Source organism: Balaenoptera borealis, assembly GCF_965194805.1.
Source record: "Balaenoptera borealis genome assembly, chromosome: 11".
Lineage (NCBI taxonomy): Eukaryota > Metazoa > Chordata > Mammalia > Artiodactyla > Balaenopteridae > Balaenoptera > Balaenoptera borealis.
The window spans coordinates 1044048-1159836 of record NC_138868.1 but is presented as its reverse complement, the minus strand read 5'-3'; the positions used below and the strand labels follow the sequence as shown (position 1 = coordinate 1159836).

Sequence of the window (115789 nt, the reverse complement as noted above, 5' to 3'; positions counted from 1 at the left end):
TGTGCACTGCAACGAAAAGCCTGCACGCTGCAACTAAGACCCAACACAGCCAAAAATAAATAAACATTGAAAAAAAAAAAAGAAATAAAGGCTAAAATGAAAGAGACACAAGAGCAAACGAGCACAACAAACTTTAAATGCCAAAAGGCAATGAAGAAAGATATAAAAAGGATTCAAGAGAGAGGGATCGAAAAGAGGAAAAGAAGATCCAACACATAAATAGTAGGGGTCGTTGGAGAAGAAAACCAAAGCTGAGTGTAAAAGTAACTACTATGGGGAGAAAAGAGAATAAGGGAAAAGCACTAATCAACCCAAGGAATGTAAGAGAAGTGAGAAGAATATAGATCAATTGACGCAATATTAAATACAAGATAAGAAGGTGGATTTAAGCCCAAATGTGACAGAAATTACATGAAAAGGAAATGAACAAAATGCACTAGTTTAAATATAAAGATTGCTAGACTTGATTTTTAAAAATCCAAACACATGCAATTTCAAAAGCGACATTTAACCATAAGGATATAGAAAGGTTAAAAATAAAAGGATTGAAAAAGAGATGACAGGCAAAGAAAGCTATATTAATACTCAGCAAAAATGAAATAAAAGCCAAAATGAATTACTAGGGAAAGTTCAATAAACTAAGAGTTCTAACTATTTAAAATCTATGTGTACATAATGACATAGTCTTTTTTTTAAAAGTAAAGCAAAATTTCACAAACTACAGGGTGAAAAAAGATAAAACCATAATCATAGTGGAAGATTTTAGCATTCCTATCTCAGTAATTTATACACAATAAGACAAAAAAATATCAGGCAGATCTGGAGTATCTGAACCTCAAAATTAACAACCTGACCCACCGACTTAGAACACACATGCTTTTTAAGCACACATAGAACATTTTCAAAATTTAACAGGGCTGGCCATAAAGTAAGTCCACAAAATCGCAAAGGGCTGAAGCTGTATGGGGCCCCATCTCCACCGTGGAAATAAACCAGAAGCCAGTGACAGAAAGGCAACTACGAGTTTTCCTAATGGTTAGAAATGAAGAAACAAGCACTTTGATTCAGCATCTTACCGTGGGAAGAGAATGAAAATGAGGTGAAAGCGTCACACGAAAATAGGCAAGTTACATGAGCTATGCAGTGTGGTCCCATTTCGGGGCAGGGCAGAGAAATATATACATCTTCAAACCATTAACCATGGTTACCTCTTCCATTTGGACAAGATGAGAAGGGAGAAAGCAAGACGTTCGCGCTTTTCTCTGTATGGTTTTCACATTTTACACTGAGTACATGGTTTACCTCTGCAGCTGTAAAGGGCTTGTATCTTTTTTCTGTATGACCCAATTAAAACATGCACCTATAGAGCATCCAAATGCACACATACTTATGCATCGTCTGTGCCGAGAATCGTATGGATCCTAACGATCACTTAATGAATCTCCCTGTTTCCTTATTTAACTTTTTTCTCCTTCCTCATCATCCCATCACCCTCTCCACCAACAGCCACCCAAATTGCGCACGTCTTTTTAATCTGTCTTCCATAGGTTTATATATGTGCATACAGTCATGACAAGTACATAGTATTTTTTCAGCATGTATCTTTATAAAGCTTGTTCTGTTTCTCACTTTTTAAAAGCAAATCTGGGGAGTTCCCTGGGGGTCCAGCGGTTAGAACTCTGCCCTCTCACTGCTGGAGCCTGGGTTCAATCCTGGTCGGGGAACTAAGATCTCACAACTGAGTGGCGCAGCAAAAAAAAGGCAAACCTGGTGTTTTTGAGATTTATTTGTATTGGCACATGAAAACACAGGGTGTGGGGACTTCCCCAGTGGCGCAGTGGTTAAGAATCCGCCTGCCAACGCAGGGGCCACGGGTTCAATCCCTGGTCTGGGAAGATCCCACATGCCGCAGAGCAACTAAGCCCGTGAGCCACAACTACTGAGCCCACACGCCACAACTACTGAAGCCTGAGCACCTAGAGCCCTTGCTTCACAAGAAGAGAAGCCACCACAATGAGAAGCCTGTGCACCACAACAAAGACCCAACACAGCCGGAAGGAAGGAAGAAAGAAAGAAAAAAGAAAACACAGGGTGTGATTTCTGGCCACTAAAGAGTGTTCCCCGTTGCATTGGTACCCACATTGCAGGCATCCATCACCCTTTGGGGGGCTCTTTGCAACCACAGAAAAAACCACGATTATCACCCTTGACCTTAGCGTCTGCCTGAGTGCTTCTCAGGGTGTGTACCCGGGAGGAACCCGCCTGTCAGGGGTACGTGAACACTCAGTCTTACTAAATCCCGGCAGGGTGCCCTTGATTGGCACCGTGAGAGTGTTCCCTCTCTCCAACACTAAAGTGGGGTTTTGTTTCAATTTGCTTCACTCTGATTAAAAATGAGGGCCGTATGGTAGTTCTAGTTTTAGTTTTTTAAGGAACCTCCATACTGTTCTCCATAGTGGCTGTATCAATTTACATTCCCACCAACAGTGCAAGAGGGTTCCCTTTTCTCCACACTCTCTCCAGCATTTATTGTTTGTAGATTTTTTGATGATGGCCATTCTGACCGGTGTGAGATGATACCTCATTGTAGTTTTGATTTGCATTTCTCTAATGATTAATGATGTTGAGCATTCTTTCATGTGTTTGTTGGCGATCTGTATATCTTCTTTGGAGAAATGTCTATTTGGGTCTTCTGCCCATTTTTGGATTGGGTTGTTTGTTTTTTTGATATTGAGCTGCATGAGCTGCTTGTATACTTTGGAGATTAATCCTTTGTCAGTTGCTTCATTTGCAAATATTTTCTCCCATTCTGAGGGCTGTCTTTTGGTCTTGTTTATGGTTTCCTTTGCTGTGCAAAAGCTTTTAAGTTTCATTAGGTCCCATTTGTTTATTTTTGTTTTTATTTCCATTTCTCTAGGAGGTGGGTCAAAAAGGATCTTGCTGTGATTTATGTCATAGAGTGTTCTGCCTATGTTTTCCTCTAAGAGTTTGATAGTGTCTGGCCTTACATTTAGGTCTTTAATCCATTTTGAGTTTATTTTTGTGTATGGTGTTAGGGAGTGTTCTAATTTCCAACTTTTACACGTAGCGGTCCAGTTTTCCCAGCACCACTTATATACAACCCAGCAATCCCACTACTGGGCATATACCCTGAGAAAACCAGAATTCAAAAAGAGTCATGTACCAAAATGTTCATTGCAGCTCTATTTACAATAGCCAGGACATGGAAGCAACCTAAGTGTCCATCAACAGATGAATGGATAAAGAAGATGTGGCACATATATACAATGGAATATTACTCAGCCATAAAAAGAAACGAAATGGAGTTATTTGTAGTGAGGTGGATGGACCTAGAGTCTGTCATGCAGAGTGAAGTAAGTCAGAAAGAGAAAAAGAAATACCGTATGCTAACACATATATATGGAATCTAAGAAAAAAAAAAAAAAAAGGTCATGAAGAACCTAGGGGCAAGACGGGAATAAAGACACAGACCTACGAGAGAATGGACTTGAGAATATGGGGAGGGGGAAGGGTAAGCTTTGACAAAGTGATAGAGTGGCATGGACATATATACACTACCAAACGTAAAATAGATAGCTAGTGGGAAGCAGCCGCATAGCACAGGGAGATCAGCTCGGTGCTTTGTGACCATCTAGAGGGGTGGGATAGGGAGGGTGGGAGGGAGGGAGACGCAAGAGGGAAGAGACATGGGAACATATGTATAACTGATTCACTTTGTTATAAAGCAGAAACTAACACATCATTGTAAAGCAATTATACTCCAATAAAGATGTTAAAAAAAAAAAAATGAGGGCAAAGATCTCTTCATGTCCTTGAGAGCAACATGTGGGTAGCCCCCCCACCCCATTCTTTGGCCATTTCCCATTGGGTTTCCTGCTCTTTTCCTGTTGATTTGCAGGGGTTCCCACTACAGTCTAGACATTAACCCTTTAGTGGTTATAAACACAGCAAATATCTTCGCCCAGATATTTAACCATCCTTGGATGCTGTTCTGCGGTGACCTCCACTGAGCTGACATACATCTGTGGTTTTGATGTGGTTAAATCCAGCATTTTCCCAACTATTACTTACGCTCTGGGATCATGTTTAAGAATTCCTTTCCTACCCCGAAGAGGATAGACATGACCTCCAACTTTATCTTCTACTCCTTTTTATGTTTTCCCTTTCACTTTTACATATGCTTTTAGACCTTCAATCCATCTGGATTTAGGGGGTGTGAAGTAAGTATCTAATTTTAACTTCCTGTATGGAGTGAGCCATCGTCCATGTTCAATTTATTAAAAATTAAGGTTCCCAACGCACAGTCTTTTCTGGGCTCCTATTCTGTCCCTTTGTCTATTTATCTGTTTCAGTGCCAGTAGCAAACTATTAGTAACTGAGAGTTTATTGAGTGGCTTAATATCTGCAGAGGGTCCCCTGTTGCCCGTTATTCATAATTGCCTCAGTTATTCATGAACTTTACACATAAGTTTTACATCTATGGAGAAATTCCAAAATTAAATCCTTCTGGGATTTCTACTGGAATTGAACTGAATATATAGAGTAATATGGGGAAATTAACATTTTATAATGTTAACGCTTTCTACCCAAGAACATGGTCTATTTCTCCATTTATTCAGTTCTTCTAGGTTCTTAAAAAAAAAAAAAGATTTTTACAATTTCCCCTTAGAGGTCTCAGGCATTCTTTATAGATTAATTCTTAGATACATAAGATTTGTTGGTATTTTAAATAATGGCTTACTTTCCATTAGATTCTCTAATTATTTATGGTGAAAAGGAATGCTTTGTTTTTGCTTCTTGATCTGGAAACCTTGAAAACATGAATTTGACTTTGCTACCTGTTGGTTCTTTGAGGTTTTGATATAAATTATCACATTCTCTTCAAGAATATAACGGGGCTTCCCTGGTGGCGCAGTGGTTGAGAATCTGCCTGCCAATGCAGCGGTCACAGGTTTGAGCCCTGGTCTGGGAAGATCCCACATGCCGCGGAGCAACTAGGCCCGTGCGCCACAACTACTGAGCCTGCGCGTCTGAACCCGTGCTCCGCAACAAGAGAGGCCGCAACAGTGAAAGGCCCGCGCACCGCGATGAAGAGTGGCCCCCGCTTGCCGCAACTAGAGAAAGCCCTCGCACAGAAACGAAGACCCAACACAGCCAAAAATAAATTAAAAAAATAACGATTTTCTCTCCTCCCCATCCTACCTCGACAGCAGCTAGCCCCTTCTTGCTACCAGCCTTCGGGAGAGGGTTTCCAGTTTCTGCCCTGAGTGTTATGTTTGCTGCAAGCTTTCGGTGGACAGGCTTTATCTGGCAACGGAGTCTTCTATTTTCTTAGTTTTCTAAGAGCAGTTATCACAGATATTCGCCTCTGGTCTTTCCAGCCCCCACAGGGACCAGAGTTGCCTTGAGGATCCGGACTCTGGGTTCCCAGCCCTGGTCCAGGCCCGGCAGGTGCCCAGAGTCCCCCGTCCCTTCACTCCCCTCATCTCTGAGACTCCACCGCTCGACCGTGGTCCCCAACATCCTGATCTGTGTGGCTGCTCCGAGCATCAGCGCCTTCAAAATCTGCTCTGGCCACCAGGCAACCAGCCTCCTGTTGGGGCGGGAGGGCCCCCAGGCCACTGCAGGGGACCCATCTGGACAACCCGCATCTCCTGCTCCCACTCCGCCCTCCACAGCCCCCCCTTGGGGAGTCCCCTTCTCCCTACAACCTGGGGTGGGCGGTGGGCAATTCGTAAACGACCCAACAACAAGTGTCCCTCCCCTGCCCCCACCCGGGAGCATCCTTCTCTTCCCGTCTCCTCTCTGCTCAGCTCCACTGGAGTAAGAGACATTCTCCAAGATCAAAATCAAGGAGGAAGTGAAAGCAGACAGGTGACTGAGGTGGCAGCTTCTGCTGAGAGAAGGGCGGTGGGCGGGGGAACAGGCCAAGGTGGCAGTAGCGTGGCCAAACTCAGACCCACCCGAGACGGGGCTGGGCGGGAATAGGGGCTGTTCTCCTGCACAAACCTGGACCTTCACTCGCGGGTGTTAAAAACCAGGCAACAGGCCAGAAATCAAGCCGCGGATGCTACCCCCACGTCACCAAACCGAGACAAGACTTAATTACAGTTTCAGCTTCTCCCAGAAATGGAATCTTAAACCAGTCCATCAGGAATGGGCTGGTCAGCTCTGGTGAGGTCATCTGCCTGACTGACCCCTGCCAGCCCCTAAAGGAAAGTGCCCTCGACACACCCAACCCACTCTTTGCTGCTATAACTGCCTTGTCCCACAGCCTTGGGCCTAGAAAAGCCCTTCATTTTGTGCAGCTCCTTGGAGCCCCTGTCCGTCTGCTGGAGGGGATACTGCCTGATTTATGAATTGCTGAAGAAAGCAAACAAGATCGCTAAAATGTAGCAGAATTTTGTTTTTAATGCAGGGAAAAGGTAGGCCAGAAAAAACCCAAACACCAGCAAAGGCGGCTGACAAAGAAACCGATGTGACTCAGTCTGGCACTTGGGGGGAGCACGGGCCTGCCCTCACGTGGAGTGCAGAGCAGTACCCCTGTGGAGCCCCGGGGCCCCCAGAAGTGGCCCCATGTCGGGAAGTAAGAGAAGGTCTCTCGAGGAATCCACCCCCAGCTCCGGCTTCACAGGACAATTCCCACGGGTTAAGCACAGATGAACGTGCAGTCACAACCCAAAATTAGACACCATAGGAAAAACCAAACCACCTGGGACGGATGTTGTATCAGCCAAAACAACAAGCGGCAGATTTAGGACCCTGGAACCTCTAAGATAGGCGTTCTCAGTTGAAGAATAGAATGTGCTTGAAATATTTCAGCATTAAAAATTGGAAAGGTATCAGAGTAGTTCCAAAAAGACCTGGCATCTTTGGGAAAAGACAAAGTAGAACTTCTGACATTTAAAACTCAGAGTAGCCTTCCGTTAGCTACAGCTGAAGGGGAAGCTGAATCCAGAGAAAATACCCAGAATGTTGCCCCGGAAGCAAAAGATAGTGACTGAGAAAGTCACCTCGGACACACAGGACAGGTCGGCAGGCCCTTAAAGTTTCAACCATGCGACCAACAATTCCACTCCCGGCATCTACCCAAGAGACATGAAAACACACGTCCACACAAAAACTTGAACGCAAATGTGTAGCGGTATTACCCAAAATAGCCAAAAGATGGAAACAACCCAAATATCCATCAACGGATGGATTCGTAAATATAAGGTGGTCTATCCACATGATGGAATAACATTCAGTGATAAGGAGTGACGTATTGATGAAGTACTGAAACACTGACATCATGGAGGAGCCCTAAATACAACATGCTGAGGGAAAGAAGTCAGTCACAAAGGACCTCATGGTATGTGATTTCATTCATGTGAAATATCCAGAATAGGCAAATCTAGAGACAGAAAGTAGCCTAGGATGGGGGGCTGGGGGCGTAGGGTTGGGGAGTAACAGGGAGTGACTATAATGGGCATGGGATTCTTTTGGGGGAAGATGAAAATGTTCTCAAATTGATTGCGGTGATGGTTGCACGCCATCACCATCGAATTGTGTGATTTTTTTTTTTTTTTTGCCACGCAGCTGGAGGGATCTTAGTTCCCCGACCAGGGATCGAACCCGCACCCTCGGCAGTGAAAGCACAGAGTCCTAACCACTAGGCCACCAGGGAATTCCCTGAATTGTGTGTTTTAAACGGATGAACTGTATGATATGTGAATTTTATGTCATTAAAGCTGGGTTATTTTTTAAGTCACGTGGGGACAGAACAGCAGGTTTGACATTTGTCCAATTAGAGATTAGAGAGGCCAAGGAGAGGCCATTTCCAAAGAGAATCTCCCAAAATGGTGAAAAACAAGAATCCTCAGATTCGTGAAGCACACTGCACATAAAGCAGATTAAACAATCAAACCCTCAGCAAGCTCTTAGCAAAAGCGAACACAGAATGGCAGGTGCCTAGAGAGGAGGGGCAACCAGATGGACCCCAGCAACAGCTGGAAAAACAGTAGGTTGGCGGCTTTAAAGCACTGAGAAAAATAACTGCCAACCTGGAATTTTGTCCCCAGTGAAAACAGTATCCAAGAGTGAGGGGGAAAATCCGGCCACTTTCATGGAAAATGGAATCTGCTAAGAGATGCTCGGTGAGGGAGCTTGCGGAGGATGGCTTTCGGGAAGGAGGAAGGACTCAGGTGCACGAAAGAATGGTGAACAGAGCTGCTGGCAAACACGCGGGTGGGTTTCATCAAACACTGACTGTAAAAACAAACAAAAATGAGCCCAGAGGCAACAGGAAAACAGATGGCGCTCAGACACTGGACGCACACCCACGCAGGACGGGAGGGGGAGCAGGGGCGAAGTTTCCTGAGTTCCTGCACTGCTCTTGGAGGCTGGTAGAAGGCCAATCGCATTTAGACGACGTGTTGTTTAAAATACGTAGGGAGGGGCCTGCCCCAGTGCAGGGGGCGTGGGTTCGAGCCCTGGTCAGGGAGCTAAGATCCCATGGGCCTCGAGCCCCCAAAACCAAAGCATAAAACAGAAGCAATACTGTAATAAATTCAATACAGACTTTTTAAATGGTCCACATCAAAAAAAAATAATCTTTAAGAACCAAGTAGGTATGAAATGAATAGGGTTGTCAGTAACACAGGGAATACGGTAAACAACTTCTAAGTCAATTGAGGCAAAAAAAAAAAAATCTTTAAAAACTAAGTAGGGGGCTTCCCTGGTGGCGCAGTGGTTAAGAATCCGCCTGCCAACGCAGGAGACACGGGTTTGAGCCCTGGTCTGGGAGGATCCCACATGCCGCGGAGCAGCTAAGCCCGTGCGCCACAACTACCAAGCCTGCGCTCTAGAGCCCGCGAGCCACAACTACTGAGCCCGCATGCCACAGCTACTGAAGCCCGTGCGCCTAGAGCCCGTGCTCTGCAACAAGAGAAGCCACTGCTGTGAGAGGCCTGCGCACCACAATGAAGAGTAGCCCCCGCTCAGCGCAACTAGAGAAAGCCTGCGTGCAGCAGCAAAGACCCAATGCAGCCAAAAATAAATAAATTTATATATAAAAAAAAAACTAAGTAGGTATGAAATGAATAGGGTTGTCAGTAACACAGGGAATACCGTAAACAACTTCTAAGTCAATCAAGGTAAAAAAAAAAAAAAAATCTTTAAAACCCCATACACACAAGGAGAAGTGAAAGAAAGCATAAAAATAGGACAGTTAAGTGCAAAGAATGTAGGAACAAATGTAAATATGTCAGAAATCACACCAATCCACATGGATTCAGCTCATGGGTTAAAGGACACAAGCCCCTGAATACGGGAGCTTTCCAAGTAGCTTTACACTAGTCACAAGAGACACGCTTAAAACGTAAGAACACAGAAAGGTGGAAAGAAACTGGATGGGAGAAGGTACGCCAGCCAGAATCAGCAGAACTCTAACTTCGTGGGTACCTACTAACAGGGCCTCCAATTCTACCAGGGGGAAAACTGGGAGAATCACAAGCAGAAATTTAAAACTCCAGAATCAAGTGGGAGGTTTTCAACACACTTTTTTTAGTCATTGATAATCAAGCAAGCAAAGAGTTACTTAAGGATGCAGAATATTTACAACACCATAGGTTGATGTAAAGGATTTATTGAGCCTGGAGAACACAGCGGGTTCTTAAACACGTTTGGGCCTTTTAGGAAACATTCCCACGTGCCCGCCGAGGGCATTCCCACAAAGACCAGATGGCCGGGACCCTGCGCTCTGGCCACCTCACATATTCAGCAGAAATCAGCCTGTGGCATCAGCCACAAAACCCTGGTCATTAGGAACATTTCGACCATTTCTAGATAATGCATGGGCCAAAGAGAAAATCAAAAGAGAAATTAAAAAATAGTTAGAACTGACTAATAATGAAAATAGTATGTATCAAAACTCGGGTTATGTAACTAAAACTTTATTTTAAAATAATGGGGACTTCCCTGGTGGCACAGTGGTTAAGAATCTGCCTGCCAATGCAGGGGACACGGGTTTGAGCCCTGGTCCGGGAAGATCCCACATGCCGCGGGGCAACTAAGCCCGTGCACCACAACTACTGAGCCTGTGCTCTAGAGCCCGTGCTCCACAACAAGAGAAACCACTGCAATGAGAAGCCCACGCACCGCAATGAAGAGTAGCCCCTACTCGCCGCAACTAGAGAAAAAAATAAGAAATGGCACAACTACAGACCAAGCAGTTATCAAACATAGGAGGCATCTATGAAAAAGTGCATGCCAATAAATTTCAAAAACTTGGATTAAGTGACAATTTCATCTTAAGAAGAAATAGACATGGGCCGGGGATGTCCCAGTCACATAAATCACATGAGTGAAACTTCGCCCTCCGCATGCTCACACGAGACCTACATTACTTCACAAACAGTTTCTACCAAATGACCAAGGGATGAATAATGCCTAACGTAACAAACTTTTCCAGCAAGTAGAAGATGTGGGACGTGCCCATCCCCTGAGGCCAGTGTGAGCCCGACACCAAAAGAGGGCAGGGGCGTGGGGAGAAATGAAAACCACTCAGCAGGCTTATTTATGAACTAGACATAAAACTATGTTAGCAGAGCCAATCCAATAATAACAGACTGTGAAAGTTGTAATAATGCTCAGGAACACAAGGACTATTTACATTTTAAATCAATGATAAAATTCACCATATTAACCAAAGGAGAAACCTATCTAATGATTTCAACGGCTACAGAAAGATTCAGTAACATTCACCGAAGATAAAGGGAAAATCATTGGACTAAAAGGAACCTCCCTTAATCTGACAAAATTTTCTCCAAAAGTTCACAACAAACATTTCATCTAATGGTGAAATATTAGAAGCATTACCCTGAATTTATGTGAGCCAGATGACATTGCAGCCCAGGGGGAAGACCTGTGATATTGGGCAGGGCAGTTACCCACTTGGAAAAAATAAGAAAATGGAATCCCTACTTCAAAAAACATCCAAAATTTAATTCCAGGTAGATTTTTAAAACTCCAATCTTTCAAACATATATATATATATTTATGGAATTACTATTATTAACGATCTTGGGGAAGGATTTTCTGAATAAGAAACAAAAATATAAACCCTAAAGAAAGAGACAAATACATTTTACTACATTCAAATTTTAAAACTTCAGGGACTACCCTGTTGGTCCTGTGGTTAAGACTCCGCACTCCTAATGCAGGAGAACTGGGTTTGATCCCTGGTCAGGGAACTAGATCCCACGTGCATGCCACAACTAAGGACCCCACGAGCTACAACTAAGGAGCCGGGTCAATCAAATAAATTAATTAATTAAAAAAAATTTTTTTTTAAACTTGGTACACCAGAAATCGCCAGAAGGGGGAAAAGAGTAAAAAGAAAAGCCACAGGCTAGAAAAAGATCATTGCAAAGCATGTTATTGATTGGAATTCAGAAAATGCAAAGAACTTCAGGTATCAATCAAAATAATAAGCAGCCCGGGCTTCCCTGGTGGCGCAGTGGTTGAGAATCTGCCTGCCAATGCAGAGGACACGGGTTTGAGCCCTGGTCTGGGAGGATCCCACATGCCGCAGAGCAGATGGGCCCGTGAGCCACAGTTACTGAGCCTGCGCGTCTGGAGCCTGTGCTCCGCAATAAGAGGCCGTGACAGTGAGAGGCCCGCGCACCGCTATGAAGAGTGGCCCCCGCTTGCCACAGCTGGAGAAAACCCTCGCACAGAAACGAAGACCCAGCACAGCCAAAAATAAATAAATAAATAAATAAATAAATAAATAATAAGCAGCCCAATTATAAGTGGGCGAAGGCTATGAGGAGGAAATTAACAGAAGAGATTCTGTGCAGCCTCGCAAGTAACCAGGACAACGCGAGATTAAACCACAATAACACACCGTTTCATCAGCGGAGCATGTATTTAAGTTGACAACGACAAGTCTGGGTGAGGGTGTGGAGAACCAGACTCTCATACAGAGTTGGCTGGGACCGGGCTTTGGAGGACCGCCTGGCAATACCTGCTTAGGGTCCAGGCAGCTGCAGGATCTCACTCCTACCTGCAGGGAAGCTTTGGGCAAGAAAAGGGCAGCACTGTTTGGAATAGCGACAAAAATAACAAAATGTCCATCAACAGGTAAAAGGGATTAAGTCAATGGTTGTAACTCTAGCAATGGATAAATAGACCTGTGTGCATCACCTATATTATTATCTATACCCTTTGTAGAGCTAAAATACATCATTTTTTAATCAGTGAGTCTCAGACCCTCGGGGGGGTCTCCCTCAAGTCTGGACACAGGTTCCACAAGGGGGCTGGGTCCCAATGAGTGACCAGTAACAGCTAATGACACATGGACCTTATCTCAGGAGCTGATATCCAGAGGAAAACAAGAAGAAAGTCCTAAACACGGCACAAACAGGAACCAGGAAGTGAGCAGGTGCCCAGATCTCACCTGGCCCTGACCAGGTGAGATAGATAGATAGATAGATAGATATAAAGGCTCCTAACCCAGGAGGCTCCACACCCAAGCACCTGCCCTCTCTCTCTCCCCACCTGCTCCTCTGACCTACTCCACCCTCCACCCACCAGAACCATGGGCTGCTGTGGCTCCAGCTGCGGCGTGCCCGTCTGCTGCTGCAAGCCCGTGCGCTGCTGTGTGCCAGCCTCTTCCTGCTCCAGCAAAGGGGGCTGTGGCTCCTGCGGGGGCTCCCAATCCAGCTGCTGTGTCCCCGTTTGCTGCCAATGCAAGATCTGACTTTCAGTGTTCACAGGCCACAGCCAGCGCCATCCCTGGTCAGGAGTCATGGGTTCCAGCGCAGCCATCATCTGCCTTTTCCCGACACCCCCTGAGCCAGACTCTCCTTCCCCACCCTGCTTCCCTGTTTCCCATCCTCCTCCCTTACCAAGTGTGAACATTTCTCTTTGACCTCCTGCCAAGAAATGCTATGGGCATGCGTGTCCGAGAATGACTTCCAGAGCCCCCCTCCCAGCATCTGGAGACTTTCCCCAGACACCTGCAGCAACGGTTCGTCCCAAGCCCCGCCCAGCTGCACCTGCTCCGGTGAGGACATCTGAGCAGATGGCACAGGCTTTCCTCAGCTCTGCTCGTTCTGGGTCACTAGTTGCTCAAATCTCTCTGTCCTTTAAGCATCTAATAAAGCCACTAGCCCCAGGACCCCATTGCTGTGTTGGTCTATTTGTCGGCTTATAGCCCTCCCGTGGGGTGGGAGGTGGTACGCATCCGAATTACACCTGTGGCCACACTCATTCCTGGACCAGCTAAGAGCCCACCTGTCCAAGCTTCCCAGAGTGTCCTTGGCAGCTGCCGATCTGCTCTCCATCTCCCAAACACCTTGTGTGTGTTTTCTGCAGCCAACTAGCTGAGCAGCCTTGAGCAAGTCATGGTCCCTCCCAGAGCCTGAGTGTCCGCACCTGTAAAATGGGCTGCTAACAGCACCTTCCTTGTAGGAAATGCTCTGTGAATGGTAAAGCGGCCACGTGAGGTGGGACTCGCTGTGATGGTCGGCGAGCACGTTCCACACACACCCCTGGCTCAGTGCTGAGCTGAGTATTGTCTTCACTGAAGCAGCCAGACCAAAATGAAACCGTCTCTAAGTGCTTCCTACGTGGATGTGGCACTGGGCTAAGCACTTTACATATGCACCTCATGAATGCTCACAGCAGCCCCAACTTGCTGATGTGAGATGACCCATCCCCTAATCCTGATGAAAACCAAAGCACACCCACTCCCTCCACTCAAGCCATTCCAGACTAGCTGGGCACCTGCCCCGCTCACCCAGACCCTCATGATGTGAGTAATAAACCCCATCCCTGCCTTCCTGGTGTCACCAGTCCTGATAGCTGAGCCGATTTGGGGCAGAGGGTTGATCCCACCCTCTACGGGACAACCGCAGACAGTAACACCTTCTCTGTGTTCCCCACTTGCAGAGCTGTGGAGCCAGGATCGAAAACCACGCAGTCTGGTGCTGAACCCACACTCTTAGCCTCTGAAATGTGACGGTTTGTGATGGGGTATTAAAAACCAGGAGAGCAAAGTTTCTGCTTCCAAAGGGGATGTAACATTTATGGAAGGTCAACAATCCCTGATGGTCCAGTGGTTAAGAAGCTGCCTTCCAATGTAGGGGACTCGGCTTTGATCCCTGGTTGGGAAACTAAGATCCTACGTGCTGCTGGGCAACTAAGCCTGTGCGCCACAACTACTGAGCCTGCACACTCTGAATCCTGCACACCACAACTAGAGAGAAGCCCAGGCACCACAGCGAAGATCCCATGTGCCACAACTAAGACCTGACACAGCCAAATAAATAAATAAACAAACAATCCCATTGTGGCAACTAGAAAAGGCCAATTACAAACCCATAGGTTAAAAGACATTAGTAAATTTTATACAGCCACTGTGGAGTACAATATGGAGGTTCCTTAAAAAACTAAAAATAGAGTTACCATATGATCCAGCAATCCCACTCCTGGGCATATATCCGGAAGAAACCACAATTCAAAAAGATACATGCACCCCGGTGTTCACAGCAGCACTATTTACAATAGCCAGGACATGGAAGCAACCTAAATGTCCACTGACAGAGGAATGGATAAAGAAGATGTGGTATATATACAATGGAATATTACTCAGCCATACAAAAGAATGAAATAATGCCATTTGCAGCAACATGGATGGACCTAGTTATCATACTAAGTGAAGTAAGTCAGGCAGAGAAAGACAAATATCATATGATATCACCTACATGTGGAACCTAAAAAAAAAAGCGATACAAGTGAACTTATTTACAAAACAGAAACAGACTCAGAGACTTTGAAAACAAACTCATGGTTACCAAAGGGTAAAGGGTGGGGGAGGGATAAATTAGGAGTTTGGGATTAACATATACACACTACTATATATAAAATAGATAATCAACAAGGACATACTGTATAGCACAGGGAACTCTACTCAGTATTCTGTAATAACCTATATGGGAAAAGAATCTGAAAAAGAATAGATATATGTATATGTATAACAGAATCACTTTTCTGTACACCTGAAACTAACACAACACTGTAAAGCAACTGTACTCTAATATAAAATAATTAAGTTTTAAAAATTTTCAAAGATATTAGTAAATTTTATGTGTGTTTTACCACCATTTATTTATTTATTTACTCATTTACTTATATTTTTAAAGTGTGTGTAAATAAATATACAGGGGTGTGTGTGTGTGTGTATATATATATATATATATATATATATATATATACACATGACATCAGAGAATTGTGGAAGCAATGAGGTCCAGATGAAAAAAAATCTAGAAAGGGAAAGCTCTTCCGAGATAAACTGAGCATCGACTGCTGTGTTTTCTTCCTTTGGGGAATTAGCCAGTTCTGGCTGTGGGCTGGTCATTAGGCATGACCCAGAAGGAGGGACTCTACCGGGAGAAAGAAAAACCAGCAGAGCTGTTGGCAATCACAAAAGCTGGTGAAGCAAAATGAGACATTTGCTAATTTCTAGGGCTGCAAGAGAAGCTACAAAGCTAAATCTGAGGCTTCTACAGGCAAAGTGAAATCTCTATAGCTTCTTGGCACAATGTCCTTGTAGGGGAAAGGTGTCCACCTCACACAAGGCATATCTGCCCCTTAAGACATTTTCCAAAGTTCAAAACTGCATGAACAGAAAATTAAGAGCTAGGCTTAAAATATTTGAGGAGAACTGAATTCCCCACAGCCTTGCAGCACTGAGGAGACAGAGACTAGCCAGGCTCTTAACCAAAACCCCAGGAGCGCCACACCTCCTGCACCTTAGTGCAATAATTCCAAATCCAGCCCAACCTCTAACTGGATTGAAGTGTCCAGCTTCTCGTCCTACCTGCATAGAAGAGAAAAGGTCAAGTGCCCCCTGTTAGAAGACATCAGCTAGACTTTCTGTAGCCCTCTTATACAAATATCTGGAGTACGATAAAAAAAGTACTAGATATGGCAAGTACCAGGAAAAGGTGATCAATAACAAAGAGGAAAACTAACAATAGAAGCAGATCCATAGATAATCTATACACTGCAGTTAGCAAACAGGACTTTAAAAAAGAGCTATTAATATGTTAGAAGAAATAAAGGAAAAAATAAGCCAAAGGGATGAAAAGATGGACTTTTTCAACAGAGTTAGACTATACTTTTAAATGTTTAATGGACAGACATTCTAATAGTGAAAAATGCAGTATCTGAAATACCTAAAATTTATGACTCATTGGACAAGTTTAACAACAGAAAACAAGTTTAGAGAACACAAAGAAATATACATAGAAAATACGGTAATTGAAACACAGGAAGAAAAAATGTTGAAAATAAAAATAGAATGGAACATGAGAAATGCACAACATAGTTTAAAACATATTTCTGGACTCCCAGAAAGAGAAGCGAGGAATAATGGAACAAGGGCTATGTTGAAGAGATAATAGTATAATATATTTCCATACTTAGTGAAAACCATGAGCCTACATATTCAAGAGGCTCAGCAAACTCATAGCAGAGTAAATAAATAGAAAATCACATAGAGGCATACCACAGGAAAACTTTCAAACACCAAAGATGAAGAGAAAATTATAAATGTAACAGGAGAAAAAGGACACATTACCTTTGAAGGAATAATCATAAAAATGATAACTGACTTTTAAACAGAAATGATGGCATCCAGGGGACTTCCCTGGTGGTCCAGTGGTTAGGACTCCGCGTTTCCACTGCAGGGGGCACAGGTTCGATCCCTGGTCAGGAAACTAAGATTCCACATGCAATGTGGCGTGGCCAAAAAAAAAAAAAAAATGAAACTACCAACTTGGAACTTTATACCTAATGAAAGTAACCTTCAAAATGTAAGTGGAGGGCTTCCCTGGTGGCGCAGTGGTTGAGAATCCGCCTGCCAATGCAGGGGACATGGGTTCGAGCCCTGGTCTGGGAAGATCCCACATGCCGCGGAGCAACTAGGCCCGTGAGCCACAATTACTGAGCCTGCGCGTCTGGAGCCTGTGCTCCGCAACAAGAGAGGCCGCGATAGTGAGAGGCCCGCGCACCGCGATGAAGAGTGGCCCCTGCTTGCCGCAACTAGAGAAAGCCCTCGCACAGAAACGAAGACCCAACACAGTCAAAAATAAATAAATAAATAAATACTTAAAAAAAAAATGTAAGTGGAATACAGTTGTTTTCAGCTGAAACGTTATCACCGAAAGACCTACACGACAAGAAACACTAAAGTTCTTTGGACTGAAGGAAAATAACTCCGTGTGGGAATATGGAGCATCAGGGATGAGTAAAGAACACTGGAAAGGGTAAATATGTTGGTAAGTACAAAAGAAAATTAACTGTTTTAAACAATACATTAATGTCCTGTAAGATTTTTAACATTTGCAGAAGTAAAATATAGGAGGATAAATGGAATTAAAGAGTTGTGAGGTCATTGCTTTGTTCAGGAAGTTATGAGACTTCAAGAATGTAAAATTTAATCTCTAGGATAACCATTAAAGAATAATACATGAACATATAACTCAAAAGCTAATAGAAGAGATAAAGTTAATGAAAAATATTTGATGAATCCAAAAGAAGGCAAGAAAGAAGAAATAAAGGAACAGAGAAGAAATGAAAGAAATAAAAACAGCAATTTAGGGCTTCCCTGATGGTGCAGTGTTTAAGAATGTGCCTGCCAATGCAGGGGACACTGGTTTGAGCCCTGGTCCGGGAAGATCCCACACGCCGCGGGGCAACTAAGCCCATGTGCCACAACTACTGAGCCTGCACTCTAGAGCCCATGAGCCACAACTACTGAGCCCATGTGCCACAGCTACGGAAGCCCACACGCCTGGAACCCGTGCTCCACAACAAGAGAAGCCACCGCAATGAGAAGCCCACACACCACAGTGAAGAGTAGCCCCTGCTCACCACAACTAGAGGAAGCCCACGCACAGAAACAACACGCACAGAAACAAAGACCCAACACAGCCAAAAATAAATAAATTTTTTTAAAAACAGCAACTTAAGTCCAACAATATCAGCAATTACAGCAAATACAAATAATCTAAACACTCCAATAAAAGTCAAATGTCAGATTGGAAAATTAAAAGAAAACTCAACTACATGCTATTTACAAAAGGCACACTTTAAATATTGGGACCCAGAAAGGTAGAAAGTGAAAAGATGGGAAAAAGATATACCATGTAAACACTAATTTTATAGAAAGCTAATGTAGCTATATTAATACCAAACAAGGTAGACCTTAAGATAAAACTATTACCAGAGATAACAAAGAACATTTCATGAGGCTACAAGAGTCAATGAGACCAAAAAGAAAACAATCCTAAATGTCTATGAACCAAATAACAGAGCTTCAAAATATATGAAGCAAATGTCGACAAAACTAAAAGAAGAAATATACAAATCCACAAATAGGATTGAGAATTTTAATTTTTATATCTCAGTAATTTTAATTTTTATATCTCAGTAAAATTAAAATTTTTAATTTTTATATTTCAGATACAATAAGGAGATAAAGCAAATCAGTAAGGATATAGGCGATCTGAACAATGTGATTAGCCAACTTGACCTAATTGACATCTACTGAAATGTTACAGAGTATGTTCTTTGACAGAGGGGAATCAAACACGTACTCAATAAGAGAAAGATATCTTTTTTCAATCCCCAAATGTTTGAAAATTAAATCACAGACTTCAAAATAACCCATAAGCATAAGAAATCACAGTGGAAATTAGAAGATATTTTGGACAGCAGTGCTTAAGTGCTTAAACAGTGCTTAAGGAAAAATCTGTAGCTCAAAACACATGTTTTACAAAAGAAGAGGAGGTGAAAATCAACTATATAAACTTCCATCTCAAGAAGCTGGAAAAAGAAAAGCAGACTGAATGTGAAATAAAGTAGAAGAAAGGAGATAATAAAAGTAGGAGCATAAATCAATGAAATTGAAATCAGATGTAAAATAGAGAAAATTAACATAGTCAAATGTTTGCTCTTCATAAAGATGAACAAAATGTACAGGGAATTCCCTGGCGGTCCAGTGATTAGGACTCCACGCTTTCACTGCTGAGGGCCTGGGTGCAATCCCTGCTCAGGGAACTAAGATCCCACAAGCCATGGGGCACAGCCAAAAAAAAAAAAAAAACACAACAAACAAACTAAAAAACCAACAACAACAAAAAACAAAATTTACACACCACCAGCAATACTGATCAAAAAAATAGAGAAAAAGATAAATTACAAATAACAGAAATAAAAAGGTGACATCACTACATATCCTACACCCAATAAAAACATAATAACTAGGTATGAGAACAAATTTACATGAATAATTTCAAAATTTAGATGAAATAGGCAAATTCCTTGAAAAACACAATTTTATCACAACTGACATGAGAAGAAATAGAAAGTGTGAATAGTCCTATATCTGTTAAAGAAAATGAATCTGTAACTGAAAATCTTCCCATGAAGAAAGCAGAAGGCCAACGTCTTCAACAGTGAATACTTCCAGATACTTAAGGAAGATATCATGCCAACTGTGGTAGACAGAATAATGGACACCCAAAGATGTTCACATTCTACTCCTCAGAGCCAGTGAATATATTACCTTACATGGCAAAAGAAACTTTGCAGATATGACTTAGTTCAGGACCTTGAAATGAGGAGATTGCCCTGGGTTATCAAGGTGGGCCCACTGTGTTTATCAGGGTCCTAGTGAGCACAAGGGAGAGTCTTAGGAGAACTGGTCTGTATCCTGACTATGATGATGGTACACGAACCTACACATGTGTTAAAATTCAAGAGTCAATTTTGTCGAGGATGTTGAGAAATTGGAACCCTCATGAACTGCTGTTGGGAATATAAAATGGTGCACCGGGACTTCCCTGGTGGTCCAGTGGTAAAGAATCTGCTTTACAATGCGGGGGATGGAGGTTCGGTCCCTGGTCCAGGGAGCTAAGATCCCACATGCCACGGGGCAACTAAGCCCTCACACCACAACACTGAGCCCACATGCCTCAACTAGAGAGCCCGCGTGCCACAAACTATAGAGCCCACGCACCCTGGAGCCTGCATGCCACAACCAGAGAGAAGCCCACGCGCCACAACGAAAGATCCTGCATGCTGCAACGAAGATCCCACAAGCCACAACTAAGACCCAACGCAGCCAAAAATTAAATAAATAAATAAATAAATAAATAAATAAATAAATAAAACAAAATGGTGCACCTGCTGTGAAAAACAGTTTATTGGTTCCTCAAAAGTTAAACACAGAATTGTCATATGATCCAGCAATCCCACTTCTGGGTATATCCCCCAAATAATTCAAAGCAGGATCTCAAATAAATACTTACACACCCATGTCGATAGAAGCATTATTCACAGTAGCCAAAAGGTAGAAACAACCCAAGTGTCCATCGACGGATGAATGGATACACAATGTGGTCCATCCATACAATGGAATATTAGTCAGTCATAAGAAGGAAGGAGGGACGTCCCTGGTGGTCCAGTGGTAAAGAATCCGCCTTCCAATGCAGGGGACTCGGGTTCAATCCCTGGTCCGGGAACTAAGATCCCACATGCCGCGGAACAACTAAGCCCGTGTGCCACAACTAGAGAGCCCGTGTGCCGCAAAGTACAGAGCCCATGCACCCTGGAGCCCACATGCCACAACCAGAGAGAAGCCCACGCACCGCAACAAAAGATCCCACATGCTGTAACAAAGATCCCGTGAGCCACAACTAAGACCCAACAGAGCCAAAAATTAAAATTAATTAATTAATTAATTTAATTAAATTTAAAAAAGAAGGAATGAAATTCTGACACATGTTACCACAGGGTAATCTTGAAAACATTATTTTAAGGGAAATAAGCCAGTCATAAAAGTACAAATCTGTGGTATAGCACAGGGGACTACATTCAATATCTTGTAATAACCTATAATGGAAAATAATCTGAATAATTATATGTATATATATATATACACATATATATAACTGAATCACTTTGCTGTACACCTGAAACTAACACAATATTGTAAATCAACTATAGTTCAATTTAAAAATAAATAGTTTCTTAAAGGACAAATCCGTACAATCCCACTTACATGAGGTCCCTAGAGGAGTCAAATCCATAGAGACAGAAAGCAGGATGGTGGGGGCCAGGGGCTGGGGGAGGGCAGGGGAGTGAATGTTTAATGGGGACAGAGTGTCAGTTTGGGAGGATGAACAAGTTCTGGGGATGATGGTGGTGATGGTTGCACAACAATGTGAACGTGCTTCATGCCATCAAATTGTGCATTTAGACATGGTCAAGATGGTAAGTTTTACGTTACGTGTATTTTACCACAATAAAAAGTCAACAAAAAAGTCAATTTTATGGCACAATGATTGTAACCATTAACTAAAATGATGCAAAAAAGAAAAGCAGAAAATCAAATGTGAGGGCTTCCGTGGTGGCGCAGTGGTTAAGAATCCACCTGCCAATGCAGGGGACACAGGTTCAAGCCCTGGTCCAGGAAGATCCCACATGCCGCGGAGCAACTAAGCCCGTGTGCCACAACTACTGAGCCTGCGCTCTAGAGCCTGCCAGCCACCACTACTGAGCCCGCCTGCCACAACTACTGAGGCTGTGCGCCTATAGCCTGTGTTCCGCAACAAGAGAAGCCACTGCAACGAGAAGCCCGTGCACTGCAACGAAGAGCAGCCCCCGCTCGCCACAACTAGAGAAAGCCCGCGCGCAGCAACGAAGACCTAACGCAGCCAAAAATAAATAAATAAAATTTTTTACAAAATCAAATGTGCCTATGAATCTCCCAGAGTTGTTAAAACACAGATTCTGGCTCAGCAGGCTTGGGGTGGGCGCTGAGAGTCTGCGCTTCAACAGGCTCACAGGTGATGCTGACACAGCTGGTCCGGGATGACTATGAGTTACGAGTTAGGTGGCGCTAGGAGATATCTACTAGAATGTTCCTCGCAGCACTGCTCCATGTAGGAAAACAAGCCAAACATTGACAGAGGAAATCTATTCATCAACGGAAACCTGCACAACAGCTACAATGGATGGACGAGGCTCATCTGCATCAACAAAGATGAACAGACTGCAACATGAAAAAAAGCAAACTGAAAGAGAACAGTTACTATGATTCTTATATGTAAATATTTTAAAGCACACAAGATAATACCATGTGGTGTACATGGGACTTAAACATGCAGCAAAATGATACTTATATGTAAATATTTTAAGGCACACAAGATAATACCATATGGTGTACATGGGATTTAAACATGAAGCAAAATGATAAAGACAGAGCCAGGAAGACACTTGCCATCATGAGTGGAGGCCGTCTCTGGACAGAGGGGCAGGAGAGGTCCAGGGAGCCCACGGGGGTCTGCACTGTTGCTTTCTAATCTGAAGCAAAATGGGAAAATGCTGACATGTTTGGGTCTCGGAGTTAGGTGTTTGTTATATCATTCTCTGTATTTATTTGTACATTCTAAAAATGTCATAAGATACTAGAAAAGAAAATAATCTGAAATGTGTTAGTAAAAGCATAAGAAGGAGGACTTCCCTGGTGGTCCAGTGGTTAAGACTCCTCACTTCCGCTGCAGGGTCACCGGTTGGATCCGTGGTCAGGGAACTAAGATCCTGAAGACCCTGAGGAGCGGCGAGAAAAAAAAAAAAAAAAGCATATAGAAGGATGCTGCTTCACTGCACTGCTTTTAATAGCCAAGGTATGGAAAGAATCTAATGCATAAAAATGGAGAATTGGTTCAGGTATCACCGCACACCTACAAAATACAATACCACAGACATTTACAATCAGGTTGTGGGAAGCGGGAACGTGGATGAGCCTCAAAAGTATTGCCTTGAGTGAAAAAAGCCAGACACAAAAGAATACACAGCTCCTGTCTCCGTGTCTATGAAGTTCAAGAACAGGCAGCATTAACTGATGGGGATCTTCAGGAGGTCAGGGGAGAACGGGCTGGGAAGGGTCGCGAGGGAACTTTCTATGACTTGTTACGCCACGGATACAGGTATACTTATTTGCTGAAACACTGAGTTGGGAGTCAGCAGGAAAAAAGGAACCCCGCTTTTCCTTTGCCCGGAAAGAAACTTTAAGAAATGCCCGGGAGGGCGCGGTCCCGCGGCGAGGCGGGCGCAGGCGGCCGGCAGGGGGCGCGCACGGACCGCGCGGACGGCCGCGCTCGCACCTGCCGGCCGGGGGCGCGGGTCCCTCGGGGGCTGCGGGCTGCGAGCGCGCAGGGCAGGCCCAGCCGGACCCGAGCCCTCGCGGCCGCGGCTCCTCCCCGGCCCCGTGCGGGGCCCTGCTCCACCCTGGGGACCCTGAGGCGGCGGCCGCGATCACCTGCCCGGCTTGGACTTTGAGCCGCCTGGCGCGGCGGCCCCAGCCGGAGGCCGGGCCCCGCTGGGGAGACGTAACCCCCGCGAGGCGTTCCTGCCCCTCCACAGCCGCGCCCCGCGGAGATGCTGGCGTCCCCGCGCTGACCTGGGCGGGTCTGGGGGCGTGAGTGGCAGGGACCACCGCCCAGGCAAGGCGCCTAGACCGCTGGCCCTCCGCCTGGGTGGAGTGGGGGAGTGGGGGGGTGGGGGGGTGGCGAAGGGGGAAGGGATAGAGTCTAGCCCCGGGCTGCAGAGAACCCAGGGCCAGAGCTGGTGGCCTTGGAAGTCACTGTCTTCTCCAGAGTGGGTACCACTGCCCCATCGTTTTGCACGAGAAATGACCCTTAGGATTATAAAATAATCCTGGCCTGGGAATTCCCTGGGGTCCAGTGGTTAGGACTCCGTGCTTTCACTGCCGAGGATGCAGGTTCAATCCCTGGTCGGGGGAACTAAGATCCCGCAAGACTCGAGGTGAAGCCAAAAAAATGAAATGAAATGAAATGAAATAATCCTGGCCCAAACACACTCCCCTGGCCAAGCACAGGAGGGGGAAGCTGCAGGCCACCGCCACCCTCCCAGAAGGGGCACTAGGACACCATCCCCTTCCCTCAATTTACTGCTGCCTGCTCAGGCCTAGAGCCAGAAGCTGCCCCCGGGGCCACGTGCAGGTGCTAACCGCATCTGGGCCGGGAAGAAGAGCAGCCCACCTGGGCGGTCCTCCTTTCTCCTCTCCCCTGTGCTCATCCTGGGCCTGTCCCGGGAGCAAGCCGAGTGGGGCACCCTCCCACCCCAGGCAACAGTGCCTCTATTCTCCCACTCCTGCGGGCCCTAGGGCCTTTGGGGGTCTGTCCATGCTTCCCCAAGGGCCTCAGTTACCGGCTCAGGCCACCAGGCCAGCTGGGGAGCTGAGCCTGAATCCTCCTACCCCCTCCCAGGACCCAGCCTCCTCCACTTTTCAGACATGGAGTGAGCCCAAAGGTAGCAAGGCCACCGCCACACCCCACACTCCATCGCGGACCTGACCTGGCTGTGCATGGGGGCTGGGCATCTCCCTGAGCTCAGGTTCCACCTCCAGCCAGGGCTTCTCCCCTAGGCAGCACCTTCCTCCTTTGGGGCCTACCTGGGGCAGGGAGAGAGGAAGGACCTGATCCCAGCCCCAGCCCCAAAGAGCCCCGGAGTTACCAGTGCTTCCTTCCGGGACAGCCCCACCCCCACCTCCACCCCCCCCTCCACCCCCCACGGATGTTTGTTATTCCTAAGTGCTGGCTCTGAGCCAGGAAAACACTCTTTCCGCCCCCCACACACACCCCATGTACTCAGAGCTACCTGGGCACTCCTCAGGCTTGCAAGGGAGGGGCCCCAAGCACTTACTAAGCACCTACTGTGTGCAAAGCTCTGAGGCCGGATATCCGGAGAACTGAGCATGGGAAAGCCGAGAGGCCCTCCAGAGCCCGACCCATCCCCCTCCTGCTGCCCTCCCCCAGTCCCACTCAGAGCTCTGGGGTCCTGAGTGCCCACCTGTCCCGGGAGGGTGCAGGAAGCAGTCCCCTGCAACGTTTTTTGTGGACCTTCATTCAAACAGCCTCTCAGATCCCTCCCTCCATGGGAAGGGGCTGCACTCCCCGGGGGCCAAAGCCTCTCTTGGAGCCCTGGGGTGGCCCCCCGGGGACCTGCCATGGCTGGGGGTTCCAGGCTGGAGGAGGAACTGCCCTCAGTCTCCACCCGGCAGCCCTGGGGGAGGAGTTTTAGGAATGCTTAGGCCGTCAGGTCACATCTTCCCCCCAAAATAATTACCTTCAAAGACTCCCAGGGCTCCTTGGCTCCCTGGGCAGGGGTCTTTTCCCCTTTCCCAGAGCTAAGCCCCCAGTGCCCGACACAGGAGCTCAGTACACATTTGGCCCATCATAGATGCATGACAGCACTACCCTTCTGCCTCACCCCCTCCCCCTCAGCTGCTCTGGCACCCGGTGGAGAGAAAAGGCCTTTCCAGCCTGGGGTGGTCCCTGCTGCACCAGGGCACGTACTTGGCCTCCAGTCACTGCTGGCATGTCCCATCTTGGGGTGACCTCCCGGACGCCCACCGGCTCCAGGGTGTTTCCGCTCGACACTTGCCCAAGGTGTAATTACCTATGTTTGTTCCCGCTCTGGACAACCAGCGTCCAAGCGTCCAGTGGTTGTGTTCCAACCGCGGTCGGCTAGGGGCGGACCCTCAACTGCCTTTACGGAGCGGTGGGGGGCACACGGTCAGGGCGGGTCCCCTAGAGCGCTGCTTAGGGGCCACTTTTCACTGGAAGCGACAAAGGCTGGAGGTCATCGGTGGGTCTGGGGGAACAGCGCTGCACTGGGGACCGCCCCCCACGCACACCACAGTTCATGAGACGTGTGACCTGAGGCAAACCTTCTCGCCTCTGAGCTTCTCATTTCCTCCCAAGTAAAATGCAGACCCAGGTTCCCACCTCCAGGGGTCGTGGAGAGGGGAAGCGCGGATGCCGCAGGTAAAGCGCCGCGCAGGGCCGGGCTCGCAGTGCGCGCTCGTGCCGGGCCCCGGGCTAGCGAAGGCTCTCCCCGCGGCAGGCCCCGCACGAACAAAGGCTGCGGGGAGAGGAGGGGGCGCCAGCTCCGGCCAGGCCGGCGGGGAGAGGACCCTTGTTCTCGGGACCCGGACAACTGGACCCTCCGCGGGTGTGTGTGCGACGAGTCTGAGGGTCTCCGGGTGGGGCCGAGGGCTGGGACTGGGAGGGCTTCCTGGAGGTGGGGTCCCGGCGCGGGATCGGACACCGCGCGGCCCCTTTAAGAGCCGGTGCCGGGGTGAAGGGTGAGGGCAGAGGGCGCCGGGCGGCGGCGGTGAGCCTGGCCCCCCACCCCCTGCCGCCGCCGCCGCCGCCGCCGCCGCCTTTAATCTGCACCCGAAGCCCGGGCTCCGGCTGACGTCACCTGCCCCCGAGCCGTGCACGCTGATTGGCTGCAGGTGACGTCAGGGGCTTTTTTCGCTCGGCATGACCTCATCCCCGCCGGCGGCCCCGCCCTCCGCCCCGGGCCTGTCACTCGCATCTGAGCGCGGCGGCCGAGCCGGCTCCGCGGCCCCCCCCGCCGGACGCCGGAGCCCGAGCCCGAGCCGGAGCCGCACCGGCCGCGCCCGCCGAGCCGCGGGGTGGGATGCGCGCCGCGAGCGCGCGTGCCCGCCCGCAGTGCGCGCGCCCGGGCCCGTGCGAGCGCTCCCCGCGGCGGCGGCGGCGACGGCGGCGGCGGCGACGCGGCCCGCGCGCTCCCCCGGCCCCTGCCCCGGCTGCGCGGGCCCCCGCCGGGCCCATGGGCTGCGCGGCCGAGCGGGCGCTCTGAGCGCGGCGCGGGTCCCCGGGGCGGCCCGGAGGCGAGCGTGAACGAGGTGAGCGGGGGCGCCGGGCGGGGGGCGCGGGGACGCGCGAGGCGCCGGCGGGGTGGGGGTTAACCGGCGCGCGGCCGAAGCGCCCGGCCCGGCCGGGTGGGCGCCGCGTAGGGAGCGCTCGGGGGGCTGCGCCGGGCGGGCACCCGGGTGGAGAAGACGGCCTGGAGGTGAGCGGCGCCGGCCCGCGGGGCGCTGGCCCCCAACCCGGCTTGCGGGGACACCGCTGACCGGGCCGATAAGTCCTTCCCCCGCCTACTGCGGCGCCCAGCGGACCCCGGCCCGGCCCACACCCGGCCACTGCTTCGCCACCTTTCTCCGCGCAATTCCTTCTTTTTTTGGTGGGGGAGGGGCATGAATTAAGGACGAGGAGGACCATTGCGATCCAGCGTGGATCTGTCCGAGCCTCTGCGCAAGCCCCAAACGCCCCCGGACGGCCCCCTACTGGGGCCAGACTTGGAGAAGATCGTCCTTTCCCGGGCCGGGCTGGAAGATGCGGAGGGCTGGGCCATAGGAGCGGAGGGTCTTGGGCCGTTGGGAGCCTCAGGACAGGGCTCGTTCCGCGTCCGGCGGGGAGGGACTAAAGATCCATCTCCCCGGTCTGGCCAAGCTACCATGGGCTCCCCCACCTCGGGGTGCTCAGCTGGCCTCTGCGGAATAAAGGCCATCCGCCAGCCTGCTGCAGACGCGGCGGGTGCTGGGGGAGGGGCTGGCACTGCCAGGCTGAGTGCAGCCATTCTCGTTCAGCCTATGCGCCCACCTTGGGGTGGGGGGTATGTAGTAGTCTGGCCTGCAGGGGAGGGGGCAACAGTGGGCCCAGCCCCCACCAGGTCATCCCTTCTGGGAGAATTTGCCTTCTAATTTGCTGCTACAAAAATGCACTGGCTTCTGCAAAGTGGAGCGCTGGGGCCTGGGCTCCGCAGTAATGGGGGGGCGGTGGGGCGGTTCCATAGGATGGAGGAGAGAGGTGACAGGATCTAGTGTGGCGTCTGCAGTTTTCTTGTGCAGCTTGTTGGGGGGGGGTGCTGGAGGCCAGGGGAGCGGTGTTCTTCCTGCCCTGTGCCCCTGCTCCTGGGGGTCTGTGGAGGTCTGAGGGTCTGTGCACTCCCCGTCATCTCCCTGAGACCTTCTTGCTCCCAGGGCAGCCCCGGGAGTGAGTGTAGCATCCAGCGCCCCGTCCTGCTCAGGGAGGACAGATGTCCCATGTGTTCGCTCCTCAGATGGTTGATAAGCACCTGCCAAAGATGGCCAGATCATGTGACCAGGAGCTGGGAGTTCATCTTGAAGTCTGACTGGAACACCTCCTGCTGTAGTCAGCCTAGGGCCCCGGGAGGAGTTGCTGGGCAGGTTCTGGTCCCCTGCTGCCCGCAGCCCTCGGGAAGGCTCCTGGGCCCCAGAGGCTGCCTTGGGGAAGAGCAGGTTCCATGCACAAAGATGCAGAAAGATGCCTAAAGTCACCTTCTGCTCCAGGACCCTTCCCAGCATCACCTGTCTTCTCAGGCTGAGACTGACCTTGGGGCCCAGAAGTTTCAACCAGGCAGAGAACTCAAGGGACCATGGGCCGGGGGTGGAGGAAGCCAGAGGGTGTCTGCACATCTCCTAGATGTGCAGCTCATAGGGAAAGGAGAGGAAGGGGCCAAACCCACAGCAAGAGTGACGTGGGTCAGACTCTGACCATCGGGACTGTATAGGCTGAGGCCGCCTCTGCCTGAAGCCCTCGGGACGATGAGCGGTAGATGCTGGCCCAGGTATTTAACATGGCGGGGGGGGGCGGGAAAGGTGACCAGCAGAAGTTTTGCAGATCAGTGGGGCTAAAACAAGCCAGGCAGGAACAGAGGAAACCTAGATTCGTAGGGTCCCGAGCCTGCCTTTCCAAGGACCCACATGCCATGCGAAGCCCTCCTATCCCAGTTCAGCCCCGATCCCCGGGAACTGAGCGGGTAGGGCCTCCACCCCACTGTCTCCCAAGTGCATAGCCTCCCCAGGCCAGGCTGGCTCTGCTTGGCCTTGCCAAGCCCAACCGGGACAGGTGAAGGCCAGCTTGGGTCCTGTGCCACTCACCCCAGAGAGCTGAGGGGGAGCAGAGAGCAGGGGCGAGAACATCTGGTAACATAAAGGGTCAAGCGAGCTGACCTGGTGTGTGCACGTGGGCCCCCTGCCGCCGGGAGGTCACCCCCTACCAGTCTCTCTCCTGGCCTTCTGAGTGTAGCAGTTTCTGCCTCCAAACCTTCCCCTGGGTCAGAGTGAGCTGGACACCCAGCATCTCGGGTCCGTCCACCGTCAGCTCCTCCTGACGCCTGCCTATGTGACCAGGCTCTGCACGGGTTGGAGATACACTGTGAGCGAGAGCTGCAGTCTCTGTTCGCCCGTCTCGGGGGTCGTGGATCCCTAGAGGCTGAGCGCAAAGTGCTCTGGTGAAGGTGCCCTTAATTGGGAGCTTCCTGGTCACGCGTGTGCTCAGGGACATGGATGTGGCGCGTGGAGGATGTGGGAGCCCGTGTGAGGACATGCTCTAGCTGCACCTGGGGTTCGGGCACCCTGGGATCTCGGGGCATTCAGCACACAGAATGTGAGGACGCACGCGTCCAGTGACCACATGAATGTGCACACGCATTGTCGTGTGAGTAATTGCACACAGAGCTGGGGTGGACTGGGGGAATGGGGTAAGTACCAGGCCCTGAGCTCAGCCAGGGTGCCGAGGGGCGTCTCCAGCCTGTATGCAGCACAGGGGCCAGGCAGCGCTGTGTCTATGTACCTGGCCTCAGGGAGCCCGGGTACTGCCTGTGACCTCCTAGGCCATGCCCAGCCAGGGCAGGGAGGGGAGGGACCTCCTTCTGCTGTTGGACTAGGAACTGCTGTCTCCTTGGCCCTGGGCCCTCTGATAGGGGTGTGTGGGGCTGTGCCTCCCTCCCACCTGACCCAGGCTCTGGGCACCTGACCCAGGCTCTGGGTGCTCTCCCCCCAGCGAAGGGGTCTCAGCTGAGCCTGGGGTGGTTCTTAAAAGCGGGGAGGCCCAAGCCCCTACCATGTCTGTTGCCTCTGTGCCCACCTGGCCTATTCTCGCCCCACTGCTCTGATCAAGGCTGCCCTGAGCATCTCCACCTCTCCTGCCCTGCTGCCCAGCTCTGGGCCCTGACCCGTGTGTTGCACCTCGGGAGGTGAGGTGAAGGGTCTACCCCCCAGGAGCTCCAGGTCCAAGGAGGCCCTGTGGGTGCGGGTGCCCACCCAGGATGCCAGCTCGGTGTAGGTCTCTCGAAGGAGGGGTGCTCTGGCCAGACCTTGGTCTTTCAGAGAAGGCCTCCCAGGGGTGGGAGGGAGTGAGTCTGTGCATGTGGCTGCTGGAAGGTGAGGAAGGTTAGGACCGGGTGGAGCAGGATGGAGAGGGGCTGGCCTGGCTGGGGGTGGTCCAGGCCCAGCTACTGGGCACCTGCAGGGTGGAGAGGGGGTGGGAGCCTGCGAACAAGGAGGGGACCTGGCTCTGCAGAGCGAGCTGCTCCGTGCTGCTGCCGCAGGAGCAGCGGTTGCCTGGCACCTCTGCTGTTGCCATGGCGACGACGGAGGTGCCAACTTGCTAATGAGTCCCCCTCGGCTGCAAATAACAATACTACACTGGTTAATAGGGCCGAGCCGGAGGGTTCCTTGGGAGGCGGCTGCGGGGCGGGGACCAGGTACCGGGCCTGGGATCAAGCTGCCCACCCCTCCAGCCCTGCCCCCACCCTCCTCCCTGGGTCTCCAACCTCTCCTCCCTGGGTCTCCTCCAGCCTCCTTTCCCATCTGTGGGGTGGGCAACTCTCCACGTCCCTCCAGTCATTTAAGGACCAGAGGGCAGGAGGCGCGCAGGCTGGCCACGGGGAGAGCGAAGTCCTCTCCCCCTCCCTCCCCCTCCCTTGTCCCTGCACCAAAGTTCCATTTGGCTTCTGCTGTTTTCGGTGGGAGGTAGCCCACCCCCACCTAACCCATGAGGATAGGACTCTCTGGCCCACGGTGTCCCCAGCCCACTGCATCCCTGTCAGGGTCCTGGGCCTCTGAACTGGGCTCTGGTCCCACATCAAAGGGCGGGAAGCTCTGCCCAGGCCTGCCGGAGCAGCGTGTAAAAGGGGACCTGGTGGCCATGGCCTGTCACGCCCTTGACAAGATTCAGGTTAGAACTCAGGAAAAGCGTCTCAGAACAGCTCAGACAGGAATCGAATGGGGGACCCCTTGGCACACAGGCAGGGACCCCCTTAATATGCAGGCCCTTTGGCTGTTGAACTTGCTTGGCATGGCCTTCAGGAGGGCAGCAGCCCCAGCTGCACCCCCAGGCCTTGCCCCGCAGTTGAGGAGCTGGAGCGCCTGAGGAATGGGGTGTCTGTGAACGGGATCCCAAGGCCCCGGCACTGTCCAGGGCCATCCTGGCAACCCCCTTGTCAGCAGCTCCGGTGGCCCAGCCTGGGGCTGCCCACACCAGGTGGGCCCGGTCCCCACCTGCCTTGCACCTCTGTGACCTCCACCATCCCCCTCCCCAGCCTGGGAGCTCGCCCGAGGGGGTGGTCCAGAGATGGTGGCAGCTGTCCCCAGTGTCATCAGCGCTGTTTGAAAGGTGACGAGTGTCCTCAGGTGCCGCACCCCAACGCTCTCTGCAGCTGCAGGCTGGGGGCTTGCCGAGGGGGTTCCCTCTCTGTGGCCCCTGGAGGGAGCATCTGTCTCCCGGCCTCCCCCACCCCCAAGCTGGCTGGGGCTGTGGCAGAGGGAAGACCCTGAGTGAATGGCAGCCGTGGAGGCCCCGGGTTCTGTCCAGTCTCATTAATCGGGTTGATCCCACCCCTTCCCTGAGCCTCAGTTTCCGCAGTTTTAAAGCAAACTCATCGTCCTGAGGCTGCATGCCTCCGGGGGGCGCTCTGAGGCTTGGGGGTGCCTAGAGAAAGGCCAGTCCTGGCAGGTGACAGGGAAGATGGGTCTGGCAGGTAGGACGGGGGTGGCAGAGGCTTGGCACCAAATTGTAGGAGGGGCCTTCCGCCCAGGCTCTGGAGCCCCCATGTGCCCACCCACCTCCTACTCCCTCTGGGCACCCCTGAGCCGAGAGTCCTACATGTGGGTCACCCACACTGACCTTTGTCCTCGGGTGCCCCCCACCACACCCCATCCTTGGACCTACTGGTCCCCAAAAGGGGCCCCCTAGACCCCCGGCCACTGCTGTGCCTGGGGTGTCCTGCTGTACTGTCACCCCTGCAGGAGAAGGACGCTGGCCCACGGCATGCCTAAACCTTGGCCTGCAGAACTGGGGTGCAGAACCCCACTCCTGAGGCCCCTCCAGCGCCCCGCCCGGCCTCTGCCTCCATCAGCTTGTGGAGGCAGCCCCTCCCCCACCCACCCATCCAGATTATCAGCTTATGGAGCGATTGGGCTGTTCGGGGTGGAGACGGAGGGTGTGCCAGGGATGGGAGGGCTTGGCAGTGGGGGAGGGTGGGGGCATGTTCTGGACCCTGCCTTGCCAGGGGTGCTGGGAATTGGGAAGATGTGGAGGCCGGACTGGGGAGAGGTCTGCATCCCAGGGGTGGGATGACAGGAGATGCAGGGGCAGAATGAGGTGTTCTGGAATGAGTGAGGGTCCGTGGACCCAAGGGCCCAGGGGAGGGACCCTCAGGCATCGTCCTGCCTTTCCAGCCCAGCCTGAGCCCCGAGGCCCTTCCCTCTGTGAGCCCCCACTTGCCTTGCCGTGTCCCGCTGAGAGGCTGGCACCGTGACCCGGAGGGTGCAGGACTGGACGGGCCACTCCCGATCACCCTTCCATGGGTCACAGACTCCCAAGTCGAGACCAGAGGGGTCAGGGAGCTCAACCTGCACAGAGGAGCCAGAGGGAGGGAGGGCCCCATGAGCACACGTCAGGCCCAAACGCTCCGGTGCCCTTGGATCAGTGCCACCAGCAGCCCCTTGAGGCCGGCCCCGTCGACGCCCACCCCCGCTGACGCCCACCCCCGGGGCCTGCAGCGCCGCTCACCGTCCGCCTGTCCCCGCAGGTCTGGCGCCATGCCCGGGCACTCGGAGCCCTAGGCCACACCCGGGCAGTGGGAGCAGCCCCCGCTCACTCCCGGGCTCACCCCCTCCCCACTGCCCACTGCCACGCCATGGCCGGGGACCGGCTCCCTCGGAAGGTGATGGATGCCAAGAAACTGGCCAGCCTGCTGCGGGGTGGGCCCGGGGGCCCCCTGGTCATTGACAGCCGCTCCTTCGTGGAGTACAACAGCTGGCACGTGCTCAGCTCTGTCAACATCTGCTGCTCCAAGCTGGTGAAGCGACGCCTGCAGCAGGGCAAGGTGACCATCGCCGAGCTGATCCAGCCCACCTCGCGCAGCCAGGTACCGCCGCGCGCCCACCCGTCCTCTCCAGGGCCCTCCGGGGGTCTGCGCTGGGGCAGCTCCCCTTCCTCTGCCTTCCAACCTAAACTGGGCTCCTAAGGGTTGGAACGTGAGCCGTCTAGAGCAGTTCCCGGCTCCCTCTTAGGGCTACAAGAAGGCCCCTCCCCCCAGGGAGGCCCTCCGGCCGACAGGTTCAACACCCGTCCCCCCTTCCTTCCCTCCCAGAGCCACTGACCCCGCCTGGGTCCCCACTCGGCCTGCACTCTGATGGCTGTGAGGACTCGGAAGAGGACAGGACTGGTGGCCGAGGGTCTCACGCAGACAGCTCATGTCCCCAGCCCCCGTTCTTTCCCCTCTGGAGTCTTGAGGACCAGGAATTCTCTCTGTGGCCCCCAAGAATGTCTCAGGTCACCTGCAGAGAACAATCCTGTCTCTATTCCCAAGGAGTGTTGAGTCCGCACTGGGGAGGGACCGGGACCGCTGGGCCGTGACCTGGGAAGGCAGTGGCACCTCCAGTGGGGGAGGGGTGGCCCGCCAGGCAGCCCAGAGCCTGAGGGAGGGGTCTTGGTCTCAGGCCCTGCCCCGTGCAGAGCTGGGATGTGAGAGGACCCAGATGGGAGTCCCCCCACCCCAAGGGCAGAACCGGCTCCCTGTGGCTCCAGTGAGGGGAATCCAGTGATTAATAACCCCTAGCGAGGACTCCCGGCCAGAACGCTCTCCCATTGGCTGCCGGTGACATCATCTGGCCCAGGGTTGGCAGCTCAGCTGGCTTAAGGGCTGAGTGTGCTTGGGGGGCGGGGGCATCAGCTGCCATCTGAGCAAGAGCTGCTCCACATCTGGGCCCCGGTGGCACCCGAGGGGCGGGGGCAGGTGGAACCCCTGCTTCCTGCTGCTGCTGCCTGGATCACTGGGGGGAGGGGTCTTGCTGCAGCCCTCAGTTTCCCCATCACGGGCTGGGGAGGGGAGGAGAGCCCAGACCCAAAAGCCCCCTCCCCCTTAAGAACCCCCGAAGTGTGCCTCCCGGATCCCTGAGGAAGAGTTGATTTCCCTCAGCCTCCCTGTGCTCCTGCCATCTGGCCACCTGTGTGCACCTCCCGGGAGCCCCACTGCCTTCCCCTTGTCTCCTCCACACGGGCCTGGCCCACAGTGTCTGTTACCTTCACTCGCGTGAGTGCACGCACCGGGCTCGGCCGCGTCGGGGATGCGTGTCCCCCTGGCCCTCCCTGCTCCGAGGGTCTGCCCGTGTGGCTGTGGGCATTTAGGCATTTACACCTGTCCAGGTGTGAACTGTGGCTGGGTGCCTGCCCCCACTCCCCTTGAGGCACCCAAGCGGCCGCCCCTCCCTTCCATCGCCTGACCAGCAGCAGCAGTGGCAGCAGGGGATGGGGCAGCTGGCAGGTGCCCGGCCACCCTGACCTCTGCCCTCTCGGCCCCCAGGTGGAGGCCACGGAGCCGCAGGACGTGGTGGTCTATGACCAGAGCACAAGGGACGCCAGCGTGCTGGCCGCAGACAGCTTCCTCTCCATCCTGCTCAGCAAGCTGGACGGCTGCTTCGACAGCGTGGCCATCCTCACAGGTGCGTCTGGAGGCCTTTCTTCCCCCGCTGGCAGCTTGGCGGGGGCGGGGGTGGGGGGTGTGTGTCTCAGGAGTCATGTTCTGGGTCTGCCTCTGCTCTCCTCTCTAAGCCCCGAGACCAGCATGTGCTGGGGCAGTGGGGGCCCAGTGGGGACGAATCTCCGTAGCTCTGGAGTTCTCGGGGGCTCCAGGGACCCCTCCTCTGGGCCGCCACACTTCAGAGCCCCCTCCAGCACAGGCCCATCCCCACCACCAGCAGGTGAAGAGGTGGACAGGAGGGAACCCCCGACACAGGCCTGGGGCAGGGGAGATGGGGGAGCAGTCTAGGCAAAGACCTGGTCTGCCTTGGAAACCACCCCCACCCTGCCCCCCCCCCCCACACACACGGCACTGAGCCAGAACTTGTCCCACACAGGGGGGTCCCCTGAACACTCCAGCTGGCACAGGTGGCCTCGCAACAGCCTACTTGATCGTGACTGCTGTCTGGTGGGTGAGTGGAAGTCCCCACAGGGCTTCCCATTCCCCAGAAGCAGCCTGGCCAGCCCCCCATACACACACGCACACACACGCACGCACACATGCACGCACGCACGCAGGCTGCACTGTGGTTCTTACCGACTCCTTCCTCCTGTAGGCAGTGGCTAACATCTGCAGAATCCACCCTCTGCCCACGTGGCCCAGGGCCTGTCCCAGGGGCATGTGGCCTCACTGCCTGGGTGCCCCTGGCCTCTGGTTGCCCAGGGCCATAGCAGACGGGGGGGGGCCCACGCTGGCGTCACCCCCACCCCCACACAGCTGGTGGGATGCTTCTGTTCATTCGGCACACCTGCCCTGAGCATCTACTGAGCACAGACGGGGGTGGTGGTCGGTGAGCACCAGGCTGGCCCTCATGTGCGGGGAGAGGGGCTGCAGGCGGGCTCCATCAGCTGCAGGAGCCGGGCAGCTCTGGGCAGACCTCTCAGAGGAGGAGCTGCACGCCTGCGTGCTGCCCTCTACGCATGCGTCGTGTCTGGGACGGAGGGCTCTGCGTGCCCGGCTCTGCGAGGTCAGAGGGTGTCTGCATCTGGCTGTGTGTGTGTGTGTGTGTGAGCTCTGGGAACCAGAAGCCACAGAACTGCAGACCCTCTGATTTAGCCACTGCCACTGGGCTCAGTTTGGGGACCAAGCAGTGGGGGAGTTTTACAGGGGTCCTGGGCAGAACGGGAACCCTCCCAGGGCCCAGATGGGAGCCCCTGTGTGTGTGTATGTGTATGTGTGTGTGGACGCACGTGTGCCCTAGCCAGAAGTGACAACCAGAGGCCCTTCTGGGAGTCTGAGAAGAGGGTCCTGGAGCAGCGCCCTCCCTTTCCCCTGGGCTGTCCAGGGAAAGCCCAGAGCCTCTCATGGTCTGTCTCCCTGGGGGGCTGGGGGGTCACCTGGGACCCAGCTGTGCCCCGCCTGGCTCACTCAGCCTCAGCAAGCACTGCCTCACCCTGCAGGGTTAGAGTATTCGCTCCCATTTCTCTGAGGGCCAAGCCAGGAAGCAGCCATGACCCCCCACCATATGAGGAAGGCTCATAGTGACACCAAATCAGGACCCAGACTTGGGGACAGCCTCCTGGCCTGGCCCACAGTGCCCACCTGAACCAGTGAGAACGGCAGGGCAAGGCTGAGGGGGTTAGAGGGATGCTGCCCGCCCACAAAGGGGAAGTGAGTCTCTTCCCGGAGGTCACCAGCACAGGCGGTGGGGCTCCGCAGAGGCCGGAAGGGAGGACCAGACCCCCTCCGTGGGTGGGGCACAGCCAGAGAGAAGGCATCTCCAGGACATCGAGGTTTGCTGGAGAGGGCGGTGGGGGCGGGCCGTGCCGGGGTCCAGAACCAGCTGCCGTGACCGCTGCCGCGCCCCTCCCCCCACAGCTGCTCCGCTGGTGACGTCCGGTGGGGGCGGGCATGGGAAAGGGAGCCTGGCCCTTTAAGCGGCGGGCGGTCCTGCCCAAGCCGGCTGCGCCCCGGTGTCCGTCCCTGCGGAATGCGGGCTGGTGATGTCGCCGCAGGCAGCTCAGCCCGCGCGCGCCGCCCTCGGACCCTGGCCGGAGACGGCGGCGGGAGCGGCCCCTGCGCGGAGGGTGGGTGCGGCCCCAGCCCGGGACCGCGGCGGGGCGGTGGGGGCTCCCGGGCGCGCCGCCCCGGTCCGAGCAGGAGCGAGTGGTGGGAGAGGCGGGTGGGGCCGGGAGTCCTCCCAGGACGTGCGCTTTTGTGCGGGTTCGGGGTTTCATTGTGCAGCCTGGGAGCTGCGTGTGGCTTCCCCTGACCTGCGAGGCAGAGAGAGCAGGGGGTTAGGGGGGGGTCCCTCCGGAAGGAAGGTGCCCTGGAGGGCCCTCGGCGAGGCCCTGAGAGTGCGGGCTGGGGTGGGGATGGGGGACCTGCAGAGGGTCCAGGGCTGCTGGCAGCCTCCCTTGTCACCCATCCCCAGAACCTGGGGTGGCCCTGGAATCGCGGAAGGACTGGAGTCTCAGGCGCTGCCAGACCTGGTGTCTACAGGGGCTTTGTAGGGGGCACCCCAAGCTGCCTGGCTCTGCCTGGAGGGGGTTCCTGGGAGCTCCAGGAATTGCAGCGAAGGCTGGCAGGTCTCTGCACCTGCCCTGAGACTCTCTTTAGGTGGGAGGTTCCTGATAGAATTCCCCCAACCCCATACTTGTCTGTCTTCGCCGCTGAGAGCGCAGAGAGTAGGGGAACCGCGGCAGAGAAGAGTCTTCGGAGAGACGGTGCAGACCCTGCCCGTCCCCGGTGGGCGCTGTCCTCCAGCAGGAGTATCCCAGGGGCCCCTGGCTCTGGACTGTGCGGTGGGGCCCACCCCGGCACCCAGCTCAGCCCAGCCTCCCCCGCTGGGGACCTGAGAGCCACGGCGTTGTCCCGCCGACAGTCACCTGCTTCTCCCTGTCCAGCCAGCAGGTTTCTGAGGAAGGGGCCCCTTTCCCTCCAAGGCTGATACCTCCACGCCCCTAGCCTGGAGGTCCCCCACCTCTGTGGCCCCCCAAGGTCTAGCCTTTGTTGGGGGCACAGGGAGCGCACACGGCGGGCATTCTGGTTGGGCACCGAGCTGGACCGGGGCGAAGGCTGAGGCCACCAGGCATCTCTGTCCTCCGGAATCAGCCAGGTCTCTGGGACCAGCTGCGTCTGTGGGGCAGGGCAGGAAAGCACAGGGCCCCCACCTGGCTCCCCTGCCTCCTCCGCGGGATGGGGTAGGCCTTGGCCCAGTTGTTTCTTGGTCATCTTCCCTGAGCCTCACAACAGTGCCTGAGGCGCGCAGGACCAGGACGCTGAGGCCCGCGGTCACTCGCAGAGTCAGACGTGTGCCCGTTGGTCCCCCTCAGCCCTTTCTGGCCAGCGGAGGGTCTCCCTCCACCAATCTGTGGCCCAGCGCACACGTGCGGGAAAGGCGGCAGGACACATGCCAGCCACGTGTATAGCGCGTGGCCTGCGCGCGCTCCAGGTCCCCAGGGTTCCCAGCTCTCAGCCCAGCCTCTGCTCCTCCGTAGTCCCCTGCTGGGTGGAATGGAGCCGTAACCTGAGCGCAAATGCCCCTGCTGGCTGTGCCAGCTCCAGTGGGTGATGTCATGCCCAGTGTGGGGGGGCGGGGTGGCCCTCAGAAACCCTTGCCTCCCGGTCCTGGCATCCAAGCCTGGCCCGGGGCTCCCGGCCAATTGGAGGCAGGGAGGGATTGCATCGGCCCAGGGGGAGAGGCAGGAAGGCCCAGCCTGGCCCAGGCCACGGTGTGAAGGGGCTGGTGATACCCCCGCAGGAAGACCCCCGTGGCCTGTGAGCCCGCCCCTCTGTGGGCCCTGCGTGTGCAGGGCCCATCATTTCTACGGGCCCCGACTTTTATGGGCATCACAGCGGCGTCCTCAGCGAGGCCAGCCCCTGATTAGCGTGAGGAGGAATTAGCGCAGGGGCAGGTGATGTAAATGTGCCGGCCCACGCCCCCGAGACTGGCCTTCCAGTACCAGCACCGAGACCAGGTGCTCAGGCCAGAGGCTCGCCGGCCAGCACCAGCTCGGGCTGGGCGTCCGGGTGGGTGCGGCTGAGCCGCGCTGGTGGGTGGGTGGCCTGGCTCTCCTGCCCCAGCCGGCCCAACCCCCAACACGTGTCTCCTCTGCTCCTCCTGCAGGGGGCTTTGCCACCTTCTCCTCCTGCTTCCCCGGCCTCTGTGAGGGCAAGCCTGCTGCCCTGCTGCCCATGAGCCTCTCCCAGCCCTGCCTGCCCGTGCCCAGCGTGGGCCTGACCCGCATCCTGCCTCACCTCTACCTGGGCTCCCAGAAGGATGTCCTAAACAAGGTGCGTGCACAGCCGGAGCCCGAAGCAGCTCCTAGGCTGGTCTGGCGGAGTGACGGATGCACACAGGTGTGGGGGAAGCACGGGTTGGGGGCGCAGGAGGACCCAAGGGGGCCTGGCAGGACCAGAGAAGGGCTCGGGCAGGGCCTGGCCAGGCTGGGTGGAGAGGCAACTCCCTGCCCCTTTGGCAGTGCAGCCCACATGCCAAACTGCTGATGTCACTGGGCCCCTGGCCAGCCCTGAAAGAACCCCGTGTTTTAAAAATGGTGACGAGGGAAGAGGGTAAAGCCACCGCCCAGGCAGCCCAGCCGTAAAATTCCTGGGAGCCTACGGCAGGCGGCAGCCCGTAGGTGGGGCTCTCAGGGGCCGCCAGCCTCCTCACCCCCCCGCCCCGTTCCCCGACTCTCCCCTCCTCCCCGCGGGGGGCCTGCAGGCTCCTCAGTGGGAACAGGGGCGGCTCCTGAGCCCAGGGCTCCAGAAGCCAGGCTCCCACCACGAGAGCATCCCAGCTTTCGGGCCTCCTGCCCGGCTGCACCCCCTTCCAACCTGTTCTCCCGCCCTCCCAGGATCTGATGACCCAAAACGGAATAAGCTACGTCCTCAACGCCAGCAACTCCTGCCCCAAGCCTGACTTCATCTGTGAGAGCCGCTTCCTGCGCATTCCCATCAACGACAACTACTGTGAAAAGCTGCTGCCCTGGCTGGACAAGTCCATCGAGTTCATCGGTGAGGTGGACAGCACCCTCCTGCCCAGTCCCGGGGGAGGGCCGGAAGCAGGGGGCCAGGAGGGCAGAAGTGCTGTGTCCCAGGGGTCCTGAACCTGGGGTCAGGGAAGGACTGTGCAGCCCCAGCCCTCACCTGGTCCCCCTGCCCCCAGATAAAGCCAAGCTGTCCAGCTGCCAAGTCATCGTCCACTGTCTGGCCGGCATCTCCCGCTCCGCTACCATCGCCATCGCTTACATCATGAAGACCATGGGCATGTCCTCCGATGACGCCTACAGGTAGCCCCTCCTTCCCTCCTGGGCCTGGTCCCTCCCCTCTCTACCACTAGCCACTGGATGGGCCCAGCAGTGAAGGGCACCCACCTTTGGCTGCCCCAGCTGCGGAGGGGGACCTGAGCCTAGCCCTGGCACACTTGGGTCTGCACATCAGCTGTGTGCCCCAGAGTGGGCAGTGGGGGCAGGGGAGAGTCAGGTGGGCAGCCTGGCCTGGCAGGAGCCCCGGCCCCATTGAGCGGCTCTCACCCCAGGTTCGTGAAGGACCGTCGCCCGTCCATTTCGCCCAACTTCAATTTCCTGGGCCAGCTGCTGGAGTACGAACGCAGCCTGAAGCTGCTGGCCGCCCTGCAGGGCGACGGGGCGTCCCACCCTGGGACCCCGGAGCCCCTCCCGGGCCCTGCCGCCCCACTGCCGCCGCTGCCACCACCTACCTCAGAGAGTGCTGCCACCGGGAGCGCAGCGGCCACCGCCACCAGGGAGGGCGCACAGATGGGGGGTGGGGAGACCCCCACCCCCGCCCCCGCCCCGGCCACCAGCGCGCTGCAGCAGGGCCTGCGTGGCCTGCACCTCTCCTCTGACCGCCTCCAGGACACCAACCGCCTCAAGCGCTCCTTCTCGCTGGACATCAAGGCGGCCTACGCGCCGAGCCGGCAGCCCGACGACCCCGGGCCCCCCGACCCCGGGGAGGCCTCCAAACTCTGCAAACTGGACAGCCCATCGGGGGGCGTGCTGAGCCTGCCCTCCCCCAGCCCCGACAGCCCGGACGCGGCGCCCGAGCCACGCCCCCGGCTCCGCCGGCGGCCCCGGCCCCTCGCCGGCTCCCCGGCGCCCGGCCTCGGCCTGAACTTCGGTGACGCCGCCCGGCAGACTCCGCGGCTCGGCCTCTCGGCCCTGTCGGCGCCCGGGCTGCCCGGCCCTAGCCAGCCGGCCGGCCCTGGCGGCTGGGCGCCGCCGCTCGACTCCCCGGGCACGCCGTCCCCCGACGGGCCCTGGTGCTGCAGCCCCGAGGGCGCGCAAGGCGCAGGCGGCGCGCGGTTCGCACCCTTCGGCCGGGCCAGCGGGCCGGGCGCGGGAGGCGGCGACCTGCGGCGGCGGGAGACGGCGAGGCCCGAGGCCCGGGACGCGAGGACCGGCTGGCCCGACGAGCCGGCCCCGGAGACGCAGTTCAAGCGCCGCAGCTGCCAGATGGAGTTTGAGGAGGGCATGGTGGAGGGGCGCGCGCGCGGCGAGGAGCGGGCCGCCCTGGGCAAGCAGGCCAGCTTCTCGGGCAGCGCGGAGGTCATCGAGGTGTCCTGACCGTGGCCGGGAGCGGCCCCTCCGCGGAGACCCGGCGCCCCCAGCCCTTCCGCTGCCCTCGGCTGGGCCCGCTATAAATACATATTATATATAATGCAATGAAAGGTAAATGGTTTTACTGCGATTTTTATCGAGAAGTAAATATTTCAATTTTTTATTTATTTAAGCTGTTCATTCTGGCAATGATTTGGCAACAGTGCGGGCGGTCCTCGGAGCTCTATTTTTACTGTCTGGTATTTAAACTGAAACCCACGTTTCTAAGCAATATGAGGCCACCTTCAGTTGCAAGCTGGGGTGCCAGGCCTGGGGTTCCCTCCTCCCCCCTCCCCCAGGAAACACTGCTGACCGTCGCAAAGAGGCTGCTGAGCTTTCGTGCACTTTTTACATAAGGGGTAAAAAAGATAAAAAAAACCTTTGCCACAAACTGAGCCGCAGAACCTCCCTGCCCCTCCCCCCCACCATGACCTCCTCTCCTGCCTCTTCCTTCTCCACTGCTCCTTTCTGGGCCCTTCACCAAAGCCATAGGTGGGAGGAGGTGTCCCGGGAGCTGAGGAGGCACCGCCAGCCCCCTGCCAGCTCAAGGCGCCAGGTCTCGGTGCCATAGCGGGCACCCCCACCGCCCGTGCCCCCGGGCCTGTTGCCTGGCAGGTGTCGGGGGGCCCAGGGTGTTCAGAGGACTGGGGTCTGGAAGAGGGGAGGAGCGCGGTGAAGGGGGCTCCCGGGTGTCAGGTGACATGGGTCCACAGGGCAGGGACTGGAGGTGGAACGCCCCCACCCCTGCCCGAGCCTGGGTCCAGTTTCACGGGGTCAGGGGAGGCTGCTGCCCTCTCCTCCGCTTTGGGGGTGCCCCCTAGCACCAGCTGCCAGTGGGAGGGCCAGCAGGAGGGGGAGCTTGGCCCCTGGGGGTGGCAGGCAGGAGGAGCTGGGCCGCCAGTGCTGGCTCCACTGATCAGAGGGGGCAGACAGATTTAGGGGCTTGTTCTGTAGGTGGAGGTCCCTCCGGGAGGAGTGGCTGGCTCGCAGAGGGAGGGGGCAGTCAGCGCCTGGCAGACCCTATGCCTCCGGGGGCAGGGCCTCAGCTTGGGAGGGCCGCCTCCACGTAAAGATCCCTGATGTGAGCAGATGCACAGGTGTCCCCGACGTCTGTCCAACCTCCACAGGGACCTCGGAGGAGAGAGACCCCTGTACCCCCCTCTCCTCTCCTCTGAAGCCTCCCCGGTATCTTCAAGGTGACATGCCAGTCCCTACTCCCAGGTGGCTTTTTGGCCCAGGTGGGCCAGCCTGGGGGTGAGGGCAGGAGAAAAGCCCCAGCTACCCCTCCTCGGTCAGTGGGACCCAAGGCTTTTGGAGGCAGGAGTGGGTGTCCCCCAACCTTCAGATGTCCTAGAGTGTCCAGGAGTGGGGGCTGGTCACCTTGAGGAGAGGCCAGGGGCTTGGCAGAAGGGGTGGCCTGGGCAGGACTGAGTCCTCAGGCTGGTATTGGTGGGGGGGGGGCGTGCCTGCCCCCAGCTGCCCTCTGGCTGTTTCTTCTATTTGTTCTTCTTTTGACCCCCGCCTTATGTCCCGTGATCCCACCTTTGAACAAAAGTTCTGTTCCTCTTCCCTCCGTCCCCACCCCGTCCCCCAAGAACATAAGCTATCATTGTTGTATTTGCAATCTATGGACTAGAGGTTTAACTATTTATTACTATTGGTTAATTATTATTATTATTATTGATTATGTAAATTTGCCTCCTGTCTGTCTATCGCGTTGTGTTTCTGAGGTGACCCCGGGCGTGGAAGATGCACTGGTCCCCCCTCCGCGCCCTACCCCTAAGCTGTCCAGGAGACAGTGCTCAGGGCCACTGGTTGGGCCCCACCACCCTGGGGGCAGGTCCCACGGCCCGTTCTCCCCTCCCTCCGTCCTTGTCCAGGGCTGCAGAGCCCTGTGGCTTCTGTCCTGGGGCGCGTGGAGGGTGTTGCTCTTGAGACACTGGTCGAAGTGAGCAGCTGTGATGAGAGAAGGTCCTGTCTCGGCCGCCCCCGCCCCCCGTGCTGGCGGCACTGGGCAGCGGGCAAGAGCCCCTCCCTGGTCACTTCCACCCACTGTCCCAGGCGGGGAGCGGGCAGGGCCCCAGCCCTCTCCAAGTCTCTCTTGGCCCTCCCACCCCTCCTGCCGGCCCAGCGCCCTGGCATCAGGGGTCCCCCAGAATGGACCCGGCCCCCTCCTATTATTTGCTGGAAAGTCCAGCGGAGGAGAGGTGGCAGGTCCCCCCGCATGGCTCCCGGTCCCTCTGGACTGGGCCGCCCCACCTCAGAGCCCCTTCCCCAGCGCGGACACTCTCTGATTCCTGTCCTGTCCCCTTCTTTTGTATTTGGAAACGACGTGTTGTAATAAATCCTGAGATGGATGTTTTCTCCACGCCTCTGGCTGCCTCCTTCTTGGGGCTGGTGGGCGGTGGTGTAGAGGGGCTTCCTGGGGCCAGGAGGCTGGGGTATGGGGCCTGGAGAGTCAGACTGCCCCCGACTCACTGCTCAGAGCCCCGAACCCAGAACCCAGTGGGCCTGCTGTGGGGAAGGGGCAGGTGTAGGATGTAGAACAGCCTTTTCTGCTGTTTCAGGCTACTGACAATTTAAATAACTTAGAGCTGTATAAAATGGAAACTCAGTTTTGCCCCTCAGCTGCCCCCACCCCACTCTCCAAAAATAACCACCGGGAATAGTTGCACACCTCCCTGCAGACCTCCGTGTGTGTGCATGCGTGAGCAGCGTGTGGGTACACGCATCTACGTACCGCACAACAGCTTGTCCTTCCCAACAGAAATGGGGGTCTAGCTCTACAGAGTGTCTGCAACTGGCTTTTACGCTATCGTTTAAATTACTTATTGAAGGTTCAAGGCCCAAAGGCACACAAGGGTAGCTGGTGGGAAGTACTGATGTGTGTCCCCAGCCACCGGGTTCCTCTCCCTGGCGCCAGCGCCCCCCTGCAGGCCTCCCCACCTCACTGCCGGGGCCGCAGAGACTGCAGTGTGGCAGTGCGGTGGGGCTGAGGTTCCCCGGCCCACGCGTGTTTACAGCTGCAGCCCTGAGCATCCGTGCGGTGCTCTCATGGGACACATTTTAGACCTGACTCCTCTGGGCCACTCCAAAGTTTGCCCGGCCGTTACCATAACAACGGCTCTGCCAGTGCTGAGCGCTTGCTCTGTGCCAGGCACCACTCTCAGAATCGCCTGGGACCCTCACCTCCCAAGTCTCTGGGCAGCCTCCCCAGCAGGTCTGTGCCCTGGGCCCCAGGGTCCTCTGGCTAATGCAGTGCAAGCTCCCCGCAGGGGGTCTGACCCTTCTCGGAGGTTTGGGCTGCTTATCCTGGGGACCCTCCCCCTTTGCAAGCAGGCAGGAAGCCCAAACCAGTGACACCAGCCAGACCTGTGTCTGTGCATATGTGTGTGACCACACACACGTGTTATATGAGCACACGTGCATGTGTGTGAGCACACACACGCGTGTGCGGTAAATGTGTGTTTCAAGAAGCAAGAGAAAGTGAAAGGGCCAGGCTGGGAGGGCCAGGGCTGCGGAGGAGGGAGGGTCCTTGAAGCCTGCATCCGCAGACCTCAAAGAGGCCGAAAGCTCGAAACATTGACTGCCTCTCGGGCAACGCTATTTTTAGCTCGAGAACATCTATTTATAACTCTGGCAGCCCCCTGGAGTCAATGAAAGGAGGACTGGAAAAAGCTGACGGCCGTTTGGAGCAGCACCTAACCCTGAGGGAGGTGGGGTACCCAGCAGGGGCCCTGGGGCCAGTGGAAGACTCCGAATCCCCCAGGCTCCCAGGGGTCAACTTGCCCAAGCGCTGAACAAGGCAGGTAGTGAGGCTAGATCTGGACCCTGGGGGCCGGCCTCCCCCCCTGCTCTCGACCACCACAGTCTGGTCCCCACCACACCAGGTCTCCTAGATGCTAGGCACCCCTGCTTCTGCCTCTGTGTCTCCCCCCTAGGCCAAGAGCTTTAGGCACTTGATGGGTTTGGGATGGGGCGGGTAGATGGGTGGCATGGGATTGTCTGCGGTTGGTCTCAGCCTACTGACAGCGATGCCATGCGCTAGGGATGCCCGCGGCCCCTGCTTGGGCCTGTCCTACCTGTAGACGGCCCCACAAGTAGGACACACATTTGATGGCACACATCACAGCAACGACCATCAGGGAACTTTGAATAAACAAGGTTAACTACCGGGCCTGAAGGTACACAGTACGCCCGGGGTCACACAGAGAGGTCACCGGTAGAGAGAGACAGAGTGTGGGCCTGGGGTTCTGCTTGTATTGGGGTCGAGTGGGGGGTGCCTAGGGTTTCGTGGGTTCACTCTTTACTGCTGAATTAAGACATGAGTGGGAATTAAGGGAAGGGAAACACGGGGTCACACAAGGGGTCAGTTATCTAGGTCACCCAGGGCTTTCTGCATGGGGACCCTCATGGGTGAGGCGGCCTGGCTCTTTAGCTGTGTAGTTGGCATTGTGTTTATTCCACATGGGTGTCTTTGAAATGAATGCCTCAACAATCAAACGCTTAGTGTCAGCCACTAACTTTACAATCAAAAAAGCTAATTATCAGGCATTTACACTACAGGCGTGGGTGGATGGGTGAGTGGGTAGATAAATGAGTGGGTAGGTGAGTGGATGGGAGGGAGAGTGGATGGATGGATGGATGGATGGATGGATGGATGGATGGATGGATGGGTGATTAAGGAGTGGATGGGTGAATAGGGGTATATGAATGGGTGGGTAGGGGGTAGAGGGATGGGTAAATGGGAGGAAGGCAGGGAGGGAGGGAAAGAAGGTGGGTGAGTAGTAACCTCCTATCACACACCTAGTGCACCTCTACTAGTCGGCCGTGTATTAAAGCTGTGTGCTTACCTCCATCCTCCCACTGGACCACAGACATCCTGTCCTTGCTAAAGAAGGTGCCCAGTGAACGTTCAATGAATAAACCATAAACTACCAGTCTCGGAGCTGCACACCACTGTAGAGACTCAGTCAACCCTCTTCAAGGCCCAAGGAGGGGAACCAACTTCTCCAATGTCCCCCAGAGGGTCAGGGTCAGCCTCAGTGGCCCCTCAGGCCCCTTCTAGCTCAGACCCTGCTTCTGTGGGTGGACCTGTCGAGGCACTCCTGAGGCTCAGAACTGATGGGGCTCAGAGCAGGGCAAGAGCGAATAGGGCCGGTTCTCAGGAAGGCTGTGGGTGGTGGTTTGGCCTCCGGAGGCCAAGCTGTATGTGGAGAGGCTGGGGCATGTGTAGGGAGAGGGCAGAGGTGGGACTGTGCCCTGCTGGGAAGCTGACCACCTCTGGCCAAGGGATGGGAAGGGAGGCACGGCTCTGCGTGGCTCTGGACGGCAGGTAGGCTGGGGGTGGGGTTCATCTCTTCTGCAGAAAAGTGGTCCATCCTGAGCAGGGGAGAGGCCCTCTGCCATCCAGGAGAAGCCATGGAGCCTTCGAGGTCTGAAGAATGGAAATGGGGAGTTGGTGTCCCGTTCTCCCAGAAAGGGAGGGGGCTGGGGGCTGGGCAGACAATTGGGGGTGGGGCTGACTCCCAGCAGGGCTTCTTGTGGGTGCCTAGCCCACCCAGTCAGTGGGGGCTCATCAGGCTGAGCCCCCGGAGAAACCTCATCATTTTTGGCAGGGGCAGGGGTGTCGAGACTAGTAAAAGGCAGTCCCAGGACCTGCTTCTGGCCCAGGGGTTGGGGGTCTCCAGACATGGGGTCTTTTTGAAGGAGTGGTGGGGCCCTGATTATGTGATGATGGCTTTAGAAAGGGAGAAGGGGTCGGGGGCAAGAAGGAAGTGGCTCCCCCTGAGGACGGGACCAAAGCTGGTCTTGGGCAGAAGGGAGGGAAAGAGGCTGCCAGAGGCGGCCAGTTCCCAGAGCAAGAGCTGGGGAGGGGGGCGGGAAGGACAAATGAACCCCCACCCCCACCCCAAAGACAGAAAAGCTGCGGGTCAGGGTAACGCCAGGGCCAGGCTTGGCCAATTCTAGGCAGGTCCCTGGGGGAGCTCCCTCCAGCCTTTCAAATCCGAGCCAGCTTTCAAACTTCCCGGCCTGGGGAACTGTGGGGGGGAAGGGCTGGGGAGGGGGAGGCCTCCGGGAGGCTGCGGCAGGTGGACCTCGGTTTCTCAGTCTCTGTGCAAACACCACGTGTGAGACCAGAGCTGCGAAGGCCTTTCCTCAGGGCAGCCCAGCAGGGCAACTCTGGGAACAGAGGGAAAGCTGCCCCTTTCCCCGTCCCTGCCTTGAATTAAGCGGGGTACCCCGCCCACCCGCCGCAGCACGTGCGCTCCCGGGACTCCTCGCCGGCGCCCCAGCCCCAACCAGGGCGCTCTCCCAGCTTACACACCTGGGGCCTCCGCGGGGGCCCAGCAGGGCAGGTGACTGTCCGGGATGGCGGTGTTGGCACCATGGGCATCCGGGCGGGCGGAAGCCAGACTCAGCCTGACGCAATTGGCGGACGTAGCTATAAATAGCCAAGGAGAGCTTGAAATAGAAGTGGGGGGAAGGGAGAGGGTGGGTGGTGAGGGGCCGGAGTCCTGGAGAGCGGCGGGAGGAGAAAGGGCCTGAGCGCCAGACACCAAGGGAGGAAACAAAGCCCCATTTTAGAGCGCGCCCGTCCAGTGGGTGTTCACACCCGGAAACATTTGGGGAAGCAGGGTGAAGTCCAGTCAGACCAATGCCCACGTTGGCGGGGGAGGGCGGGGTGGGGGTGGGGGGTCTGGGACAGGATGGCGACCAGTGCCGGCCACAGCTCACAGCCTGGCTCTCGGCCTTCGGCTCCCAGGTGACCTGAGGGCAGAGCCGCCCCTCCTCCCGATGTCTCCCAGGACCGGCAGAAATGAGATTTCGCTCCTCTGCTCCTTCCCCAGTCAAGCCCCTGGCGCTGGAGACCCCTCAAATACCCCCCCCACACACACACACACTCCACAGGGACCCGGCATCAAGGGAAACTAGGCCTGGCAGGAAGGAGGCTCCGCCCCCTGCACCTTTACCTGCACCGTCTACCAGAAGCTCCCTGGCTCACCTGCCCCAGGACACGCTGCAGCTTACGGGGGTCCCACGTATCTCGGGCTCTGGACATCTAGGCCAATACTGGGCAACCACAGGCCTGCAGGACTAAGACCCCACGTGGGCCCAGAAGTGAAAGAGAGAACCCCAGGGCTCCCTCCCTGAGTATCTACCCTCCAACCCCCGCCCCTGCAAGTGATTTGAGACGTAGTTTCAGACCTCACTCTCTCTGCGGTTCCCCCACCCAGGCGCCAATCCCCCTGCTCCTGGCCTCTGCTGGTGGTCTGCCGTGGGGAGCTGGGCGGCAGGCGTTAGGGCAGATCAAGAACAAGGGGATGGCGCGGGAGCAGATAAGGCCCTTCCCCGTGAGTCAACCCTAACAGGAAACTCCAGGAAGGGCAGGATTTGGGGTCGAAGGACGGGGTGGGGGAGGGTACGGTCGGGGGCCTCACCTCACCCAGCCAGTGGCTGGCTGCCCTGCTCCTCCCCGAGGGGAAGGACGCGGCTGCACCGCCAGTGGGGGGACCGTGGGCGCGGTCCCACCGGCAAGGGCGGGGCTGTCCCGCTGGGCGGTGACGTCAGCCCAGGTGTAGGGGCGCCCAGAGCCTCTTGGCTGGGGCGGGAGCAGCCGGCCTCTGGGCCCTCCGGAAGCGCCCCCATCACACTCCGGCCCCTGGGGTCCCCCTCCTGGGAGCCCAGACCCCACCCTACCGGCGCGCACAGCCGGGCCAGCCCCGGGCTCCCAGGACCGGGAGGCTGGGTGTGGTGGGTGCGCCGCGGGCTCGCGCTGAGCTCACGCCGGGAAGGCCGCGCCCACTCCCGGACGCCGCCAGCCGGGCCCACCACAGCGTCCTTCATCCTCAAAGCGCCGGGGCCCCTGGGCTCCCGCCCCTCCGCGCGCCCCGGGCCGCGAGTGGAGGGGGGCGCGGTGAGCACCTGCTTCGCGCCAAGCCCGAGGGCATCGCGCCCCCGCCCCCGGTCCGGCCCCAGGTGGGCAAACACCTGCCGGGCGGAGACGAGGCGAGCGCCCTTCCCGGCGTCCCGGGCCGAGCCACACGAGAGTAGGCCTGCCCGCTCAGGGGGCGCGCCGTGAGCTCCTCTCCGGCCTCGGGCTCCCACCCCGCGCTCCCGGAGCCGGGAGAGCAGCCCGGCAGCGCCACCTGCTGCCCGCGGCCGGTTCGCGGGCCGGGACCCCCAGCCTCCGCACATCCCGGGGGCCCTGCAGGCTGGGAGGAAAGCGTGGCTTGGGAGTTCGGGTCTTCAGCGGTCTCCAGCGCCACGGCACCCTGCCCCACCCTCCTTCTGAGGCCTTGCCCTTGGCCCATCTGCAGCCTCAACTGCCCACAGCCTCCACCTGCTCCGGGCCTCCCAGCCCCACCGCCACACCCTCAGAGACACATCTGCAGTCAACAGCCACAGCTGTGTCTCCAGCCAGATTTCATCCTTGGCCTTCAGACCCGGAAAGGCCCAGATGCTGGGTGCCACCTACAGTCTAGCTGGCATCTCGGCTCCCTCCCCCGCCCCTTGCCCACACCCCCTCACCTCCCTTCCCCGCCCTCACCCCACGGCCCTCCAGTAAGCAGCACTGGCTGTGGCTCTCGACTCTCTCACTGCAGCCCCACTCGCTGCACCCCTCATCTGGATGGTGACGCCCGCGTCCAGGCCTCCAGTCTCCGGTCTCCTCCATCGGCCCCACGCGCACTCGCCTCCACTGAGCGGCCTACAAAGCACCCTCCTTCTGCCCGTCCTTCTCTCTCCCTGGAAGGTGCCCCTGCCCTGGTCTGCAAATGAGCTCCATGCTCGTCCATGGCTCCCCCAGTCTTAGGTGCAGGGCCTCACTCAAATCCCCCCCATTGCTGAGCAGATATACACACTTGTCCCCCTCCGTTGGGGGTCTGCCTCTGCCCCCACTGCCCATCAGGGCCTGGCACTGAGAGTCCCTGGTCTCTGCCTTCATCTTCACGTGACATTCTCCCGTGTGTGTGTCTGTGTCCAAATATCCCGCTTATAAGGACACCAGTCATATTGGACTAGGGCCCACCCTCATGACCTTATCTTAACTAATTTCATTTGGGAAGACCCTATTTCCAAGTAAGGTCACACTCCGGGGCACTGGGGGTCAGGACTTTGACGTATCATTTTGGGCGGGACACAGTGCAGCCCATGGCGCGGGCGTCAGCAGGTAGACGCGCACACTTCAGGACGACCAGGAAGCCCCTCAGACCTTGCTCACGGCACTGCTCAGCAACTGCTCTGGGAACAAGGCTTTATGGCCGCAGAGCCGGCCTCCCCTGCTGACTAACTGGGGTCTTCACAGACCAGGGCAGGCACCAGGTTGATCAGGAAAAGCCACTAGGGGCCGTCTGGTCCAGGGCTCCTCATCCGGCTTGCCATTCAGGATCCCCTTCGAATACAGATCCCTGGGCCCCACCCAGACCTACAGAGTCAGACCCTAAGGAGGGGACAGGGCCCAGGCATCTGTATTCCCGAAGTTTCTCCAGGGAGCCTGCGGCGCCTGCAGACTAGGAGATCCAGCATTTGGAGACCCCCGATCTTGTAGCCCCGTCCCATTGGATGGAGAAGGGTGAGCCAAAGCTGGCTCACGGCAGGGCCGGGAGGAGGGCCCAGTCTCCTGGCTCTTTCCTGGGCCTGGTCCTTTCACTGCTACCAGCCAGGGGCCATGGCTTAGGGGTCCTTAGCCTGTCCTGCCCCAGCCAACCCAGGGACTCGAGCTGGGGAAGGCTGGATGGAACAGGGCAGAGGCTGGGGGGGAGGGGAGAGGCCAGGGGTCGCCGGCATTAAGCATTAGCACGGCCCCTGGCCAGTGGTAAGTGCCCGGGAAGTAATCCCAGGTGACAGTGATTCCTGGTGTCTCTGTGGATACCTGGCCCTGAGCACCAGTGCCCACCCCCTCAGGGCCTAAGCCAAATGCCCCACAGAGGGGGCAGGGGGAGGGGCACTGGAGCCTGAAGCTCTCCCAAGGCAGCTCGGCCCTCCTGCCACTGCCAGACAGAAGGGCCGCTGAGCAGGCTGCTCCCACGGGTGACCTCCTCCGCCGTTCTCAAGTCCCAGGGAGGAGAGCCCCTCTGTGAGGCAGAATGTAGTGGGAAGACGGTGGGCTTAGGAACAGATGGTTCTGGAATCCCAGCTCTCCACTTGCTCACTGGGGGACCTTGGACAAGTTCCTGTCCCTCTAGGAGCCCTGGTCTCCTTCCTGCAATCACTGCCCAGGAGGGCGTGAGGCTGAAGTGAAGAAGCGTGAGTAGGGCAGCCAGCCTGGCAGCGCGGGTCTGCAGGAGGGCATTCTCTGCAGCATTGGCTGAAGGCTTGGAAGGGCCGATGCCTTGGGAGGGGAGCGAGGAGACTGGGAGCCACCGACCTGGCAGCTCCCAGGGGATTGGCTTTCTGAGGTGCCTTCCCCAAAGCAGACCCCCCAGGCTTCTCTGAGACAAGCAATGCTGACCGTCTGCACCATGAGGCTGGCCCTCTCTGCTGCCCTGGTGCTGCTGTCGCTCACCCGCAGCCTCACTGGGGACCGTCCCACACACGAGAACCAGCTCAGGAGGCGAGAGGGAGCCACTGTTCTCCAGCCCCCGAGGTGTAGGAGGAAGGGTATCCTTCTGGCCAGGCAGCCCGGCACCGGGAAGGATGCTCTGAACCTCCGACTGGCCACGTCCCCCACTGGCTGTCGGACACAAGGGAAGGCAGCCGGAGGCGGGCCCTCTGCCCACAGTATGGGCGGTGAGTGGGCCATGGGATGGACAGACAGTGTCAGGCCAGAGACAGTGAAAGAGAAGGAGGACCCAGCAGGGCTCGGCTTGTGCCCGGGGTCACTGTTGAGAGTCAGCTTTCTCCGCGAAGACTTGTCATGTGGTCACTGTTACCCTGGAAGCCTCATCCTCTGCCCCACAATGGAGGACAACTGCCTCTGGAGGATTCCTGCAGGTCCTGCCTTCAGGGGGTCCCCAGTCTACAGCAAAGCATAATTGGGAAAACCAAGCCCCTCGTTTCCCTGCCCAGGAACTCCCTGCTGGCACACAGCTCCAGGCGCCCCTCTGGGCAGAATCTGGGCAGAAGGCAAGCGGCTGGTGGAAAGGACAAGGTTGAGGGTTGGCGTCTGCATCAGTGTCCTGTGGCTGCTCTAACAAAGGACCACAAGCTGAGTGGCCTACGACAACAGAAGTTTGTTGTCTCACCGTTCTGGAGGCCGGAAACCAAAATCTTTGGAGTCAGTGGGGCTGGTTCCTTCTGAGGGCTTTGAGGGAAGGCTCTGGCCCACGCCTCTCCTTGGCCTGTGTCTCTTCACACCATCTTCCCTCTGTGATCAAATCGCCCCTTTTTATAAGGACACTGTTGGACTAGGTGCCCACGCTATTCCATTACGACCTTATCTTAACTAATTCCATCTGCAATTTCTCCATTTCCAAATAAGGTCCCATTCTGAGGTACTGGGGGGTTATGACTTCAACATACCTCTTTTGAGGGGTTAGGGGGGCACAATTCAACCTGTAACACCCAGAACTCCTTGTCCCCATCGTTGGCGTCATCATTCTCCAGAGTGCTTACCAATGCCTAAAGTATTATACGTCTTGATTTTTTTCATTGACTGTGTCCTCCCACTGGTCTGTAAGCTCTAAGGGGGTTACTTCTTGTCCGTCTTGTCTGCCGTTGCATTCCGAGCACCTACGGAGGGCCTGGCACATGTTTGGCACGGAATACTTATTTGCCAAGTGGATGGATGAATGGAAAGAAGGGCTAAGTGGAAAACCCTGCAGTTCCACCTCCCTGCCAAAGTAGTAGACCACAAGCAGAACTGAATCTCCAGAGAAGTCACAGAGGTTGGTGCCACCACCAGAGAACTGCAAGGTGCAGAGGTCCTGTCACGTTCCAGTTTCACTCACACGTGTTGTCTGTGCAGGAGATGGAGGCCTGTCGGTGACTGACAGTGGGTTATTGCAAGTTTAAGGCCATGATGATTCCAGCTACAGCTGTCCTTCCAGATGTGCTATCCTTCCTGGAGCCAGTCAGTACAACAGTCCCCACCCTACCCCCACACACCAAGAGTACCAGGGGCAGTGAGCTGTCCTCTGCCAGGGTTAGGGGTGCACCTCCACCATCGCACTGCAGGGTCACATCAGCGCTTACGCCCTCCACCATGGTTTTGTCCACGCAGAGTCTGATTATGTCAGGATGCCACACCGTTCCATCATATGGACGATGTCCCGTTGATAGGCTGCAGAGCCCAGGACTTAGTGACATTCTAGACACTAAAATAACACACATGGTTGCCAAAGGGATAGATACCATGAAAATGTAGGAACTTGCCACACCTAGGTGAAAATTTGGAGGTTCAGTAATCTGGGAATGTCAAGACATCCCCTCCAAAGTGAAGGACACCTTGAGCACCTCAACAATAGGAAGAACACACACATTTTGATGGATATATCAATCAGACAATTGTCTTTATCTTCAAGTAACAGAAACTGGAAAGAACAGCGACTTGAGATTTTTTCAATTAAAGAAGTCCAGAGGTAGGAAGTTCAGGACTGCTGTGGAGGTTCCAGAGTTTCAGCAGGAACTCAAATTCTTTCCATATTTCTGCTCTGCCATCATTAGCGTGCCTCATGGCCCCAGGTGGCTGCAGAAGCTCTAGCCGTCATTTTCCTATTATTGGCAGGAACTAGGAGACTGGGCCAGGTTGGGGTGGGGAGGAAAGACAAAAAGGATTTCCTGGAAGCCACCCAACAACTTCCACTTCCATCTCATTGGCCACCCTGTCTACATGGGAAGCTGGGAAAAAGAAGGAGGAAGAGAAGGAAGGGAGAAGAAAAGGATATGAACATTGGGCAGGTAACTTATCATCTCTGATCAGTGCCCATTGAGTGTGCTATTCTTATCTAGTTGGCAAGAGACCTGAGGGTTTGCCAGTTTTGAATGTGCTCCAAACTGAGGAGAAGATTTAGCTGAGGCTGCAGTACAAGCAGTTCTACCAGTTGGCACTTATGACTCAATGGATCCAGTGGTGCTTGGTGGAGATTGTGGAGCTCTAGTGGGTGAACGAGATAGGAGGGCCCCAGGGTCTTGGAGCAAAGCCACATCCTCTTACGAAATAAATCATGCTTCTTTGAGATGCGAGTTTTGACTTGCCACTGGGCTCCACTTCAGACCGTACATAAGACCACGGGACATCTCATGACTATGTGATCTGAATGGCCCATTATGGACTGGGTGACACAAAGCCATAAAGTGGGGTGTACCCAGCAGTAAACCACCATCGGGGGAAGGGGGATGGACCTTCAGCACAGGTAAGTAGCCTGAGCAGGGGGGTTCACACTCCCAATACGCTGAGTCATAGCTCCCTGCTTCCCCATCTTCAGCCTACACCTGTGACCTTATGAAGTTTCTTAGGGCACTATTATTCCCATTCCACTAATAAAGAACCTGAGTCACAGGGACATTAAACAACTTCTCCAAGTCACCCAGCCAGTAAGTGGAAGAGCAGGGACCCGAAGCCCAGACTACCGCGGGGACGTGGGATGGGGGGGTGGGAGGGCGGGTAGCGGGGCAAGAAGATGGATGCAACCTGGGGGGTGGCCCGAAGCTCGGGTAACAGTTTAGGAAAGATTACAGCAGCCGGATGCAGGCAGGGTCCCCAGGGGCTCATATTCCTCGGGAAGGATGGTCTGGGTCACTGTCCTAGGTAGAGATGCAACCTGCAGAGTGGCCGGCCACAGGCAAAGTCCTAACTATCTACCCTGGCCACTTGTGCAGCTGTGGAGACGAAGGCCCTGGCCCGTATCTGCGGGCTTTTCCTCCCTGAGATGGGACATGCGACAGGACTTCCCCTCGTCCCTCTGTCTTTCCTCATTATTCCATCTCAGGTGGCTGGTGGTCAAGTGTGCAATTTTCCCCCACAAGCTTCATGATCAGCAAGGCACCAGAGGGAGAGAGGCAACCTCCGCCCAGCTGGCAGCAGCTGATGAGACTCAGGTGGGGCCGTAGGGTGGGGCGGGACCAGGGCCAAGGGTAGCGGCACTGGGCGAGGGGGGGGTGGACGCAGCGTGTCATCCGTCCCAAGCGTCCCATGTGTCCCAAGCACCGTCTCCTCCATTCTTGATCTCAGCCAGCGGCTTCCACCACCGATGTGGTCCCTGGACAGGCGCCCGTCCCTCCGGGCATCTGCCCTGTAGGGCAGTCAAAGCCCAGCGCCTGCCCCAGGCTCTCTCCTTCCTTGGGGAAGGAGCCGCCCCACAGACCTCTGTTTGTCTCGTTGACTGTCCCCGCGTCCAGGGCCCCATGGCTGCCAGGAGGCTGGATGGAGGGGTGTCACCTGCTGGTCTCCGCCGCCGGGACGGGCAGAGAGTGGGGCTCAGGTCACGGGAGAGGCCGCTGGGATGCGAGGGCGCGGGGCTCAGAGGGTCTCGCTCCCCTGGCCGAGCCGGGAGCGCCCAACACCGTGCAGGTGGTCCTGTCCCCGAAAACTTCCCCTGCTGCCAGCTGACGGCTCAGCCTGACGTGAGAAGCTTCCTGAGCCTGGAGAGAAGCCAGTGGCCGAGGGGACCCGAGGAGGGGGGAGCGGCTGCGGCGTTCTGGCGACATGGGGCGGCCAGGGCGTAGGGGGCAGTATGGGGAGCAGGGGGACCGCGAGATGGGAGGGGACATCCCGGACGTGGGGAGACATCCCGGGTGTGAGGGGACATCCCGGGGTGTGAGGGGACAGTGAGGTGTGAGGGGACAGCGGGGTGTGAGGGGACATCCCGGGGTGTGAGGGGACAGCAGCGTGTGGGGGGACATCCCGGGGTGTCAGGGGACATCCCGGGGTGTCAGGGGACATCCCCGCGCAGGCTCCAGGCGGTGGTGGGGGTGGGGGACGGGCAGGGCTGTAGGGGCGGTAGGGGCGGCCCGGACTACATTTCCCAGCAGGCGGCGCGCTGCGCATCACTTCCGGCGGCGCCCGCGGCGCGCGTGTGGGAGTGAGCGAGCGAGTGTTTACTTCCGGCCGCCGCCGCCGCAAGCTAAGGGCCGAGAGAGTCGGGCGGCGGGCGCGGCGGTCCCCGCGTAGCCATGGACTGGCTCATGGGGTGAGTCGGGCGGCGGGGTGGCGGGGCTGGCGGGCCGGGCCGCGGGAGGGGCTGCGGGGCGCGCCGCGGGCGGCACCGGTCAAGGGCGTCGGGCCGGGCGGCGCGGGCCGGGCCGGCGAGGGGCGTCCCCGGGTTGGGCGCGGGACCGGGGCTCCCCGGAGCGGGGTCGGGGCCGGGCCGGGAGTGGGGCCGCGTCCGGCCTGCAGTCGGCGCCCGCGCGGAGCGTCGCGTCCCGGGAGCCGGCCCCGGGCAGGCGGCCACACCTCGCCGCTGGGTGTCGGGCGGCGAGGGAGGTCGGACGGAGGCTGCTCTCGCCGGTCGCCGCGGCGAACTTGCTTCGGGAAGAGATAACTTTGACGCCGGCAGAGAACAGCCCCTTAAAAAACGAGGGAAAGGAAGCAAAACAACCCAACTCTGCCAACGTCCGCCGGGGCGAGGTCGGCGGGGCCGGGGTGCGATCGGCGTCTCCGCGGGCGGCCGCCGCAGGGCGGGGTAGGAAGGAAGCATCAGCACCGGAGCCTGGGCTGGGCTCTCCCTCTCGTCGGCGTGTGTGTTGGGCTTGCTGGAAGTTAGATAAACGTATAAAACGTCACGTCGTCTTCAACAAGTTATTCTACCTAAAGCCATCGCTTTTTTCTTTTCTTTTTTTCTTTCTTTCTTTTTTTTTTTTTTTACTTTTTGAGGATCGAAAAGGGCTGGCACTTTTCACCCAGTAGCGTGGTCCTCCATCCGATCTGTGCCCAGGTCTGGTTTGTATAGCACCCTTCTGGAGTTAGGTTAGTTACTCCGGGAGCTTGGGGTGGGAGTGAGGGAGTGGTTGCTGTGTCCTTGGCCTCGACCGGTGGAAGGGCTTGTCTACACACTGAAGTCCGGGAAGGGAGGTGAAAGGTCCGATGTACGTTTCGTGTCAGTGTCTGTCAGGCCCTTTCGCGGTGTAGGCAGAGTGGAGGGTGCTGCCGGCATAATCAGGGACATGAATGGGACCCGTCCTTCCCGGCAGGTTGGGTGGAGTTTAGTGAAGGGGGAGACCAGGGGGAGACCAGACAGCGTGAAGGATGAATAAAGAGGCCAAAGAGTTGCTGAGTGTGACGGGGCAGACCTGGAGCCAGAGCGCAGGGTTCAGGGCGGCATGTGGGTGATGCAGGCGGCCAGCCGCGGGGCAGGGCCGCTCACTTGGCTTCTTGCCGTCCCAGCCCCACTGCTTGTTAGCTGTGTGACTCTAGGTGGTTACTTCTTCTCCAGACCTGCTTTTAAAAAGTCATCTGTAAAGTGGAAATCATGGTCCTTGGAGCGTGGTGTTGTGGAGGGGTCCACTAAAGCGTTTACCACAGTGCCTGGCATTGGGGGATGTTGGTTACTGTTAGTAAGGAGAGATGTTTGTAGGAGGCCTTCGTAACCCACGGGCACCAAGAGTTGAGGGCAGACAGCTGTGTTTGCTTTATTTTGAACCATAGATGCTTGCTTTCTGTGTTTATCAGGAGGGATAGCTTTGGCGGCTACCTGGCCTCCCGTGAGTCGGTTTCGGGGGAGTAGGCTATTGATTGGCTGAGTTGAATTAACAGGGTCGGAGGGACCAGCCCGATCAGCTGGGTTGCCGAGGGGGCAGCTGATTGTATTTTGTCTGTGTGTGGTTATTATGTGCTCATGTCTATAAGAAGCAGGTACTCTGTGCCTGGAAACTGACCAGCAGTCAGTTTTTTTAACTGCCTGAGGTCTGTGCTTTATGGACTTTATTGTCATCATTGTGAACAACCAGAAATTTACCACAGCTAGGCTTAGAAGGGTCTGATTCTCGAGGCGCTTGTCAGGACTGTCTGGGTAAGATCAGCAGAGCACTTACCTCCCCGTGGCGGGGAGGCTGGGCGCAGTGTTGGAGGAAGACAGCTTTGAACGGGACGGGCTCGGAGCTGCTGCTTCTGTGGTCTCTGGGGAGGGAAGGAGCATTCGCTGCCGACTGGCTGTAAGGTAGGCCGTTCTGAAAGGGAACTAGAGATCTCCAAAGAAGGGTTAGGATGGAGTTTGCTTATCTTCGTGCATGTGTTTTTAAACTTGGTGGATTGCATATCAGACTTGGTGAAGCATGAATTCTTTAACATTTCCTTAACTATGAACACCCCCCCCTTAAAAAAAAAAGTGGAATAATCTCAGTAGTCAAGTTCTGATCTTCTCGAGAGCATGTTTCCAGGGTGGTGTCTGAGGATGCTAGAGCTGGGAGGGCCCGGGTGTCCCTCTGTCCCTCCCACAAGTTTACTGAGCATCTGCTGTGAAGTATGAGGATGCAGAGGCCTGGACTTCACAGCTGCAGAGGGAGTGAGCAGCAGAGACCCCAGCTCTCCCCCTCTGGTCCACCTGCCACTCCACCGGGCCCCTCGTGTGAGGAGAGCCCGCCGGCGGCGCGTGAAGGGCCTGGCTCCTGCCAGACGCCCTTTACATGCTTAGTGCTGGGACTTCAGTTAATCCTTTAGCCAGGTTTCAGCCTGGAAGAACTGAGGAAATGTGTGATTTTTTTACTGTTTCTTGATATTTTTATTAATTCCCATCATTCAGTGTCAACCGGTTTGTCTGGAATAGAGTTCTCATGTTTTTATTGTTTTTTGTTCTTTTTAAAAGAAGTTTCTTTGCATTTGTTCATCACGGGGGACAAAGTATGGACTCAGCTGTAGTGGCAAACGGTGCGCCCTCCTCCTCCTCTTCTCACCACTGTCATGACCAGAAGAGCGGTTTACAGATGTTCGAGTGAAACCACACCTTCCCTGTCACTGAAAGGGCCTTGCTGAGTAATGCTGGCAGCCTTATCTTCAGCTCTCCCTGCCGTGTGTGAGGAAAGGGAGGCCTGCAGGAAACCTGCTTGGGGAAGCTAGAAAGAAAGCCAGCACGTTACAGCTTGTTGCTGGACTTTGCTGGGGCTCATTTGCAGGAGAGTTTTGCGATGGGCAGCTCGTATCCGTCTTACTGTACGTTTCCTCTGCTTGGCATTGAGCACCAAGGTGCGTGGTAATTTTTTTCCTCTCTTTTTACAAACGTAACTTCTAACTTGAAAAGGGTTGTGCTTCTTGTGTAGGTCACCTCTGGGGTCCTTGGCTCTACCCATTCTGGACAGCAGCTGACAGGGTGGCACCCTTGCCCAGAGCAGAAGCTGCATGAGCTGGGGCAGCGAGGGAGCCACCCACAGAGCGTGGTAGTTTGGGGAGAACTTTTGTCCTGTCCTCAACTGGCAGTGGCAGGCATCTGTGAGCGGACGATAGGCGTGCGGTTTACATTTTACCCGACAAAGCTGGGTCCAGAAGCTTCCCAGCGAGCATCTGGGAATATAGAAGAGGAAACGCACTTCCTCCGCTTCTGACTGGTGGGGGCCTACGGGGTGAAGTTTGCAGGGACCTGCCCGCCCGCGCCCTCTAGCCCAGCCCGCACCCTGCGAGCCCTTTGCTGGGGCCGCTGGGGCCTTGACGTCAGCACCTCCTTTCCTCCCTGGGGGCAGATTGAGGTGGGGTGAGGCGCAGGGTAGGGCTTCCTGGCTCTGGCCAGAGGAGACAGGCCTCCTGGCCTGGCGATTCACTCCGCAGGGCGGTGGAGTTGGCGCTCTTGGGCAGTGCCCAGGGTGTGCTACGCGGTCGGGGGTTTTCGGGCCTGATGGGTCTGCCGGCAGGAATCTTGCGCTCAGGTGAAGGGGATCCAGCCCCGTGGATGCCACCTCTGCGGGCATTTGAACCGGGTGTTGATGACTTTCCCTTGGCACTTGGCCTCTGGGGAGGGCATCGCAGTGGCTGGCAGTCAAATCCCATATGAGGGCACCCAGGCTGAGCTTGCTCGATTCTCTAGGGTTTTGGGGTTTTTTTTAACAGCTTCGTTGAGGTATAATTTACCTACCATAAAGTTTACCTGCTTTAAGTGTACAATTAAGTAATTTTTAGCAAAACTACAGAGTTGTGTGACCATCACCACAGTTTAGTTTGAGAATGTTGCCCTCACCCCCGAAAGAAACCTCGTGTTCAGTGGCTCCCCGTTCCCTCCCTGACCCTAGGCAGTCACTGATTTACTTTCCATCTCTACAGATTTGCCTATTCTGGGCATTTCGTATGGAAATGGAATGGAGTCACAACACGTGGTCTTCTGTGACCAGTTCACTTAGCTTAATGTCGTGAAAGTTCATCGGTGGTGTTGCTGGTGTCAGCTGTCCTTTCTGTTGCCAAATGATATTCCACGGTGTGGAGATACGCATGTGTTGCCTCTCCACTGACACCTGGATTGTTCCTGCGTTTTGCTGATCCTGAAAGATGCTGCTGTGACCCAGCCTCTTCTAGCCGTGAGCCGGACCACTTCCTGCCGGGGGGCCTCCAGTCCCGACTGCGTCCACCGTCTGTCCTGGGCCAGACCCCGAGCTCAGGATCAGAGTGTCCCCGACGGAGAAGACACTCTGTGCTCTGTCAGGCTGGTGCAGGAGGAGCAAATGATGCGGGGCGGCAGAGGACAGGCCAGGAGGGCGGCTTGGGAGGGTGCATAGGAGTTTTCCAAGTAGAAAGGAGGAAAGGTCGCAGCCCAGGAAGGAGGAACGGCATGTGCAAAGGCATAGAGGCACGAGCAGAAAAACTGCGGCCAGTGGGCCCTGGAACCTGTGGTTGCAGGGGCACGTGCAGGAGCAGCTGCTTTCCAGGCAGGCGGTCACTGTGGCCTGGGTGTGTGGCAGTGCTTGCCTGGGGCTAGGGTGCGTTCAGATCCCTTTAAAGAGGGCCACGGTCACACGGAGCCCTTGCAGAACGAGCCCCACTTGCCTGGACGCTCTTGGCAACGTGTCATTTCTCATTTGTCCTCCTGCTTGGGGTGTCTGCAGGGAACCCTTGCGCAGGTGTCCCCGGGGACCCGCCGGAGCACCGCAGGGAGGCTCTGCGGGGTGGGCAGGGCCTGGGGCAGCCGCAGTGCCCTGTTCCCAGCCTCTGTCCTGGCTTCTCAGCCCCAGGCGTCACTGTCTGCTGGGCTCACCGAGGCCTCTCCTCAGGATGCTGGGAAAGCCGGGCGGCACTGGGGCGCTGGCTGCCGGACTTGTTGTCCAGAGCTCATGGTGGCCTGGGAGGGGTTCGCCCGAGTGGGTGCTGCAGGCTGCCTCTGTGGGGATGCCTGTGTCGATGTTCTCGCTGTCCCAGCCTCTCCCACATTGTCCTTGCTGTGGTCCTGGAAACTTAGACGCACCCAAGCGCACGTCCTTGATTTTGTCGGGGGCGGGTCTGCATGGCCTGGGAGGGAGGCCGAGCCCAGGCATAGGTGTGCTCGGCGGGGCACCCTCTGTGCCTGTGTTGGGCGTGTCGGCCCCACAGGCTGGTCTGGGAGCTGGTCTCAGTGCCCAACGGTGACTTCTGCGCGTGTCCCTCGCCAGCAGTGGCCGTGTCCGGAAGAGGCGGTGGCGCGGGCTGTTCCCAGCTGACTTGGCTGGAGGGCCTGCCGCTCTTTGTCTTCCTCGTGTTTGTTTTTCTTTCTGCACAGGATTTCTGCCGGCCCGGGTACCCCCGGCGGTGTGCAGGGCTGTTCTGTGGGACGGAGCCTGGGGACAGGGGACTAGGAACAGTTGGAACCGGAGGATAGAATGCGGATGCTTACGGAGAAGACGAGGAGGTCGTTGGTGGGTGACTGGGCCACGTGTGACTCGTGGTCCTGTTTGAGCGGAGCCGTGTGGCTTTGGGCCGTGGTCACGTTCTCCTCGTCGCCTGGTTTCCTCCTCTTCGAAGAAGTTTCCTTTGCCGGTGGGAAAGAGCTGCTGTGCACGGTCGCCTGCGGCGGAGCGCGCGCGTCCTCCCTGCGGCGGTTCGCGCCTGCGTCCCGGGGATGATGCCGCACGGAGGGATCCAGGCCACGCTGGGAAGCAGGGTGGAATCCGGCGGGCGGGTGCTCGAGAGCCGTTTTAGCAGGGCTTCTGGAGCGTCTTTGAAAAGGTGCCATTTGAGCTAAGACCTGGGGAGGTGAGAGATGGGAACGGGGCTCGGGGGCTGGATGGTTTGGGGTTTGAATCCCGACTACAGCTTCACGAGTCATCCTGTTTTACCTCCCCAAGCCTCAGTTTCATTGTCTGTGAAATGGGCGTAGTAGTATCCTTCCCGGCTGGTGGTGGTGGGATTTTGTGAGGTGTCCACCGTGGAGAAGGCCCTCTGTCCCCTCAGAGTGAGGTGGGGCTTACCTGGCAAGGTGGCGCCTGCATGAAAAGTGAGTGCAAGGGCTCCGCACCTTGCGGCCCCCAGGCCACCTTGTCACTAGGGGCCACCTTGTCACTATCACCTCTGCCCTGCCCTTGGAGTGCTGCTTTGGTGAGGACCCAGCCCTGTGTCCCGATGCACGGCTGTCCTCAGCCCCGCAGCCCAGGCTTCTGCAGTAGGTCTGGCTCTCGGGGTGACTCGGGCGGAAGGCGAGGGGTCAGGGGCTTGGCGCCCTGGAGGCCGCTTGATCCCATTCCCTGCCGATGGCGCCTTCCATCTGTGACCTGCCCGCTCCCGGTCCCCTGGTCGTGCCACACCCACCTTCCCCTGCCAGATGCCAGGGCTGAGTGCCGCTCTGGCACTGATCCCGGGGTGGCGGGAAGGGCGCGGCCTGAGCTGGCTCACCCGGTCCGCTCTCCCGCCCCACAGGTGCTGCGGGAGCTCCCCGGCCACCCCTCGCGCCTCCCCTCCTGCCGGGATGGCGGAGCTCGATATGGAAGGTGCTGTGGCGGCCTGCTGTCGGTCCACGCCTTCCGCACTGAGAGTCTGTCCTGGGCTGCCAGAGGGCCATGTGCAGAGGGCGCGGGCCTGGCCTGCCAGGCTGGCCCTCCAGCAGCTCTGTCCTCCTCAGATCCCGCACTCGGATCCCCGCGTTGGTGCGGTCCAGCTCTGGTCGTGACAGGCCCCTTTGGCCTGTTCTCCGGGTTCCTCAGGACTGAGGGTTGCACAGGGGGCATAGAGGAAGCGGTTATCACCTGTCCCAGCTGCTCATTAGTGAGACGCTTCCAAAACAAATAGGCCTCTGGGCGGTGGCAGTTTTTATTCCACGGGGTGGGGCTGCCTCCCTCTTCCTGCCAGACTGCAGGCTGATGGGAGCCTCAGACCCCCGGGCAGAGCCTCTTCCTGCAGGCTTCTCAGAAGTGATGCTGGGCCCTATCTCCCACGGGGAGGGCGTTCTCGGGGCGCACCTGGGGCTGCAGAGGAGGCCTCCGCGCTGGGTTCTCCAGCTGAGTGTGGGCTCCTGCTTCCCTACTTCTAGGCTGGCTCAGCAGGTGTCACGGCCCGAGCAGGTCCTCAGCGTGCCCCGGGGGACACCCTCGGGGAGGAAGAGTGTCTGGAGGTGCGGGGCTGCGCCCACTCTGGCCCTCACCGCCTCAGCCAAGGCTTCTGAGTGGAAGGAAAATGTGGAAACCTTACGACAGGGGCTTCGGAGTGGCCGGCTGCTCCCACAGGATGGGGCTCGCCGCGCCTCCAGAGCGCTCACCGCCCGCTCAGAGACCTTCGTGCTTTTCGGTGGTTTGGGTCAGGCCTCTGCTCCGGGCAGCTCTCCCGTCGGGCCCTTTCTCTGCACCCCTGTGGGCTACTTAACCCGGCTTGGCTTCCCTGGCTGCTCATCAAAACAGACCCGTGACTTGTTTACAAGGACTCTTCTGATTCAACGTTGGAGACGCCGGCCCAGGGGCCCCCGGGCAGGGAGGGGGGCGGAGGTGCCGGGAGGTGATGTTTACTGAGTGGGGTCCCCCCAGCCCAGCAGGCAGACGGGAGACAGCCGGGCGCCCCCACCGCTGCAGCTTTATCTCGGCGGGGCCTTCCTAACAGCTGCTGGGGGCTGGGAGCGGAGGCGTGGGGAGTGGGGTGGGCAGGAGGACCCAGCTCGTGGCCTTCATGAGGTCCCTCACCCCGCCACCCGAGCCCCGTAGGAGTGGGAGGGAGCCAGTTCCCTTGCTGTGGCGAGTGGAGGGCATTGTTGCACACGATGCAGAGGCCCCTGACACAGGCTGGGGGGCCGCCAGTGAGGACAGGTGAGGTTGGCGTCTTTGTATGTCCCCGTGTGCATTAGTGCTGGTTGGGACCAGGAGGAGAGGTGGGCGTAGGTGAGCACTCAGCCCCTGCCCTCTGCTGGCCTCGGCGGGCGCGGAGAAGACGGCGCTCTCGGGGTGTCGTCAGCCCGCTGGAAACCGAGTCTCTGGCTGCTCAGAGAGGGGGACCTGAGGCGTTGAGTTCTCTTCTCAGACTGTTTCCTGTGGCCCCGCGTTGATGCCGCGAAGGGACCCAGAGACACTGAGCCTGGCGGCACCGAGTTGCTTTCCTCGCCTACCGGGCCGCGCCTGTGAAGGGCCAGTGCCGACTCGTGCCCACTTTTGGCTCCAGGGCCTGGCGTGTTGGCAGCTCGGGACCCCCCGTTGCCCTCCCCGCGAGCGGGCTGCCTGCCAGTGGGTCTCCGCCTGGAGCGGTCTCGCCTTCCAGGGGCGCTGGGCAAGGCCTGGAGGTGCGGTGGGGCGTTGCTGCCGGCCCCTGGTGGGTGGGGGCCAGGGACGCCCTCGGCATCCTGCAGTGCGGGTGCGGAAGGCTGCTGGTTGGTCTGCGTCTCCTCGCGGGAGGGCCGGAGCGGGAGCCGCGCGTGTGCGCGGGCCGGGCGTGCTTCCGTAGTGCATCCTCGGCCCGCTCTTGGCCCAGTGGTCTAGCTTCTCGTGACTGGGGTGAGTTCTTTCTACTTTAACGGTGTTAAATCCCAGGTATTAAGATGACAGAACTTGTTCTTAAGGAGACAGCTAAGAGCAGAGAGAGGAACTGGGAGGTGCTAGAACCCAGTCGGGGGGCTGTCTCACCGCCCCTCCCGGCTAGCTGTGCTTCCCTTGGGCGTGTGTTCTGCTGGCAGATGAGGGGACGGTGGGTGCGGCTGTGCTGGGAACCCGACCAGGGAACCCAGACGGGTCAGGGCTGTCTGTGCACCAGGAGGCCCGAGGGAGCGGTGGGACAGCGAGTTGCATGTGCGTGTGTCTGGGCCAAGAGAGCCCTGGGACCTGTGTGTGCGCCTCTGGGCTGCGGCCTGGGCAGGGCCGTAGGGACAGACCAGAGCTTGTGCGCCCTGCCCTTTTCCTTCCTGGCTGCGTGTGAGCCCACACACGTGCGCACACACACACAAGCATGGGGACTGTGCGCGCCATTTAGTTGATTCTGTCGGGAAAGAAATTCCATCCGTGCTGCCATCACGAAGTGTTCAGGAGGCCCTTGCTGGTCGGGGCCGCGTGTGGTTCCGAGGCCGTGGAGGAGATGGCAGGCGGGGGGCGCAGGGGTGACGCGGAGAGCCTGGACCAGTGTCGTCCTCCAGGGAGCCCAGGCGAGCTTGGGACGCCCCCAGGCCCCTCTTGGGAGCTCCGCACGGCAGGAGGTCAGGGCTGAGCCGTCCCGAGTGAGTGAGCAGCCTCAGCCTGGCCTCCGCCGACCCTGCAGAACACTCACCCTCACCGCTCTCTTCCCGTCCCACTGCCCTTGTTCTCCCTTAGCTGTTGAAGGTGATGAATGAACAGAAAAGGAGTCAAAAGAAGAAAATCCAGGCCTTGGATCACCCCCTGGGCTGCCCTGCCCTTCACTGCTCCCCGGAGGGCTGGCGTCCTCTCAGAGGAACTTCTTGCTGAGCGTGTGGGGCGGGTCATGCTTGGTGACTTTCCTTCCGTGTCCTGGGTGAGCTGCGTGGCATCCGGGGCCGGAGGGGCTTCAGCGGGTGGGCAGGGCTGAGCCTACCCATCTTCCTGAGAATCACCGACACGGGGTGTGCCCCGGGGACCGCTGGGGCCACGGCTTTTTCACAGGACAGGGCTCGCTCCCTGCCACGAGAGGAGTGCTTTCTGTTGGCCGAGGGTCCTGTGCCCTGCTCGCCCGACGAAACGTGGGGCAGGTGCTTCCCTTTTGGGGTGTTCATCTTCTCTCCCAGACCCACAGGTAGCCTCGCTCCCTCGGCACGGGAGCAGGCAGGCAGGCACCAGGCACCCCGAGCCCGCCTGTGGGCAGCTGGCCGTGGGGCATCAGCCCTGCAGGGTCCGGTCCCAGGAGGGGGCGCCGGCGAGGAGGGCTGAACGCCCGCTCCGCGTGCCGTCTGCAGGTCAGGTGATCTTGGGGTCACGATTGCTTTCCGAGCCCGGGCACCCGGATCAGGGGAGGGGGCTCCCACCCCTGCCCTGCAGACTGGTTTTGGCTGCGGCGAGTTTTCTGGGAGGCGCCTCCTGTGTGGCAGGTGTCCTTGTGACCATGGTCAGGTTTACTAGCTTCAGGGACGCAGACGTGCTCACGCCCCACAGAGCGTTAAAAGCACCGAGGGCACGCGCTGGTGGTCTCGCGGGTCGCGCCCGTCATCACGCAGGCTATCCCTGCTGCCTCCCTGCCCAGCGTGCCTCTGAAGCAGGGCGTCGGATTGGGTCCGGGTTGCCACCTGCAGCGGACCCTGGGTCTCGGGGTGCTGTTTGCAGAGCGCTGCACCGCCCCACATCCGCTCTGCGCTGTCCGAGTGAGACCCAGGCACTTCTCTGGACGTGGGCACTGCAGCAGGGACTGAGAAATGTCTTGTGATAAAAACCCTTGTTTTCTAGTACATTCTCGTGTTCCTGCTGGAATGCTTCCTACCTTTTTGGCTGGAGAAGTGCTGGGCTCAGCTGAGTTCTGTCAAGAGCTGCCGGCGTTTATAATTCATGTAAAAATAAATGTGTCCTCTTGTCATGACCTTGCTGGCTTTTGTGCAGTTCCTCCCAGGCCAGTCTAGTGTAGCCGGGTTTTAAGGATGCGTGATTGTCAGCCCCACGAGGCAGGAACGATCCGTACATCCTTGCTTGTGTGAAGCCGTGGTGGGGTTGGTGGGAGCTGTGCTTCCTCTTGGGGTGCTTTGTGCTCCGTATCGTTTTTTCTTGTGTGTCACCTCCTCATGGGACTTGTGGTTGTAGGTGGGAGCGTTGGTGGTTTGCCGGCCCCTAAGTCTGAACTGTCACCAGGATGGCAGTGGGGCCCGTTGTTCATGGCAGATGTCCCCTCTCTCCTGAGATGCCTCCATGCCAGGGTGCAGCGCCGCCACCCTGATGGTGGACCCTGTGCCCCTGGGGGCGTCAGTGGAGCTCATGTCCCACTCACGCAAGATCGAGGGCCTGCCCAGACACCAAGCTGGAGTCCCTCCCTGCCTCGCCCCACTGGGGCCCTGCGTGACCGTCCACACAGCACGGGGTTGGGGGGACGTGCACAGGGCCGACCTGGAGGCAGGTCTGTGCCCCCCGGAAGCCCTCCCTTCTCTGCTCTGCTCGGGGGCCGGGGCGATTCCAGTTTACCTCCCAGCTGGAGCCCTCCCCGGGCTGCACGTGTGCTCCGTGGGACCTGCGTGGTCTTTTTCTGGATGGAGCAGCTCCGCTGTGTGCCGGGGGCGTGGGGTTGGAGTGGCAGGGGCCTGAGGGGTCTGCTCTCGGCATCCGCCCTGCCTCGGGTCCACCTCCTCCTGCATCAGCACAGGCAAGACCCGTGGGGACAGGGCTGGCCGAGGGCCGGTGTTGGTGGCGGTGCACGTGGTGGTCAGAGACACTGCCTCTGCCATCTCACAGACTGGCCTCCGGTCCCCCGTCCACCACCAGCTGTGTGACCTCGGCTGCTGTGTCAGGTCTCCAAGCCTCAGGTGCTCCCCATGTGTGGGGGCCTTGGCACCTCGCTGGCGGGCGGCGGTGTCCTGGTGTCTGTTCCTGTCGTGCCTGCCGCGGTGACTGGGTGGTGGGAACAGGCAGCACTGTGAGGGACGTGGTGGCCGCGTCTCCACGGTGCCCTTGCCCTGCGTCTGTCCACGGTGGGGGTATGTCAGGGCTGGGCACACAGCTGTGCTTGCGCGGCGTCCGTGGACCTTCAGGAATCAGCGCCTGTGGTGCTACAGGGGGGCGATGACGGTGCTGGGCTTGGGCTGGCTGTCCCCAGGGGAGGGAGGGAGGCCACGGGACTGGACGGTGGGGAGGGGGTGTAGTGAGGGAGCTGCCCCGCCCTGTGACTCTTCCCAGAGCCGGGGAACTGGGGGACCACAGGTCTGGTCTTTGAGTCGGCTCTGATAGTTCAGGTGTAGGATCAGGGCACTGCACCTGCAGATGTCCCCAGCTTTCTGCTGATTCGCTGTAATTGGGGTCACAGGATCCTCCTGGTCACACAGCAGATGGGAGAGCACTGGTAATCGCGGGCCCCTGCTGGCCTCCGGGAGCGGGGTGTACCTGCCAGGAGCAGTTCACAGGCAGCACCGCACTGCGCTTTTCCACCTCTTATCTCTTTCCCAGAAGTCCGGGTCACTTGGTTTCTAACAAAAACAATAAAATGTCCCCTAAAATGACGTTTGGAGGGTCTGGGGTGGAGACTGCACTCTTTGGCCTGTGTGCCTGGGCCTAGAGCTTGACTGCTCACACCCCCCACGGTCCTAGTCGCAGGGCCTGATTCAGAAGCCAGTTGTGGGTGGTGTGACCACATCAGGGTCACGACTTCACTGGGCTCCCTCCAGGCAGGCCCATGGTTCCCTGGGCTGACCCAGCTCCAGAGCCACAGGCTCTTATAGACCCGGGCACCCGTGGGTGGAGTTGGGGAGCGTGTCTTTGTCTTTGGCTCAGATCTTCCGCAAACCACCAGAGTACTGACCATGTTGTACTCCTGCTTAAAAGACCCTCTGGACCTCCTTGCCTAAGGGATGAAGTCCCCATTTCCTTCCATCCCTGACCCCCAACCCATGGGTGCCCGTGGCACTGCAGCCTGGTCAGGCCTCTGATGTATCCTCTTCAGCCAAGACCCCTGGCCTGTGCTCACACTGTCTCCTTGGCCTGGAGAGCCTCCCGTCTGCCTGTCTGACTCCTGTGTGGCTTTCTGGCCATGGGCTCCTAGAACATTTGACCTCTAGCTTCAGGGCCCGGTCACAAATGGGGGCAAGGATGGAGCTTCCCAGCTATCTTCTTAAAGATACTTGCCCTCTCTGTTAGAAAGAGAAATTAAGAAAATGATCCCATTTGCAATAACATCAAAAAGAATAAAATATTTATGAATAAACTAAGCAGGTGAAAGATCTGTATGCTGAAAACTATAAGACATTGATGAAAGAAATTGAAGAAGACATAAAAGATACTCTATGTTCATGGATTGGAAGAATTAATATTGTTGAAATGTCCATACTACTCAAAGCAGTCTACAGGTTCGGTGTAATCACCATCAAAATTCCAATGGCATTTTTCACAGAAATATAAAAAATAATTCTAAAATTTGTATGGAACTGCAAAGGACCCCAAAGCAATCTTGAGAGAGAAGAACAAAATTGGAGGAATCACTGTCAGTTATTTCAAACTATATTATAAAGCTACAGTAATCAAAACAGTATGGTATTGGCATAAAAACAGACATAAAGATCAATGGAACAGAAGGCAGAGCCCAGAAATGAACCCATGTGTATATGGTCAACTAATTTACAACAAAGGAGCCAAGAATATACAGTGGGGAGAGGACAGTGTCTTTAATAAACAGTACTGGGAAAACTTGACATCCACATTGAAAAGAATTAAACTGGACCACTTTCTTATGCCACACACAAAAATGAACTCAAAATGGATTAAAGATTTGAACATAAGACCTGAAACCATAAAACTTATAGAACAAAACATAGGCATTATGTTGACATTGGTCTTGGTGATGATTTTTTTTGCATCTGACATCAAAAGTAAAGGCAACGAAAGCAAAAATAAACAAGTGGGACTACATTAAACTAAAACCATCTGCACGGCAAAGGAGACCATCAACAAATGAAAAGACAGCCTAGGGAATAGGAGAAAATATTGGCAAATCACACATGTGATAAGAAGTTAATATCCAAAATATGCAAGGAGCTAAAATGTAAAAAAGACCTAAATAGACATTTCTCCAAAGAAGATACACCGATGGCCAAGAGGTATATGAAAAGATGCTCAACATCACCAGTCACCAGGAAAACGCAAATCAAAACCACAAAGCGATACCACCTCACAGCTGTCAGAATGGCCATCATCAGAAAGAGTTGGCGTGGATGTAGAGAGAGGGGAAGCCTCGTGCACTGCTGGTGGGAGTGTAAATTGGTGCAGCCACTGTGGAAAACAGCATGGAGGCTCCTCAAGAAACTAAAAATGGAATTACTGTATGATGCATCAGTCTCATTTCTGGGAATATATCTGAAGGAAATCATTACCTTGAAGAGATTTCTGTACTTTCACATGCCTTGCAGCACTATTCACAATTGCCAAGGTATGGAAATAACCTAAGTGTCCATCGATGGATGAATGGATAAAGAAAACATGGTACGTGTGTATGTATATATAGATCCCTCAAGAGGAAAAAGGCCGGCCGCCCGGGGACGCGTAGCGCACAAGTCACTGACAGAAGGCACATCCAGACCCTGTCAGATCACAGAGAAACGGGCAAGAGGCTCCGCGAACGGACACCTCACAGGAGAGGACACGCTCTTGCCCTGATCAGAGGAAGGAGCCCGGCCACGCTGCTCAGCGCCATGGGCGAGGGCCTGCCCAGGGCTCAGGGTCGCCTGTCTGCTGACTTCACGTAAGTGGACAACCAGACCTACGTAAACAGTCTTTCCTTTTAACCCTTTTACACTTAGTGTGCACACGTTTAGGTTCCACCCTTTCCGAGCTGTGGGCCGAAGCCCCACTCACGTTGAGGCACACGTGCACCTTCAGCTCCTGAGGCGCCGGGCGGTGTGGACAGAAGGGGGAGAACACGGTGCCAGGAGAAGCCCGGCCACTGCCTCTGGGGCCAGAGGCAGAGAAGCTGCAAAACAAGAGGGGCCCCAGATAAACGTCGGCTGAGTGACTGGCATGGCCCACGTCTCTTACTGAAGGATTTTGAAAGCAGCCTTTGTTAATGAAAATCAGTAAGATCCTTCCTTTTCATCTCTGCTGATTCTGGAGTATTTAGGTTGAAGTTGTTTAAAAAAGAATGCCCACTCTCCCTGCTCCTGTCTGCAGGCTCTGGCCTTGCTCCGTGTCGCTGGTCGGTCATGTCAGAGCCCCTTTGCCTGATTGTGAGGTCGGGGATGCCAGCATCCACTGGGATTTCTGGACAGGCTTTGCTCCAGTGAGTGTCCTTTTCCATCAGACCTCATGTGAACACCTGGGCTCTGGTGGCCCTCCCGATAGAAATCTGCTCTGAGTCATGGTGGGGCCCACACTAGTGCCCGTGGCGTCCCCCTCACAGATTTCCAGAATGTGCTGGGCCCCACTTGTAGCTTCTCCCTCTGTTCCGTGTCCAGTGTCTTCTTGGTTCCGTGTCCAGTGTCTTCTCCACTCCTCCACCGGGGTGGCTGGAGGCCGCCCAGAAAGGCCCCCCGTCCCCGGTCTCCTGTGCTACCGCAGTGTTCTGGCCTCCCTCCAGCCTCTGTTCCTTCTGTCGGCTCCCCTTGCTGGCCATCCCTTTGGAGGCAGGGCAGTGAGGTCTTGGGTCTGTGAACCAGGGTCTCCTGTGGCTGGCCTGGGGGGGGCGTGCCCGGTGCCACATGCATCTTGGCCCCCTCTGCTGGCGTCTCCTAGCCTCTTGCTAGCATCCCAGAGAGGCGGCGGGGCCCTTCCTGCGTGCCAGCCTGCCCATGGCTAGAGTGCCCGGCAAGACAGGTCTGCCTGGCCGTCTGCCCTGGAGGCGCCCCCGCGAGGCGCCTTGGGGGGCGGGTAGCTGGACGCCCAGCGCGAGGTTCCTGGGTCACGTGTTAGAGGGGATCCCGCGGCTGCCTTCTTTGTGTATCCCGTGTGGCTGTGAGGACCCAGCACTGCAGAGCTTCTTGTGAGCCACTGGGGTCTGAGGGCATGAAAGCAGCCACCTTGTAAAGGGGACCGTGGCATGTAGTGGGCACCATGGCAGCTCAGGACACTGCGACCTTGCCCCCTCTCACTCGCTCGTCCACCCTGGGTAACTGGGGATTCTGGGGAGAGGGAAACAAACCCTTAGCCCCATCAGAGCTGACGGACAGATGAGCAAGGCCCCATGGGACAGCTGACCACTTCCTCTTGCACTCCAAGCATCCTCTGGGCCCGCAGAGGGCCCATTCTCACACGTGGCCCATTGTCTGCCCACAGAGGTGATGGGAGAGAGGCGATGCCAGGCTCTCACAGTGGCCACAGGCAGGCCGGGAGCTTGGTCTAGAAGACATCTGACACAGACCTCTCTGTGCTGGCCAGGAAACCTCCCTTCTCAGAGCTCACAGTCTTTGTGTGGTCCCCACTCGCCTCCAAGGTCAGAGCTGGGCACTCACTTTTGTTTACTTTGTGTCTCATTTTCTCCTCATTGGGTGAGACGAAGAGAACAGGTGTGAGCCTTCACCTTTCTGAGGTGTAGACGCACTGATGAAGGCTGCGTGCCAGCGTTGGGCGGCCTGGAGTACAGGGCTCTGGCCACAGACTTTTTTTTTTTTTTAATTATTTATTAATTTTGGCTGCGTTGGGTCTTCGTTGCTGTGTGCAGGCTTTCTCTAGTTGCGACGAGCGGGGGCTACTCTTCATTGTGGTGCACGGGCTTCTCATTGCGGTGGCTTCTCTTGTTGCGGAGCACGGGCTCTAGGCGCGTGGGCTTCCGTAGTTGCAGCACGTGGGCTCAGCAGCTACGGCGCAAGGGCGCAGTAGTTGTGGTGCACGGGCTTAGTTGCTCTGTGGCATGTGGGATCTTCCCGGACCAGGGCTCGAACCCGTGTCCCCTGCATTGGCAGGAGGATTCTTAACCACTGCGCCACCAGGGAAGTCCCTAGCCACAGACTTCTACAAAGAGACACTTTCTCCTGGCAGCTGTTTGGTTACCCCTCGTTAATATGTGAAAATCAGGATAAATGCTTGATTCTTCCCCTCTACTTACCAGCTTTCAAAATTAAAGAGTTGATTCCTTAGCGTCTTCAAAGTGACCAAGAGGGTTTAAAGTATATCTTTTAAAAAGAATTCATGGATTAAAACAGTCTTGGTCTTTGAGTCCATTGCAGCTCTGATCCTCGCTGATGGTTACTTTGCCCTGTCTGTGGCCCCTGGGAGCTTATTCAAGCTGGTTCCAAGTCTTGTGACAGTGACCCTAATGGCCTCGGGCAGTGTCGCTGCTCTCTGCTGTGACAGCGAGGCCCAGACCTGGAATCCACCTTTTTCTCCAAGGAGCCCTGGTTTCTTGTAGTGGGAAATGGTTTTTAGAGACCACATTCCAGGTGTCGGGGTGCCCACTGCTTTGGGATGGCCATTGTTTCTAGGACCTTTCGGTGAACAGACCACGTGCAGAGAGACTGAAGGCACTTTGGAGTCACGCCAGCCCTCCTCATTCCACTGCAGGGCCCGGGGCTTCAGGAAATCTGGCCCGTTCTGTAGCCGTCTCTCCCCATGCCGAGGGTCCAGGTGCTCAGTCACCGACGCAACTTCCCACTTGATTCATCCACGTCCGTGCGGGGGACTCTCCTACCGACACCAGCACCGCCCCCAACAGTGTGGTGCTGAAAGCAGGTGTGGGGAGGCAGGTTTGCGTGCCCCTCGGTTGTGCCCCTTGCTTGTGTCTGGGTGTCCACGGTCGCTAGGGTGGGTTTCTCTCCAGGAGGTACTACTAACCGATTATACCATTACACAGTTAGGTTCCTCTGCTGTCACTCTGAGACTTTGTAATTCTGATTTATGATCATGGTGGTTCTCTCCTGGCTTTTTAAATTTTCCTCATTTTTTAAACAATTTTGGAATTGTAGGTGACAGTTTCTATCTTCAGGAGTAGATCTTTCTGGCATGCTTTCCTGGTATAGAGGCTGTTCTTTTCATTCTTATGTATTCATTCCCTGTGTCCTCTTTTAATAACTTTGAATCAGATTCACCCATCACCCTTCTCTGTTGATCTCTTTTTAAGTTGAATGAGTTTTCATGTGTGTGTGTGTGCGTGTGTGTGTGTGTGTGTGTGTTGGTGGGGGGCCTACACTAGCTTTTTTAGTTTTGTGCTCTAGAGGTCCCACTTCTGTTGTCTTCAGGAGTGACAAAGTTTGGCTGGGCTTGCCTCTGGGGAGTGAGGGGCGGACTCGGAGTGACTGTCCTTTGTGGGGTCACCACTGGTCATAACACCCTCGGCCAGTCATCTGTTACTCTGTACACTGAGATGTGAGGAAGCAAACATGGTGTGTTTGCCCCGCGATTTCCTCTGTACTCGTGTTTCAGCGTCAGCTCTTCGAGGACGTCAGCAGGAGGCGGTGCCTTCTCTGCCCATGAAGGAAGGCGCAGCGGGGGGACCGGCCTCTCGGAGCCGGAGCCGCACAGGTGTCCCCTGCTGCCCCCTCACTTCTCAGCCTCCTCCTTGCTCCTCATGAACAGCAGTCTCGTTTCCCGCCTGCTTGCTCTGCTCGGGGCAGCCGTGGTAGCAAAGCTTCCTGACCTGATGGGGGGCCCTGGGTCTGGGGCATCAGGATTTTGATCACCTGTGTGGGAAGGGCCTGCCGGGTTTGGTTATCAGGAGGGATTCAGATCCAGGGAAACCAGGAGCGGGGAACCTGGCTTGGAGCAGAAAGAGCAGCTGCCCGAGGCGCCCACGTCCAGGTGCAGAGCACAGAGCTGCCAACCCCAGGCTCGAAGCTGAGCCGAGGCTCCTGAAGGAAAGGACGGGAAGGAACCGGGACGAGGCAGCAGGGTCCTGGGCCTCGGACGGGCCCACTCCCTGAGCTCATGGCGCTGGAGCCCCACGGTTTCTCTCATCAACCTGTCTTGATCGTCTTGACTCTTAATTGCCAAAACCCACTGGATCCGGAGAATTGCAAGCATGAGACACGCTATCACAGCGTCGCGCTGGAGGCTTGCAACAGACACAGGAAGGGAGCCCTCGGGTGCCCCGACGGCAAGGCGGCTAGGAGTCGGGGGTGTTGGAGTGTCAGTTCTGTAACAGGTGTTTGGGGAGGGCTTTTACTCGTCAAGTGAAGCTTCGAATAACTGTCTGCAGCAGAACCTGAAAAGCAGCTCTAAAAATAGCAGCCTTCATTTAAAGTTCACGGCCAGCCTGTAAAATCACTGATTCATTGAACATACTTAAGTGCTTCGCGTTGGCGGGCATTTTCCGTCGGCTCTGTTTTCAGGCCCAGTTCTGCTTTTCTTGCAGCGGTCTGTCTCCTCAGCACTGCTGCACACCTGGTACCTGCAGCACTTTCCTGGACCTGGACCAGACTCTCAAGCAGAGATGTTTCAGTTGTTTCCAAACTGTGTAACGTGTGCTCCTGTGGGTGTGTAGGAAGGACCCTCCGGCAGACACCTCAGCAGGCGGGCTTGCCCAGGCCCTGTGCCTCATATGGACCGGAGGGCCAGAGACAGCCACTGTCTGTTCCAGAACAGTCTTTTGTCCAATTGTGATCATGGCCCAGAGTAAGAAATTCATTTTGCAACGTGACCTAGAATGCACTGTGTGCATGTGCGCGGGGTGTGCGCGGGGTGTGCGCGGGGTGTGCGCGGGGTGTGTGGGCTGTGCCCCTGCCGTGTACGCTGGGCACCTCCTCTTGGGAGGGGTGCCAGGTTAGCGCTCTGTGCCACGCGACTGCTCCGGGCGGAGCTGAGACGCAGCCCGACCTGGCCTTGGAGCCAGTGTGGTTGGGAGGGGCGTGAGCCAAGCGCAGCCCTACCCGGGCTTGGGGTCCCTGGGGGCCTGGGCCCCTCGAGGCGCTGGGACCTGGGCCTTCCTCCGCAGTCCCTGGTTGCTGCTGTGGGGAGTGAAGGGGCTGGGGCCGGGGCACCTGCTGCTCCAGGGTAGCCCCTCCCACCGGCCTCAGCTCCGTGTGGGCCCCACGTCCCCCTGCTCTCTCTCTCTGCCCCTCCCGAGCCTGGCTCCGGCTTCCCAAACCCCCTTCAGAGCTTACCGTGGAGCTCAGGCGGGCCCGGTGCTCTTGCCTGTCCCTCCCTCTGCTCTGGGAGACCCAGAGTGATGAGGATTTGGTGACGCATCAGAATCAAGACCCCTTGAGAGAACGAGGTTCCCAGGTCATTTGTGCAGGTGTGATTCTCTGTCAGGAACATCAAGTCTCAATGAATGAAAAAAGGCTTTTTCCAAATAGGAAGAGTCCCGTCTCACATCCCTCCTCAGGTCCGAGCCTTCCCGAGCGTTTGTGGCTTCTGTTGGGGAGCTGAGGGGTCTCAGGGGGGCTTCTGTGCAGGTCCTCCCTGCCCCGGTGCTGCCATCTGCGTGGATGTCTGGCCCGCAGGTCCTGGCGGCCCCAGTGGCTGCGGTGCCAGGGCAGCCCTTCTTCCCCCCAGCCCTGCCGAGGACGCAGTGGTGTGGAGAGGGGTGGGCGAGAGGGCGGATTGAGCAGCAGGAGGGGTGAATCTATATTCTGGCTCTTAAACCTGCTGTGGGTCCCGTGCACCACCACCCCCTGCCCGAGTCCCGTGTCACACGTGTGAGTGTCACATAGTTTACCTGAGGTGGTTGTTTCCTGTGTGCTGGTTATAAACAGTGTTGTGGGCCCATCTCTCTTTGCTACTTGTTTTGTAGGAAGCCCGTTGGGGGCCCTCCCTTGATGCTACATCTTGTCGCACACTTTGTTACCGGCTGCCTGCTGGGTGGCCCAGGCCCTGCCCTGGCTGGCGCGGTCTGTCGTTTATGGTCCTCCATTCGATGGGTGAAGTGTCAGTCCACTCTCGCCGTGTTTCTTCTTAGTGGGGCGGAGCCTATTCTGATGTCTTTTATTGCCTTGTATGAGCTTCCCTCTGTGAACTGCTCGGCACAGTCTCGGGATGCTGTTCGGGTTCGCGTGCTGTGCTCGCTGCTGGGAAAGGGATTTCTTCTTGCCCTTGCTTCCCACGCAGAGGGACTTCCCTCCGGTGCCAGGAGCTGGGGCCACGCTCAGATGGAGTAAGACCTCGGAAGCAGCTGGGCTTGGCGCCTTCTCTTTGCACAGCAGGGAGATTTCACTTTTCTACCCGAAGACATGCTTGCCGGGGCTCTTCTTTCTCTCACCCCGTCAGTTCCGTTCATTCGGAAAATGCTCCCTCCTATCGTGTGCCCGAGGCTCCCGTGCTCTCCTGGCCAGGCCCGGGGTGTCCAGGAGCCAGTCGGCCTCCGGCCCGAGCCCCGCGCTCTGCGAGTGGGGACGCGCTGGACTGGTGGGCAGCTGCCATTTCACAGACGGAAGGAGGCACAGAGTCGGGCAGCTGCCCCGTCCCGAGGCCGGGAAGTGACGGCCCCCTCTCTGCTCGGAGCCCACCGAGCCTGCCCTCGAGGCCTCTGGGCTGTGTCTAGGGGCCCCCAGGAGGCGGACCGACCCACCTCGCGGCCCTGGGCTCTCTCTCCAACACAGGCTCTGGGCCGGGGGTGGGGGTGGGGGGCGGGGGGGCGCGTGGAGCGCTTTGCGGGACTTGCAGCAGGAGAGAGGGAGGCTCCGCAGGTTGAAAGCGCCGCTTTTTCTCCCCGCGTGTGGCTCCTGCGTCCACCAGGGGGCGCGCTGGGCGCGCCGGAGGCCACCAGCGGGGCCTGGGGCCCGGGGCGGGGCTTGCGGCCACCGGCCACCGGGAGAGAGGAGAGGCGCGGGCGCTGAGTGGTCCCTTCCTGCTGCGGGCCGCCCCTCACGTCCGCGCGGGCTGCTGGCTGCTGCCGGTCCGCCGGGTGGCCCGTATCATAACGGCGGACCGGCAGCGGCCGGTGGGCTTGGCTGGAACGGTCCGATCGTCTGGGAAGGCGGGAGCCGCGGGCGGACGCCGGGCCTGCACGTGATTCCCACTCCCACCTGAGCGGGGGCAGGGGGCGCCCGGCCTCATCCCCTTCGACGCTGGGCGGCCTCAGTGTCTCAATCTCTGAGTGTCTGGAAGGTGAAACAGGTGTTTTGTTGTCTCAGGCGGTCCACTGCCGGCCTGTTCATTTTACCCTGCTTCCCGCTTCCCCGCCCCATGCTGGGATTTTGTCTGAGGGATTCTAGGCAGCCTGTGACCACTCCGTCTGGTGGCACCCGTCAGGGTGACGGACCTCAGGGGAATGTGTCCAGTTTGTGCCCGTGTTTGGTTCCCTGCTTAGCTCTCAGCTCTGGGGAGGCCCAGCTCCGGGCCCACCACCACTGTCTGGCCGTAATAGGTGCCAGTGTTTGAGCACCTTTCTAAGGGGCCGCCAAGAGGAGGGTCTGCATTTTGCGGCTCGCTGACCTTGAGTGAAGTGTTTACTTCTCAGGGTCCTCATGGAAACAGCAACCCCACGCAGAGCCTACTGTCCACTTGGCCGTTCTGCCATGACGGCCTGAGGCCTGGGACAGGGGCCCTGCCAGGATCAGGGACTCTGTGTGTGGCCCCAGCAGCGGGTGGGACCTCTCTGAGACACACAGGCCTTCTCCAAGGGGTGTCAGAATCTCGAGAGAGGATAGGGTGTGGCTGGTGGCAGTGCGGTCCCACAAACGCGAGGTGCTGTGTGCACCGGGGCTCGCCAGGGGCCCCCCTTTCTGAGCAGGCCTCCCACGTGCCGCGCCCTCTCTGTGCAGGCAGGAGCCTGGGTTAGCAGCCTTGGCCGGGCTCCGGGTGGAGAGTCCAGTGGGTGACAGATGTGACCTTTGTCCTTGATCTCTGGGCACATTTCCACGGAGACAGTGGTGTCTGTTTGGAAGCCTTGGGCTGGGACTTGGGTTATATCCCATGGCCTTGGACAGGGTGCAACTCACCCTCCGGGTTGGGTCAAGGGGTTTTCTGACTCCCTGGCATTGGAAGGTGGGGGATGAAGGGAGGGGGTATCCTGAGGTGCTGCCTGGGGCAGGGGGTTGGGCAGGGGCTGAGCTGTACCGGGAGGCTGTCTAGACGAGGCCAGCCAGCCCCGCAGGCAGGGCAGGGCCTGCCTCTGTGAATCTGGCTGAGCTGGGTGGGAAGCCCTGTCCACACACGGGCACAGGAGGTGTGGGCATCAATTGGTAGCCGAGTGTGGGGGCCGTCAGGAAGGGGAGAGCCCTGGGGGCCCTTGACGGAAGGGGAGCCAGGGGCCCCCCGCCAGTATCCTGTGTCGCACTTGGCCCTGATGCCTAAGTAGACTGGACTGGACTTGTGTGTGGAACCTACCCCCCGCCCAGGCCCACTGGAATGAGAGGAAAGGCAGAGACCCACGAGAGCAAAGGTGGGAGACAGACGGCAGACAGAGGAGGAAGTTGGAAAGCTGGTGAGCAAGTGGAACGCAGGCTTGAGGAAGCTGAAACCTGAGCGAGCTGGGAAGTTTCTCCTGAGGAACCTCAGGATGGCTTCCGGATTTGTGGGACCTCGGCACCTCCGAAGGAGCCGGTTGGAGGTCTGGAGGTGTGCAGGAGAAGCAGCTAGACACCCTGCTCCCTCCCAGATACCTTGAATCTGAGGATTACTGTCTGGAGAACATGAGTCCCAGGACTGCACCAGGGCCGCCATCATGCAGATTAAGCCTCGAGGACATCCCGCAGCCGCGATGGTGAGGTTCCCCAACCCAATCTTGGACCCCAGGACCTGGCAACTGCAGTCCACTCTCCAGGCAGAAGAATGCCTGGAGTCTGACCCTCCCAAGAGAAAAGACCTCCAGACACTGACAGTGGAGGGGCCGACGGACATCCCCCGTGCTGCCTGCTGTAGGGAGGCACATGGTCCCCCAGTGACATGCCCTGAGTGCCGCCCGCGCACTCAGAAATGTCAGGGAACTCTTCTGTGCCACCTTCACGTATGAGTGGGTGGCCAGGGCCACCAGGTGTTTTGTGGAACGTGTGAACAGGAACGGCAGAGACCAAAACCAAAAGAGAAAGAGGGAGCAGACTCTGAACAACCAAGTAAAATGGGGCTGTCATTAGTTTCCTCAGAGACTTACAGACCATGGAGAACCCCGGCAGGTAAGAACTGACTGGTACAAAGAAGGAACATCCAGAGAATTAAAAAGAACGCTTGCAGGTCAGAGGTGCGATAGCAAATTAAAAACCTGATAAAGGGATAGGAGATAAAATTTGGGTGTATTTCACAGCAAGTAGAACAAAAAGTCAGGTATGGACACCGGGAGTGCAAGAGTAAAGACATCAGAGCATCAGTGCAGTGGGCTCTGCGGCCACAAGGGAATTCCAGAAAGAGCAGGAAGCAGAAAGAGGGAATTTTAAGCAACTCAAAAATTTTCCAGAATCACAGGAAGTGAGTTCACCCCGTGCCCCACACAGTGAATGCTCCCTGTTCCCACAGCAGGGAACACGGTTGTGACATTTCAGAGCACAAGGGATAAAGAAAGGATTTCAGAAGCTTCCAGAGAGAGGAACAAAACAAAACAAACCAGGAATCTGAACAAAATTCCAACCCGGAAACTAAAAAATAATCTTCAAGAGACTGTCAGAAAAGGACTTGCAACATGGACTTCATTTCACATCAGCCAAACCATTAATCCTGTGTGAGGATAGTATAAAACTTGCATGTAAATTCTGAAAAAAATATTGCATCTCATCAGCCCCCTTTCAGGAAACTTCTGAGGAGACCCAGTGCCGAAGGGAGAGGAAGGGAGTCTTCGGCCGTGGTGGGGGCAGCAGCCCTGCAGAGGGCTGGGGGGCCGCCTGGTTAGAGCTGGGCACCTCCGGGGGTGCAGGGAGGGGCTGCAGCTGAAGACCCCCGGCTGAGACTTTCATTCTGGGCTCCCCGTCAGGAAACCACTCAGAAAATACTGAGGGTGGTTCATGTTACTTCTGAGGCGTTGCATCCAATCGTATGTCTTGTTTGGGGCCTCTCCTTATACAGATCTCCCTCAACTTACCATGGGAATTACATCCTGACAAACCCATCCTAAGTTGAAAATATTGAAAGTTGAAAATGCATTCACTACGCCTAACCTCCTCGCCTACCTTAAATGTGCTCAGGACACACAAATTAGCTTATAGTTGGGCCAAATCATCTCACACAAAGCCTGTCGTATAATAAAGTGTTGAATGTCTCTTGTAATTGATTGAATACTGTACTGAAAGTGAAAAACAGATGGTTGTGTGGGTCCAGAATGGTTGCGGGTCAGGTTCACCCTTGTGATTGCGGGCTGACTGGGGGCTGCACTACTGCCCCGCGTCACTGCCGGGAAAAGGTCAAAATGCCAAATTCCAAGTACGGTTTCTACTGAACGTGTTTTGCCTTTGCACTGTCATAAAGTCAAAAAAATCACAACTCGAACCATAAGTCAGGGATGCCTGTATTCTTAATTTTCCTAATTAATAATTCCTGGCTTCAGTTTTGAGACACGCCACATTAAACCTAACGCCGTGTGGTTGGCGTGTCGTGCCCGGGGCGGCTGTCAGCTCTCAGACACGCGTGTCCACGTTGCTCCCCCAGCATCTTTCCATCCTTCCTCATTCTACGTGCAGTGCTTACTTTTTAAAGACGTTTTTTGGGAAAAGGCATGACCAGTGGAGGGAAGTTCACCCATAATCCTGTATTTCATCGTGAAGTGAGTTCTGATAACGTCAGTCACCTGGACCCTGGGCGCAGGCAACCACCTTTGTGTTCACCTGGCGGGCGCAGGTCACAGGCTGGACATCCTCTAGGCCTGTCTTGGTAGCGATCAGCCCCGCCCTTGTCTCCAAAGTTACGGGATTGCATTGGAAAAGCGTGTGTGTGTGTGTGTGTGTGAGTGAGATGAGTGGTGTTGAGGTGTAATTTACGTTCCACAGCGTCCTCCGAGTTGAAGTGCGCCCCTCGATGAGGATGGATTCTCGTGAGCAATGGCGTTCCCTTCGAGGCACCGCCTCCCCATGCCCTCCTGCCGCTCCCCTGCTTTCTGGACTAGTTCTGCCTCTGGTCTGTGGTTACCGGCAGCCGTGCAGCAGTTCCTTCTCTTGATTGCAGAGCAGAGTCTGTTGTGTGGCGGGGCCAGCTTGCAGTGGTGGGCGCTGCCGTCTGGACCCCTGTCCCGCGAGCGCCTCTTCCCTGCGGCTCCTCTGGCCTGAGCGCTGCCCTCCTGCCAGCCGGGCCTCCCCTGGAGGAATCTGAAGCCTGGGCTGCCGCATATCTCGCTCTGGGTTTCCTCTGACTTTCTGACACTCCCACGTCGGATGCCTTCCCTCTAATTTAAAGAAAACAGATCTCCAGTCGGAGGCGAATATGCCATGGGGGCTGCTTGACTGCCGGCCGCCCTTTGACCTTGGTGAGCCGGGTGTCCAGAGGAAGAGTCTCCGCCTTCTCCTGCGTGACCGGCTGCATCCCCTTGTGTCTCCCATATAAAGCCCCCAGGGACAGGCCCTCCCCAGGCCTGATGGCCACAGTGGGAACTGGACAACGCAGGACACCAGCCCGGCAGGGTGGCCGGAGCTCTTCGGTGATCGTTGACCCTCACGGCCTTGAGTGCCGTGCCCCAGGCGCGGCCAGGTTTGTAGGTGCCGCGAAGCTGCTCGGCTGGCTCAGCGCATCTTACACGCATGTGGGGCGTGTGGACACCTTCAGGTCCGCAGCTCTGACAGTTGCCGCGAGTTCTCCCCGGACCCCTGACGGGTGGCGTTCCTGGCGGTGGTGAGGGGACAGCCTGGGGCCCGCGGGTCGGGGGCCGTGGGCAGGAACTCATTCTCCGCCCCCACTGGGCTCCTTGGCCTGACCTCTCTTGGGGTCTTTCCCTCTCTGGAAACTTCCCTACCGCCCTTCCCTGTGCAGTGGACCTCTTCCATTTCTCTCTGACGTTTTTCTCAGGCAAGGCTGTTTCTTGATTGGATTTTAGTGTTTTGGGTGGGGGGAGGTTCCCAGTGTTGGTGCTGGAGTGCCCGCGGGGACAGGCCTGTGCGGGGACAGGCGCAGGCGGCTCCCGTCTGTGTGCGCTCCGAGCCTCCTTCCTGTGGACTGAGCCTGGGCTAAATCTTGCCTCCGAGCCTTTTATACCAGCGGGGAGGGCGGGGCGACTTGGCAGGACCCACCTCCCCCTTTATCACCCTTTTCTTAGGCGGCCTGGGCTCCGTGCCCGCTTGGCTTGTGGAGACTGGGTGGCGGGGGGCAGCAGTGTCCGAGTCCCTGGCCACGAGCTGGCCTCTCTGTGGGCGTGGAGCGCACTGGGGAGCGCTGCTCCTGGTGCCCCCAGGCCCTCGCTGGTCACCACCTGGCTCTGCATCTGCTCGTCTGGCAGCCAGCGCTGCAGGGGTCAGACGTGGCTACTGCGTGGTCTGGGCGCCCCTGTGGTCGGTGGTGGCCAGGGGCCCAGCAGACCCACTAGGCTCCACCAGCCACTCCCACTGGGTGGCATTTGGCTGGACTTGAACCTGAAATGCCACCATGACGTGTGGGGCATTTCTCCGCCTTGTAACTTTGTGCTGCTCTCCTGGCCCTGAGCCCGGCAGGGGTGCAGCCTGCCTCCCCCACTCCCTTTCCAGGCGCTCTTCCTGCCTGGCCTCCGCCCTGCTCCAGCTTCTGGGCGTTTCCACGCTCACCCTGGCAGCCGGGCTTCAGGCGGCGCTTGACCGCCACCCTGACCCCACAGGGTGCTGTGCAGGGATGTTGGACAGGGGTGTGAGGGATGTAGGGTGAGCCCTGGAGGGCGATGGGCTGGAGCCCGGCCCCGTTCTCCCCCAGCCCCAGCAGCCCTGGCCGCGCTCAGGCTTGGAAGCAGCGAGCCCGGCAGGGGCTTTCTCACACCAAAGCACCCCTTCCTCCTCTCTGGTGTGAGGTGTGTTGGTAGCTTCCTGGGAGCGGTGGTGGATTCGGGGCTTCCTCCTCCAGCTGCCTCCTCTGCTGAGAGGGCTGGGAGAGAGGCGGGGGTCCGGCCCTTGCAAGTCGGACTCACCCACCTGCCTCCTGAGCAGCTGCCTGGGCTGCTTGTGACGAGCTGCCGAGGGCCCTGCGTGCTGCCGGGGCAGCTGAGCTTTAGCCAAGCATAGAAATAAGCTTCCTTCCCTTCCAGAGGTGCCTGTCCCCTCGGGGCAGGGGGGTGGTGTTAAGAGCAGAGGGTCTGGAGCAGGTGGCCTGTGTCAGATCTGGACTTTGTCTCGGCTGTGCCTCCGTTTCCTCCACTGCAAGACGTCAGGGGACGTCAGGGTTCAAGTGAGTGAACACTGGGAGGTCATCGGAGCACTCGGGGAGGCCACAGGAGTGGAGTTGGGGCACCGAGGCCCAGGAGTTGGGATTCCAAGCGGTCAGTTCCTGTCTGTCGTCGCCGGCGCACGTGCACGGGGCCCCCGGGCCAGCGCGGTCTCGGGAAGCAGAGCGAGGCTCTTGGCACCCGGCTCGGGATGGAGCAGGTCCTCTCGCGAGCGGGGGGGGGGGGGAGGCGGGGAGAGGGCCTCAGCCCGCTGTGGGAGGGGCTTCTCCTTCCTCCTCTGTCCCCTGGGTGGTGTGGGGTGGGGACCTCTGGCCTCAGGAGGCAGTTTCTGTCCCTGCACCAGAGGCTGTCGCTGCAGAACCCCCCCCCACCCCAGGCCCACCTTCCACTCCTGCCTCTCCCACCACTGCCGCGTGTATCCTGAGTGCTCTTCCCTTGGTCTCAAGCTGGTTTCTTCGAGTGGAACTCTAGTTTTTCTCTCTGAGATCCAGCGTGGTTACCCCATGGAGTGGTGACCCCACGGAGTGGCGACGCCATGGGGTAGCATTGGCTGCGACATTGGCAAGGCGTCCCAGCACTTCTGACTGAAGTCACAGAAGCACCTTTATCAGTCACTCCCGGGACCTTTCCATTCATGAGAATAGTGACTTTACCCCAGCAGTTTTCCCATACTCCAGGGCTGGCCAGGCTGTTTGGGGCATCTGGATGTGGCCCCAGTGTGGGTGGGTGGCAGTGGGGGATGGGCTCAGGAGCCTGCAGGGGGAGGGGCGGATGCTGTCGGTGGGCCGGTGCACTCCTGGTGCTGAGGAGAGAGACGGGGTAGGCCCGTGAGAAGGTAGCCTCTGTGTGGCCATTTCAGTCCCCTAAAACCTTTGCCTACTTTTTCATTTTTGAAAACATAGACGAAGCTATTTGTTACCGTGAAATGGATTAGTCCTACGAAAAGGAGTTGAGAAAGTGGTAGTCAACCTTGTAAGTGCCATCCAGTGTAGAAATAAGACATCCCATCACAGTTGTCTTCTTTTTCTTTCCTATATTTTTAAAGTGAATCGTTCATTGCAACATAACACATGCAGAGAAAGCACGACTCCAAGTGCACGTGTGTGCGCGGGTTTCAGGTTAGCGCACCACGCCCTGCCCATGTCACAGAACCGGAAAGGAGGCGGCACACAGAGGCCCTGCGACCCTCCTGTCCCCTCCTGACGTCTGGCACCTGGTTGCCCTTGGGTGTTCTGTGAGTGGAATCCCGTGCCAGTGACCCTGTGGGCAGTGGCTTCTCTCACTCGCCGCAGGCCTGCGGGACTCACCGCTGGTGCGCCAGCAGGAGTTCCTGCTCTCTTGTTGGTGTGTGGTGTGTTTGCCTCTGGTCAGCTTTTACGGAGGTGTAATTTACATTCCACTGCATCTAAAGCGTAAGCTTTGTTGAATTTCAACAGAAGTGCGTAGCCTATGACCACCCGCAGGGACAGTATAGAACACTGGACGTCCCCTCAACACACCCTTGGGCCTTGGCAACCACTGACCTGCCGCCTGCCTTCTGTTCCAGCTAAAATCCATCTAGAGGGATCCCCGAGTGTCTGGCGTGTGGGGTCCCCCCTTCTGAGCCTGCTGCCTTGAGGCTCTCCCAGGTTCCTGTGTGTAGCTGCACCTTCTTCCTTTTGTGGCTGAGAATTGGTCTCTTTCGCAGATAAGATGGTTGGCTCAGCCGGCACCAGCGGAGGCCATTTCTGCTGTTTCCCACGTGTTTGCAGATCATGAATTGCACTGCTGTGGACACTGACGGTGTCTTCACGTGCCCGACGCCTTCGTCCTTCCTGCAGAAAGGAGAGTTGCTGGGTCGCTGGGGAAGGGCGTGTGTGGCTCTGGAAGACGTTCGCCCTGTCCTCTCCATCCCCTCCAGCGGCTCCGGTTTCTCCACGTCCAGCTCAGCCCTTTTTAGCCTCCATGGTCTGACTTCGGCTGTCCTGGTGGGTGTGGGGTGTAGCTTCTCTGGGGAAATGTCTATTACAGTCTCTTGCCCATTTTTCAGTTGTTGCGTTTTGAGAGTGCTTTGTCTGTTGGGGACAGAAGTCCTGTATCAGTGCGTGATTTGGAGACCTCCTCTCCCAGTCTGGCTTGTCTTTTCATTTCCTTACTAGTGTCTCTTGGGGCACAAACATTGTTACTGTTGACGATTGTTACTGTCCCCATCACCTTCCGTGGACTGTGCCCTTGGCGACTTGCTCTGTTACGTGCAAGGACTGAGCGTTCGTTCCCGCCGCTTCCGAACAGAATTCCCAGTTTGGCACGTGGCCCTTTCTGCATGTCTGGGGCTGGCCTCCTGGAAGGGTCAAGGGCAGGCAGGCAGGGTGCCTGGGTGGACGTGAGCACCTGAGTCTGTGTCTGCGTCCTTTACAGGAGCTCATGCGTGTAAAAGAGGTGCAGCTGGGAGGGCGAGGAGAGACGCATTCTGACACCAGCCACGTACCTGTGAAGGAGTGGGAGGGCCGTGGCCCCCGGCGGCATGAGCTTGTTCACAGTGCCGTCAGAGGCCGGCGGGGCAAGCCTGGGGTGGCAGGGAGGGGCACTGGGGGGGCCAGGGGAGGAAGGGTGGGAAGAAAGGGCACCATTGCCCGGCAGCTGTACTCACACACAACTCACACGTGTGCTCATAAACACGCACATACACTCACAACACAGACTTACCCACATAGATGCACATACCTCACACATACGCTTGTAAGTACACGCACACACTCAGAGCACACACTCGCATAGACAGTTCACACATTCATACACATTCGTGAACATTCGCATATACACACATATATACACGACTCACACACATACAAATACATACATACACACACACCACTTTTTTTTGTTTTTAAAAATCCTAGTTCTTCCCCCAATTTTTTTTTTAAATAAATCTATTTATTTATTTTATTTTTGGCTGCATTGGGTCTTCGTTGCTGTGCACGGGCTTTCTCTAGTTGCGGCGAGCGGGGGCTACTCTTCATTGCGGTGTGCGGGCTTCTCATTGCCGGGGCTTCTCTTGTTGCGGAGCACGGGCTCTAGGTGCGTGGGCTTCAGTAGTTGTGGCACACAGGCTTAGTTGCTCCGCGGCCTGTGGGATTTCCCGGACCAGGGCTCGAACCTGTGTCCCCTGCATTGATTGGCAGGCGGATTCTTAACCACAGCACCACCAGGGACGTCCCCAGGGTACCTTTTGTCTCAGATATTTTAGTTTCCATATCTACAAGTTCAATTTAGATATTCAAAAAAAAAAAACTTTAAAAAAAAAAAATCTCCTTATAACATGTCCAGTGTTTCTCTAGTCTCTGAAACAGATGGGATACAGTCACAGTGACTTTTTAACACCGTTGTCTTCTAACTGTGTCACTGAGCCATCTTGGAGTCGTTTTTGATCCATTGATTTGATTCCTAGTAATGGACTGTTTTCCTCCTTTCCTGAGGTTGGTGACTTCTGTTTGGATGCAAGGCCTTGTGAGCTTTGCCTTGTTTGGTGCTGGATATTTTTGTGTGTCTGTGTTCCTTGGACTCAGTTGGAAACGATTGAGTCTTTTCAGTTCTTGTGTTTGTTCTGTGTTGGTGGGATTATGGCGATGTTTCATTTCAGGCCGGTTTTTCTCACCACTGACACAGAACCTCTGGAGGTCTCCACCTGGTGCCACTCTGGCTGGTGGGGAAGGAACTCTTCTTGGGCCCGTGCGAACCTTGAGGAGGGTCCTGCAGATCCTTCTGGGTGGCTTGTCCCTCCCGCAGCAGTTCCTTGTACATGTGCCCTGTCCGGAGCTCAGCCGGGGACCCCACGGGGCCCCTCAGCACGTCTGCCGAGTTCTCTATGCAGCTCTTTCCGCTTACTGTCCTGTCCCCCTGGCGCGCTGCCCCCTGACCTCTGGCTGGCTGGCCTCTCAGACTCCCCGCTGAGACGCCTCAACTGGGATCCCTCGGGGCCCTCCTGGGTCCCCTCTCCACCGTGCCGATCCATCCAGCCGGCCACTGCAGCGTCCCCTCGCCGGTTCCCGTCTTGCAGGGATCACCACGCTCTGTTGCCTGACGTCCAGTGTCTTGAAACTGTCATACATTTGTCCAGTGCCCTGTTGTTTGAAGCAGGAGGTAAAAGCCGGTCCTCACTACTCCCTCTCGACCGGGAGTAGACGTCCCAACTGGCAGTTTGAAGGGCTTTCTGGTTTAAAAGGTGAACTTGCTGACAGTCACCGCACAGGCTACAACGTGGATGAACCTTGGGGACATTATGCTCAGTGAGATGAGCCAGAAACAAAAGGACAAATCCTGTCTGATTCCACTCACGTGAGGTCCCTAGAGAGGTCGCATCCATAGAGACAGGAAGTAGACGGTGGGTGCCCAGGGCTGGGGGAGGGGAGGGGAGTGAGTATTTAATGGGGACAGAGTGTCCGTTTGGGAAGATGGAGAAGTTCTGGAGGTGGATGGGGGTGATAGTTGCACAGCAGTGAATATACTTTCTGCCCCTGAACCGTGCCCCTAAAAATGGTTGCGATAGTAAGTTTTATGTCGTGTGTTTTGCTACAATAAAAAGAGTATTTAGAAATGTTTATTTTTTCAAGCAGCTGCCTTTGTGAAGCCCTCAGTCCCGCCGTCTTTTGGCTGTTGTCTCTTGGTTCCCTCACAGGAGCAGTGTTGAAATTAGCTGGAAACCCCTGCCGCTCCCCTTCCTCTTGCGTCTTCTGAGTTACGTCGTGTCTGGTGCGCCCGTCATGCAGTGTTGGCTCTCCAGGTAGGATGTGCTTGGTGCTCACACCGCCCTCAGCACGTGTCCTTAGAGCGTCGCGCGTGTCGGGTCCGCCTGGAGAGCTTCTTCACCCGCATCCCGGCTTTTCTGCAGAGTTTCCGGTCAGCCGGGCTGGTGAGCCTGAGAACTGGCATTTCCGACAGGCTCCCAGGTGCTGCTGGTGCTGCTGGACCAGGAGCAGGTTGAGAAGCAGCCGTGTAGCTGTGTGGAGGCGTCGTGGGCGCGGGAGCTGCACACTCCTCGCCGAGTGTCTGCCGCCTGCACGGCACTGGGGATGCTGGGGCAGGACGGTTCTTTGTGTGGGGCCTCCGCCCACAAGACCCCAGGAGCACCCCTCACTGGGAGGACTTCAGACATTCTTACACATGCTTTTTCAGAACACAGAGGAGGAAATACTACCTAACTAATTCAGTGAGGCTGAAACGAGACAAGAACCTAACAAGGAGAAGGACAGTTGCCGAGCAGTGTCCTCCGCGAGCACAGGTGTCGAACTCCCTAAGAAAGTATCAGCAAAACGAACCCGGCAATATATAAAAAGAATAACAGCTCATAACCCAGAGGGGGTCTTCTCCCAGCAATCTAAGCTTAGCTGACCTTTGAAAATCAGTCAGTATAATTCACCACATTCACAGAATAAAGGAGAAAAAAAATCTCAATTAGATGTAGAAACCGTGCATGGCAAAATATTCACGTAAACAATCAGCAAACCAGGAATAGAAGGGAATGTTCTCAAGTGGTAAAGGGCACCCGGAAAAAATCTAGAGCTCATATCAAATGTTCAGTTGAAAGACTAGATGAACATCCTGCCCTGCGATCAGGAGCCAGGCAAGGATGCTGTCTCACTACTTCTGTTCAGCACCGCGCTGCTGGTCTCAGCTGCGCCACGAGGCAGAGAAAAGAGAGAGAGAGAGAGAGAGAGAAGAAGAAAAAGAAATAAAAGGTATAGATATTGGAAAGGAAGAGGTAGTCTTTTGGGAAATAACAGGGTCATATGTACTTATAAAATTACAGGAAACTGCGAAAAGCCTGCTAGAGCTAAAGAAAAAAGGTAAATTTAGCAACATCTCAGGATACGGGATACAAGCTGCTTGGGCTCACAGCTCCTGTAACTGTACTCCAACCTGTGGCCCTCAGCTCAGTGGTTGGCCAAAGGCTTCATGGCCCTCTGTCTACATTTCTAGAGCCCCTCCTCTGGGAAGCCCCGTCCCTCTGCTTCCCTGCCCTGCGCACGTCAGCAGCCCCAGCTTCTGTTCTTGCATCCGCAGCGGCTGAGACTTTGGGGTTTGCGCAGGCTTTGCCCTCCTGCACCACGGTTTCCAGCGGGCACCATCCTGCGCATTGTCCAGCGTCTGAAACCAGTTGCTTGTATGTTGTACCCAGTTTGAGGTTGTTGATGGTGGAAGTCAAGTCTAGCATCGGTTATTCCATCGGGGAAATGGAAAGCTTTTCATTTCTTTTTCATTAAAAAAATCCCCCTTCCCATCTTCTGTTTCCCATGGCACTGCCTTGCTGTTTCTTCTAGTCTAGACTTCATTTCAGGAACTTTCATTTGTGGTTCTTACTCTGAGTTCTTTTGTCTCTCTTTTCAAATCTTTCTTTAAATCACTTTATTTCTGAGGTTTTCAAATTCTAATTTATTGAGGTACAGTTTTCATCTGTTTTGTGTGTGTCTTTTTGGAGTGTTTTAGTTATTACTCTTCCTTATTCTTCTCTCTTTTCATTGGACTCAACCTTATAGCTTTTCCCACTTGCTCTGAAGTGCACCAAATCTTCCTGCACCTTCAACCAGGGTTCTGGGCCTGATGGCTTTGCTGCCCTTCACAGCACGGGAGCCTCTTCTTCTGTGGTTTCACAAAGCCACTCAGAACCTGCAGGTGTATCACCATCAGTGGGGGAGGTCGGATCAGAGGTGGAGGCGTCAGGATGAACTCGCGTCTGGCTTAATGCGGTTGCAGTGTACACCTGAGTGGGGGTGTAAACATACAGACTGGCACGTACACCCGTCTCCTTGCTCTGTCAGCTGAGAGGGTCTAGGAAAGTGACATCCCAGCAGCAGTGGGACGACCAGGTCAGTTCTCGGTCTTTATTTTTATTTATTCATTTTATTTTTTATTTTTATTTTTTTTAATTCATTTATTTTTGGCTGTGTTGGGTCTTCATTGCTGTGCATGGGCTTTCTGTAGTTGCGGCGAGCGGGGGCTACTCTTCGTTGCGGTGCATGGGCTTCTCATTGCAGTGGCTTCTCTTTGTTGCAGAGCATGGGCTCTAGGCGCACGGGCTTCAGTAGTTGTGGCGAGTGGGCTCAGTAGTTGTGGCTTGCGGGCTCTAGCGTGCAGGCTCAGTAGTTGTGGCGCACGGGCTTAGTTGCTCCGCGGCACGTAGGATCTTCCTGGACCAGGGCTCGAACCCATGGTCCCCTGCATTGGCAGATGGATTCTTAACCACTGCACCACCGGGGAAGTCCCAGGTCTCGGTCTTTAATTTTCTCCAATAGAGGGGCCCAGGGCTCCTTGAAGAAGTGGCGGGTGTGGGCCCGGGGCTCCTTGAAGAAGTGGCGGGTGTGGGCCCGGGGCAGGGGATTTAACACGATGAGCCTAGAGGCACCTTGTGCTCAGTTACTCCAACTGCCCGGAGGCTGTGTCCTCCCAACCCAGGGCCTCCCAGCCTCACTCGCTCACTGGGTGAGCACGGTGCCCGGGTTCCTGCCCTGGTCCTCAGTGCAGCCGGGGCTCTGTCAGCGTCCCCAGCTTTGCCCGGGCGGTCAGCCTGCCCCACTGCACGTCAGGTAGTCCTCTTGGTGGCTTTGGAGTTGCCACCGCACAGAGCTGGCCTGAGCCTGGACGGATGGTTGGCCGGGCCCTCTATGGGACACGGCCTCGGGGACAGAGGGCCGGGCTGAGGCTGGGGTGCTGTGCTGCCGCTGGACGGGGCCTCTGGACGAGCGTGGCCGTGCTGCCGCCATCGGCAGCAAGCTGTCCCCATGGTCAGCCGGAGATGAGGGCTGCGCAGAGCGTCGTCCTCTTTCACGCGTTTGCTTCTTCAGTCCCTGGTGGTCTCCTGTGTGTGGCCCGGCTGTAAAGAAGGCCTCGGCCACGCAGCTTCCTGTGCCCCCTCGGGAGGCCTCTGGCGTGTCCGCTGGGGTCTACCGCCCACTGCCTTCTGCCAGCTCGGCTCCTGCTCCGGGCGCCCCGGCCTTGTCTTCCCAAGGCTGCGGATGCAGACGCCACGCGCCCGCGTCTGCGCTCTGCAGGTGCACGGCCAGCGTCTCCCTGCAGCCCGGCCGGGGCGCCCGCCCAGCCCGCCTGCTCAGAGAGCTTTCCCGGCCACATCGCAAGGGCGCTCGTGCCACGGCGGGGCCTCACTGTGGGCTATGCCTGTCCCCTCGGCAGTGGCCTCGCCCCACGCTGCGCCCGCACGGCGCCACTTTGAAAAGGCGACTGAGACACTCCCTCGTGTAACCAGACTTGGCCGGCCTCCGCCTGTAAAAGGAGCAGCTGTTTGTCCCTGCCCGGCCAGAGCCCGTCTTCCTCCCCCGCTGTCCTCATTGGCTGGCGTGGCTGGCTCCGAGTCAGGGCTGCTCAGGGCTGCTCAGGGCGGCTCGGAGGGCAGGGCGGCGGGGAACAGCGCCGGTGCCGGGGCTCCCACTTCCCCAGCCTGCTTCCGCACGGCCCACCATGCTGGGAGACCACAGCGGCGTCCCCACAGACCGGGCTCTGCTCAGCCAGCCCCCGAGGACCGGGCTCAGCTGCAAGATGGTGCTTCAAGCAGTCGGCAAAGTGCTCAGGTGAACGCGGCAGGGGCGGCGGGGCTGTGTGACTGTCCCTAGTCCCTGCCCCAGGGCTCAGTCTGGGGAGGAGTGGCCGTAGTTGTCCTCTGGGTCAAGTTGCCGTGGTGTGCAGACCCCTCCGGTGGGACTGGGGGGCTGATGGGCCCGGGGCAGACACGGCCCCACCTGTGGATGCCTGGGAAGCAGCTGGACACGGTCAGAACTTTGCTTGGAGTGAGGTTCTCCCTAGAGCCCTGCGCTTCCTGCTGTTTGAAGGGGGGGTGGGGGTGTGCCCTGAAAGGGGAGTGTTTGGCCCAGAGGGTCTGGGCAAGAACAGGGGGCGCCCATGACTGGTGTCCGTCTTTCTGATGAACCGCGTCTCAGACCGCAGCAGGCCTGCCTCCTGCCCTCCCGCGCCTGCTGGACAGAGCCTTTGCCGCCCCCGGTGTCTGGCCTCTGGTCCCCGGGCAGGATGACCAGTCTGTCCACCAGTGGCCTTATCTAGAGAACTTCCCTGGGCCTTGTCTGCTGTAGGGGCGTTACCAGAAAAGCAGGTTCTGACCTCTTTTCTCACCTCTTTTTCTGACCTGCTGCAGCAGAGCCTCCGGTGTCCCGCACGAGGGGTTTGGAGAGACTCCAGCGCCTCTTCTGTCTCAGGGTGGAAGCGTCTGTTTCAGGCATTCGGGAGAGCATGGGGGCCGGGGAGCAGGCCTTCACAGTGGTCAGGTCTGTTCTGTGCTGCGGGCCTGGGGGGCCCGGCTCAGCCCAGCGGGGAGGGGAGGGGAGGGGGCCCAGGATAGGCTCCTGGCTGCCCCTCCTCACCCAGGATGTGTCACAGTTCAGACTGAAATCACGTTTCCTGCAATGTAATAATCTTGTATTTGCCTGTAATTTGGGTGGGTCGGAACTTTTAAGTGAAAGTATCTTTTGCTTTTCTAATCCTGTCTTTAATTGCAACCAAGCTAAGCAGGCCGCTTGGTCAGGGTCTGGGGTGAGGGCCAAGTGTGGCTGGTGGTGGGACCAGCAGTGAGCTCTATGACCTGTGTCTCCGGCTTCCTATGGTCTGCACCCTCCTCTCCCACAGGGGCCGCCCCCTGCCACCCAGGGAGGACTAACGGGGAGTCTGCCCTGCGATGTAAAGGTGTGGGGCAAGGTGGCAGTGCCCCCTCCAGGTCGTTGGTTCAGATCAGGAACGGTGACGTCCCCACAGCGAGTGGGGGCCGGTGCGTGCCTGTGTGCACATGGCGTGGTGGGAGGGGCCCGGACGCCGAGACGGGCTCCACCGAGGACAGGAAGGCAGGGCCAGCCCTCTGAGCTGTCTGCGAGAAGGAGGCCAAGGCCGCCCCCCTGGGGGATCCGAGAAGACTTTCCAGTGAAGGTGGCGGTCCAGCCAGGTGTTAGAAGAGGAGCAGCTTATTAGCGCATGGGTAGAGGAGGATGCGGGCTCTGAGCAGAGTGGCCGCCTCGTGGCTGCAGTTCTGGATGCAGCAGTGCCCCGAGCACCTGATGTGCGTGGACGGTGGGTCTCGGGTGTCTGCAGCCCTCGCTCTGTCTGCCCCGGTGGCTTCCCTCTCAATGGGTCTCTTATTTTGTAGGGGACACACGGCTTGTGAAAGTGTGCTTTGTTTGGGTGCTGACTGCCAGGCTGTTAAACCGAGAAATGACCTGCGCGTCTCTCTCCACAGCCTCGTGCAGCCCGTGGGGATTTGACAGGGGTTCCGTGGGGGTCTTCCCAGCCCTCGGCCTCCGAGTTTGTGCTCTGGGAAGGGGCCGGTCACCAGGGCCAGTGAGGACCGGTGAGAACATGGTCCAGGTCGGGGGGCTGGTCTCTAAGTGTCAGAGTGCAGTTTTCCCAGTCCCACTGCATAGAACTTGGGGTCTTGGGAAGGTGGGCATCCCTGTCTGTGGGCTCCTCCTTTCTAAGACCACCTACGGCACCGCCCAGTGTTCCATGGGGCCTTCCTGTGGGACCTGCCCAGCATCTGTGTTTTACGCTGAGTCCACGTTCACGCGTCTGCAGGAGCCTCATAACCCCGCTCCCCACCCCAGACCTTCGACCCCCTCTGTCCCGCAAGGCTGACTCCAGGCCGCCCCACCTCCAGGCTTGCCCACCCTCCTTCAGGCCTCCAGGCTCCCTTGACTTCCTGCTGGTGCCCCCTGCCGAATCTGCCCTGCATTCCCCTCCTGGTGAGAACCTTGGCCGCTCTGGCATCTGTGCCAGCATCTGGGGAGCACTGTGGGCCAGGCGCTGGCTGGGGGCGCTGGGGGGAGGACAGCAGGGTGGGCGGGGCTGAGGAGAGAGGGAAGCCGCCCCCACCTGCCCGTCTCGTCCCCCGATCCAGTGCCACCTCACTGGGTGCAGCCAAGCTGGCTCTGTGCCTGGAGACCGCCAGCCCCTTGCCCAGCACCAATGATGCCTGGAGGATTCATTTGTCTGTAAAACCTGGAAGCTGCTTGCTGCTCCCTGGAGGGCAGGACTGTGCCAGCCAAGGCGTCCTTGTGGTGGCCCCCAGGGGTGGCTGTGCCTGGGGTCTGGGGTCTGGGCCAGCCGAGTTGCCTTTGGATGGAGACAGTGAACTGAGCTCGTGGCGGGGGCCTTCGGCGTTCGGTGGGTTCCCTCAGCCGCCGCCCACCCCAGCACTCGGGGCTGTGTGCAGGCGGGGCCCGCGGCACATCCACGTTCCTCGGGCTGGACCCCTCCCACACGCTCCAGCCGTCTCACCCGGCGGGCTGGGCTGCACGGCCGTCTGTGTCTGTGCCCGAGTCACACCGAGCAGCCACCGCGGGGCCATCCCAGGGGACTGAGTGACCTTGGGCGGGGTCTTGTAGACAGGAATGTGCCAGGCCAGGCACATTGGCAGAGGGACCCAGCTGGGTCCATGCCTCGGGTGTGGGGACCCTGCCCCCCTGCAGTAAAGGCCTCAGGAGCAGGGGAGGCTGAGGGGTGAGGCTGGGTGGGCGTCCACTGGGGAGACCGTCAGAAGGTGTTTCCTGCGGAGCCGCAGCCCCTCCCAGGTGTTTGGCGTCGGCTGGGTGGGACTCGGCCTCGGATCCCACAGTAAGACGGGGTGTTCTCCGCGTGTGCCCACAGCCGCGTTCTTTCTCCCAGGAGGGCGCGGCGGACCCTGGGTGGGCTGAGGCCTGGCGTCCACTCTCCTGCCCGCGGCCCAGGGGTTCCACAGTTGTCCCTCCGCACCAGGGCCATGCCCAGCCTTCCCTTCCGCGGATTTGTGGGAGCCCCAGCTGGAAAGGGGGTGCCTGGGCCTAGGCTGGACAGGGCCCGTTTAGGAGCCTGGTGCCTCTGGGCGGAGAGTCCCGTCCTCTCTGCCGACGCGGCCTCAGGGACCGAGGATGGGTGCCGCCGCTATGTCACGCAGCAGCCTGTCCCACTTCCAAGGTCACCATGTGTCGTCTGAAACCCTGTGCTCTAAGGGGCCGAGCGTCTTGGCTAGGAGCCTTCACCTCTCTAAAAAGGACAGGACTTGGGGTGGTGGCACTCAGGTGTGGCAGGCCCTTCCACGTCCCCAGACTCGCCCCAGGCCGGCTTGTCCTTCAGTCCTGCCACCACCTGGTCAGTGGCCGTCGTCTCCTGGTGGAGGGTGTGAAGGGAGACTCGAGGACGGTGCAGAGAGGTCCGGGCCGGCCGACCTGGCAGGAGACCCGTTCCCAGCCGTGCTGGGTCTGGGGACCCCAGGCCGGTGCTGGGTGATGAGGCAGGGCCTGGGGGCCCCGGGGTGCTCCTGCCTGTTGGTTGTAGGAGGGCAGGTGCGGACGGAGAAGTGAGGGGGGGCGAGGAGGTGGAGGCCTCTGACCACACAGATCACGGCCCAGAGCCCCCGACGCCTGTCTCACGGAGCAGAAACCCGGGTCCTCCTGGGGCTGCCTCCCCCGCCGCTCTGAGAACCAAACACGGAGGGTGCCCTCAGCCGGAGGGGCTCTCGGTCTCCCTGGAAGTGACGTGTGGGCACGAGGACACCACACCCTCAGCACAGCGGCACCCCCGCGCAGCCCTGTGCCCGAGGCCCCGTGACACCCCTCCGTGACGGCCGCTTCCTGCTGCCGCTCTGCCCGTGGTCGCTCGTGTAAAGGCCGCCCGGCCACTGTTGCTGCCGTGTGTGCCCTGAGCACGGGGCGAGGAGGCGGGTCGGGCAGTGGCTTCACAGCCCAGGCCCCCGCTCATCCCACCCTCGCGTGTGGTGGCGGCAGCCTCCACACCCAGACACTGAGGCTCCGAGTGGGGGCTGGCCTGGGCCAGGTGTGCACTGCGGCGGGGGACGGGCAGGTACACGCTTGCAGCACAGGCGAGGGGGTCGGTTAAGCCTGGCCGGGCTCATAGCTGGGAATGTGCCCAGCAGATGGACACTCAGGGGTGACCGGAGCAGAAGTTGGCTTGGGGTTGGAGGTGCGTCCCGTGTGCCTGGGGCTGTGGACATGGGGACCTTCCAGGCGAGCGCCGGCTTTCTGACGGCTGGCGCCTGACTCAGCAGCACAGGCCCAGGGTCAGGAAAGCACCCCACCCACCCCTCTCCGGGGAGCCCAGGGCGCCCTCCGCCCCTCTGGGGCCCTGTCCCCCTCTGTGTACACTGGGGGAGGCTGCAGGGCCCCCAGAGGCCCGTGCCCACACTTGTCCCCAGTGAACAGCCCCACCTGCCCCCCCGTGGGGACCCTCGGAGTGCCCCCTGCTTGTGGTTGTGTTTGTGCAGTGTTCACACCCGCACTCCAGCTCCAGCCCACCCGGGCCCGTCCCCAGGACACTGTGGCCCTTGCCCAGCACTAGCCACTGCCGGCGCTGCACCCGGAGGCCAAGCACACATTGCCTTTTAAGGCAAAGATCTGCTGTGAGAAGCTGAAGGGAAAACATTTCCCTGGCATTCAGGGAGCATTTTTCCTTCCTGTTTCTCTTAAATAAACCACTAGCAACTTTTCAAAACAGAAGGGAAAAAAACGGCAAGGTCAGGAGCTGCAGACCTTTCATCCCGTGTGACACCCCCCGTGCCGCCAAATGTGGGCCTCAGCGGGGCTGGCGGGGGCGGGAGGGACACAGAGCCCTTGGGACGGAGGACGGCAGTGTCTAGTTCGCGCCCCGTGCGGGGCCCGCGGTGTGTTTTCACCCAGGCCCCGGAGGCAGCGACGGGAGCGCCTCTCTTTCTGCGGGCGCTGGAGACCACGGGGGTATGAGCTGGTAGGACCCAGCCGCGAGCCGCAGCCCCCGGGCCCAGGTCCTCGGCCCGCCCACCCTCCCCTGCAAGGTGCCGTCCCTCCGGCCTGTGGCTGCCCCTTGGGGTGGGAGGCCGCACTGGGCTGTGTGCCTGCCCTCGGTCTCCCTCGATCATCCTCTGTCCCAGGGGATCCCTCCTTGAGAGTCTACAGCCGAAAGTGGCCTCTTCTGGTCAATGAGACTCAGGACGGTTTGACTGATTTGCAGTTTGTTTTCTGGAAGTCGTGATGTCTGCCACTAAAGAGTTCAGTCATTCAAGTAAAAGAAGCAAGAGACTAATCCGTGCTCATAGGGGTTTTTTCCTTCAGTTTTTCAACCCACGCCAGCCCAAGAACCCAGTCTTAACCTTGAAACGTCATGGGCCTACAGGTGCAGGAGAGGGCAGCTTGCTCCGCACTGGCCGACGTGGGGCGGCGGCGCCCGGAAGGCAGCCCCTCGGCACGCCACTCACTTCACCCAGCTCGGGCTCCGGCCTGTGGCAGATGCGGTGACTCGGGCTAACGTCCCGGCTGCAGGCTCTGGGCCACTCTGTTGGGCAGTTTTCCTCCTTAGGGGATGTGCCATCTCCTTGGCCTGCCTGGGCCGCACACACCATGGCCCCGGCTCCGGCCGTGGGGGCAGCTGGAGGGAGGCTGGTTCTGGGGCCGCCGCCTTCTCTGCCGAGGTGGGGCCGGGGCTCCCTCAGCCCCAAAGAGCTTTGGTTCACGGGTTAGGTACTGACGCTCCCTGTAGGAGAACAAAGACGTTGCAAAAATACGTATTCGTGCATGTAAAAATAGCCATAACAGGCCCATTCTGTGTTATATAACAGCATATTTTTAATGGAAAAGAACTATTTTCCTGACCAAGAAAAATTTTAGTGAAAAGTGGCCATTTCGTGACATCTCTAACATCTGCTCACGCCTACTCCCGTCTCTGCCTGGAACCTGCACCGTGCACTTGGGAGAGAGCGCGGGCCAGCGGGCAGGTGTCAGGCGGGTGAGCCGTGACCTCGTGATGACGGGAGGCCTCAGTGGGGTGGCCTGGGGTGTCGGCATGCAGTGGGTGCTCAGTAAGGGCGGGCTGCTGGGTCACCTGCGCAGCAGGGCGCACGGCGGGACTCTGCGCGGAGGCTCAGGGCCCGGCCGAGTGCTGCGCAGCCCTGTGGCCCTGCGGCGGGACCCAGGCCCAGGTGGGGGCCAGGAGGGCTGCAGGGCCGCGGTGTCCCATGTGGCGGCTGAGCCGGCTGGTGTGGCCGCCCCCCCACCCTTTGGTGGTCCCGGAGCTCCCTGCCCGCCCTGGGTTCCAGGTTTGGGCCCCTGACGGCGGCAGGGGAGGGCACGGGCGCAGGACAGCTTCCTCCCACGCCTGGGCCCACGGGAGCTGAAGCCCCCGAGGCGTCCCCCCGGCACTGCTCGTCTCCTGGGCCGGCCCGCGGCCTCCACGCCTGCACCTGCCGTGACCCCGCGCTCCCTTCTCTCCGCAGGAAGTCCAAAGCCAAGCCCAATGGGAAGAAGCCCGTCGCCGAGGAGAAGAAGGTGTACCTGGAGCCGGAGTACACCAAGTCGAGGATCACCGACTTCGGGTTCAAGGAGCTGGTGGTGCTGCCCCGGGAGATCGACCTCAATGAGTGGCTGGCCAGCAACAGTGCGTGGGGGCGGGCCGGCAGGGCCGGGAGGGCAGCCCCCCTCCTTTCCCCCAGGACCCCCCAGAGCTGGTGCTCAGCGCCCCCCCCCACCTGCGTCGGCTGGAAGCCGAGGCCCGGGGTGGCCAGCCCTCCCGGGCACTCAGGGTCCCCTCAGATGCGGGGACTCAGTGCGGGTCCTGGTCGCACCGGGGGACAGGACACCAGGGCCAGGGGGCACCGTGGGACGGGAGCGTGGCTGCAAGGCCGGCGGTGCTGTGGTGGCGGGAAGGCCATGGCCTGTGGGAGGGGTGGCGGACTCACCCCCGCCTGCCAGACAGGCTCCGGGTTCATGGGATGCCCCACGCAGGGCACGGCGCCAGCTCTCCTCCCGAGAGCGGTAGGCTTTGTGGCCGTGAGCTGGTGCTGCCGCCTGCCTTAGCGGTGTCCCTGATCAGCTGGTGACCGTAGAGCAGGGTGTGATCAAGGGGCCGGGGTGGGAGGGTTGCTGCCCCGCCCCTCGTGGAGGGGACTCCGTCTCAGGCCTCGGGCGCCCTGCCCAGCTCAGCACCGTCTGGTCCGTGCCGCCCGCTCCCGAGGACGGTGCTGCGCTGGGGCCACGGTCTTTGGTCTGAGAGAAGCACCAGCCCCCCCAGGAGGGTCCCGAGGAGAGAGGCTCTGGTCCGCCTGGGCCTGCAGGACGCTGGAGACGCAGAGTGGCTCCACGGTGTGGTCCTCACGCCCGGCCTTTCTCTTCCCTTCCAGCCACGACGTTCTTCCACCACGTCAACCTCCAGTACAGCACCATCTCAGAGTTCTGCACGGGGGAGGCGTGCCAGACGATGGCCGTGTGCAACACGTGAGTCGCTGCCTGGTGCGGCCCTGCCCCGGGGGCTCGGGCAGGCTGTGGCCGTGGCCCCGGCCGCTGCACTCCTGTCTTCTCAGACCCCACGCTCGCGGCCTCCGCTCGAGGTCTCCCAGTGGCTCAGGGCCTCCCTCAGCAGGGTCCTCGCCAGGCTGCACCTCCTGTGCTCACGGGCCCAGGGCCTGGCAGGGCGACGGGAAGCAGAGCCCTGCAGAGGTTGGGACCCCGGCGGCGTGGGTCCCTCCGGGGCACAGGTGCTGGGAGCCGGCCAGGGGCTGACAGGACGCGTTCCTGGGGGCAAGGACGTTTCCCCAGGACGTGCCCGCTGGGCTTCCTGAGACAGCACGGTGTGTGTTTCTCTGCTGTGGCTCCCGGCCCCACTGGCTGATGGCTGTAACTCAGAGCTCCTGCTCTGCGTGGAGGCCCTACTGCACCCCACCCGCTGCCGGTCCGTGGGGCTGGGACGCCTTGGCGCCTTCCCGTGAGGTGACGTCCTGCAGGCCTGGTGCAGGCTGCTCTCTTCTGGAAGCACGTGCCGTTCGTTTCCTCAGTAAGCAGGCATCCCTGAGGGGCTCCAGGGTAACCCACTGCCTCTGTGGCAGCTCTTGGAGGCCACGTGGATAGGAGAGCCACCACGTGGCCCTGGGCTTGCCACCGGCCCAAGTAGCAGAAGCCACAGAAGAGGCCACAGGCAGGAGGCCAGGTCTGCAGGGGCTCAGCCCGGGCAGGGTGTGGCACGGGGGCACAGAAGCTCCTTTCTGACATCTCCTCTGCAGGCCGGGGGCTGATAGGAGCACATGTGAGCAGCGGGCCTCCACTAGTGGACACGTCAGTGCTGCCGTCCTGAGTTCACCCTGCCTGTAGGCTGTGGGCAGACCCAGCTCAGGCCAAGACACGTGGGCCCTCCTCTTGCTGAGAGGCCACCCAAAGCCTCAGCACAGGCAGAGGGTAGAGTTCCCCCGCCCTTCAGAGGGCACAAGTGCAGAAGACAGCTGCTCTTCACTCCTTACTCACCCAGCGAGAGCCACTGATGGTATGCTCAGGTGTCACGTGTGTCCCCAGATAGCCACAGCCAGGCGTGGCCCAGGGAGGATGGGGCAGTGTTGGGTGGGCAGTGCTGGGAGCAGGCTTGAGGTGAGCTTGGGGCAGGAGAACATGAGCATGGGACATCAGCGCTGTAGAGCAGACATGGCCACAGCAGCTGCAAGTGGGCAAGGGCAGCACTGCAGAGCCATGTGTGTGGCATGCTTGGAGGACGTTTGCCAGCTGTGTGCCTGACCAGGCGGCGTCACACGTGGCCTATGGGCTGGCGAGTGGGAAAGCCGGGGCCCCTCCATGGCGCCACATGCCCTTCCAGTATCGATGTGTTTGAGAAGAGGCTCCTTGAAAGAGCATAGGATTTGGTGTCAGGCAGATGTGTGTCTAGATGCTGGCTTTGCCATGTAAAACTTGGAGATCTGGGGATTTTGAGAATTCTACTGTTCATTCTTCTCACCTGTAACCTACTTTGTAGAGTTTTTGTAAATTTATATGAATTGATATGCATATAAATGCCTTCGTAGGAATCATTTGAGATCAAGGAATGGAAACACATGAATTAGTTTAATAGAAAAAGGGAGTCTGTCAGGGTCCACAGAGCCACTGCTCTCCCGGGACCATCCAGTCCTCCCGGGGCCGGGAGTGGGGCCGAGGCCCAGGCTGGAGGCCCTTCTCCGCCCTGCTGGTGCCTGAAGGACAGAAACCTAAGGGTAATGTTGGCATCCCAAAAGAAGAGGAGAAAGGGCCATGCCGAAAACATATTTGAAGAAATATGGCCGAAAACATATTTGAAGAAACATGGCTGAAAACTTACCAAATTTGGTCAAGACACAAACCTACAGATTCAGGAAGCTTAATGAACTCCGAGCAGGCTAAACCCGATGAATCCACCACAAACACATAACCAAACAGCTGGAGAGAACACACACCTTAAGAGCATCAGAGCCAGCAGCACTGCACCCGTGGGGACGTGGTGCCGGTGGCTGTGGCTCTCCTTCCCCCCCGGGGGCCAGGAGGAGGCTCCATAACATTGTTCAGGTGCTGAAAGGAAAGAGCGGTCCCCCCGGGAGTTCCGCGTCATGCTCCTCAAGAGTGAGGGCAAAATAGAGACATTTCTCAGAGGAAGGGAGACTACAAGGGTTCACTCGCAGCCAGCAGAGCTGCGCAGGGAGCTCTTCACACAGGAAGGAAGTGGTGCTAGAAGGGACCGCAGGACAGCAGGATTCGGGGAGAGCAAGAGACGGGAGATGTGATAGGCCGCTCCACTCTTCTTCAGCTCTTTAAAGCGTGTCTGGTGGGTGAGCAAAACCCATCACCCTGTCTGATGGGTCTTCAGCGTGTGTGGATGGAACACTGAGACAGTAGTAGTGTCCTGGGGCAGGCAGAGAGCCCTGTGTGCTGGTCGGCTCTGTGATTCCGCTTGTGGAGGTGATACTTGGCTCCAGGTACAGCACGGAAAGGTCATATGCATTTTATAATCCTTTGAGCAATCTCTTAAAAAAGTTACATAAGTGACATAGTCAAAATCATAATAGATAAACTAAAAGGAAATACTAAAAATAACACAAAAGAAGGCAGGAAATATAAGGAGTGAAAAACAAAGGGAACAAATAGTAAATGATGGTAAACTTAAATTCAGACAGATCAGTAATTACAGTGAATGTCAATGGTGTGAACATGCCAGTGACAAGACAGATCATAAGAATGGATTTCAGTGTATACAAGAAATTCACTTTTTTTTTTTGCCATGCCACGTGGCATGTGGGATCTTAGTTCCCCGACCAGGGGTTCAAACCTGCGCCCTCTGCAGTGGAAGCGTGGAGTCTTAACCACTGGACTGCCAGGGAAGTCCCAAGAAATTCACTTTAAATGCAATGACATTGGTAGGTTAAAAGTGAAAGAATGGGAAAAGATATACCAACAAAGATATACCAAATCAGAAGAAAACTAAAGTGGCTATGTTAATACCAAAGTAAACTTCAGAGCAAAAAATAACTAGGGATAAAGAAGAAGATTGCGTTATTTACAAAAGAGTCAATTCATCAAGAAGTACTGACCTTGAATGTGTATGTACCAAACAACAGAGCTTTTACACAAAGCAAATGGACAGAACCAAAGGGAGAAACAGACAAAATCACATTATGGTTGGAGATTTCAACATTCCTCTCTTGGTAATAGACGGACCTAGTAGGCAGAAAGTCAGCAAGAATCTGGAACTAAATAACACCATCAGCCAACTGGACTGAATTGATATTTACACAACACTCCACCCTCGGCAGTAAAATGCACATCCCTTTCAAGTGCACTGGGATTATTCTTCAAAATAGTGTAGATCATATCCTGGCTCACAAAACAGACCTTAGCGAACTTTGAAGAATCAGAGTCATACAGAGCAAGTTTTCTGACCATAATTACATTAGAAATCAATAACAGGAAAATGTCCAAACATTTAGAAATTAACATACTTTTAATTTTTTTTTTATTTATTATTTTTGGCTGTGTTGTGTCTTCGTTTCTGTGCGAGGGCTTTCTCTAGTTGCGGCGAGTGGGGGCCACTCTTCATCGCGGTGCGCAGGCCTCTCACTGTCACGGCCTCTCTTGTTGCGGAGCACAGTCTCCAGATGTGCAGGCTCAGTAGTTGTGGCTCATGGGTCTAGTTGCATGTGGGATCTTCCCAGACCAGGGCTCGAACCCGTGTCCCCTGCATTGGCAGGCAGATTCTCAACCACTGCACCACCAGGGAAGCCCCCAGAAATTAACATACTTTTAAATAATCCATGGGTCAGAGAGGAAGTCTCAAGGAAATTAGAAAATGTTTTAAACTGAACACAAACGAGAATGCAACATATCTGAACTTGTGGGGTGCAGCTAAAGCAAGGCTTAGAGGAATGTTTATAGGATTAAACCACTTGTTTTAGAAGAAGAAAGATCTCAATACAATCTAAGCTTCCATATTAAGAACCTAGAAAAAAGAAGAGCAAAAAAAAAAAACCCCTAAATTGAGCAGAAGGAAAGAAATGGTAAAATAAGAACAGAAATCACCGACATTGATTTCTGAAAACAGTTGGGAAAAATTAATGAAACCAGAAGCTGACTCCTTGAAAGGGTTGGTAAAATTGAGAAACCTTTAGTAAAACTAACAAAGATAAAGAGAGAAAAGGTACAGATTATCAATATAAGGAATGAAAGGGGAAATAATGATAAACCCAGGAGATAATAAAAGGATAATAAAGAAACATCACAAATATCTCTGCATACATTAAATTTGACAGTTTAGATTAAATGGACCAATTCCTTGGAAAGCACAAGATATCACAATTTACCCAAGATGGGTAATGAAGTAAGGCAAGAAAAAGAAATAACAGTCTTTCAAATTGGAGAAGAAGAAAATAAAACTGTATTTGCATACAACATGATTGTCTATGTAGGAAAAAAAAACAAAACCCAAGGATTCTAGCAAAAAGTCGAATGAATAAATTTAGCAAGGTCAGCACACAAAGATCAATCATAGTTTGTATACTGGCAGTGTACAATTGAAACACGAAATTGATAAAATTATATCACTTACAGTAGCTCCAAACACAATGAAATACTTAGGTACAGATCTAAGGAAACATGCACAGGATCTTTATGCTGGAAACTACAAAACGCTGATGAATGGAATCAAAGACTGTCGTGAATGGAGAGACGTACTGTGTTCATGGATGGGAAGACTCAACACACCAGAAGTGTAAATTCACTTATTGCAATTTCAGTTAACATCCTAGCAGAGTTTTTATTGATATAAACAAGCTGATTCTAAAATTTATATGGAATAGCAAAGTCACTGGAATAGCTACAATGATTTTGAAAAAAGAACAGTCAAGTTGGAAGAGTCCCACAGCCTATTTTTAAGATTTACTGTAAAACTGTGGTAATCAGGACAGCATGGTGGTGGTGAAGGAAGAGACACAGAGATCAGTGCAACAGAGTAGAGTCCAGAAATGGACCCCCACAAATGTGGCCCCTTGATGTTTGACAGAGATGCAAAAGGAATTCAATGGAGAAAGGACAGACTTTTCAACCAGAGCTGTTGGAAAAACCAGTCATCTGCATGTCCTCTTCTGCCAGAATTAACTTGAAGTGAATTCTAAATCTAAATATAAAACATGAAACTTTTAGAAGAAAACGCAGGAGGAAACCTTCATGATAGTGTTAGGCGAAGAGTTCTTGGTCGTGACACGAGCCGCAGTCCATAGGCGAGAAAGAATCCGTAAACTGGGCTTCATGAAAATTTAGAACTTTTGCTCTGAGAAAGACACTGTTAGGAGAAAGGGAAGACAGACTAGAGAATAATCCCATGTCCGAGAAAGGACTAGTGGGCGGAATGGATAAAGAGCCCTCACAGATGATCAGTAAGAAAATCTGGTCACGAGTGGAGAAAGGACTTGGACAGATCATGGAAGAGGACCCAAGCAGGGCAGATGAGCACCTGCGAGGCTCTGCCTCATGAGCTGGTGGAGAAATATGAATTCAGACCACGCTGCAGGAGCGCCTGATGAAACGCGCCGGGTGCCGGCGAGGATGGAGGGGGTCCCGGCGGGATGGCCGCTCCGAGAACGTGTTGATGGTTTCTCAGGACACAAGGCGTTCACCTACCGTGGGCCCAGCTGTCCCACTCCTGGGCGTCCACCCTAGAGAAACGAGAACTAGTGCTCATACAAACACCTGCCCGGGAGGGTTTTAACAGCCTGACCCATAATTGCCCCAAACAGGAGGCCACACAGGTGTCCTTCGGCAGGTGAATGTCCGGACAGACTGGCGCGTCCACAAGGTGTCCATCTCAGTGGCATGGATCGCAGAGCCCAGCTCAGGACATCGCGTGGCGTTCCTGAGGACATGTCACTAGTGTGCTGGGGACTGACCAGCAGGCCGGGGGCCAGGGTGGGAGCTGTGCCCCGTTGTGGGTCCTCTATTTGGGTTAAAATGCATAAGACTGCACGCCAAAACCAGTCAGCTTTACTGTGTGACAGTTCAAAAATAAAATGAAAACGAAAAAGAGGAACGTTGAAAGCAGAGTGTTCCAGCTGTCACGCAGGCGGGGCAACTACAGTGCCCCTAAGGAGCTGGTCTCTCCGGGCCTGACATCATGAAAACGTTTCCCATTTTCTAGCTCCGGCGGTTTTTTCTGACTGTGGCACCCGTGGCCAGGCGCATCCAGCACCAAGCAGGGGTGGGGAATCGCTGGGGCAGGTGTCTGACCTCTGTCTGGGGCCCCTCCCGAGCTGGTCCGGGGACCCCAGGGGCTGTTGTGAGGAGAGGGACGATTCATTTGTCTTTTCACTGAGCACGTCCTCGGATGGTGCCGATGTCCGGGCAGGGGAAGGGCGGCCAGCAGGGCCACCCTGTGGTGGGGAGGGCTCTGGATCCTTGCTGGGGGCCGGCAGGGAGCTCGGCAAGCTTCTTGGGGCTTTGTCTGACCAGCTCGGGGGCCTTGTGGGGCAGCCTGGGAGCAGGCGTGGCAGGGAGGGCTCTGCTGAGGTGGCACTGCAGGTGTAGGGCGGGGCCTGATACCCAGGGGCAGTCAGAGCTGTGTCCCCTTGTCCACTGAAGGCTGGCCTTTTTCCTGGTGGCCTGTCCATCTGTGTGTGGGCTGTTTTCCCTGTCCTGCAGCCTGACCCCCACCCAGCCCTGCCAGGGGCGCAGATACGCTAACCGGTCCTGGGGGCGGGGAGGAGCCTTGGTTCCTGCCAGAGGGAGTGGGGGGCGGGGCTCGGCGGGCGGCGCGGCTGCCTTGAGGTCACGTGGGCGGGGCGTGCCTTTTTATTTCGGCTGGAGTCAGGCTGGCCACGAGAGATGGGGACCCTGCTGTCCCGACGACAGGCCTGGCAAGGTGGTGGGGGTGGGTGAGCCCACGTGGCTGTCACCCAGGGGTGCTTGGTGAGCTCAGGAAATCAGGGCAGGGTGCTCAGAGCCAGCCTGGGGTGCTGGCCTGGGATAAGGTGGGATGGTGAGGTGTTGGGGGAACTGGTCTAAGCCAGTTCTGAAGCCAAGTCAAGTCAGCTAAATGGGGGCGGGGATGCCGGGCGGAGGTCTCCGGGAAGCCGTCTGGCTGGGGCAGGGGTGTGGCCGGGGTGGCGGCTAGGCCACGGAAGGGGGTGCTCTGGTCACTCGCTCGCTCACTGACAGATGCAGCCTGTGTCCCCCCAGCCCCGCTATGGGCTCCGAGGGTGCAGCTCTTGGCGAGCCAGCCTGCAGGTACGGGGCCTGCTGCTGGGAAGACTGCAGCCCTTGGTGGGAGGGCTGCTGGTGGCTGCAGGGGGAGCCCACCAGGGGTTTGTGTTTGTGCTGCTGGAGGATAGGCCATGTTTTCATGAGCTAGGAGACGCGCTTGGTTTCACGGCTGGGCTTACGCGGTGAGAAGAAAACCCAGGTGTCCACACCCCGAACACCCTGGCCCACTCCAGCCTGAGGACTGTCTGCCCCACACCCACCCCCGTGTCCGGGGCAGCTTGGGGTCTTTGGGGGGCGTCCAGGGGCCAGATTCCCGTGTCCTGAGGCCTCCTCACCCCGCCCGGCCGCGGGCAGAGGTTTGGCCTCTGCTGGTGGCAGCAGGGATACTACTGAGGGTCGAGGCCCGGCTGACCAGTCACGGCAGGGCCTCCGGGACGGGCTGGGCACAGCGCGGATACCTCCAAAATCATGTGTAAAACAACACGCGTTCCTTTGAGAGAATGAAGCCTGAGGCCACGTGCAGAGCGGAAGGTGCGCGTTGGTTTCCTGATGCTGTGCGCAGCCAGCTCTCCTGGCCGCGGGCGTCACCGCCCCCCTCTGTCCCCACAGACAGTACTACTGGTATGATGAGCGGGGCAAGAAGGTGAAGTGCACGGCCCCCCAGTACGTCGACTTCGTCATGAGCTCCGTGCAGAAGCTGGTGACCGACGAGGACGTGTTCCCCACAAAATACGGTGCGTGGCCCCTCCCACCCCAGGCTCTGGGACCTGTGGCCTCCACTACCCCCCCCCACCCCCCATGGCCGGGCCCTCGAGGTCCCCCTGCCGGGGAGGGGGCGGCTTGCAGCCATCGAGCAGCACCCACAGCTGTGTACAGCCCTGAGCGGGCCCAGCGGGGTCCCAGACCCATCCTGAGCTGCCGAGGGCAGCACCTGGCCGACAGGAGGTGCCCGTCTCCCGGGTCCCCCCTCCTCTGCGGCCCAGGCCACAGAGAGCGCCCTGGGCGCCTGTCCCGGCTTTTAGGCCATGCGCGGCGGGTTCGCGGGCCCCGCACAGAGGCGCCCAGTACAGCTCGCCAGCAGCCACCCTCGCGGCCCCGCCCCGGGTGCCGGCTCACTCAGGTGTTGCGGTGGGCGGCTCCGTGAGGGCTGCGGGGTCGGGGCGGGGGGCGCGGTGGGGCCAGGGCGGGCTGACCGCGGCCCCCTCCCCGCAGGCCGCGAGTTCCCCAGCTCCTTCGAGTCCCTGGTGAAGAAGATCTGCAAGTACCTGTTCCACGTGCTGGCGCACATCTACTCGTCGCACTTCAAGGAGACCCTGGCGCTCGAGCTGCACGGACACTTGAACACGCTATACGTGCACTTCATCCTCTTCGCCCGCGAGTTCAACCTGCTCGACCCCAAAGAGACGGCGGTCATGGACGACCTGACGGAGGTGCTGTGCGGCGGCGGCGGCGGCGGGGGCCGCGGGGGCGGGGACGGCGCGGGCGGGGCGGCGGGCGCACAGAACCACGTGAAGGAGAGGTGAGCCCGGCCGCCCGCGTGGGAGAGGCGGCGCGGCCGCGGGGGAGGCGGCGCCCGGCGGCGCGCGGAGTGTGGGCGCGGGCACTCTGCGCCGCTGGCACCGAGAACTTTGGGACTCCGCTCGTCTGCTCAGCAGGCACTTAGGGACCGCCCCCGTCCAAGTCCCCTTCTGTGGGTGCGTCTCTCCCGGTCTTCCGCGCCCGCCCCGCCGCCGGCTCGGCCTCCGGGGAGACACGCGACAGGCGGGGCTCCTTCCCCCGAGGCGGGGACCGCAGGCTTCGCTTCCACTGTGTTTCGTCTTGGTTCGGGCTGGGGGTGGCTTTCTCCTGCTCTCTCCCGCTTGGTCTGGACCTCGGCTGTTGGTGGCTCAGGGCGGGTGGGGAGGGGCCTGTCTCCCTCCGCTGCCCCCGCTGCCCAGGAGGGGCCCCCGGGCTGGCCGGCTCGGATCCCGGTGCCCTGGCGGGCGGCCTGTGCGGAGACGCGGCCGGGGGCAGGGGGAGAGCCTGGCTTCCCTGTGCGGGTGTAATAAACAGACTTCTCTCAGGTCAGCGCCTGCGTGTGTCCTCAGCGTCTTGGTGCCCTGCGTGGAGGGCGGTCTGGCCACACCCCCCTCTCCTCTGCCCTCCCCCGCCTCTCTGCGCCCCTGGGGCAGCGCCCTCCCCTGCAGCCCGGGCGGTGGAGCCCTCTCACTGACCAAGGCTGTGCTGGCCAAGGGCAGGTGCCACCCTTCCTGCAGGGGCCGACCACAGGCTCCCCTGCTGGACGTGTCTGCGGGGGGCGGGGGCCGTGCTCTGCGTCTCGAGTCTCCAGGGGCCCTTGACCACTCACTCCCTGTGCTGTGCCCTCTCCACGCAGGCGGCGGGGACCCTAGAGTGTGGGCTGGAGGCGGCGGGGCTGCTTCCCAGCCAGCAGGCCCGTCCCAGGGGCTCTGCTGCAGGGACCACCTCTGGGCAGGGCAGCACTGCCTGGGGGGTGGGCATAGGGAGAGCTCGCGAGAGGGCTGTGTGCCTGCGGTGCCGGCTGGGCAGGATGGCCGTGGCGTGAACAACCCTGGAGCTTGTCCAGCCCCCTGTGGGCAGAGGTGAGGGGCTGCCATAGGGCCCCGTCCCCTGACCCTGACATCGCGCCTGGTGACGCAGGGACAGCCTTCTCTGGTTGGTAATTTCTGTTGTGCTAAGCACCCCCCCACCCCGCCAGCCCTTACATGGCAATGGTGGGATCCTGGGCCCTGGTCTCTGTCTCCCAGCTCACTGGGGCTCCTGCGCCTTCCCTGCCGGGTCCCGGATTTCCTGCCCTCTTGACACTCACCTGGTCCTCAAGCTCAGCTGTGGCCAACAGACCCTTTCTCTGCTTTCCTGGCACGTCACCAGCCCCTGGGGCCTGGCGGGACCACCTGCTACCTCTGTCTCCCGGAGTGGTGGCTCCCGGCTGACCACCGTGCCGTGTCCCCACACCCTGCTGCCAGGAGCCCTGCGCCTCTGGGGAGCCCGCAGCCCCTCCCGGGCCATCCACCCCGTCCGCCGTGCCTTCCTCCCCTCTGCCTTCAGGCCTTGCTGTGAACCCTTGGCCCACAGGCCACGTGGGCCCCTCCTCCAGGTGTGTCCCCCTCCTCCTCTTAAGTAGAGGCCTCAAGACACCCGTGGAACTTGACCATGGGCCGGGCCTGGGGCCCAGGGAGGGCCCTCTGGGGGAAGCAAAAGGAAGGGCAGAGTGGGGCCGGGCTGCTGGGTCCTCCAGCTATACGTACAGCCCGACTTGTAAGCAGTCAACTTGGATATTTAGCCGAGGAGACCTCCAACCAAAGTGTTGAAGGTACAGCCTGCGTTCTTCTTGCTGTGTGTAGTGAAAGAGGAGATGAAAGAGAAATTGAGGGAAGAACTGTTAACAAAAGGGAGGGAAACACTTGATGATTGGAGAAATTCTCAGCCAAGCCAGACTGCAAAAGACGCTAAAATTAGGAGATTCACTGTCGGGAAAATGTGCCCTAAAAAGAGAAAAAGTCAAGGGTAGCTGGACAGCCTTTTGTTAATACCTCAGAAAGATGAACAAGGTCAGAGTATTCAGTCCCACAGAGGGTTCTTTGAAAAGACCTCAGTCCTCTCAGCAAAAGCCAGAAACAGAGGAAAGATTATCTTGGAAGGATCTGGAGGAGCCTCTTGTCTTATGGAGTGAATCCCCATGACATACACAAGGGACCCACATGGTTCTTGAGAATTTAATTCCATCAGAAACCCTGCCAGCTTGGACTGAAAGGGACAGAGGATCCGGTGAAAGGCTGTTGGACTCAGAATTCTCCGGGCAGGAAACAGACTGATGAAACCTCAGCTGAGGACACTTGCTACCTTTCTTAAAAAGAAAGGATGAAGGTGGAGCTGTGAGTCCTCAGGGCAGAGCCTTTGAGCCACAGAGGACGATTCCCAGGCCTTGATGGGCACCTAATGGGGTTTGCCCAGCTGGATTCTGAAATTGTCCACCTCCTTCCATTTTCTCCCTTTTTGGATGGAAATATCTGTACCTGGCATCTTATGCCTGTTCTACCGTTGTATTTTGGAAGTGGACAACTTTCCTAGGTTCACAGGTTCAATATGGAAAGGAATTCTGTGCTAGGATGGATCGTACTCAAAGTCTCACTTATACCTGATTCAGATGATTTAGATGAGATTTGGGGTTTGACTTGAAACTGTAATGGGTTGAGACTTTTGGAGACCTCAGGAATGGGGTGTGTTTTCCACGTGAGGTAGATGTGAGACTTGCTAGAGGGCAGTCTGTGATAGGCAGAATAATGCGCACCTCCCCCCCCCAAAGAAAAAGAGTCCACACCCTAATGCCTGGAAACTGTCAACATGTTACCTTCCATAGCAAAGGAGAAGTAAAGCTGCAGGTGGAATTAAGGTTGCTAATCAGCTGAACTTGAGATGGAGAGATTATCTGGGCCCAGTATAATCACAAGATTCCTCAAAACTGGAAGGGGGCGGCAGAAGAGGGAAAAGCAGAGAGATGGCAGTGTGAGAAGGGCTCAGTCTGATGTTGCTGGCTTTGAAGACCAAGGAAGGGGCTGCGAGCCAAGGGTGCAGGCGGCCTCAAGAAGCTGGAAGAGACAAGGAAATGGATTTCCCCCAGGGTCTCCAGAAGGAACGCAGCCCTGCCAGCACCTTGATTATAGCCAGTGAGACCCATTTCAGGGAGACGCAGTTCTTGACCTCCAGATCTTACTTAAGATGGCACATTTGTGTGGTTTTAAGCCACTTGGTTTTTGGTAACTTGTTACAGCAGCGATAGGAAACTCATACATCTGTAAGATGGGCCATGGAACTCTCTCATAGGGTCATTTTGAGGGCCCACAGAGATGATGCACTTCGCCCAGGGCCTGACTCCAAGGATGAGTGTGACAGACAGCAGTGCTTGGGCTTGTGACTAACAGCATAGACCCCGCAATCCCACCTGAGGCACCAAGGCCGGCGCTTGGCTCCCCTCCCTCGTGTGTGTCCGTCTCTGCTGCCCTCCTCCTCCGCAGACATCCCTGCCTTGAAGTTCACACAGGTTTCCTCTCTTCCTGGCACTGCCACTGTCTCTGCTCCCTGCTAACCTCCACCCCTTGCTGAGTCACACCAAGAGACCTGGGCTGGTGGTGGGGAGTGGCGTGGGCCCAGGAAAGGGAAAGTGTGACGGGGGAGTGGCGTGGACTTGGTGGCCTGGGGTGAGGGCAGGAGGAGTGGGCACTGAACCACGGGAGAGGGGAGGGCAGGACGAGGACCAGCCCACCTCCAGCCGCGAGCTCCCTGGCTGCTGCAGCGGCCTCGTGACGCCGCGAGTCGCTGCATCTCACAGCTTAGGAGCCTGGGGGGCCCTGTGCCCCCGCTGCCAACTGAGAGCACGGACGGAGTCCAGGGCAGGAGGCCCCTGGCAGAGCAGAATGAGGGCTGGGCTGGTGCCTACCCATCCCCGCCCTCGTGTGCGCCCCCGCCCGCTCAGGCTCTGCCACCCGGTAGTGCTCGGAGCCCCTGTGGGGACGCGGGTCAGACTGTCTCCCTCCACCCCCATCCATGACTGCTTTGGTGAGCACACCACGTGGTTTGTTCGCCAGGAACCCAGCTCCCAGGCCAGTCGGGCTGGCTGCCTGAGAGTGGGGCCTGAGAACTCATCCTCTCGCCAGGTGCTGGACCCACCACCATATCCTTTTTGTTTTTCACAAGTACCCATTTAAATTTCTACTTCATAGAAATGGTGTGGGGACCCTTTGGCTTAAGGCTCAGCGTAAAGTGCTCAGAAGGTGTCTGGCACCATAGTAAGTCCTTATGTGTTGGTTTTTATTTTATATTAGTAAATATTGACACTAACAGTTTTTGGTTTAGCTTGCTTTGGTTTCAGAAGTGGGATTGCAGGAAAGTGGCCCCTTCCCACTAAAGGAGTGCGGTGGTGGGCATACGGAAAGCTGGCGGTCTGCTGGGCATACTGTGGTATTTTCTTTTGGGGACTCCATCATGTGCCCACTAGGGTTGACACATCAGACTGCAAACGTCCAGAGGGCCAAGTGGGAGACAAGGAGGCGGCCGTGTGGCAGCTGCTCAGTAAAGTGTGTGCAGAGCCACAGGTCAAGGAAACCGGTGGCTGGCCAGGCGCCACACAACCACGTTCCCTGCCGAGACGCAGCGACCAAATCCCCTCCTTCAACTTAGTTCTTAAGCTAAAGTTAATGGGACACCATGCAGTCCAGAGATCGCAACGGAACCTGGCCCCAGAGTACCTTCTGAGGCCTCCCTCAAAGGTGGGGTGCTGTGTCCGGGGCTGGGCAGAAGAGGGCCCCAGCTCCACGTCAGCAGACCCTCATTCGTGTCCTGGGCCTTGTGCCCTTCCGGCAGAGCCCCCGAGCTCACAACTAAGCCGGTGAAGCATGGCACACTCCTGGCGCTCTCCAGCAAGGGGGTGTAGGAGGCAAGAGCATGAACTCTTTAGGGCTGATTCTGTCCGCCCTCAGGGACGGATGGCAGGGTTGGGAACAGCTTGTCACGTGGGGCTGGGAGGCTGCTACCGGCATCTGGTGGGTAGAGGCCAGGGACGATGCTGACATTCTGCCACGGGCAGGACGGCCCCCACCACAGAGAACCACGCGACCCCGAGGTCGGTAGTGCTGCGGTGGTATAGACGGCCGGGTGCAGTGGCCAGGCCACACCTGATCCCCCCACACGTGGGGGAGAAGGTGCATGCGTGAGAGGCTGGGGGAGGCCTCCGAGGGCACTGGGGTCGCTGCTGGGACCCCTCGTCGGGCTGCTCCTCGTCCCTCCTCAAGGCCGTATGGTGACTCCCAGGTGCTGCCCTCGAGACGTGGGGCTGGGTGGTCCGTGGCGCTCGGGAGGCTGGACCTGTCCTTGACGCTGCAGCAGCAGAGGGGGTGGCTCCCTGGTGCATGGTCACGGTGCCTCGTCCCTGGCTGGCGGGCGTAGTGGGCACGGCTGGGACCACACTGCCCTGCCAGCCGCCGTCTCCGGGGGCTGCCCGCCAGCCTTGGCCCATCACTTGCAGGGCTGGGCCATGCTCCCCATCTGCCTCTTCCCATGGAAGGAGTGGAAAGAAGGTTCATCCTCCAGGAAGAAGCCCAGGTGCTGGTCTCGGGGTGGCAGCAGAGCTGCCGTGGCCGGGCAGGGGGCCGTACTCGCCAGGCACCCCATCCCCAGCAGAGCTCCGTGTCAGCCTCTGGTGGTGCTTCCCTGTGCTCTCTGCTTCCCACCTGGCCCAGCCTGTGTGATGCCCGCGCAGACCCGCGGCACAGGGCCTGTCCTCTGGCTGGGGCGCAAGTAGCACCACGCACACCTGGCAGGGTCGGTCCCAGGTGATCCCACGTCCCCGCCCGCCCGCCCGCCCGCCTGCATGGAGACCGGCGTGGGTGTCTTTGCTGAAGGAATTTATTGTTCGGAACTAACGCTGCTCACAGTTATTTGACAGGGGATACACGGGGTGGGGCTCGTCCGTTTCCGTGACGTCTGTGTGTGTCCCGAGTACAAAAGAGGAAGGCTAACGAGAGGTATTGCTTTCTGGTCCTCCGTCTCTGGAGATGCCCCTCCCGCTTGTACCGCGGCTTTTGCTGTTAGAGGTGTTTCATTTTTTGTTATGTATTGAGATCCCAGCCTGTGGTAGGGGCTCAACGGAACAGGAGCATTAAAATCTGTCCACGACGGGAGAGGCAGCAGGGCGGGCGGGAGAGACGCCAGGTGCGACGTGGACTTGTCACAGCGAGGACGTGCAGCCACGTGCCTCGCGGCCCCTCCGGGAACAGAGAACACGCTGCCGAGGACACCACTACCGTTCTCTCTGTCCTTTGTTGCTTTTTGTTTTGTTTTTAACTTTTTGTCATTTTAGTAAAAAAAACCCTGCAGTGGCCCTGCCATCTTGCGTGTTGTGTATAGGCGGCCGGCTCGGGCCTTCCTCCCGCCCCCCACTGGGACACAAAACCAAG

The 115789-nt window shown here is 57.2% G+C and overlaps 2 protein-coding genes and 1 long non-coding RNA gene across 7 annotated transcripts; 2 read left to right on the top strand and 1 right to left on the bottom strand.

Annotated features, from left to right (window-relative positions):
* The first annotated feature begins 26550 nt into the window (after positions 1 to 26550).
* On the top strand, positions 26551 to 43734 carry DUSP8 (dual specificity phosphatase 8). 3 transcript variants are annotated; one of them, XM_082341784.1, is made up of 7 exons: positions 26551 to 26821; positions 32815 to 33153; positions 34591 to 34729; positions 38876 to 39042; positions 39606 to 39765; positions 39917 to 40040; positions 40289 to 43734. In XM_082341784.1, the coding sequence occupies exons 2-7, from the start codon at positions 32923 to 32925 to the stop codon at positions 41331 to 41333; spliced, it is 1866 nt and encodes a 621-aa protein (XP_082197910.1). In that variant the 5' UTR covers positions 26551 to 26821; positions 32815 to 32922; the 3' UTR covers positions 41334 to 43734. The 3 variants fall into 3 exon arrangements, with proteins under 3 accessions (XP_082197910.1, XP_082197911.1, XP_082197912.1); XM_082341785.1 differs by lacking the exons at positions 26551 to 26821; positions 32815 to 33153 and adding an exon at positions 33401 to 33560; XM_082341786.1 differs by lacking the exons at positions 26551 to 26821; positions 32815 to 33153; positions 34591 to 34729 and adding an exon at positions 36675 to 36833.
* A 96-nt stretch (positions 43735 to 43830) lies between these two features.
* On the bottom strand, positions 43831 to 49234 carry LOC309605687. Its single transcript, XR_014231503.1, has 3 exons — positions 48809 to 49234; positions 47695 to 47831; positions 43831 to 46803 (listed from the first exon to the last, which is right to left on the bottom strand). It is a non-coding gene; the product is annotated as an uncharacterized lncRNA (long non-coding RNA).
* A 7050-nt stretch (positions 49235 to 56284) lies between these two features.
* On the top strand, positions 56285 to 109886 carry MOB2 (MOB kinase activator 2). 3 transcript variants are annotated; one of them, XM_082341789.1, is made up of 5 exons: positions 56285 to 56437; positions 99566 to 99726; positions 100469 to 100562; positions 108429 to 108553; positions 109032 to 109886. In XM_082341789.1, the coding sequence occupies exons 1-5, from the start codon at positions 56421 to 56423 to the stop codon at positions 109340 to 109342; spliced, it is 708 nt and encodes a 235-aa protein (XP_082197915.1). In that variant the 5' UTR covers positions 56285 to 56420; the 3' UTR covers positions 109343 to 109886. The 3 variants fall into 3 exon arrangements, with proteins under 3 accessions (XP_082197915.1, XP_082197913.1, XP_082197914.1); XM_082341787.1 differs by lacking the exon at positions 56285 to 56437 and adding an exon at positions 89820 to 90056; XM_082341788.1 differs by lacking the exon at positions 56285 to 56437 and adding an exon at positions 92715 to 92900.
* The last annotated feature ends 5903 nt before the right edge of the window (positions 109887 to 115789 follow it).

Bases quoted from the DNA above. Each gene is read 5' to 3' on its own strand.
- DUSP8 (XM_082341784.1), top strand. From the start codon at position 32,923: ATGGCCGGGGACCGGCTCCCTCGGAAGGTGATGGATGCCAAGAAACTG. The intron at 34,730-38,875 runs GTGCGTCTGGAG...CTCCTCCTGCAG, and splicing joins CAGCGTGGCCATCCTCACAG to GGGGCTTTGCCACCTTCTCC. The intron at 40,041-40,288 runs GTAGCCCCTCCT...CTCTCACCCCAG, and splicing joins TCCTCCGATGACGCCTACAG to GTTCGTGAAGGACCGTCGCC.
- MOB2 (XM_082341787.1), top strand. From the start codon at position 89,911: ATGAACATCCTGCCCTGCGATCAGGAGCCAGGCAAGGATGCTGTCTCA. The intron at 99,727-100,468 runs GTGCGTGGGGGC...CTTCCCTTCCAG, and splicing joins TGAGTGGCTGGCCAGCAACA to CCACGACGTTCTTCCACCAC. The intron at 108,554-109,031 runs GTGCGTGGCCCC...CCCTCCCCGCAG, and splicing joins CGTGTTCCCCACAAAATACG to GCCGCGAGTTCCCCAGCTCC.